Raw genomic sequence first — 144,179 nt, forward strand, 5'->3', positions numbered from 1 at the left:
TAAGGGGGAGAATTTTCAAAGTTCATATTCATCTCTTATATTCTTCTCATTTACACTTAAATGTTTTCAACAAGAGCATAGAAACTAATTAATTTAGGGGGAGGCTTTAAGAAATTTCAAATATAATATGCTTATGTTTTTATCATATAAAAAAAAGAAAGATTATTAGCATTGAGTTACATCATGTTCTGATTTAACAAAAATTACATGTAATCATGTCTTGAACTTAATGCCAAGCATTTGAAATTGTCTCAAATATATTTTTAATCCTAGAAGGTCATATAATTGTTTGAAAAGCCAATTTATCATTCGAAAATATTCAATTAAAAAAAAACAAAGAGCAAACATGCCTCGAATTATTATTTGATTGTAGAAACAAGGCAAGAAAGAAATAGCTAAAGAAAGACACCAAAAAGCTAAGAAAACCTAAAGACACAAGTTAAGGAAAGCTCAAGTCGATCCAAAGGCAAAAAGAGCAAAAAACTTAAAGTATACAAAGCCATAGTCGACCTTAAAGGCAGAAAGCTCGAAAATTGGAGAACGACACAGTCATAGTCGACCTTGGAGTAGTGGTAGTCGACCCTGGCTACTCTGATGCTTGGAAACGAGAGAAATCAAGAGACATAAATGACCTTGGCAAAGCCATAGTCGACTACATCACTACAAACTGGCAAAATCATGCTCTCGGGAATTGGATCGAGTAGAAGAAGGTTATACTCAACTATGAAATCTTAATTTGAGAAATTCAAATAACATAGTTGACTCTAGGAGCATCATAGTCTACACTTAAGCTTCAGTAACGGTCAAATTTAATTCAAACTTGTGTCTAACGGCTCCAAACTTCACATTAGCTATAATTAAATAGACACCTTTGAGTCATTTGAAAGCAAGAGAAGACTTAAGATAAAGTTTCAAACCCTAGAGAGACATTTAAAAAGCTTATCCTCACTCTCTAGCTTCATTGTAGTCTTCCACCAAGCTTTGAAAAGTTCTATACTTGATTCATTCAAGCTGAAATTTCTTCTCTCACTATACTCAAGTTTAAACTCCAAGCACTTAGTCTTTGTAGAGGCATTTTCTTATTTAATTTTGTATTCCACTGTAAAGGTTCTAACTTAATCTTGAAAAGCTATTTGTGGGTTTGTGGTTAAGCCCATGAAAAATCATTGTTGAAGGATTTCGCTTGATCTTATGAAAAAGCATTATGAGGGTTTTGCTTAATCCTGTAAAAGCATTGTAAGAGTTTCACTTGATCTCGTAAAAAGCTATTGTGAGGGTTTTATTTGATTCTCATAAAAGCTCATTTCCCTTAGTAGATTTGAAATTCCTTAGTGTTCCAAGAGAGTGAAATGTAAGTACTAGAAAAAACTGAATCACTATAAAAATTTTGAGTCTTGTTTTTAAATTTTCAGCAATGTGATTTATTGATTGCATTTAGCTGAGGAAAATATTTTACCTTGATTTATTATTTATGCCTTGCTTGCATTTGGATTACGAAAATATTTTACCTTGATTTATTACTTGTTTAGAAAAATCACTCACTTCTTTTTTCTGACACAAGAAGAAATTTTTTGTTGTAAAAGTCTTGATTTTTATACTTACTTTTCAAAACAATTTTTAAATACCAATTCACCCCCTCTTAATATATTGTTTATTAAGACTTCTACACTAACAACTTGATCCAATGATTTGATTCACATAGACATCATGAATACATGAATTAAGAAATGTTTGGCTTTTGGTTACAGCTATATGTTGTACAAACAAAAATGCATACTTTGAAATGTATTGAATTCTACAAATACACCTCCGTATATCTTGTTCCTCTTCTCTATATTTATTCACTAAAGTTGTGAGACTTACCATTTCAATTTTTGTTGTGTTTTTAGATTCGTAGCACATCAAATCCTCTGTATTAAGGGTTTTTTTATTCTTTTTATTTCTCCAATTTGTTCCAAAGTCTAAGCATTTTGTTTGCAATGCTAATATCTTAATGATTCTTAAAAACTTAGAAGTTTCTCCTTCAAACTTACTATTTACGTCATGACATGTCCTAATAAAATCAAATATTTTTGGGCAGATAATTTGTTCTTCTATTTTAAGTTTCATGGAGTAGAAAAGAATCCTCTTAAATTTACTTTTTTTTTAACAGAGCTTATCACTTATAATTATTATATTATAATCACTTGATCATATTCTTAAATTGTATAAAGTTTATCAAAATATTTATAAAGAGTAGAAAAGAAAATTGTAGGTGAAATGTTCCCTTTTTAATCTAGTTTGTTTAATATAATCAAATTAAGTAAGAAGGTAAAAAGCGCAAGAAGATGATCTTATATACAATATTAGCATAGAAAAAAATCTTAACAATATCATATATAAATATAATCTGTTCGGTGGATCTAAGTATACTTTCCTAATGGAGAAGTAAAAAAATGGAATATTGTTACACACAATGGCAAGTCATGATTTTAGAAAAATCAAGTGAAAAATCAAACACACACACAATTAGTAAAAGCATTTTTAAGCCTTGAGCATGAAGTATAAACACAAGATCTACCTTTGTATTGTGATCTATCGCTATATCTAGCTTAGGATACCATGGCAGCTCGCATGGCTAATGGCAATGTAGATCAAGAAATAATGGTAATGTAGATCAAGTTCATTTACATCATTTTTTTTTTGAAAATTGGTTTTATTACTCCTCAATCTGGAGATGTTATTTCAAGTTTCTCGCTTAATTGACCGAAGGTTTTCATAAAATAAAGGCTCGGTCTCGGAAAAGCACCTATACATTTACAAAATAAGCCACTCAAAAAGCTTTTGATGGCTGAACAAAGCAAATATGAGAAAGCTAATACTAAATGCCCAGCAAGCACAAAAAAAAAGGTGGGGGGCATCTTTGGCCTGTAGCAAAATAAACAAGGCCAGATCCTAATCAATGTCTAATTATCAACAACATGATCAATACGTTCAAATCTCAATTGTTCCACTATACTAACTTACTTTCCTTGCATGCTATAATAAAAATTAGTCATGCAAGTCCAACATTAAGTTCCTTGCATACTATAATCATTTACCTGATTATAATCAATAGTTAAATCTTCTATCAATATTGACTTATGATAGGGAAATATGTTCTCATGGAAAGCAATATCTCTTGATATTGAAACTTTATGCTTATCAAGATCATACAATAAATATCCCTTTGTGCCTATAGGGTATCTAATAAAAATGCATTTTTGAGCTTTAGGTTCAAACTTCTTTCTATCAAGGGATAAAGAAGATGAAAAACATAAACATCCAAACACTCTAAGATGAGAATATATAGATTGTTTATTAAAAAGTAACACATAAGGTGTTTTATTGTTAAGTATAGCAGTAGTTATTCTAATAATTATATGTGTGGCAATTAAAATTGAGTCGACTCAATTTTGTTGAGGATTCTCAACTATTAAAATCTGTTAAATCAAATTCTTTACCATTATCAGACCCTATAATCTTAATACTAGTGTCAATTTGATTGTATACCATATTATAAAATGAAGGAATTATGCTACTTACTTCTTATTTAAATTTCATTAAAAATGTTCAGGTAAATATTGTAAAGTCATCATTAATAGTCAAGAAATAATGACAACCAGTTATAGAAGGGGTTGTATAGGTCCCCGAATATCACTTATAATTATTATATTATAATTAGTAAATCACATTCTTAACTTGTATATAGTTTATCACAATATTATATGGAATTTATATTTATAAATAGTAGACTTTTACAAAATTTTTTGTTATGACTAAATAAGTATAGGATTGTTATAAAAAAAATTACAGGTGAAATGTTCCCTTTTTAATCTAGTTTGTTCAAATATAATCAAATTAAATAAGAAGGTATAAGGGGCAAGAAGATCTCATATATAATATTAGTATGGAAATAAATCTTAAGAAAATCTTATATAACCAATATGATAGGTGGATCCGAGTATACTTTCTTAACAAGGAAGTACAAAAATAGGACATTGTTACACACAAATGGTAAGTTATGATTGTAGGAAAATCAAGTTGAAAAATCAAGAACAGACACAAATAGTAAAAGCATTTTTATGCCTTGAGCATGGAATATATACAAACACAAGATCTACCTTTGTATTATGATCCATCACTTTATCTAGCGTACTATACCTGGCAGCTCGTTTGGCTACACTTGTCCTTGTGTTGACTTCTCTACTCGTGCTCCATGAATGTTCGTAAGCCATACATCGGAACTTTGATTGTTTGATTGCTCGTTTACTCAAGAAATAAATATATATATTTATATATATATAGATGAAATGAATAAAGAGTGTTTGATCCTTATGTATTGTGAAATGCTTAAATGGAATTNATATATATATAATATATATATATATATATATATATATATATATATATATATATATTTTATTTTTTTTTTTTGTTTTAAGATGAAACAGGTAGCAGAGACATGGTTACCAAGGAGTTCAGTTTGGACAAGGCTGCAGAAGAAGAGATGGAAGGAGTCAAATTAACGATAACGCCTTGCGCTCCTAGATGCAGTAGTATCGAGTTTATATGGAAGTGCGTAACAGCCAATCGTTGCTATGGTACCGAAGAAGAATGCTTGAGTAATTGCCCCACGTCACCTCCGCTTTAGCATCTCCATAAATTGACCTTATTACTCCCTTTGTTCTTTCAATGATTTTATGATTACATACAATTTATAAAATAATTATATCTTTAATAAATCCTTTTTTTTTTTTGCTCAGCTTTAATAAATCGTTTTTTTTATTCATATGCTTCCACACTTTATTTTTTATTATTATAAGACAATCTTGTTTTGGAGAATATATTTTGAAGATGTAGAGGCAGTTGATATTTGCATAAATTATCTAAAAAAAATTAAAAACATTTAAGCAGAAAGCCCATTAGTCAATCTTTGATTATTCTTTTATGTATGATTGCATCCATTTTACAGTTGTGTTAATATGCATGATTATAATATAATTGCATCCATTGGTCAATAGTTTTATAATTTTTTTTTACATTAGCACTGTTAATCTTGCTTTGAAAATTGTTGATAATTATAATTACTTAATGTAATTTTATATACCCAATTAAGATCAATTTTCGAAAGAGTAGGTTGTATGGCATTTAGGTAGGGGAGGGAGTGAAAAGGTGGCTAGCAGAATTCCATGTTTTCGGTTGGTGCATTTTCGACTATTTATTTGGGTATATCATTGGGGGGCTAGAAATCACTCTAAAAGTATATGGAGCCCTGTGATCAAAAAATTTGAGTTTAGATTGGCAGATTGAAAATTTGACCTCTTATCAATTGGAAGGAGGGTCAAGTTGGTTATAGTAGTTTTAGTAAGCTTATCAGTTTTCTACATATCTCTATTTGAAATGCTTAGTGGAGTAAAGGAAGAACTTGATAGGATTCAGAAACTATTCCTGTGGAGTTGTTCGACTGAAAAGAGACGAGTTAATTAAGTTGATTGGGATACAGTGTGCAATTATAAGGAATTTGGGGTACTTGGATTTATTTATCTTCAATTGAAAATTAGAACTCTACTAAATAAATAGATATGAAAATATCCAAAACCAAAAACAAATGTCCACCGTACGTATTCAAAACTCTCATGACCTACTCCGTTTCTTTTTAATTTCTACCTTGAGTTATTATCCAACTCAAACTCTAGCATCCGACTTACCCCATCCACATACAACACCTAAATCGGATTAAAATTCAACTTCTTCAATCCTAATCCACTTATATTCCCGCATGCTCATCAGCTCTGTCCATCATGGCAAATAAATCAAGTGCTCTTGATACTGCTTCCTCAACTAATTTGTCTACTTTACTATTTCCATCCTTCAAAATATGTGTTACTTTTCCAATTGTGTATGTCCTCTGTAACCTTTTTTATTTGAATTAAGAATTGTCATAATCTCCAAGGCGCTTCAGATGGGTATTCACCCACTTTACTACATTCATGGAATCATTTTCTACCTAAAGTTTAGAATACTGATATCCCGTAATATCAGTGAATATTTAAATGCTTCCCTAATAGCCAAAATTTCAGCAAATTTTGAATTCCCCCTTCACCTATTGCTCTTGAGAATTTCAGAAACACACTACCATCATGATCTTTCAACACGCTACCAAATCCTAGTGATCCAAGATTTCCCACTAATGCTCCAATGGAATTTCACCCAACCTATTTGTGGGGCTTGCTACTCTACCTCTTTGCTGATTTTCTTCGTATTTCGTACCATAGAGACAAACTATGGATTTCTGAAGATGTGTTCTACAAACTCAACCAATTCTAACCATTTAGCTTTACTCCATAAAGCAACTCCTAGCTTAATTAAATCATAAAGTTGTACTACTTCTCAAATTTTTTTATTAAAAATGACCTCATTATGAACCAACCATATAGACCAAGTAATTACATAGAAAGCTAAAATCCACACCTTCATACATATGGACTGATGTAATTGTTAAATTCTTATATTTATGCTTCTCAAAAGAAATTCCTATATTTACAATTTTCACTATCAAAACTAATACACTCTAAAGATTTTGAGTAAGTGTTTGACATACATCAGGAAAGCTTAATTGATATAAATTGAAATTATGAGGATTATATTGATACTTGATGTTATGTAAATAATTTGTGGGTCATATTTGAAAAAAATTATTGAAATTTACTCTTAACCTCATAATCTTAATACTAGTGTCAAATTGATTGTATATTGTATTATCAAACGAAGGAATTATGCTACTTCTGATTTAAATTTCATTAAAACTGTCCAAGTAAATTTTTTAAAGTCATCAACAATAGTAAAAAAAAATGTCCCCAAATATCACTTATGTTTATTATATTACAATCAGTCAATCACATTCTTAAATTGTATAAAATTTATAAATATATTATATGGTGTTTATATTTTGATAAAATATTTGAGGTCGACTATAGAATGTTTGATGTTTGGATGTGGTGATCCGTCATCTCAAGATCAGCTGCTACATTAACTCAAATATGAAACGTATCGGACATCCTCCATTTTTGGTTTTATTTTATTTTTGGTTTATTCTTTTTCTTTCTCCATTTTATTCCAAAGTCCAAACATTTTGTTTGCAATGCTAATATCTTAACGGTTCTAAATGACTTGATTCCAAAATTCTTAACATCTTAGAAGTTTCTCCTTCAAACGTTCTATTTATGACAAAGACATGTCCGAATAAAATCAAATATTTTTGGGCAGATAAATAGTTCTTTTATTTGAAATTTCATGGAGTAGAAAAGACTTCTTTTTAAGTGTTTTTTTTAACTTATAATTATTATATTACAATCACTTGATCATATTCTTAAATTGTATAAAGTTTATCAAAATATTTATATAGAAAAGAAAATTGCAGATGAAATGTTCCCTTTTTAATCTAGTTAATTTGTTCAAATATAATCAAATTAATTAAGAAGGTAAAAGAAGCAAGATCTCATATACAATATTAGTATGGAAAAAATCCTAAGAAAATCAATATACAACCAATCTGTTTTGTGGATTTGAGTGTACTTTCCTAACGGGGAAGTACAAAAATAGAACATTGTTACACACAAAGGGTAAGCCAAGATTTTAGGAAAATCAATCAAAAAAATCAAATACACGCACAAATGGTAAAAGCATTTTTAAGCCTTGAGCAAGAAGTATATATAAACACAAGGTCTACTTTTGTATTATGATCCATCTCTATGCCTAGCTTACTATACCATGGCAGCTCGTTTGGCTGTACATGTCCTGGTGCTGACCTCTCTTCTCGTGCTCCATGAATGATCGTAAGCCATAGATCAAAACTTTGATTGTTTGATTGCTCATTTACTCATTATATATATGCTTTTTTTTTTTTTGACATGAAACAGGTAGCAGAAACATGGTTGCCAAGGAGTTCAATATAAGCAGGGCGGCAGAAGAAGAGATGGAAGGAGTCAAAATAACATTAGGACCTTGCGCTCGTGTATGTGGTAGTATTTTTAAACGTAAATGGTTGTGTGTAACGTACAACACCGAATGCTATGCTTCAAAAAAAGACTGCGAGAGGGTTTGCACCCCATAAACCGCCTTGCATGGCCATATATTACTCTCTTACTTCAGATAATTTATGAATTACTATATGGTCATTAATAAAATGTTTTATTATTTATATGTTTTCACAGGTTTTTTTATTATTACAAGACAATCTTATTTTGGATATAAATTTTGGGGATGTAGAGACAGTTGATATTTGCATAAATTATCTAAAAATTTAAAAACATCTAAGCAAAAAGACCATTGGTCAATCTTTGATTAGCTTTAATCATGTAATTTGTGTGGACCAATTTAATTGTTAATTCTTATATTTGCAATTTTCACTTTAAAAAATAATACTTAAAACATTTGAATTAATCAAAATTCAATTATGAAATTTGCAACTACTCTGAAATTCAAGAGTTTGAGTGTTTGGCATACATCAGTAGAGTTAAATTGATATAAATTGAATTTCTAGTATAACTGTTTTATACACATTATCTTCGACCCCCCAAACACGAATCCTAACTACACCATTAAAGTTAACATTGACTTCATTATCTCTAACGGCAAAATTGAACGGTGCAAAAAAAAAGAACTAAATTGTTCCAATTCCTAAAATCAAGAGACTGAATTGATCAGATTTTGAGTATATGACTAAATTGATAAAAATGCATGGATATAGGGATACTTTGACCATTCTTAAATTGTATAAAGTTGGTCAAAATATTTATACATAGTAGAAAAGAAAATTGCAGATGAAATGTTCTCTTTCCAATCTAGTTTGTTCAAATATAATCACACATTGATTACTCTCATACCGAAAATAGAGAAACCGAAGAAGATATCTCAATTTCATCCTATTAGTCTATGCACAGTTCCAATGAAATTAATTAGCAAGGTTCTAGTTAATAGATTGAGCATGCTATTAAATGACTTAGTGGGAAAAACACAATGCAGTTTTATTCCAGGGAGGCAAGCTACGGACAATATTATTGTGGTTTAAGAAGCTGTTCATACGATGCAAAGATTAAAAAGGAAAAAAGGTGCATTGGCCATCAAGATAGACCTAGAGAAAGCTTATGACAGACTTAAATGGGATTTCATCCAAGAAGTTCTCGAGGAAATTGGAATGCCTTTGTCTTGGATCAACATTATTCTATTCATTGTGAGATCACCAACTTTCACAATTATTTGGAATAGGATACCAACTGAAACCTTTATTCCCACCAGGGGAATAAGACAAGGCGACCCTCTCTCACTTTTTTTTTTTTGTCTTGTGCTTGGAAAAACTCTCACAGTTGGTAAATGAAGAAGTCAATCTTGGAAGCTGGAAACCATTAGCAGTGACAACTTGGGGTCCTTATTTAACACATGTTTGTTTTGCGGATGACTTGATGTTATTTGGGGAAGCCTCAGTGAAGCAAGTCCAAACTATAGTGAGAGTTCTCGATAAATTTTGCTTAGCTTTGGATCAGAAAGTAAGCCTTGAAAAATCTAGAATGTTAGTGTCTTCTAGTGTTCCTTTATCAAGAGCAAGAGCTCTGAGTGGTGCTGCTAAAATTCCCTTGATTAAGGATTTTGGGAAATACCTTGGCTCCCCAGTTATACATGGTAGAGTTTCGAAGACTACCTATACTGAAGTTATCGTTAAAGTCAAGACAAGACTAGAACACTGGAGCAACAAACAACTATCAATGGCAGGCCGAGTAGCATTAGTACAGTCTGTAACAAGCTCAATGGTTACTTCCTTGATGCAGACTTCGTTTCTACCAGAAAATCTGATTCAAGAGCTTGAAAGGATGAATAGAAACTTTGTATGGGGACATTTTGGTGGTAACAAAAAGAACCATGGTGTAAGTTGAGAGAAACTTTGTTCACCCAAAAAGGAAAGAGGACTGCCAGTTAGAAACTTAAGATTCTTAAATTTAGCACTATTGGTGAAACTTGGCTGAAGGTTGTTAATGGACACAAACCATCTTTGGGTAGATATCTTACAAAAGAAATATTTGCGAGATGATAACTGCTAAGTCATCAGACTCTCATGTATGGAGAAGTATATTGAAAGCAAGAAATATTTTGGTGAAAGGCTTGGGGAAAGTTGTCACTAATGGCATTGCAACGAGATTCTAGGTTGATTCTTGGCTCAACTATGGACCTTTGGTTGATCATGCTAATAGGGACATATCAAATATAGAAGCCAGCTTACCAATTGTAAGCTTTTGTGATGAAACTGGACAATGGAATTTAGAATACCTGAATCAAGTTTTACCCATGCACATTGTTCTTGTAGACACCCATTTTTATATATATTTAATAACATAAAAATAATAATAAATAATAAATAAAATAAAAAAATCCAAAAAAAAGAAAAAAAATCAGAGAAGCGTGGTCTCCATTGTCAAACCACCTTCAAAACATTCAATGCTCCCTGAGGCAACTGATTTGGGGGCCACTTCTCGGTGATCTTCTTTGACTTGAAGGCCACCCATCCGGAATTCATTTTGAAAAGAGCATGATTGCCTTTTCTGGTTGTCCAAAGATTTGGACAATCGGGGTTCCATAAGAACCCAAAAGAAATCCTAGTTCGGGGAGGCCCTTGGGGGAACCGAATTGGCAAAAAAAAATGAAGAAAGAAAAAAAAAACAAAGCACCTAGAAAAATCCAGCAACTAAAAACCTTAGAACAAGACCCAAAAATCTGAGCTTTTCATTCTAGCAGCTGATGAAATACCCAACAAATCACAAAAAGAAAACCCCATTCTCTACCAACATAATATCCTAACCACAAAAAAAAAGAGAAAAAAATCAAAATTCAATTAAGAAGAGGATTTTTTGGGTTTCGAATGGGTAAAGATTTGTTGCTTGCTTGATTTGAAAAAGAAAAGAGAAAGGAGGAAGTGATTTGAAAGAAAAGGGAGGAGAGTTTAGAGATAAGGTAGAGGAGTCGTTGTTAGAGAGAGAAAATGAGAGAAGGAAATGGGAAGAGATGAAAGAAAAGTGGGTTTATATACTTAGGGATAAGCCTTGAATGGTGTCTTTGCTTGTGGTTGTTGTAGAACAAAAAAAAAAGCTCTTGAACGGCACCGTTTGGAGAAATTCCAATGCACCAAACGATGCATTTTGCTATGTCTTGAGTGGTCTGCCATGGTCCTCACAGCCTTGTCTTTCTTGGGCTAATCTAGGCCTACACAAGGTAAGATCCAGCTTCCATGCCTTTTACTTTGATGTGGTCTTTTTGTTCATTGTGGTGGGCCCAATTGGTTATGCTAAAAATACATTACTAAGAGCATAGGATAAATTTAACTAGGATTAGAAATATATTATGAAAAGATTATGTGATGTTTTAAAGTAGAAATATGACAATAAAAAATATAAAGCGGTAAATGAAAAAAGATGGGTAAATATTTGATAAAAAAATAGATATAGGTAAAATGTGAATATTTTAAAAAAATAGACAAACATTTGAAAAAATAAAAAATAAAAAGAGATGATAACTGTTATAATAGTAAAATGTATATATAATTGGGATCAATATTCATAATTAGGAGAGTTTCTAGCTTTGGTCTAAATAAATAAATAAATAAATAAAATAAATAAAAGAATAAGACCTAGTATGAAATTATTAAGTAAAAATATATATATAATGTTTGATTTGGAACCAACATCGAGGATGAAATATTTATTTGGAGTGCGTGAAGTCGCAACACCAAATAATTTTTTTTAGATAAAGGATTTCGATTAAGACTTTTCCAATACGATGGGAGAGCCTTAATTCGGAATTTTAAGGTCTCTAATTTTAAATAAAATAAAAAATTATATATACTCAATTACCAATTAATCAAAATATACAAATAAAAGAAATAGGAAATTAATAATAACAATAAATTTGTTAATCATACTAATAACACAAAAAGAAATGGGTAAAATACATGTATATAAATAATAATAATCATGAAATAAAAAAATAAAAAAATACTTGGTCTAAAAGTATGATTTTGGGGAATTTCATGTAGTAAAATAAATAAGTACTTACATAGCAAAATGCATAATGAAATAAAAAATGGAACAATAAGTAAACATAAAATATTCATGGTATATATGCTCACACGGAGAAATAATAAAATAAAGAACAAACATTAGAATCTATGAGTGCATCACATACCATTGTTACATTGTTAAATGTCATGGCATATAGAAATATTCTGTATACGGGTATAAACTCCGATAATGGGACTTTCCGAGGAAGCTTGCGAAGGTGAATTTCTTTGATAAACTCCCTAGGTGAGAAGATACTTCTGGATTCCACCAGTATGATGGGAAAGTTCAAAGAAATATCTTTAATAAAAGGCTTTTACCCGTATTAGGATTTGCATTCATGAAACACTGTTTTTTTACTCGTAGACGACTATCTCGATGATGGGATATACCCAGTAAACTTGCAAAGGCAAGTTTCTAAGGTATTTCCCTAGATGAGAGAATACTTTCGAATCCCACCAGTATGAAGGACGGATTCGGAAAGTATGCTCAATAAAAGATTTTTGTTTGGCATTATCTCGATTTTATGCCATGTATTTCACAATTGCATCACATGTACGCCAAACCTGTAAAATATTTTGACTTGATTAATAGAATAAGAGATAAATTAAATAAATAATAATTAAGAAAACATAAGAATAAGGTTAATGGGTTATGATAATATATGATTAAATGGTACTATTCATCGAACGGGCGTCATGGGCGTGCTAACCTTTCATTGTGTGTAACCGTACTCCCGAACTCAAATCTAAATGATACATAGACCAGTTTATTGTTCTTTCGACAAACCTAAAATTAATTTAGGATTTCATTGAGTAGAACAAAATAGGGTGGCCAATCACACCTAGGTAAAAAAAAAAAATTGGTGGCGACTCCTTAAATTTTCTCACGTCTAGCGGTCGGGTTCCTAGATCCGCACATTGCAACAGTTCTACGAATTGTAGCGATTCTCATTGATGCCAATAGCAATAAGGATGATGCCACAGTATGGACACTTACCAGCAACGGGGAGTTCATGGTTAACTCAGCTTACAAATGCCAACAAGTAAGTACTGGTGCCAACTTTAGTTTCTAGAAAACTCTTTGGAAGTTGCCTTGTACTAGGAAAGTCTGTTTATTCGTATGGAGGGTTACATAATTCCTTGCAACGGGATATTAGCTCTCAAGAAGAAATATGAGCAGTATGGTTTTGTGTCCTAGATGTGAGATCCATGAGGAAACCATATTACATGCAGTTAGAGATTGTAGATGTGTAAGAAGCTTGTGGAATCGCATAAACCCTCCATTTATCCAGTTAAATTTTTATCAGATGGATTTGAACTAGTGGGTGACTTCTAATGTACTTAATACAGTAGAGGTTGAAGGTATACCATAGAACGTTATTTTCATTTATGGAATTTGGCTTTTGTGGTACTAGTGAAATCTACAAGTGTTCAATGCATCTTTTGTTTGGCCTAATAATGACTGGCAACAAATCTGGACAAGAGCTAAAGAAGCTTAGGATATTTTAGGGAAACAAGGAAGACGAACCAGGCACGAAGTGATGATACATTGGACAAAGCCAATTCACTCTTTTGTCAAACTTAATGTGGATGGTAGTGCTCGAGGACAACCGGTCTTGCAGCAGTAGGTGGTATTTTCAAAGATGAAAATGGCTTTTGATTAGTTAGGTTTATATACAAAATAGGAATTTCCTTTTCTGTAGCAGCAGAACTATGGGCTTTATATCAAGGATTAGAAATATGTTGGAACCGAGGTTATAGAAAGATATTAGTAAAAACTAACTCTTTGCTGGTGTTCTAAAAAATTTCAAAAGAAATTTCTAACTTGGACCCTTATGCTAATTTACTGCAAAGGATTAAGGATCTGTTACGAAGAAGTTGGGACTACTTTGTAACTCACAGTACATTGTGAAGCCAATCAATGTGCAAATTGGATAGCAACATACCATGATAATCTTTCACTAGTGTAGACACCTAAATAAATAAAAAAATTAATTAAATTAAATTAAATTAAATAAATAAATAAAATAATAATAATTAATAAAAAAAATGGGTACGCCCAGCCATCCCTTCGCCATCCTTTCCCCCACCCACTACGCAGGATGGGGGTTCTGGCCACCAACTCCAGGGGGTGCCAGAACCCCATCACCGGGTTGTCCAAATTTTTGGACAACCCGGCTCCTTAAAGTCCACCTGCAACCTGCAAAGAGAGGACACAAAAAAAAAAAACCAAAAATCGACCACCAAAAGCAATAACCAGCAACCAAAAAAACAGAAAGCAAACACAAAAAAATAATAAAAAGAAGAAAGGAAAACCAGTGGGTTAGGGGGAATAATGAAAAGATGGTGATTTGCTGAGTGTGGAAGGCAGCCGGTGAAAGGAGAGAAGGATAGTGAGTGGTCGGCAAAACAAGGGGAAATTCTTGGAGGTTTAGATCGATCGATTTGTGACAAAAGAGGGGAGATTTGGGGATCTGGGTTCGCCGATCTTTAACAGTAAGGAAAGGTAGGAGGGGCGCTGGCGATAGAAAGGGAGAAGATAGGGAGTTGACCGGTGGTTGAAGCTAGAGAGAAGGCAGAGGGTGCCGCCGCTAGAGAGAGAAAGTGCGAGGAATGAAAGTGAAGAGAGAAAGAGAGAAAATGGGGTTAAATACCTAGGTTTCGGGTAGCAAAACGGCGTCGTTTTAGTGGAGTGGCAGAAGCCAAAAGATCCAAGCCCAAACGACGACGTTTTGAACGGCTCTGCGGACACCAAACGGTGCGTTTTGAACCTTGCTTTGTGGACCTCAAGAAACGGACCGGGTGCAATAAAGTTGGGCTTCTGCGGGCTAGCGGGCTGAGCTAATTCGAGCCCAGTAAGGTATAACCCATTGTCTCTGGTTTGGGCCTATTTCAATTGATTTGAAGTTAGCCTGTTTGTTTTAAAAAAAAAAAATTTACATTTTTTTATTATAATTTAAACCACATTAGGAAAATTAGCCATATATAAATGTCTCTTTTAATGTTAAAAAATAATAATGATAGTAGTAAATAAAAATAATAATAAAAAAAAAAATTTTTNTGTAGACACCTAAAATAAATAAAAAAATAATTAAATTAAATTAAATTAAATAAATAATAAAATAATAATAATTAATAAAAAAAATGGGTACGCCCAGCCATCCCTTCGCCATCCTTTCCCCCACCCACTACGCAGGATGGGGGGTTCTGGCCACCAACTCCAGGGGGTGCCAGAACCCCATCACCGGGTTGTCCAAATTTTTGGACAACCCGGCTCCTTAAAGTCCACCTGCAACCTGCAAAGAGAGGAAACAAAAAAAAAAAAAACCAAAAAATCGACCACCAAAAGCAATAACCAGCAACCAAAAAAACAGAAAGCAAACACAAAAAAATAATAAAAAGAAGAAAGGAAAACCAGTGGGTTAGGGGGAATAATGAAAAGATGGTGATTTGCTGAGTGTGGAAGGCAGCCGGTGAAAGGAGAGAAGGATAGTGAGTGGTCGGCAAAACAAGGGGAAATTCTTGGAGGTTTAGATCGATCGATTTGTGACAAAAGAGGGGAGATTTGGGGATCTGGGTTCGCCGATCTTTAACAGTAAGGAAAGGTAGGAGGGGCGCTGGCGATAGAAAGGGAGAAGATAGGGAGTTGACCGGTGGTTGAAGCTAGAGAGAAGGCAGAGGGTGCCGCCGCTAGAGAGAGAAAGTGAGGAATGAAAGTGAAGAGAGAAAGAGAGAAAATGGGGTTAAATACCTAGGTTTCGGGTAGCAAAACGGCGTCGTTTTAGTGGAGTGGCAGAAGCCAAAAGATCCAAGCCCAAACGACGACGTTTTGAACGGCTCTGCGGACACCAAACGGTGCGTTTTGAACCTTGCTTTGTGGACCTCAAGAAACGGACCGGGTGCAATAAAGTTGGGCTTCTGCGGGCTAGCGGGCTGAGCTAATTCGAGCCCAGTAAGGTATAACCCATTGTCTCTGGTTTGGGCCTATTTCAATTGATTTGAAGTTAGCCTGTTTTGTTTTAAAAAAAAAAAATTACATTTTTTTATTATAATTTAAACCACATTAGGAAAATTAGCCATATATAAATGTCTCTTTTAATGTTAAAAAATAATAATGATAGTAGTAAATAAAAATAATAGAAAAGAAAAATAAATATATGTACATAAAATAAATAAATAAATAAATAGAAAGAAAATTCATAATATCTATAGATTTTTTAAAAATATATATATATAAATAATAATATTAACAAAAAATATTATAAATATATTTAGAGCCTTGCAAATAATAAATAATAAATAAAATAAATGGAACAATTATTTGAGTATTACCACCTAAAAGGGGCAAAGAGTTGTCTCTTTCGGGTAGGTCACTTAAGTACGGAGTTTGAAACGGATTTTCACCGAAGCGTCGGGATAAACCCGGATTCTATACCCCTATACCCATTAGTCCGAATAATGTTTGTTTTAAAAATATATATATATATATAATAAATAATAATGATACATAATAACGATAAATATATGAATAAGTCAATAAATTACCTGAAATTATTAAGCATTACCAATCAACTAATTAATAAATACGATCATATAGATTTCATCATTGTATACTGTCATTGCATGCCACTCTTATTTTGCAAATGGCGCGAAAATCCCGATGATGGAATTTCCCAGAGGAGCTCGTAGAGACGAGTTCTCCCGGGGATATCTCTAGGTGAGGAGAATTTCGAGACTTCACCAAAGCGTTGGGATGGTCTTCGAATAATTTTCCAATAAAAGATTACCGACTCCATCATTTAAAATAAACAAGTCACGACATCATTCTACGCTTACATCATATACATACGTAAGACCAAGTGAAAAACTCAGTCTGGCAATTCAATAAAAATTTAATTAATAAAATAGGGATTAAACTAAGAAAAGGCTACATTAAGATAACTTAAGATTAAATGGTACCGTTCGTAGAACGGGCGTCACGGAGGTGCTAACCCTTCTCCGTGCGTAACCGCACTCCTGAACCCATCTCTAAAAAAAACATGGACCAGTTCTCGTTCTTTCAACGGACCTAAAATTAATTTAGGACTTAGTCGATTAAGAATCGGGTTAATAGGTGACCAATCACACCTTAGATAAAAAAGATTGGTGGCGACTCCCACACCCACACTGAATTTTAATTTTCGTCCGCGTCTGGCGGACGGGTTCCCGGACCCGCACGTCACGACAACTAGGCTTACATGTTTTTGATAGGCCCCCATCTAGTATTCTTACTCTTTTATTTGGAGATATGTTTGGTATTATTTGACCAAGGATGATGTAGTTTTGATTTAAGTTAATATATTTCGTTTATATGAAAAAAAGGGGTAAGAAAATCTCCTATACAATTTTTGTATGGAAAAATCCTAAAAAAATCATAAATAACCAATATGTTAGGAAATATTTCTTTCTTAAGTGACAGTAAAAATAGAATATTGTTACACAAAAATGGTAAATCATGATTTTAGGAAAATCAAGTTGGAAAATGAAACACACACGAATGGTAAAAGCATTTTTAAGCCTTGAGCATGAAGTATATATAAACACGATATCTACCTTTGTATTATGATCCATCACTACATCCAGCTTACTATACCATGGCAGCACGTTTGGCTATACTTGTCCTTGTGTTGACTTCTCTTCTCGTGCTCCATGAATGTCCGTCAGCCATACATTGAAACTTTGATTGTTTGATTACATTGAAACTTTGATTGTTTGATTGCTCATTTACTCTTGAAACTTATGCTTTTTTTTTTTTTTGACATGNTGAAGTATATATAAACACGATATCTACCTTTGTATTATGATCCATCACTACATCCAGCTTACTATACCATGGCAGCACGTTTGGCTATACTTGTCCTTGTGTTGACTTCTCTTCTCGTGCTCCATGAATGTCCGTCAGCCATACATTGAAACTTTGATTGTTTGATTACATTGAAACTTTGATTGTTTGATTGCTCATTTACCCTTGACACTTATGCTTTTTTTTTTTTTTGACATGAAACAGGTAGTAGAGACATGGTTGCCAAGGACTTCAATTTGGGCAGGGCGGCAGAAGAAAAGATGGTAGGAATCAAATTAAACATAACACCCTGCGCTGACAAATGCGATAATAAGGGGCTGAAATGGTGGTGCATAACAAATGACCTCTGCTATGCTACGGAAGAACAGTGCAATAAGTTTTGCCCCAAACTAGCTACTTAGCAACATCTCCAGAATCCGCCTTGCATGGCCTTATTACTTCTTTCAGTGATTTTATGTTTTCAGACAATTTATAAAATAACTATATCTTTAATAAATTGATTTTATTATAATTATATGCTTCCCCAGTTTCTTCTTTATTATTGTAAGACAATCTTGTTGCAGAGAATAAATTTTGGAGATTCAGGGGTAGTTGATATTTGCATAAATTATCTAAAAACTTAAAAAACATCTAAGCAAAAAGCCGATTGGTCAATCTTTGATTAATCTTTTTGAATAATTGCATCCATGTTACTGTTGTGTTAATATGGATGATTATAATATAAAGTTTTTGTTTTGTCTCTAATTCTTATTTGATTTGTCTAACTCCAAAAGTCCGTTTAGTTAATCACATGAGCAACGGGCTAAGTAATTAACTTGAATTATCTAGCTTGCGTGGCCTGATGTAATTGTTAAATTCTTATATTTACGCTTCTCAAAAAAGAATTCTTATATTTTCACTTTTCACTATCAAAACTAATACTTAAAACATTTCCAAAATTCTTAAAATCTTAGAAGTTTCTCCTTTAAATGTTCGATTTACATCAAAGACATGTCCAAATAAAGTCAAATATTTTTGGGCAGATAAATAGTTTTTTTTATTTCAAATTTCATGGAGTGAAAAATACTTCTTTTAAGTTTACCATTTTTAACAGAAGCATATCACTTATAATTATTATATTACAATCACTTGATCATATTCTTAAATTGTATAAAGTTTATCAAAATATTTATACCTAGTAGAAAATAAAATTGTAGATGAAATATTCTCTTTTTAATCTAGTTTGTTCAAATATAATCAAATTAAGTAAGAAGGTAAAAGGGGCAAGATCCTAAGAATATCATATATAACCAATCTGTTCGATGGATCTGAGTATACTTTCCTAACGGGAAAGATTCCTTTCTTAGGTAAATGTAAAAATAGAACATTGTTACAAAAAAATGGTAAATCATGATTTTAGGAAAATTAAGTGAAAATATCATACACACAAATGGTAAAATCATTTTTAAGCCTTGAGCATGAAGTATATATAAACACAAGATCTACCTTTGCATTATGATCCATCATTATATCTAGCTTACTATACCATGGCAGCTCGTTCGGCTTTACTTGTCCTTGTGTTGACCTCTCTTCTCGTGCTCCACGAATGTTCATAAGCCAAAGCCATACATGGAAACTTTGATTGTTTCACTGCTCGTTTACTCAAGAAATATATGCCTTTTTTTTACATGAAACAGGTAGCAGAGACATGGTTGCCAATGAATTCAATTTGGGCAAGGAAGAAGAAGAGGAGATGGAAGGAGTCAAAATAACAATAACACCTTACGCTCCTAAATGCAATACTAATCAGTTAAAATAGTTGTGCATAACAGACAACAGCGGATGCTGTATTTCAGATGAAAAGTGCTTGCTTGTTTGGGGCACATCACCTCCGTAACAGCATCTCCATAAAGCGCCTAACATTGTTTCTTGAATTAAAATGTTTAAAATTCACAATTTTATTCCTTTTTAATATAACAAAAAGGGGAAGAAGATTTATGAGCAAATTGAAATGCTTTTATATTAGCTTAATTTTTCTTGAAAATATTTTTTTTAACTTCATGCATAAATTAAGGAGGAGAATTTTCAAAGTTCATATTCATGTCTTATATTCTTCTCATTTACACTTAAATGTTTTCAACAAGGGCATAAAGACTAATTAAGTTAGGGGGAGGCTTCAAGAAATTTCAAATATTATATGCTTATGTTTTTGTCATATCAAAAAAAGAAAGATTGTTAGTGTTGAGTTACACCTGTTCTGATTTAGCAAAAATATGTAATCTTGTCTTAAACTTAATGTCAAGCATTTAAAATTGTTTCAAATATATTTTTAATCCCATAAGGTCATATAATTGTTTGAAAAGCCAATGTATCATTAGAAAATATCATAAAAGCTTTCAAACAATACATATTCAGTTAAAAAAACAAAGAGCAAATATACCTTAAATTATTATTTGATTGTAGAAATAAAGCAAGAAAGAAATAGCTAAAAAAAGACACCAAAAAGCTAAGAAAGCCTTAAGACACAAGTTAAGAATCGACTCTAAAAAAGCTCGAGTCGATCCAAAGGTAGAAAGAGTGAAAAACTTAAAATACATAAAGCCATAGTCGACCTTAAAGGCAGAAAGCTCGAAAAATTGGAGAACAACACAGCCATAGTCGACCTTGGAGTAGTGGTAGTCGACCCTGGCTACTCTAATGCTTGAAAAGGGGAGAAATCAAGAGACATAAATGACCTTGGCAAAGCCATAGTCGACTATATCAGTACAAACTTGCAAAAATCACACTCTTGGGAATTGGATCGAGTAGAAGAAGGTTATACTCGATTATAGAACCTTAATTTGAAACATTCAAATAACATAGTTGACCCTAAGAGCATTGTAGTCTACCCTTAACTTCAGCAACGGTCAAATTTAATTCAAACTTGTGTCTAACGGCTTCAAACTTCACACTAGTTATAATTAAATAGACGCTTTTGAGTCATTTGGAAGTAAGAGAAGACTTGAGATAAAGTTTCAAACCCTAGAGAGACATTTAAAAAGCTTATCCTCACTCTCTAGCTTCATTTTAGACTTCCACCAAGCTTTGAAAAGTTCCATACTTGATTCATTCAAGTTGAAATTTCTTCTCTCACTATACTCAAGCTTAAACTCCTAACACTCAGTCTTTGTAGAGACATTTCCTTGTTAAACTTTGTATTCCATTGTAAAGGTTCTAACTTTGTATTCCATTGTTAATCTTTAAAAACTATTTGTGGGTTCGTGGTTGAGCTCATGAAAAATCATTGTCGAAGGATTTCGCTTGATCTTATGAAAAAGTATTGTGAGGGTTTCACTTAGTCCTGTAAAAAGCATTGTAAAGGTTTCACCTGATCTCATAAAAAGCTATTGTGGGGGTTTTATTTGATTCTCGTAAAAGCTCATTTCCCTTAGTGGATTTGAAATTCCTTAGTGTTCCAAGGGAGTGAAATGTTAGTACTAGAAAAAACCGAATCACTATTAAAATTTTAAGTCTTGTTTCTAATTTTTCAGCAATGTGATTTATTGCTTGCATTTAGCTTAGGAAAATATTTTACCTTGATTTATTATTTATGCTTTGCTTGCATGGATTAGGAAAATATTTTACCTTGATTTATTACTTGTTCTTTTCAATTTATTATTAAAAACTTGCTTAGAAAAATCACACTTTTGTTTTTACACAAGAAGAAATTTTTTGTTGTAAAAAGTCTTGATTTTTATACTTACTTTTCAAAAGAATTTTTAAATACCAATTTGGCCCCCTCTTGATATATTGTTTATTAAGACTTCTACACTAACAACTTTATCCAATGATTTGATTCACATAGACATCATGAATACATGAATTAAGAAATGTTTGACTTTTGGTTACAGCTATACGTTTGTATGAACAAAAATGCATACTTTGAAATGTATTGAATTCTACAAATACACCTCCGTATATCTTGTTCTTCCTCTCTGTATTTATTCACTGAAGTTGTGAAACTCACCACTTCAATTTCTATTGTGTTTTTAGATACGTAGCACATCAGATCCATATTATAAAATGAAGGAATTATGCTACTTACTTCTTATTTAAATTTCATTAAAAATGTCCAAGTAAATATTGTAAAGTCATCATCAATAGTCAAGAAATAATGACAACCAGTTATAGAAGGGGTTGTATAAGGTCCCCAAATATCACTTATAAGTATTATATTATAATTAGTCAATCACATTCTTAAATTGTATAAAGTTTATTAAAATATTATATGGAATTTATATTTATAAATAGTAGACTTTTACAAAATTTTTTGTTATGACTAAATAAGTATAGGATTGTTATAAAAAAATTACAGGTGAAATGTTCCCTTTTTAATCTAGTTTGTTCAAATATAAGCAAATTAAGTAAGAAGGTATAAGAGACAAGAAGATTTCGTATATAATATTAGTATGAAAACAAATCTTAAGAAACTCTTATATAACCAATCTGATAGGTGGATCTGAGTATACTTTCCTAACAAGTACAAAAATAGGACATTGTACACACAAATGGTAAGTCATGATTGTAGGAAAATCAAGCACAGACACAAATGGTAAAATCATTTTTATGCCTTGAGCATGGAATACATATGAACACAAGATCTACCTTTGCATTATGATCCGTCACTATATCTAGCTTACTATACCATGGCAGCTCGTTTGGCCACACTTGTCCTTGTGTTGACCTCTCTTCTCGTGCTCCATGAATGTTCGTAAGCCATACTTCGAAACTATGACTGTTTGATTGCTCGTTTACTCATGAAATTTATGCTTTTTTTTTTTTTACATGAAACAGGTAGCAGAGACCTGGTTGCCAAAGAGTTCAATTTGGGCAGGGTGCGGCAGAAGAAGACATGGAAGGAGTCAAATTAACAATAACAGTTTGCGCTGACACATGCAATAATAAGGAGCTTAAATGGTATTGCATAACAGAAAACATCTGCTATGCTACAGAAGCAGATTGCAATATGTTTTGGCCCAAACCACCTTTTTAGCAGCATCTCCAGAAACCGCCTAGCATGGCCTTATTACTCTTTTTGTTCTTCCAATAATTTTATGATCTCAGACAATTTATAAAATAACTATATCCTTATTAAATTATTGTTTTTATCATTTATATGCTTCCACAGTTTTTTTATTATTATTATTATTTATTTTTTTTTATTGTTTATATGCTTCCGCAGTGAATGGTTCTGACTTCTTTTGTGGTTATGTGGCATAAACAATGTGTTGTTGGACTCAGGTCATTTTTTGGAGTTAACTAGCTGTGTAGATACACTAATATTTTGAGGTTGAGGTTCTGGAACTTTTGATCCATAGGGAAAAAGGGCATACTAAGCGTACGGGAAAATGGGATTATTTTGCAAATGTGGAGAGGGGGATGGTTATGGCCTTCCAGTGATTTATTGGATGGGGCCACGACTGATGAAATCTTAATGTAATTTCAAGAATTAATGAACTATCGGCTTATCGAAAAAGCTATGAGAAAATATCTGCTAACAGTTGTTCTTGTAGGAATTCTAGCCGCTGCTGCCATGCCCCAAAATGTGTTGGCCCGAAGGTGTGGTTGTGCACCAAACTTTCACAAAAACTTGTTCTTCAATTTTCATGATTTTGTTTGGATGCCCCTTTGGTATGATTTTTTTTATCTGGCTGATATTTATATGAAAGGATTTGTCAAAGATTTTATTTTCTTGCTTGTTGCATGATTTCCTGAATTTAGCACCCGATATCGTTTCAATTTTAATAAAATATTAAAGGTCGGTGAGGATGTTTCATGTTCGGATGTGGTGATCCATCATCTCTAAGATCAACTACCACGTTAACCCAAACATGAAACATATTGGACATGCTCTTTTTTTGGGTTTTCTTTGCTTATTCATTTTTCTCTTCTATTTTATTCCAAAGTCCAAGCATTTTGTTTATAATGCTAATATCTTAATGATTCTATATGACTTCATTTCATGGAGTATAAAAGACTTGTTTAAGATTACTCTTTTTAGTGGGAGCATATACTTTATAATTATTATATTACAATTAGCCAATCATATTCTTAACTTGTATAAAGTTTATCAAAATATTTTATGAAATTTATATTTATAAATAATACATTTTTACTGAATTTTTTATTTTAAATAGATAATTACAGGATTGTAGTAAAAGAAAATTACAAGTGAAATGTTCCCTTTTTAATCTAGATTTTTCAAATATGATCAAATTAGGTGAGAAGGCAAAAGGGGCAAAAAGATCTCATTAACAATATTTGTAAGGAAAAGAAATTCAAAGAAAATCATATATTATCAATCTGTTTGATAAATCTAAGTATACTTTTTTAATGAAAAAGATTCTTTTTTTTAAGTAAGTGCAAAATTAGAACATTATTACAAACAAATAGTAAATCATGATTTTAGGAATACTTATCGTAAAAATAAAAGCACACACAAATGGTTGAGCACCATTTTTATGATCTATTTTTATGCCATGAGCATGAAATATATATAAACACAAGTTCTACCTTTGTAGCATGATCCATCGTTATATCTAGCTTAGGAAACCATGGCCGCTCGGTTGGCTATACTTATCCTCACGTTGACCTCTCTTCTTGTTCTTCATGAATGTTTGTAAGTCATACACCAAAACTTTGATTTTTTTTGTCGATTTTTTGTTTAATATTTATATTATATATTCATTTATCTAAATATTTGATTTAATAATAAATGTAAGATCTCTTAATTAATGAATGGCATTCAATATTTTTTTGAATAAAAAAACAATTATGTTGCATATCAATGACACACCTATTTAAGTTTTTTAAACAAATTTACTTGTTTATTCCTTTTATATATGTGTGTGTGTGTGTAACAGGTAGCAGAGACATGGATGTGAGAGTGTTCAATTTGGGCAGGCAGCGGAAGAAGAAATGGGAGTAGACAAAATAACATTAGACCTTGCGCTCGTGTATGTGGTAATATTGTTAAACGTAAACGGCAGTGCGTAACGGACAACTCCGGATGCTATGCTTTAAAAGGAGACTGCGAGAGGGTTTGCACCCCATAAACCACCTTGCACGGCCTTATATTACTCTTTTTCTTCACCCAATTTATGAATTACTATATGATCATTAATAATATGTTTTTATTATTTATATGCTTTCAGAGTTTTTTTTTTTATTATTACAAGACAATCTTATTTTGAGTATAAATTTTGGAGATGTAGAGGTAGTTGATATTTGCATAAATTATCTAAAAAATTAAAAAAGGTCTAAGTAAAAAGACCATTGATCAATCTTTGATTAACTTGAATTATCTAACTTGTGTGGATCAATTTAATTATTAATTCTTATATTTACAATTTTCAATATCAAAAATAATGCTTAAAACATTTGAATTTAATCAAGATTTAATAATGAAATGTGCAATTACTCTAAAATTTTAGAGTTTGAGTGTTTGACATACATAGGAAAGCTAAATTGATATAAATTGAAATCATATGGGTTATATTGATATTTGAGGTTATGTAAATAGTTTGTGGGTCATATTTCAAGAAAAATGAATGAAATTTACGTTTTATATTAATACTATAGTTAGTTTTGAATTTGTTATCAAATTAAATTAAATTTAAATTTAACTGAATATATATATATATATAAAATAAAAGATTAAGAAGGAGAAATTCGGTTCTTGTAAGGGAAGTAGAGAAAATTTGGGAACGTAGTAAGAAATTGGGTTTGTATTTTGTGGAAGACAAAGATGAGATTATCCAAAAAATTGTGGAGTTTGAAGCAGCAGATGAAGAGGAAAGGAGCCAGCCAGGACATGCTCATCAGTAAAGATAGATTAGAGCAGGACTATGCTGTCACTGGTTTGTGGGTAGCAGCTTTTCATGTGTGATCATTGGAAATTCTGGTTGAACAAACACCGGGCTTTGGGAGGGTTCTCTGAAGTGCAAAAGGAAGAGCTTTTTCTGTGTGCCTTTTAAGATTAGGAAAGGAAGTTGAGCATGGAGAAGTCTTCATCAGCATCTTCCGGAAGGAAGGGTGGAATTAGGGTGGTTGATTTAATGGTGTTTGAAGGCCTTAGTTGTGGTTCGAGAGGTGATAATTCTCTAGATTCTGATGTGTTGCTTGTTTAGCTTTTGTAATTTCGGAAGTTTGGATCGTGGTCATAGTGTAATCTCAGTAGTTTTTTAAAGTTGAGAAGATTAGTCCTTTTTATATAGGAACGCAATGTTAAGTTTGAGTTACCATTATCTGTTTGAGTGGTGAAATCCTCTTGAAATTGTACTTTTTCCTCTATAGCTTGACTTGCTATTGTTATGACATGCAAGTTATGTTATGTTAATAAACTCACTTTAAAAAAAAAAACAGTATTTTAATTAATTAATTAATATATATATATATAGATAGATAGATAAGCGAAACGAGGGGTCAAGCCAATTGTGTTAATGCTGTGGGCTGCATTTGGCTGTGGCATGGCTATGTGCAGCGAGTTGTTTTCTGCACGGAGATGGGATCGAATGTGCAGTGGGATCTCTTCCTGCACCCACCTCAATAACTTGCTTGGGACATTGGAGACTGATCGTTTCGTGGGATCTCTGCCTTTTTATGAGCTGTTGAGCCTTATGGAAAGCTTCTTCTTGCCAAATCGATTTCCATGTCAATGAGAGTTTCTGACAGCTTCAACTAGAGACTAACAATGACACACCGGTTATATGGTTAATAAAATTCACTTTTTTAAAAAAAATAACTTGATTGGGACATAGAATCCGAAATCTGACAAAAGCTGGTCAAGCGAACAGCTTCAAGATACAACAAATGATCGACTTCTTAATGTATTTAGTTCTTAGAATGTAAAGACTCATACTAGAGAAAGATCTTAGAAGGATAGCAATGGTAGCAGAGCAATACCCAAAGGAGAATTACTTTGCTTTCTAAGATTGTTCCTGATAATGTTTTTCTCATGAAATTACTACGTGTTTATAATTTTTTTGTCAATAAAATTTTATATTTCATGAATTTTGATGATTCAGAAAGTAGGATTCACAACAGAAAAAAAGGAGGCATTAATGAATTTGTTCACACTCAACATGATAGCCACCAACTATACATGCTTTAACAGTGAACTTTGAAGCATTAGTTAAGGAGTGTCATAGTCTTTTATACTCTTCGTGTTTCATTGGATTTTAACAGGGCAGTTTTATTTCAATCAATTTATTCATTTCCCCAACCCCACCCTTTTCCCAACCGAAAATAAAACTATAAATAATAAAACTAACAGGACAAGACTATGTTCCTGTACTTACTCGAAAACCAAAGTCTAGAGATGTTTGGATGTATAGATTCCAGGAAGGTTTTTGGATGGATGGATGGATGGATGGATGGATTCCTGTACTTACTCGAAAATAAGATAGGTTATGATGCAGTAAGCTATGAAGACACTGATACTATTATTTATCTAGGTTATAATGTAGTAAGCTATGAAGACACTGATGTTATTATTTATCTATTACATAAGTAAAAAGAAATCCTCTTTTAACTACGTGAAAATCATAGAAAAAAAATATATTGAAGAAAGAAAAAGAGAGATAAAAAGAAGTTTGTCTGCAAGGCACGGATCATAATCTAATTTTATTTAAACCAATAGGACTTTAATGTGATTGAAATATGTAATTGATAGTATGTTTTAGCAAAGAATGCAGGATACGACCGCTACCCCTGATGTTACACTTATACGTACTAAATGGAAATATTGTTGTGTCTTGTGATCAGAAAAGTGACTCTTGAATAGTGTACAACTGTTAAAAGACTGCCGTGTCCGAATCGAGTTGTGAAATTTCAATGACGTTACCTTAAGGGTGTTGTTTCCTGGAAACATAACCCAACGTGGGAGGAAATTGGGATATGGTTATCACTAATTCATTGAATATGGAAGATACGCCAGGAAACGAAGATATACCTCATCAAATAATCTTGCGGTTGGTGAATTCTAGTCTGTCTAGACGACTTGTCCTTTTATTGACAAGTCAATTTAGATCATAGACCCCTAGTCCACACGATGTTGTAAAAGCTTACCTGTCCAAATTTATTGCAGATATTTCTTCACCTCATGACAGTATAAATACATGGTGTATCAACCTGTCCGCTCACCACAAATTTTCCTCTCATTCTTTAAAAATGGAGTCCCTAGCTATGAGAAAATATTCGCTAACAGTTGTTCTTGTAGGAATTCTAGCCGCTGCTGCCATGCCCCAAAATGTGTTGGCTCAAAACTGTGGTTGTGCACCAAACTTGTGCTGCAGCCAATTCGGTTATTGCGGTCTTGGCAACGACTACTGTGGCACGGGATGCAAAGGTGGCCCTTGTTTCTCTAAATCTCCCGGCGGTGCTTCAGTTGCCAGTATCGTGTCACCTGCATTCTTTAACGGGATAATTAATCAAGCCCGTTCAGATTGTGTAGGGAAGAGATTCTACACGAGACAAGCTTTTCTGACTGCACACGATTCGTTTCCTGATTTTGGAAAATTAGGTTCTGATGTTGATTCCAAGCGCGAGATTGCTGCTTTTTTTGCACATGCCACACATGAGACTGAACGTAAGCTCTCTTTCTTTTCAACTGAGCATAGACTTTTCACAAAAGCTCATTATTCATGTAAGCAACTTGGTTTGATTTAAAAGTTATACAATTCAAAGCCCATAGCACTCTTTAATCATAATAATTTGAAATCAGTTTGTATCGTATGCCTGTCTATATATGTTATATAAGCAAATCATTGGGCATTAATTCAGTTAACTTAAGCTTTTGTTTAAATCTAACAGATAAAATGTTGACTATTGTGCAGACTTCTGCTATACAGAAGAGATTGACAAGAGCAACAGGTACTGTGAAAACAGTCCACAGTACCCATGTGCCCCAGGGAAGTCCTACCATGGTCGTGGACCTATTCAGCTTACAGGGAACATTAATTATGGGAACGCAGGAAAAGCCCTTGGGCTTAATTTATTGAACAATCCAGAACTGGTGGCCACCAACCCCGTTGTCTCATTTAAGACTGCATTGTGGTACTGGATGAATGCTGTCCGCCCTGTCGTCAGGCAAGGGTTTGGTGCAACGATCAAGGCTATCAATGGAAGAATCGAATGTGGAGGTGGAGCACCACAAAAGGTTCAGCGGCGTATTGGGTTTTACACCGCCTATTGTAAGCAACTTGGCGTTGATCCTGGACCCAATCTCTCTTGTTAGGTTGAGTTATTTTCAGCTGTTTTTCTACTAGTACAACTAGAAGGCTGCTAAGGATCCTGTTGTACGCAGATTCTGAATTTCCCGGAATAAATTTCATAAGGTTTCTTGTCAGAGACCTGCAACGAAATGAAGGGAAATTTATGTATTGTAATCTACTAAACAAAACTACGTGCCCTGCTTGCTACAACAAGCGTAATTTAATTACATTTTCTTCTCGTTTGCTTTCTTCCTTGTTATAATACAGTATATATCTTTTAAAACATTGATCCCCTGTACAACTAAAAGCTCTGATAGTTGTCACGTTTGAATTTTGTAACTCAGAACATCGGAGAAGGGAAAATCCCATGTATGCCTCTCGTTGAAAACAAAACAAAACAAAACAAGAAATTGCAAATAATAACGTGATGGCTATGGTGCTCAAGTGGGGGCGTAAAGAGAATAAGCTAGCGCATGGCAGTTGGGCCATTTTCTTCGCAGTCTAATTGTTTTGCTAAGGTCCGCACGGTGCAATTCGGCCCTTCTAGTCCCACTGAGACTACGGTGTAGGGTACTAAGCCCATTGGATCAGGTTCCAAGTTTTTTTTTTTTGGTAAAATTAAATATATGTACTAAAATAATTTAATCGATATGAATTAAACTAGATTTAAGATTAAAAAGCTAATTTCAATTCAATCTGAATCGAGTCAAGCTCGTCAGTTTAAGCGAGTTACCCAACCCTTCGATAGCTTTACTCTCAGTAGAACTCCTTAAGTCTTTTTTTTCTAAGCTTCTCATAAAGTTATGAATTATGCCCCAGTTCCTCACACCAAGTGTTGGATTGAGGAGTTGACGTCCGAGTCATTAATAAAATAAAAATTAAGAAAAAAAATTAAAGAGAGGAAGAACAGGTGGGACCATTTGCTGCAGAGAATTAAAAAGAAAAACTGGTTCCCCTGTCGACACTAATACAGAACAAGTAGATACAAAGATAGGTAAAATTGTGATAAGAGAGTCTCTTGGATTCTCTTGCATTTGTTATTTGTGCAATTAAATTTTAGATTAAATGATACGATTAGTCTTTATATTTTAGCTAAGTGGTTTGATTTACTTGTTGTATAATAAATTACTAAAATCGAATTTTTATACTTTACAAAATTAATAATATAAGTCCAACAGAGTTATAATGGAATAGTGGCTACTTGGTAGACTAGAGGAAGCAAATTATCTTCTCTGTGGCAAGATTTGACATAGTGAAGAACATTACAGGTCTAACTGAGTGGTATGGAAAGAACAAAAGGCAATTGCCAAAGAAGTAAGCTTTCTGTCTCAACATATGACAGCTGCACTCTGTTTAAACTTATTTGATTGCTTATCATTTGTCAAATTCTATCTAATATCCCTTTCCTTTCCTTTTCCCCTTGATTTTCTGCCACCTAAGTTTTTGAAGCATATAAAGTATAGAATGTGTTTTTCACATTGCTTGAATCTGTAAATATGGATCTTATTATTGCACTGCCTTTGATAAGTTGAAAGCAATGGAGCAATCGTTGGAAAAGGTAAGCAGATTCAAGATGATTGTGCTGTTGTAGCAAAGAAGGTTTGGGCTATGCTCCACTCAACTGAAGAGCAACTCTGAGTAGTGCACAAACAACCGACTATGTTCTTTGACATAATTAACATCAAAAACCCTTTCTAAGGGTCTTCATTGCTTGCCTTTGCGTCTTACTACTGCGTATTATACTTTGAATTCTTCACAACAGAACTTTCTAAATCAAGAGAAATTAGAACACCCCCGACTGTACCATTATGCGCATTTCTCGGATAATGTACTAGCAGCAGCCGTTATTGTAGACTCAACTATTTCCCGTGTTAACGTGATTGTACTCTCCTGTAAAGACTTATGACACCTTTGGTTGATAAAATATAAAAATAAAATAAAATAATTATTAAGAATGAGGTAAAAATAGAATAAAATAAGTATTACGTAATTTAGTATGAGAAATAGAATAGAGTATGAATAATTATTATGATTTATTGCAGTGTTTGGTTGGTAACAATAACTTTAGAATAAGAAAAAAATAAAAAATAAAAAGATAAAAATATATTTTATTATATATAATTATTTATTTTTATTTTTATTTTTAAATATTAATAATTTATAATTAATTAAAATATTAATAATTAATAATTTAAATATTAATATTGTAATATAATTTAATTAATAATATTTTTATTTTTATATTTTAATATTATTTTAATTAAAATATTAATATTTTTTATTTTTATTTATACTCATTAAAATTTTAATATATTAATAATTTAATACATAAAACATTAATAGTTTAAAATATTAATTTTTTTTTAATATTTTAATCATATTAATATTAATAATATTTAAATCATATATAAAATATTAATATTTTTAAAATTTATAAATAATTTATTATCTTTTATTCTATTTTTTTACTTTTTCTTTTTTTCTTTTTTATGGGTCTGTCGTCGAAAAGGCAACTAGTGTAACAAAACGCCTATCTGGCGCACCATGTGGCCGGATCTAGCCACTACAACACCAGATCGGTGCTTCCCAATGGTTGGATTTGGCTTTGGAGTGCCAGATCTAACCGTGGGATCTGGTCGGGAAGCACCAGATCCAATGCTTCACGCGGCCAGATCTGACCGTTGAGTGCCAGATTTGGTTGGATCTCGATTGAATGTTGTCGAAAAGGACTAGATCGACGCTTTCCGACCATATTCGGTTGTTGCCGTCACCGTCGTCGCCATTGCCGCCGTCGTCGTCGGTGTTGAGTGCCAATTAGAGAGAGAATGAGAGAGGAAAGAAGATGAGAAGAGAGAGAAAGAAAAGGGCAAATGAGAATAAAAAAAAAGTATTTATAGGTTTAAAGTTGTAATATTTTTAGGTTATAAGGGGTATTTTAGTTATTATATATTTAAAAGCTATTTCTTGTCTCCTGTAATAGATATTACCGGGGGAGAGAAGGGAATAGCTAAGGCTGAGTTTTAACCGATTTTACAGAATCTTTATTCTTACAGAATCTTTATTCTATGTCTCAATTTGAAACTAAATAAAGGCACAGAAAAAAACTGAAAATAGATAGGGAATAACATAGTTAATTTATATAGAAGTGGTGAACAGATGGAAAAAGGAAACTATCCTTAGAATTGGTAATGAGGTTTCACGCTGATGTATATTAAGAAAATTTTTCATATTTTATAATAATTTTTGTACATTTTGTAATAACAAAAAGTTATATATATATATTTTTTATCATCGATTCATAACTTTTAACAACAAGTGTTTATAAAATTTTATAAATCCGTGTGGGTATTTTTCTAATTATTATATAAAAATTAAATTCATTATTTTAATAAAATATAAAGACTAATTAGATAATGTGACATGCATTTCACCTTTACTATAGTAATATTAGCATAATTTCGCAATTAGGGCTTAAAACCAGTTAGAGCCCAAAGCACGGAGACTCCAATCTCCAATCGGACCGATACACGTCACTTTGTAAAGCGTCGTTAACCCAATTGGCCCATTTAAGTTATGAATCAAAAAAATCGAAGCTGACAGCTCTTCTATAAATACCCCTTTCCTCAACAGCCATCCTCCTTTCCTCTGTCGTTGCAATTCCAGCACGCGAAATTTTCTACATTTATTTTATAAAGCAAACTAAATTCACTTCTTTTTTATGTGTTTTTTCTTTTATTTCCCAATTTTATTAACCTCATTTTTGTTCTATTTTCTAATTCTTTTACCTCTCAGTACCATTCCCGAAGTGCTTAAAAGACTCCATGCATATAGGTTAGGTTAATTTCTTCTGGGTTCTCTTCTCTCCAATTTCCAGAGAAAAAGAAAGAAATATGGGTCACTCCAGCTTCCAAGGTCTTCATATTCTTTTCTTTTTGTCATTTTGAATTTAAATTTCCTTTCTTTTCATTAAAATGCGAACCTTTTGTTGACCAGATGAAGATGATGATGAAGAAGAATACGAGGAGGAAGCTAGTGGGGGTAATCGGCTTCTGGGTTTTATGTTTGGGAATGTCGATAATTCTGGTGATCTTGATGCTGATTATCTTGATGAGGTAATTTTTTTTACTTTTTTATTTCTTTTTTGAGCTTAAACTGATAGTAATTTTATGCACGAACCTAAAAAAAGCCTTATTATTTTGTTGTGGCTGTTTATGAAGTTGTTGAAAGCTTGCTCTTTGCATATTTTATATGTTAAAGAATTGGTATAATCTCAAATTCTTGATGGGGTTTGGAGCGTGTAATATGTTTCGTTTTAGTCTGAGCTGGGTTCGGGTGGTGGCATAGGATAGAATTAAGCGGATGTGAGGAAGGGAAGTGGTTGATTCTGATTAATGGAGAAGATATGCTTCCTTTGTTTCAGGCCTGATTTTGTAGGAGAGTTTTTTTCAAATCTACTTATGTGGTTTTATTGTGGTGGGTTAAGTTAGGAGGGAATTAAGGTTTTAGGGATTGTGGTTCTGTTAGAACGTGAAATTAGGGTTGAAGGAGCAATAAGGATTTAGGGTTTGTGTTAATATGGGTTTTGCACCAAAAGAGTGGTGAAACAGAAGCATGTTGATGCTGCCCTGAATTTGTTAGAATTGATTTTAGGATAAGTACAGGGTGTCTAGAAAGTTCTTTTTGTATGGAAAAATTGCTATATGTACTTTAGATACAGAGAATAGCTTATCACTTAATTACATGTTTTTCAAAAACTCTCCAATCTTAATTGGTTTAGACATAAATTTTTGGGTCAATCATGAGACTCAAGCCCTATAAACCAAATGCCATATAGAAAAAGATTCATTAATTAAATTAGGCTCAAAATAAGACCAAATGAACCCAAGAAAATTCCCTTTCCAGCAAATCAAAAATACTAATGATTCTGACACCTAATTAAACTAACAAATCAAAAAACTAATGACACCTAATTAAACTAGGGAATTGTAGGGCTAAATATCTGATAATTATATGGCGTTAGTTTCCTTTGGATCAGAAGGACTTTCTTGCTGTTGAAGGACCCATGATTCCTGCCTACATGGCTTTCAGAAATAGTAATGCTACGCCAGCCAAGCTAAGAATGCTCCAAAACCTATAAAGCCTTGTAGGAGATAACATACTAATTTGGCCTGAGCTATCAGCTTAAGCTGTTGAGTCTGATGCTTGGCTTGGCATCCCTATAAAGCTATCTCTATCTTGGCCTTCATTTTCGTTAGTAGTCAATGCTATTTGTATGTAAACATATGTTTTTTACTTTCTTATTGTTGGTTTTTGTCTGTTAGGTATGTTTGTGTTCTTAATTGCTGCATTAAAGCTAACAATGACTTTCTTTGTCCTAGGATGCAAAGGAGCATCTTGCTGCGGTAGCAGACAAGCTGGGTCCATCTCTTACGGATATAGATGTATGTTAATCTAATGTGTGTTTTATCTCTGTCCCCCCCTCCCCCCTCTAAAATGTATGATTTATAATAATGTGGCGATCGTATCTTGTGTTTTATTATTATTTTTAAGATTTGGGAGTTTGTCATCCTAATAATGCTGTTCAATTGTCAGCTGTCAGAAAAATCACCGCACACTCCTGCTGATGCTGCTGACCAAGGTGATGTTGTATGGCCGGAAAATCTATCTCATGCCGTGTTTGATGTTCTGTTAGTATCTTTGTTTCTTCAATTAATTGATTATGCTTTATTTGTGTTGGCTACATTAGAATAATATTTAAGATGCAGTTAGTGGTAATTCTTTATAGGAACCTTTCTGTATTGAGACTGAAGGTAGAGTTTGGTTGATCAAAAAAGGCCACTTGTACTTAAGAGAACTGTTTTTCTGCTCATGATTCTACTGGATCTCAAATAGTTGATACAGTAACTTATTAAAAATTTGTTGGAAAGCATTTTTTTAATCTTGAAATAATGATTTCTGATTGGATTTCTCTTCCTAACATGGATATTAAAAAAGATATTTAAAAGATAAAAACTTTCTTTTATTAGATTCATGCGTTCGAAGGCATATGGTTCAGTAGCATACTAAGTGTCTGGGTCATAGAGTGAAAGTTAATTTAGCTGCAAAACCTGATGTTTTTTTGGAAACTTAGTGCTTATGGAGCAAAATTTGATTGGTCTAAAATCCATAAATTTCTTTCCCCATGTCTGAACCGGTGGTAAAGTGGCTTGTAGTAGGCTGCTTTACGCTCAACAGGCAACTACCCTCCTTAGCTTAAAACCCAAAAGAATGGGATAACCAAGCATGCAATATCTGCTATGAAGCTTGCATAACTTAATTCCTGAGATTGAAATGCAAAAAGTATTTTTAGAGCACCCAAGCTGAGCTACTATGATGGTTCTGTCTCCTACTGTAGATTTGTGGGCAGTCCTCATAATTGTTAGTGATTTTCTAAGTTTTTGCTTTCATCATGATATATGCCTCTGGTTATTGTTTGTGTTTCTTTCATATATTTTTTACACTATGGAATGGAGTTTATTTATTTTTAACCTTTCGACATAAAAGATATGGACGTTCTACGTCATTGCTTGAAAAAATTTTGTTGCTAGAGTTTTGTCTGCCTTACAACCCTATCTGGTGTCCATCTCTGGTCTAATCTTCTGATTATGCATTCAATGGTGGTTCATTGTGGCAGATTATGATGAGAAGGCTGAAAATGCCATTGACTATGAAGATTTTGACGAGGAGTATGATGGTCCAGAGATTGAAGCTGCTACTGAGGAGGACCGTTTACTTCCCAAAAAGGAATATTTTACTGCTGATGTTTCTTCTGCTTTGGAGCCTAAATCCTCTGTATTTGATGATGAAAACTATGATGAGGATGAGGAAAGTGAAAAGGAACAAGAGGTGGTAGGTAAGCATACACAGGTTCAAACTGCCTTATCAGCAGTTACACTATTGAACTGTAGTATTTTCTGGTTTGGTAATTATCAATTGTTTCCATTTTATGTTTTTTATTGTGGTATGTGCTTTTCTTGGCACCCATGCCAAGGCATCCTAGGTCAGGTGCTTTTATGGCATCTTTCACCTTCGACTGTATTCTTTATGATAAAAAACTTATTCTTTTTCATTCTATTTTTTGTTTGACTGAATTTAGCACCTTTTTTTCAGGTGAGCAGGAAGAGCGTACGGTACCATTTGAAGTAGAAAAATCTCCTGAGGATGATGTACAGTGTGGCTCTTCAGATAGTGAAAAACAAGCAGATGGTACTGAAGATTTTCAGGTGAGTATTCAATGTAATGTTTTGGTTTTTTCATATAACATCTTTTAAATTTTCAAGTCTGGATCTGTTTTTTAATAGTGTAAGAAATATTTGGACAACCATGATTAGCTTTTTTGGGATGGCATGTCAAAGAAAATTGGAGATTTCATCTGATATGAAATTATTTGTGATTGCAACCTTTTGGACTTTAATATTCTCTAATTGTCATTTTGATGGTTCTCAAAATATATTACATTGAAGTTTGTACCTTTATTCTGGTATAGCAGTTGAACTACAGTCTGGCAAGTTTGACCCTGAGTTTAAAACACTTCATGGAACTTGTTAGCTAATTCATAACTTGTCTGTAAACTGCAAAAATGAATCTGCAGATTATATTTTCTATAGGATGAGCAAACAGAAAATTAGCAGCATGTTGTTCTTGTATTATTTATGACTCTTTCTTTTCGGAGCATGATATTCTCTATTTAATGATTATATTTGTCTCCTGAGTGACCATGGTCGACAATTTGACGTTTAATTAAGGGGTGTTATTGAGTTGAGTTGCTACAGTTAAAGGCTCAAGCTTCACTTGATTACAGGACTCAAGGGTTTTTTATAATCTTTATATATAGAGATATCGATTTAAGTTTTTTCTATTAACTAGTACATTGTTTATTGTATAAGCATTAGGGTATTAGGGCTATTTGGTGTTTTGCAATTAAAATAGGGTCTATGGTTTAGCTATAAGTACCCCATGTTAGTTCAGTTTTGTTGTACTATATAGAATCATTGTCAGAGATCTTCCAGCATTATTGTTTTTGTTTTTGTGATGCAATCAATCTTACTGGTTTTGTTGGACTAGGTTTTATAGTCGTTTTATAATCTGAATACTTAAAGAAAACAGGAAACTTAAAATAAAATAAAGAAAAGAAATCCCTAAGCTTCACGCCTAGTGTTCCTCAGGAGTCACACCTAAGGTTGATTGCATTACACAATAACAAAGCAATAATACTGGAAATTCTCTGATATTGAACTATATCTTGAGAAATAGCTCATTGATTTATATAAACTCTTAGCATCCCTTGTCTTTAAAGAATTAGAACCCCTATTCCCATTTAGGATTTTAAGAAATGCTTGCACTCTAAATAGATGATTAACAAAATCCAATAGGATAAGGAAAACCCAACTAAGGTCCTAGACTCAAAATTTGAAATTTCTAGCAAATCAGAAATTAAGAAACTACCCTTGACACTTAAAACAGAAAATAAATTAAGAACCAATGGTTTTAACCTAAAGAAGCGTAAATCTAAGACACAAAAGCACTAATAATGCCTACTCAATCTCCCAATTCAGCTTCTCACCACATGTGCAAAATTAGGGCTTGGACATTATATCCAGCCTTAGGACACTTCCTAAACACCTTTGGAGGCGGCTGCTCCATCACTAGTCCTGGTTAAGCAACAAGAAATAAAAAGATTTTAACCTCCGACTCTCGACTTTGGCTCAATCCAATATTCTGCATTAGAAACAAAGATATTTAAGAGTGTGTATGCAGATTTTGACCTCCAGTCCTGCAATATCATGAAAAATGGCACCAAAAGCCCCCTTCACATAAGTATCTGCAGTGTCTTTTTGGTTCATATTTATTTCATTTATGGGAGTTAACAAGCCTCTCACAGGGCCATGGTCATGTTTACCATTCCTCTAATGTGCTTCAGTAATAATGACAGGTTTGTAGATGAAATCAAATATTCCCCCTCACCCCTCCTCAACTACCTTTAGAGAGGTGTGAGATAGGATGACCATTGGACTGTATGGCAGCTGATTTCTCAAATGTTTGCATTTAATGGGATTAACACAAACTTACTGAACATATTTCATAATGAGGTTGCTGTTTAGAAATTTAGAATAGGAAATTGCTTTTTAATTTGTCTTTTCATAATTGATTTGCTGGTTCTGTTTCTTTTAAGTGCTCAACTATGGCAAACTATAATATGAAATACAATTCGTTTTTGGTGAATCAGTTTCTTGATTTTGACTTGATAAAGGGAGATTTAATTGATACTACATGTTCCTTGTTTTTATGTTTATGATCCAACAGGAAATAGCTGGTGTTCTGGAGGAGCCATTAGATGGTCAAGGTTCCACTCCTCTGCCTGTTTTATGTGTTGAAGATGGTATGGTAATCTTACGGTTTTCAGAAATATTTGGTATTCATGAACCCTTGAAGAAAGCAGATAAAAGAGAGCATGGCTATTTCACTCATAGAGGTATGTTGCCTAGTATAAATTTTTTCATCTTTCATTTGTGTGGTTAAATCTAATAGCCGGTGCATGGCACATCATGTTTGGGGTTCCCTAAATCCCTCTTCGTTTTCACTTGTTGTAATTTTTGGTTCTCCACTTCATTTGTCCAGAGAAATACAAATCTATGGATGCATCTGATCTTGTAGAAGAGGATGAAGAGGTATTTCTAAAGGGCACTGGTCAAGGGTTTTCATTCATTGGATGGGAAAATGCCATCCAACAAGATAGCCCTGAATTTACTGATGAACCTCTTGTGCAAGGAGGCTTGGCAATGTCTGCACACAATGAAGAACACATTAAGGATTCTTATTCTAGTCCAGAACCAATGAAAGAGGACATAGTAGTAAATATTTCTACTGGATGGCAGTCACCTTCATGTCCAAGATTTTTTGCCCTTGACCAGCTGGACTGGGAAGAACAAATTCTTTGGGACAATTCTCCTGCAATAAGTGGCGACTCTTTGGAGAGTCCTGAAATCTCTGTCTCTGATTTGGAAGCTTCAGTTGCAAGAGAGACCATTCCACAGACGGGGCAAAATATACTGTCTGAGCATTCTACAAAACCCTATGAGAAGGACCATGACAGCAGCCTTTGTAGTTCCTCTGTTTTTTTGGAACCGTTTGGCTCAAGAAATTCTTCAGGATCTATGGACCTTTCCTTCATGGACAGATTCCATCCCCAACTCTTAAGGTTGGAATCTCCGTTGGGAGTAGATTCTTCAAATGATGGTGATCATAAAAGAGAATATGTTACCATAGATACAGATAAAAGTGATGTTGTGAGGTGTTTTAACCAACTTACGTTGCAAAATAGAGATATGATGGAAGGGTCATGGTTAGACAATATTATATGGGAACCACATAGTGTGATTGCAAAGCCTAAGTTAATTCTTGATCTTCAAGATAAGCAGATGCTTTTTGAAATTTTTGATAACAAGGAAAGTAAACATCTTCAGCTCCATGCAGGGGCTATGATCATTACTCGACCTGTAAAGCCAAGCAGTCTTGGTTCTTCCGAGGTGTCAGGTCATAAATATCAACCTGGTTGGCAATTCAATATTGCTAATGACAAGTTCTATGTGAACCGTAAAGTTTCTCAACAGTTACAATCAAATTCTAATAAACGCATGGCTCATGGTGTCAGAGTTCATCATTCAGCACCTGCACTTAAGCTTCAAACAATGAAGTTGAAGTTGAGCAAGTAAGTGTTCCTATTAATATCTTTTTATTGTTCATTTCGATTCCATGCTTGTGCCGTTGGTAGTTCTTGATACATGTTTATTTTTGCTGATTTTTTCATATTTATGTACTGTTCTTTACTATGAGTTGCATTCACTTTGAAGAATTATACCAAATGTTGCCTTTTTTTTTTCTTGGGCTTAAATTTGTCTGGCAATAATATTTGGTTTACTGGATGCAATAAAATGAATTTGAGTTGCTTTTATTAAAGTAGTTTCATCTACATACTGAAAAGTAAATAGAAGGAAGAAGCTGAAGTTTCTAATACCAGTAACTTACACATACACTATGCTTGGTAACTACGTGGGGAAGAGAGGGAGAGGGAATGGAGGGAGAGGAGAAGAGAGAGAAAGGTAATATACGGTTCCCCTTGTTTGGTTTGCTTGAGAAGGGATGGGTAGTTTACTGACTTTGTTTGGTTAAGGATTGAAAAGGGAAGGAAATGGTAACTCGTTTTTTATATGTTTAAGGGAAGTATTAAAATATCAAGAATTTTGTCTCTACAGCTCCAAATCTTCTCAACTTGGCAAGTTTTGGAATTTTTCTTTTTAAAGTGGTTTGGAGGGGTATATTCACCTGTCCAAAGCCTTCCTTTGCATTAAAAGGTTATCCAAACAAGGAGATGGAGCAGTCTCCTTCCTTTCCCCTTAATCAAACAAAGTTCCAATGGATTATGTAGATGCAAACCTGTTTAGAATTTGAATTAGGTTTAGCAACGAGGAAGATCTGGGTAGTATCCCTGTCTAGCACGAATGCTATTGAGTAGGTTGTTGCTGTTATTTAGCAGAATAAACCTTATTGATCTTGCAGATATTTTAACATTTTCTCTCTTAATGTAATTACTTTTATAGTTCTTTAGAATGGTTCTGTTCTATGTTGGTGTATTCCTGGTTAATCATTCTGTTGTATGTCGGGTTTTCCTGGCTCTTGGACAATGCCTTACTTGCTTTACTACAATGGTAGCATGCTATTAATTATCTGTCAGACTTCAGCCATTGAGTTTAATCTACTACTTTGCAGTAAAGATATAGCAAATTTTCACCGTCCAAGAGCGATATGGTATCCACATGATATTGAGGTGGCTGTCAGGCAACAAGGGAGGCTGCCAACACAAGGACCCATGAAAATTATATTGAAGAGCTTGGGAGGCAAAGGAAGCAAACTACATGTTGATGCTGAGGAAACTGTCTCTTCTGTTAAAGCAAAGGCTTCTAAGAAGCTAGGTACACATCTCCTTTTAACATGTTCATCCACTGTACTTTAGCTATTAATCAGAAAATGCTTGTTTCTTGAGTGCTTGCTTTGTGATGTTTTATAATGTCTAGATCTCTTAAGGATCTTAACAGTTTATTTTGGGATTGTTTTCATGTAGATTTCAAGCCATTAGAAACAGTAAAAATGTTTTATCTTGGGAAGGACCTTGAAGATGATAAGTCTCTTGCTACCCAAAATGTTCAACCAAATTCTCTGCTTCATCTTATTCGCACAAGAATACATCTATTGCCAAGGGCACAAAAACTTCAAAGAGAAAATAAGTCTTTACGGCCTCCCGGGGCATTTAAGAAGAAATCTGATCTTTCTGTGAGAGATGGTCACATTTTTCTAATGGAGTAAGTGTCTTCAATGTAATTTTGTTTCTCTCCATTCTTTTTTTCCTTGCATTTTGTTTTTAATTAATACATGTTAAAATCTTTTGAGTTAAGACATTTTCTAGTTGGCTACTGCATTCTCTGTTGAATCATTAATCTTATCCTCCAAGTTGCATTCTCTGTCGAATCATTAATCTTATCCTCCTAGTTGGCTTTCTTTCAATGTCATTCTGTCTCTGTTTTGTTTTTCCTCTCATTTTGATTTTTAATATAATAAATTTATAATATTTTATGAGTTAAGACATTTTTTTGAGCTGCAGCATTTACTGTCTATTCATCGATCTTATCCTCCTCATTGGCTTTCTTTCGATGTCATCCATAGAATTGACATTATCTGGTTGCACAAGTTATAAATCTGGGATTGACTACTATCTGATTACATGTGAATCATTAATCTGGAACTTTGCTGTTTATGATGTTTAGATTAGCTGCTGAATTTTTATGATGCTTTTTTTAGTAATTTTTTATAATTTATAATGTTAGATACTTCATTTACAATGCATTTAAAAAGCATATATTAAGAAGAACTTATAACTTTTTCTTAATATACTGCATTTACATTATAACTTTTGCTTTTGGAGATAATTATTATTGACAATGCATAAGCTGTACTGAAGAAGCATATATTAAGCAGTTATTAAATTTGCCAACTAATTGATGATACATTTAGATTGTTTGCTTTCTCTTTATGATAGAAGTATGCCATATGGTAAATATGGTGAAGAAAACGTTTTAAATCATATGTCCTGGCCTTCACGTGTAAGGTAGGAAAGAAAATGATTCACAACAAATTGATACTAATAGTTGCTCTGATTTAAAAATTGTTATATGGTGAGAAAGAAAGTGCGTCATGTTCTCCATCAGGCTAGTGATCCAAGAAATCATTTAGCTGTCAACCAGCAAAAAAAAATAAAAATGTTATAGCTGTGTACCACTAGGGTTGTGTAGTAATGAATGGGGAACCTCTTGTGAAAATGGTGGGCATTTCTAAAATATATGTGATATATTCTAAATTTCTGATATTTAATGTGATAAACTGTCTAATTCTTGATTTATGACAACATTGGACATATTCGTTTGTGAATTAAAACATATTTAATGAGCAACAAGTACAACGCCTGGATTTAATGCATTTAATTTGCATACTTTTTGACGAAGTCTATTGAGGGTATGGTTCTAAACAGAGCATAGTGGTAGCTTATGATCCATGTAGTTGATCCTAAGTAGTGAGAAAAAGGCTTATTCTTTCCTGGCACTAGGGAAGAGAGGTCATCATGGTTGAGCTGGTGTGCCAGGTTAGGGTGTGTGCAAATGTTCTCCTTGCTCTGCTTTGGTCTGGTCATTTTTACTGCAAATATTTTTTCTGATTAAGCATCTGAAGCTTGTGTTTGTCCATCTGATATACTATAAGCTGTTAATCTCTCTGGAAGGAAGTGCTACATGTAGCTTTCCACATTGAGGGACAGGAATAATTTTGATTAAAAACCCAAAAACACCATAAAATGTCTCTGAAGTCTGAAATAAACATGGCTCTTTGGTTTGAATTTCTGGATTTGATGGTTGTCATTCCAAAGTCATCTTCATCAAATTATAAATGAGGTATTTACTTATTTTCAAGCGTTTTCATTGAGTCATATTGCTCTTGTTAAGCATCCAAACTAAAATTAACTGGTAATAAATGGAGAAAGAGAGAATATTATAGATTTTATTTACTTCCTTTTGATGGAGAGATATTGAAACAGAACAATGTTCCTTGTTGAGTTAATTTCCATCTAATGGAAAGTAGTTCTAAATCTCTTACTTTCTGACATACTGAATAGATGATAATTTCTTTTATTCTGTAAGTCAAAAGAGAACCATAGAACTAGCCAGTGTGAGACAGCATTTTTCAGTAAATTTTGTGGGCATTAGCTGTTATTATCTTGTCTTCTGTTGCATTTGCATATAAATTAAGCTTTTTTAATCTTTCTTAATGCTTTCTTTTTTGAGTACATGAAAAATTTTCATTATCATGAATAAAGGGTTCTCATGTAAATGGGAATATTATAGATGTAAATTTCAAGAGAACTTCATCCTTTTTTCATGGTGCAGGTATTGTGAGGAGAGGCCTTTACTTTTGAGCAATCCAGGGATGGGTGCAAACCTGTGCACTTACTATCGAAAAGCATCTTCAGGTGATCAAACTGGTGGATTGTTACGCAATGGAAATCAAACGTTGGGAAATGTTCTGCTTCTAGAGCCAGCTGATAAATCACCTTTCCTTGGAGATATTAAAGCCGGCTGTAGCCAGTCATCTCTTGAAACAAACATGTACAAGGCTCCCATATTTTCTCACAAGGTGCCATCAACAGACTTCCTATTGGTTAGATCAGCGAAGGGAAAGCTTTCCATACGACGTATTGATAAGATTGCTGTTGTCGGACAACAGGTTTGTTACAGCTATAGGTCGTTCTGCATGTAGCCTTGCAAGATATAATATCAAACTTGTGCAATGAATTTCTATGTATCATAATAATTTGCAATCTGTTTGTTTGATGCAATTTTCTGCTGATAACATTCTGGTGAGTAATGTCGATGCTGCATGTTGCCTGTTTTGTCAATATACTTGATCATTGTGTTGGCCACCTGCCTAGACCTGTATTAGCATGGCCCTTGTTAAAATTTGTTAGCCATGATGGAAAGGGCTTTTGTAAAGAAACTTTAGTGTGCATGTGGAGTTCAATCTATACAATTTGTTGTACCCTAAACCCTTGCTAGAATAAGGGAGTTTAATCTATTCAATATATAAATGTGGTTTAAGGGATGTGAATCTTTTTTGAAGAAAAAAATACCCTTTTTTTGTTATGGTCACTTTTACGGTATTATATTTTTAACTTTTGAATAGTTCTTTTCTCTAAGTTGAACTTTGAGTTAAAATGAACTCCATGGATGAATATTTAACATTAACCTGCTGGATTTTGGCTGAAGAATTGCAAGAAAAATCTATTATATGTAAGTTGAGAGTGGGTAAAGGGCACAGAGATTAGATTGAGGGTTCTCTCTGTGGTGTGGACTTGTGGCACTTGTGTGTGTGAATGTATGCATGTCTTGATTTATGCACACATAAATTGTATGTTTTATGAAATTTAGGTTTTTGATGCTGTACAATTCGTTGGTTGAACTTTGGCATCATTTCATTTTTTAAATTAAGGGGAAAATTTGCCATGCTAAAAGGTCGAGCTTGGGAGGTATTAGGTACAACAGAAGATGGTACAACTTCTATTAAGTGATGTTAAGTACATAAGTTTGAAGTTTATTGCATCCCTAGATTTAGGTTGGGTTTCTCTGCCTATTTCTAATTGGTTTGGCGATGCTTAGCAAAGGCTAGGTTGTTTGTTGCTCTACTTGTTGCTTGTTGCTTGTTTGTTTCCTTTCTCTTGTAATTCACAAGATAAATCCATATCTCAGTCGTTAGTATGTGTGCATATATTCTTTGGACAGTGTATGGTTGTTCTGTGTGAGTACTTTTAAAGAATTAACATAATGAATGCTCGTTCTTTTTCCCTTTCCTATTGATCCATTTTTCCTTTGCAGGAGCCTCTCATGGAGGTAATTTCTCCTGGATTGAAGAATCTTCAGACATATCTCATGAATAGGATGTTGGTTTATGTGTATCGGGAGTTTTCTGCAGCTGCCAAGCGTGGTTTGACTCCATTCATTGGTACAGATGAGTTGTTTACTCATTTTCCTAACCTTTCAGATGCAATTGTCAGGAAAAAGCTGAAGGAATGTGCTTATTTGCGGGTAATTTTTGTGTCTTCTATTCTCTTAAATTCTGTTCAACTATTAACAAAAAGTTGCTTTAGTCCTGCTTGACGTTCGTATTGATCTTCAAATTTTTCAGATTTTTACTTTTCTGAATCATTCTTCTATTATCTTCTATTAGCTTATATGCTACACTTGCCTATTTTGCACCCCAGAGGGATAAAAGTGGACGGCAGATTTGGTCCATGAAGCCTGATTTCCATATTCCACCCGAAGGTGTTCTGAGAAAGTTGGTCTTTCCGGAGCATGTGAGTTTCACATATCATATGCATTTGTTTCCTTTTCTTAGCCTTATTTATATGAGCACTCTATGATAAGTTGGAAGAAGAATGAAGATGTAGGCAGATTGTTTTTTGCATTTACAATAATGAAAGGTCATTCAAAGATGTATTTGTGGTTACTGTTTAGTATCATTTTCATTGTTAATTTAACAATTTTGAGATTTTGGACCTGAGAAATTGCCTTAGTGGTTTGGTGCATGATTCCCTTGCTCAAAAGCAGGGTTCAAATCCCCCTTCTCAAATAATAAAAAAAAAAAAAAGAGATTTTGCAAGCAAAACTGACAGCCACAATTTTGCAGAAAAATAGTTAGGGATCCTCCTAAATAGTCTCCTGGCTTGCAACCTCAAGTTTTATGTTTGTTAGTCTTTAGTTATTAATTTTTTAGATATATTCATAGCAAGAAAAGCAGTGCTGGTGACATTATTTTGGTTTGTATTAATCATGCTAGAGTCGCTGAGTTAAATTATATGCTACATGGAATAGTGTTTACCTAGAATGTATACCTACATTCTCTTTTTTAATTTTTTAGGTGCTTTTGCTTACCATTAGTTGTTGAAGTTTTTGGAAGTTGCTTGATCAAGGTCATTATTATTAGGTGTTTTAGATTCAGAAGAGCATGGACTGTATTTTGCCATGTAAGCCAAGCTTGTCAGTATCGTTCTGGTTGATGTTTTGGTTTTTCTTTTGGAATGGTGCACTGGCATTGTTGTATTTCGAAGTACCATTTTCAATTTATCGGTATCATATATAAGATCATTAGGAATTTTACTACTAGAAAAATTGTATTAATATAAAGAGTTAAATTTTAACATTTTAACACTTTTTCAAACATCAGAACTGTTATTACATATAGAACTTGAGTAAAAAAATGATCTTTTCTATAGGTGTATGCATACTTTTTCATCATTTCTTTATTCATCAATATTTCTTTCCTATGGTTATTTAAGTTCTTGCAATTATTAGAAATGAATAAATGAATTTATTGATATTATATTTTTGTACATATTGTTGAAAGAATCTTAATTATTTTCTTTTCAGTTTGATTTTCATAACGGGCGTTGCGTATATCAAAATAAAGCTTAAAATAGTCTTTGCAACGCATCATTAATCTTAACAACCTTAAGTATAAAAAGTCACTTAAAAAGAATTCACATTCAATCCTTCTTTATGATGCTTTAGTCTTATTCAATACTTTTTATCTCTCCCTTTTTCCCTTTCTGTATGATCTTTGTAGATGCTTTCTTTATCTTGTAATTTCCCTTATTCTTCTTTGCTTCTTCCTTATTTCTCTTCTATTTTGAAGAAACTTATGCAAATAAATTTGAAAAGGAAGCCCATAAATGGTAGGGAATTGAAAAGGAATATCAGAACTATAAAACACAAGTGTAATCTCTTTTACCATTCTTTTCCTGCATTATTCAGTTGCTAATGGATTATGTCTAAGCTTCCTATGCTTGTGGAGAGTAGTGATCAATGTGTGTTTGTTGTTCAACTGCTGGCTGGATGGTCAGAATCTTGGAAGTGGTATGATTGGGACTTGTGGAGTCTCTATCTCCTGTTTGATGGTGCGATGGATAATACCAAAAGGCATCCCTTTTGGTGGTATTTGCATAGCTGTAGGTTTCACTTTTTATTTTGGGATACCTCTTACTCGGTATATTAAAATCTGCATGCATCGGTGTGTGGGTCTCAGAGTGTACATGCACACATGTTGCAAGAAGCATGATGAGAATTGGAGTTCCTGTGTAATGTCTACTGGAGTTATCAATCTGTCTTATTATGTGTTAAAACTTTAATCAGTGAGATGATAATAACTATGATGTTAATTCTTTACCTTATACGCTTTTCTGGAAGATGATTGTAAAGTAAAATATACATTCTGTCAGCACGAATTGTCATTTCTATGCATTTCCCTTTGTTGAAGACAATAGGCTTTTATTTCCTTTTAATTGGGAAAAAACAAGATGTTTTGTTATTGATTGTGGTCCTATCTTGAATTTTGAAATATGGATTGTGTAATGATAACAAAGGAGGCTTTGGAGTGGGAAGCCACTTGTGCTTTAATGTATTTCATCTGTCTTGATTGTTTCATTTCTCATTATTGTTCAGGTGTGTGCCTATGAAAGCATGCAAGCTGGTCTGTACCGGCTCAAACATTTAGGAATCACACGACTAACACATCCTACCACTATTTCATCTGCAATGAGTCAACTCCCTGATGAAGCTATTGCTCTGGCTGCTGCATCACACATTGAAAGAGAGCTTCAGATAACTCCATGGAGTCTCAGTAGCAATTTTGTTGCATGTACAAGCCAGGTAAAAATATTATTTCTTCTGCTAGTGATAAAAGCAAAGAAATTGCATTATGAAGCTGTCCTTTTGAATCATATTTTTAAAATTTTCGGACTTTTTGAGTAGTAGTTGCCACTCTTATATTTAATTTTTCTGTTTTTTATTTTATCATTTACTTTTGTATTCTTCCCTTCCTTTTTCCAGGACAGAGAATGTATTGAGCGCCTGGAAATAACTGGTGTCGGTGATCCTTCTGGTCGAGGCTTAGGATTTAGCTACGTTCGTACTGCTCCTAAGGCTCCAATGTCAAATGCTATGATGAAGAAGAAAACAGCTGCTGGTCGTGGAGGTTCTAGTGTAACTGGGACAGATGCTGACCTTCGTAGATTAAGCATGGAGGCAGCACGAGAGGTGAGTTTTTCTTGTAACAACTTTTCCTATTGAAGTCTGATAAGAAAATTTGTCAAAAATTTTTTTTCTTTGGCTGTCATAGTTTTTAGATAGTGGTGGATCTGCTATAATGTTGCATCTCTAAATGCTGTTTTATTTTCAAAAGGTTTCAATATAGTTGTCTCTAAGCTGCTTTATCCGCCAAATTAAGATGGCCTAACTTTACATTTCCAGAACACTTAAAGTTACGACTCAGTAAGGTTTATTTTAGCTTAAATAAAGTCTAGAATCAAGATCAGATAAAGATCACAATTTCTGATTTTGTTGTTATTATCTTTTGTTCTCTTGTTGTCTGTATTATGTATGCTGACCTCATTTTTTAGTATATAATATAATGTAGTCATTCCTTGAAAGAATGCTCAAGCTGAATGAAGAATTCTTTTAGTAGACTAGTGTATAAAAGCTGAAGTAGATACTCCACTCTGATATGTTCTCATGCTGCCAAGGTTTATTCAGTTGCTGACAGTGCATCTACTAGTTCACTCTCGTTTGTTTATGGTGCTTCTAGCAGTTTAGAGCCAAAGCTTTTCTTCACTTTTTAAGTGGGGCTAGAAATCTGGCTACTGTGGGTAGGGTTTGGCTCACTTTTTTTTTATACCCTCATGTTTAATGGCAGGTCAGTAATATTGGAATAAAAGCATTTAAGTATGAAACGTTTTAAAATGTTTGAGTACAGAAAAAAGGAAATTTCCAAATTATACTGCAAAAATATTTAAATTGAGGATGTGAAAGTCCAACATAAATTATCTAGTTTGCTGAGGCAATAGCTTTTGTTTTGTGAAATGCTTATTTTTTCCTTTCGCTTTTGTGAAGAGGAAGAAAAATGGGAGGGGGAGGGGGAGGGGGGGGGGGGAGGGTATGTTGGGTTTATAATGGAGTTTCTTGAGAAACCTTTTTGAGAATAAAGGAGTCCATATTGCTTCTTTCCAAGCTACTTGAGCGAGGACATGTATAATGGAGCAGTTACTTGTACAAGACACATAAAAGAACACATAGTGTCTAATAGCAATAGATCAAGGACCATCTCTTATCTTTTTACCCTTGTAATAAGTGAACTTCCTATGCATATTCAGTAGGTATATTCAATATTCTGTACCTTGTTTTACACTTTTTGTTGATGTAGTGCTAATGCATTAGTACAAAGTGTAATGCCAAACATGAGTAATGGGGTGGCTTTGGAATTTACGGGTATTGATTTGATTGATTTAAGATAACATTTGAAATGCAAATCTAATAGATCTAGTTGTAGGAATGGAGGAAACAATTTTGGGATGTAGTGCAATTATCCAAAAGGATGGGAAAATCTCTAGGGATGCCGCTAACCATGTTGGGTGAAATGATGAGGATCATGTGTTGTCAAAAAATTCCATTGGAACTTAAGGGGTGACTAGACCAGCAATAGTTTGTGGGATTGATTATTGGGCAACTAAGTATTAACATATGCAAAAAGTGACTGTGGCTAATAAGATGAGCATTTTATGTTTAATGTGTGGGTGTATAGAGAAAAGTAGGATGAGGAATAAGTATACAAGGGAAAAGGCGGGTGTATTGCGGACTAAATGAGGGAAACACATTTAAAGTGCTTTGGACATGTAAAGAGCTGACCTACAAGCGCCTCCATGAAAATATGTGATTTACCATCTGTGAGCATGTTTAGAGAAAACGCAGAATGAACAGTAGTGTAACTCTAATATGATACCCAATCTTCTCCTGCAATCTTTTGCCAAGTTTTTTTTTCTCGTTTGGTTAAGAGTCGTTTAAATGTTGTGTTTGAATCAAGCTGCCCCTAAATTTGACATACCTACTTTAAGTTGAACAGAACTGATAAAATTCACTGGCAAATTCAACCATAAAGATTGCAAAACATAAAGTTGAACAGGAAATTACGTGACATTTGAGCCACTGATTTGTATCTGTGCAAATTGAGGTGTGTAGATTTCCTGGTAAATTTGAGATCTAGGCAGAGAGAGAGAGAGAGAGGGCTCATGAAGAAGAGAGAAATGAAACAGCGGAACAAGCAGAGATGAGAAAGAGAGGAATAAGGAGGAAACAAAGAGATTTTTTAGCACAATGGAGCCATAAGGGTAGCTATGAGTGCGAAACTTATTACTTTGCATTAGAGGAAAGGGCTTGAAGTGATTTGAAATTGAAACAGACAAAAAGGAGATCTTGAAGATGGAAGGGGAACAAAAAACAATGGAAAGATCCACAATGGATGGTGGAGCTACAACAAAGAAAGAAAGGAATAGGGGGTGCAAGAATCGTAAAATACAATCTTTTAATCAAGGAAATATTGTTTGCAGGGAAATAATGCTTAAAACACGCTGTTTCTAGATACATTAGTTTTTATTAAGTGTAATTTTACTATTTAGTCTAATATATTTGTAATTAGCATTTAACTAATTATTTATTTACTAGGTACTTAAGTTGTGTGTTTTGTCACACCAGTTATTAGTTGTTGTGGTCTGTGTCATCACCTCTCATTGAAACTTGACAGATTTCATTTCAAAGTGGTTAAATTGTATGGTTTATTGACTTCGGATCTCTTGACTGGAAAAAACTAAATTAATAAGACTGCGGTGGCTAAAACATAAAATTCATGAAATAGGGTAGATTTTGGAGGTTTTTGGCCAATTTTAGTTAAAATTTAGTGATAATGTGGTCAAATCACAAAAGAACTTTCTAAAATTGATTGAATATGTGTAATAAGTTCCAGCTAGTCAACATTTCTGAATTTTTCATTGAAATTATTCTATTACATGGTTCCTAAAATAAGTACATTGAGAAAAATTAAATCATTAAGAATCAAACATTTCATTTGCATTGAATTTCAATGGTTTGTCATTTAGGTGCATTTAAAGAAAAATTATCTTCAATTTTCTAGAAATCATGTAGGAAGGAACTGATTTGCATGTTTTCTTTAGAGCCCAATAGAGCCTAACAGTTTAAGTCTTCTACTTCTGGTGTTATGAGGGTACTGTCATATAGTATAGTAACCAAATTCTGTTTGCAGTTCTTGCAGAAATGGTGTAAATGTTTTATCAATAATTTGGTTCTAAGTTTTTCTATCATTCAAAGCAGAATAAATTTATAGAAAGTGGTCATACTGTTGCCCTTTTTTCACATAATATTAGAACCTGATGTATATTATTTGGTTCATATCTGCTCTTTTTTTTCTTTCCAGGTTCTTTTGAAGTTCAATGTTCCTGATGAAGTGATTGCAAAACAAACTAGGTGGCATCGTATTGCTATGATACGCAAGCTCTCAAGTGAGCAAGCTGCATCAGGAGTCAAGGTTGATCCGACAACTATCAGCAAATATGCACGGGGCCAACGAATGTCCTTTCTCCAGTTGCAACAGCAGACCAGAGAAAAATGTCAGGAAATATGGGATCGACAAGTTCAGTCTCTTTCAGCTGTTGATGGTGAAGAAAATGAAAGTGACTCTGAGGCAAATAGTGATCTTGATTCCTTTGCTGGTGACCTTGAAAATTTGCTTGACGCAGAGGAATTTGAAGAAGGGGAAGAGGTTAACAATGATAACAAGATTGACAAAGTGGACGGTGTTAAGGGGCTCAAGATGAGAAGGCGCCCCTCTAAAGCTCAGGCAGAAGAGGAAATTGAAGATGAAGCTGCTGAAGCTGCTGAATTATGTCGTTTACTCATGGATGGTATGAATTATTTCATTCTAACGTGTTTCTTCTTGTTACTTTTGGTGACCAAAAAAACTTAGTGTTAGGAAGGTCAATAAGTTTCCTTTGTTTTGTGAAAAAAGCTTCCTGGAGAATATTCTCTGGATTCCCAGTATCTAGTGCTGCAGAAAAATATTTGTGGTTGCCCTAAAGTAACTTGAATTTTTTAAAATAACTTCTTCCTTTGCAACGATTGACCCATGTGTTTCATAGGAGTAAATTTTTTTGCCAAAATGAGTTCAAGCCTGCAATTACCACGGCAAGGGATGTGAGTTTTCCAGCTGTTGCCCCCTCCCTGTCTGTCCCTATTAGCTACTGTTTCATTTGATTTGGTTGTCGGTCATCAGTGACCATTAGCTGCCTTCATCGCTTGTCACTTATCAGTTTGGTGACTACCATCATGCTGGTGGCTGCTGCTGAGAACAATTTGTTTTTTTCTTTTGCGGGGGGAAGGGGTTTCGACTTCTGAGAACAGTTGGTCATTCCTTTTTTTGGTGAACCACTGTCATGTTGGTGACTACTTCTTACAACTATTACTCATTCCTTTATTTTGATAACTGATCCATGATCACTGATATTCTTGACCATCTTTCTAGTACAACATAAAATATCTGAAGGTTGTACTTTTTCTTCTATGGAAAAGAAACTAACTTATATTCTTTGAAAGTGTTTTCTAAAAGAAAAAAAATGTCGTGGGTCCTGTGTAAAGATCTTCCACAAGGCAAACAGAAGTATATGTTTAAACATTTTCTATTCTCCTTATATTTAAATTTGAAATTGCTTGAAATTTATATCTGGAGTTAACAAAAATATCTCAAGAATTGTGTGCTTCTGTGTGCTTTGTGCATGTGTGTGTATTGAAATGCAAAAATGAAGTACTTTTGATATAATCCTCAGTAGTTATAGTTCTTTGCTTTCTTTTTCATTTCAATTACTCAAATCATCATTCTTGTCTATTTTTATGCCAAGTCAAGCATTTCATCTGGTCATGTTTATTTCTACGCATGTCTAAGCAGAAGTTTCCTAGAAGCCTGCCAATTGGTGGAAGAAGATTATTACTTAATTGTTGGCATGATGATTTGAATAATTAAGCTCTTGAGTAAATATCATTTATGGATATATTCTTATCATTATTATAAATGTCATATGAAACTATTGACCAATTGATAAATCATCACTAATCCAATTTTGTAGTTAAATATCTTATGTACTGCAATATTATTTTTCCTTTTGTAATCTTCCAGAACAAGGCATGTGATATTTAAACATAGGAATGCTGTATACGATATATTAGATTTGCTAAATTGTTAAAACTCATAATGTAAATTATTCCGTCATTGTTGTATTTTTTTTTTTTATATTGTTTCAAATTTGTTCTTTCTCTACATGATTGTAGTTTTTGGTCATTTCAAGGTCTTGTGTCACTACTATATATAAAAGTATTAATAAATTGTAACTAGTTCTGGGAAGGCTCAGGTATTTTGGAATGTCCATGTGCTGGACATTTTTATAATTTGTAAAATGGATGGAATTCTTTGTTCAGATTGAACTTTTTCCCGTGGCTTCCCTAAATTTTTACAATATTTGTGGATTTTGAATATTTTCAGCATACTTCCAGTGAAATTTAATTTTTTTTTTAAATATATACCTCCAAATCCATGAAATTCATTTAACATTTCTTGCTCATCTGTTAATATTACGTTTGCACAATCTCTACTGTGAATGAGGAAATTTATTAGTGGGTTTTGGTTGTAATCATCTACATATTCTGTTGGGAGAATAATTATTTATGATTTATGTAATTGACCAGCTGCTCTTCTTGTTAGATGATGATGAGCAAAAGAAGAAAAAGAAGAAGAAAAACAAAGCTGTTGCTGGAGATGTTGGGTTGAGTTTTGGCTTACAATCACGTATCAGCAGTGAGAATGTACAACGTGTTAAGAAAGCAAGCACGATTTCCAAGCAAATCGTTGGTGCTACTCAACCTAATGGGTCATATACTACGAACGAAAACATTGTTAAGGATCCAAAGGATGTAAGACAAGTTACCTTAATCATGTGGATTAGTCATATGACCTATTTTGACAGATTCTGTCTAGTCTTTGCTCTTTAGGCAACTTTTGCCTGTGTCCAAGGTGCATGAGGGTGTTAGTGACTGAGGTATGCTTTGGTGGCAGATTGAAAGTAGAATGTTTAAAGGAAACTTGTCTGGAAAGGTGAAAGGAATGAAAAAGAATGGTATGTCAAGCACAGGTCCACTGACAAAAGTCAAAATATTGGGAGACAATGTTAAGGTAAGTGAGCTCTTCTCTTCTTTCTCTCTCTCGTTTAATGGAAAGACAAGTGAGCAAGTTGGTTTTGGACTACGTAGTATTTTCTGTAGATGTTGTATGAGCATTCTATTTGATTTTCTTTGAATCTATATTTCAATGGGCAGAAAGTTCTTCAAACATTTCATCTTCTTATGCTTATGTTGGTCAAATATTAGAGATATGGATGTAGAACAGAGATATTTTTTTTAGTTTGTTTTCCAAGGATCCATTTTACTTGTTGCTTATGCTACTTGTTTTTTGCTTTCACAAGCAAAGAGGGTAAATTGTGTTTGGATCTAAAAATGAAAAGCATATATAAAGAATTAGAAAATGGAAAGTTCTTAATTCTATGGATAACAAAAGCATTGATTGTTCTTCTTAATGAGCCATTATGTTTAAATTGGATTTTTAGACATTTGCTCCTTTTTTTAACCAAATATGATGTTACTTGAGCAAATAGCAAAATGCAAGTGGAGAAAAGTGACATTTAGATGTAGTTTTAGTGATTACTCATTACTGATTAGCCTCCTATGTGAGAATATTTGAGAAGTACCATAGTAGGAGTTGTTCATACAAATTCATGATGAACAAATGCCTTACTTACAATTCAACTATTAACAGATAGCCTGTTTATGCTGTTGATCTTATTAATGCTCCGGCTTGTACATGATGAGGTTAACTAAGAAAGCACGTTCTTGCTCAAACTGAATTCAAGGTCCAAACACTGAGCAGTTCTTGCACAACAATATTCATTTATTTATGCATATCTCTTATCACATATCTCTTATCACATGATACCTGTCAGCCCCTCTATCCATTGGGAGTAAATCTCATTGGTTCCATATATGATATGAATTCCATATTTTATAACTGCAAGGTTTGAGAATTCTTTAGGGAGAACTTGTATGCCTTCACATCCTGCTTTTAAAGCAGGAATAAAATGTGAATAAACAGCAGAGAGAGATTTTATGGATCTAAATTGGGTTCTATATTTTACTGCAAACAGTGGTGTTCAGCTTTGAATTGATTTATGCTGTATGTTGTGACATCCACATGCATAAACTGACACCTATGTAGTTGTATGTATGTTTTTGAATGTTTTCTACTAATTCTTTCTCTGTTTCCTATTTGGTGTCTTTTTCCCAAAATTTTTTCTATACCACGTTACGTATTCATATTTAAAAAGTAAATCACTAACTTGTGGCTATTGCCCTTCACCAAGATTTTATCTTAAATGTCTTGTCTTTTGTTTGGAAAAAGGGATGCTGAAACATGTGATGTGTAAAATATGTTAATCTATTTTCTTCATCCTTGTCAGAGGGAATCTGGGCACTTTGTTTTGGCATGTTGGATGTGCATAAAATAATTGAAAGAAATTTAGACAAACGAACTTCAGGTTACATTGACATTATTTTCTCCTTGCATTTTGAAATTTCTACAGCATCCTATAATTATATCCAGCATTGTCAGCATTGCCATGTTTTCCTTTTGATTTGTTTGAGCTGTTTTGCAACTTTTAACAGTTTCTATCCTGTATTACCAAGTTTTTCCTATGAAGATTATCAAACTTTTGTTTGAGACATCTTGTCTTTTTTTCTAAAACCCTTCACTTACTCTCCTGTCTTAAACCAGCTGTTCAAGGAGAAGAAATCATCAAGAGAGACGTTTGTCTGTGGAGCTTGTGGTCAGGTGTGCAACTTATTAAGTTAGTTTGAAGCTTTGTTCTTGATTTTTCAGGACTAGATAATCAATTGTCACCTTTTTATGGACCAGCTTGGACACATGAGGACCAACAAGAACTGCCCCAAGTATGGAGAAGATCCAGAGTTACAGGTTGATGCTGCTGATTTCGAAAAACCTTCAGGAAAATCAACTTCGCTGGAACCCTCTGGTCTGTCCCAGTTGAAAACTATGAAAAAGAAGCTCATACCTAAAAGTGCGACAAAGATAGCTGTTGTAGAAGCTTCTGAGGGTGAAAAATCTAGTTCAAATGCAAAAGCTTTCCCATTGAAGTTCAAATGCTCTACTGATAGGCCTTCTGATAAACTTGCTTCTGGAGCCACACAAAGTTCTGACTATCAAGTTACTTCTGATCCAGAAAGTGGAATCAAGTCTGTTGCGAAGGTTAGTAAAATAATTATTTCCAACAGAGCAAAGCCTGATGAAATGCAGGTTGAGTCTCAGAAGCTGCCTTTCGTCATACGTCATCAAATGGATAATGATAGAGGGCAAGCTGAATCTCATAAGAGATCTATTGTTATACGGCCACCAACAAATATGGAGAGGGACCAAGTTGAACCTCATAAACCCTCTGTTGTCATACGCCCACCTGCAGATAAAGATAGAGAGCAACCTCACAAGAAAATTATAATCAAGCGACCAAAGGAGATTATTGATCTGGATCAGATTTGTCAGGAGGGAGGCACTTATCCTGAGTACAGGAAAACAAAAAAAATAGTTGAATTGTCAAGCTTTGAGAAGCATGGGAAGCAGGAAAGCTTGCGATTAACAGAGCAAACAGCAAGGCGCAAAGCCAAAGAGGAGAAAGGATGGTGGGAAGAGGAACAGAAGAGGAGAAATATGGAGATGCTAAGAGAAGAAAGGGCAAGGAAGCTTTATGAGGAAAAACTGAGAGCACTGGAAGAGCGAGAAAGATTTGCTGAGATCACAAGATACACAGAAGACATTCGGAGAGAGAGGGAGGAAGAAGAACGCCAGAAAGCGAAGAAGAAAAAGAAGAAGAAAAAAGCTGACATAAAAGACGATTATTTAGAAGACTACAGGACAAGAAGAAATGACAGAAGAACGCTGGAAAGAGACCGAGGTGCAAAAAGGAAACCGGTTGAGTTAGGACGATATGGTGCAGAGTATGTCCCTCCAACAAAGCGACGCAGAGGGGGAGAGGTAATTACTTTTTCCGTATTGCTTTCTCTGGTCCTGGTTTGCCTTTGCTTTTATTTTTCTCTTTTATGAGTATGATGGTATGCATATCCAATCTACTAGTATCACATTAAAATTGGAGAATAGGTTCAGATCTTGATCCTGAGGGATTATAATTAACGAATTACAGAGTGAAGCTTTGTTCTTTAAGGTTGCTGTTTGTTAGTTGCTTGAGATTACAATGCGATGATTAATAATTTCATATTCTTGTTTTTTTGTGGCCTTGTTTTAATAATAATTTTTAGAAGGTACTTGATCAATTGTAATTGTGAAATTTTACTTTTCAGCTTTCTTATTTCACATAGAATATTAGAGTTTGAGGAGCTCAATTGGCTGATTAATGATAATATATAATCTATATAACTTACATTTAAAGATGAGTCTTGTAGACTCAATCTTTAGGCACCTGTTTCTTTTTTTTTGTTTTTTTGTTTTTTTCCAGTTGGAACTTTTTTTATGTTAGTATTATGAACCACCCAAAGTTCCTTTTTTCTTTCTCTTTTTTCTATTCATGTTCCTTTTTACTTTTAAATGAAATGGTTTTTTGGTCTTTTAATATGTCAAAACTACTTGTTTTTTGCGTAAAAAAAAAAAGCACATGTTAATTTTGTTTTCTTGTTTTAATAGATACTTACTGTTTGTCTTATGAAATTCAACACTACCTCTTTGACCGGAAATCCAAACATGTATAATTTGTTATTTATTATTATTATTGTTATTATTATTATTTTCATTTTCACCACTACAATATGATTTTCAATGTATGAAAAGTATGCAACAAAAAGATAAATTCAATTAAAGTTTAAAATCTCTTTAATGTTTATTATCTAGTTTATATAAATATTATTAATTACTATTAAAAGTGGTAATATGATATTATAGCATCCTTAAGTTTTTCGTTTGATATACAGGTACTAGGTGATCATTTAAGCAATTAATTTTTAAAAGTATATTAGACTGTAAACTTTTGAGTTGTGAATAATATCTTTATAACTGCAATGATATATATATATATATATATATATGATCTAAGCCCAAAAAATTATGATTATCCATATATTTATATGTTCGAATGTACTTTTAAATTGTATTATTGTCAATAAAACATAAATTCAAATATTTGATTTGAAAAGTAAAACTTATGAATTGTGATAATAGGTTTGTGAGCTTAATTCTACTGATCCATAATAAGTATAATAGTTGATAGATGGGTTACTGGGTGTGAGTCTAAAATTACTATGCAAATTCATTTCTGTGTTTGAATGGACACTAAATATAGTGACAGTTGCTGATTAACATCAAATCTTTAACATAGAAGAAGAAAGAGATTATAAAATGATTTTACTTATACAATTTCATTAAATTTTCATTACGTAATCTTAAATTTTCTAATACTTTTAATTTTTTTTTTGTAAAACTAATGTTCAATATTTCATATCTATAAACAGTTAGTTGTTGAATGTTATAATATGTGGCCTACGCTCCACTGTATGTGCCAGGAATAAACTAGGGCTGCCAGCCGCAAGTTGAACAGCCCCTTCCCCACTTTCCTTCTCACGTTCCTCCTCCCTCACCCTCTCTCTCAGTGCTTCATCTTCTTTCTTTCTTTGACAGAAACCATAGCAAGACACTTTAAAAATTGACAGATAATTGAAACCCAACCCCAATGGCCCAAAACACATAAACACACCAACTCATTCAAAAATAACCCATATTAACCTACAACCAACATACTCCAATTTTTTTCTTCACACATGTCAAACCAGAAAAGATACCAAATTTCAAGCAATTAACCCATTAAAATTGCCAAATGTCTATCAATTGATCCTCATGGATTAAATTTAATAGCAGGTATAGATTAATCAAAATCAAAATTACACATAAGTAATTGAACTTTACATTCTTCATTTTATACTTTTCTTTCTCTTCTCTCTCTCTTTCTCTGTTTTTTTTTCCTGTATTTCTTAGTTCCTGAGGAAATGTTTCCCAAAAGACCAAACCTGATTTCATTGACTGCTGTGGTGCCTGAGTTTGGGTGTAACATAAATGGATGGGATGGCATCATACATCTAGGGATCATGGTTTATGCTTTCAAGAGCAGGTCTAGGCTAAAGTCCTGACTTAGGGAAGGGCAAAATATAATCAAACTAGACTGTCTAAATTATAGCTTGCATTTATTTTTGGGATCAACTTGTCACCAGAACCTTACTTTTGTGTATTCAAAGCAATTAATTATTTTGCTGCAATTTGTGTGAATTTTCTATATCTTTCTTATGTTTGTAACAAGATAACAAGTATAGCTGCCCTATGATGCCCTGGCTGCATGCTTGCATGTTCTTAGTGGTAGATTGACACCCTTTCAGACTTGACATTCTGGTGAGATGTGTCCTGAGAAAGCTTTTCATTTATTTGAGAGGGTTAGCAAAAAGAAAAATTAGGAACTGAAAAAACTGGACCATAGGAAGGAAGAAGATAATGGAATGCGAAAAACTAAATAATTCTTGCCAAGGTTTGATGCACTTACACATTTTTAGTGGGATTAGTAAATTTCCATACGCCTTCTCTATAACTATTAATTCATGAAGTTCCTGCTTTATGTATTCTTCAATTGATTTCCCTGCAGGTTGGTTTGTCCAATGTCTTAGAGCGGATTGCAGAAACACTTAGGGATAATACCGAGTTGTCCTATCTGTTTCTAAAGCCAGTGTCCAAGAAGGAGGCTCCTGACTACCTGGATATCATAAAGCGCCCAATGGATTTGTCCACCATAAGGGACAAGGTTAGGAGGATGGAATACAAAGATCGAGAGGAATTTAGACATGATGTGTGGCAGATTGCCTATAATGCTCACATCTACAATGATGGTCGCAATCCAGGCATTCCTCCTCTTGCTGATCAGCTTTTGGAGCTTTGTGACTACTTGATGGATGAGTATCATCAGAGCTTGTGTGAAGCTGAAGCTGGAATAGAAGCTAGGGATACTTAATTAGCTGACAGATTACAATTTTTTGTTTATCTGAAAGCCACAATTTCTTTGAGCAGCTTCTTCTCTAGGTTTGGGGGGTTTCCAGGGTTTGATTTCATAAGGGGATGTCTCTTTGAAAAAGAACTACAGTGGCTTGCCTGTTCTTTCTGTATATGGTAATAGAGCTCTGTGTATATGTATGCAAAAGCACAAGTACTTTTGAGTCCGTTCGGGCATCAAAAGAAACTAGGTCAAGTAGGATTGTTGTGGCTGAAAGAGATGGTGATAAGCAAGGTGAGTAGCCAGTAAATGATGGTTTGAATTACGTGGTAAAGCTTGTAGACCATTTCCCTGTTGAGAGCATAGGCCATTTGGGAGTAATTCTTTAGTACATTCCCTCAAAATGGAAGAACCCAAGGCAATGAACCAGAAGAGCTTCATCCTGACATTATGTTGGCCAAGGGAAGAAGCATTCCCATTAAAAATAAAGATCCCAGGCAATCCTTCTGACGAGCTTTATCTTGGCATTTCTGAAGCTTGTGTGTGCAAAGTAAGTTGATGTGAATGCTCCGGCTGTCCAGAGAGGTTAGGCTGGGTTTCAGGTTTTGTTGTTTTAGTTTTTAATAAGTTATGAGGGAGAGAGAGAGAGGGAGGGAGATGAGGCCGATGTAAAGAATTTTGACACACAAATTAACAACTGTCTGTACCATATGTATCTGTACGTCTACTGTATTTTTGTAGATAATCACAATCAAATTGAGTTTAATCCTTTGTACGATGGAAAATATAGAGACAAAAAGGGAAGTTATTATAATAATCAAAAAAACCATGAAGCAAAAGATAATCAAGCATTTTTGTAATATATCAACTACACAAGCTTAACATGATAGTTTCCGTATACTGTCTTTCAATTTAGTTATAATACAAATACTACAAAACTAGTAATATATACGAGCAGTTCGTATACTGTCTTTTCTTTTTTATTTTTCATAAATGGCTACAAAATAAAAATAAATAGTAAAAATAATATTATAAGACATTTAAAATAAATTAAAAGCTAAAATGCAGTACCAACTATAACATAGTTAATTTATATAAGAATAGAATTATGCGTTCTTCTAAAATGTATGCAAATGTAAATTGGTGAAGAAGCAAGGCGTATGTTTGAAATATACAAACAAATTACATATTAGAATATGGTGAGTCATCAAGTGAATATTATATTTGAGTACGTAGACAGTTTAAATATAACTTCTTTTGTCGATATCTGCTAAAATAATTGGAGAAGAAAGAAGTAGAAAATTTGGAGTGAAACTTCTGAGTGATGATGGATTGGCATATGTTTTTGCTTAAATAGGATAAACTGTGGCATCAGCAAGTGATCCATGGATTAATGTAGTTAAGATTCCCCCCGACGTGTGTCACTCCTCCCTTCATTCATTTACTTGAACGTGTCCTATTTGGTGTAACTACATGTCTCTCTCTCTCTCTCTCTCTCTCTCTCTCTCACACACACACACACAGACGTATAGTAGCTTATGTTTGGAATATCCCCTCCTTCATGGTTGGGAGCACAGAGAAGCAGAAAATGGTATAGAACTAATTAAATGATGTCGCTATGTATCCCCCTCTTTTGTGGTTAACAAAGAGTGAGAATTACATGCTCATTAAGGTTGTGCATTTTGGCTTTTCTTATTGATGATGCCGCCAATTTGTTTCTACAATTGTGTAATTTAGCGTCTAATGCAGTACGTAGGGAGAATATTTTAATTAATCATAACTAATTTCAAGTTGGAATCTTAAAATGGTGGAGGAAAATTTATGAACTTTCTTGTTCTTAATCCAAATTATGTAAGAAAATCCCAAAAATAGGCGAAAAGAAGTAACAAATCCATAGATCCAAGAAGGTTTTTAGTTCAAACATTTGACATCAAGAGCATTAAACTAGTAGTAAGACTTTTATTTAATGTGAAGAGCAAAATTCAATTCAACTTGGATTGAATGAGAATTGCTCCTTATCGCTCTTTTAATTATTCTGCTAAGCTAAAGCTAGCATGACGTAGCTGTACGAATCTTCTCGCTTAGACGGACGAATTTAAGCCACCTAGCTCCGCATCATCCTCGTTGCCATCACGATTATCATCCGCAACGCTAACAGCTGACCCGAATTCAACGTTGACATCCAGGAAATAAAGCATGAAAACAAGGACAAAGCAGCACAAAATCATAGGAATGGGTCCAAAGATCCACAGAAAAAGAGGCAAAGAGAAGTAGAAGCCACGGAGTCCTAGAGACCAGAAATAGCTGCCTCTGTTCACAGTCGTTGCCACATACTCAGCCGTGAGGTTGCGGTGATGCTGATCGGAGTACATCTTTTTGAAAGGGATGTTGATGAGGATGCTGGCATGGCTGTAGTATCTTATGGACTGCACGTTGAGCAAGAATACCGCCATGAAGCAAACCAATATTGAAAAATACTTGATTGAGAAAGCTTGTTCGCTTCTGTCACCAAAATCAAGCCACATGGATTTGTCGCGACCAGTGTTCGACATCAAGAGTGCAATGAGAGAGCTTAACATGATTGCCGTCGATGCCAATACCGTCGAAGCCATGATGTTGTTTCTTAGTGTCTGCACCGCAAGAACTCCATTCTTCCCCACATCCTGCCATTGCATGACATAATATATTATGAAGAGAAAAGAAAAGACAAAGAAAAGGATTGAAAATATAGGTACAGGACGAACCTCCATCATGGAATGAACCCAGAAACGGCGGCTAATGGCATTGACACCAATTATAGTCTTGGTGGGGTGTTTGATGATTCGATGGAGCTGCCAAATATGGTAAGCTACCATCGTTAGGATCCCTAATGGAACCAATATGCAATCAAGATATTTCATCTCCATTGACATTTAATCACCTTCGCTCTTACCTTTTTCTTCCGAAGTAAGAAACTAAGAAAGATGACGAAGATGGGGATGATTATTTGATGAAGAAGATCACTTCCCACTTTGCTGTCTGTTGTTTGAGGCTAAAGAGCACGAGCCCGAGTAATTTACGCAAAAATGGATCCTATATAAAAGTTCCTACTCAGTGGAAGCAAATTTGCTAAGGATTCTGTCTTCAAGTGAAGTTGAATGACGTCCATCTCACAAACTTTTAGATATTTTAAAAAATAATGTCCTTCTCCTAAATTATTCTAGATTTTTATTTATGGAGCAGAGCCTATACTTTTAAGGTTTAACTCATTAGTAATTTACAATTTAGTTAAATAGAGATAAGAGAACTATTAAGAAAACTAGCATTTGTCAAAATGCTTACATATGAATATTATAATTTTTACTTTTTGTTTCCTATAAATGGCTAACGGAACTACATTTGAATGGCAAAAAGTAAAATAACATTTTTGATAAATATATGAATTTTAAAGTCAAAAGTCTCGTACATGTTTGAATTTCATTCATTCGCTTTCAAAAGTTAGGTCCCTTTTAATATTTGTTGCTTTAGAATTTACCTTATGGTTGGTGTAATGACTCTCACCTACGGTTGTTACCGAGTACAAGTTATGTAGGCTAGCTCACATGACTCGGCAAACCTTCTAAATATTTTTATCTTACCTTGTAATTTCTTTTCCTTTATATCATCCATCGCATTAACAATAATACGTGCCAATGTAGCGATTTTTAATACTTCATCACCATAGGATTCCATAAAAGAAAATACCAAGTATTTACACAACACGTTTTATAAAACATAACATCAAATTTAATTAAATAATACCTAAGGGCCTTAACCCAAAATAGTTTTAAAAATACAACATCTCTTATAAACAGTAGACAACTCGACATCTAGTTAGCGGAGTGACACAAGGGTAAGGCTAGGAGACACCAATTACCTACGTAGCGAATTAAAGTCCTCTCATCACGATTGCTCCCCACAATTTACTTATCTGCGATATCAACTAGTTGGGGTGAGCCTTTCATACTTAATGAGTGGACAGGAAAGGAAACAAGCATTAAGGTAGAGCTTTTAACAAAAGCATAATAACAATAATAATAATAATAATAATAATAATAATAAATGTATGACGAGATAAACTATGCACATAGTTAATAGATTATCTGCAAATCAATAGAAAATGCTTAAATTTAAATCTCAAAATTTTTAATTACTTTTGCAGAGTAAAAATCTCATGCTCGATAAAATAGATTAACCATGGAAATTATGAATAATGTAATTTCTCGAATGTCATGTAAACTAATAAATGAAAGCCATGGTTTTCTCAAACAAATATAATAGTAATGCCATAATCAATTAACAAAATGTATCAAATAGAGTATCCTCGAGTAGGTCTAATGTAGCCTCGTTGGCTCTCTCTTTGATATCAATAGCATTAACACCTATTTGTGGGAACTCCCCACACCATCCAATATAAGTCAAGACTTCAGGTCCCCCTTTACCTACTCGTGGGAACTTCCCAGGCCACCAAATATTAGTCGGGACTTCAGGTCCCCCTTTACCTACTCGTGGGAAGTCCTTATGTTACCGAATATGAGTCGAGGTTTTAGGTCTCCCTTTACTTACTCGTGGGAACTACCCACACCACCGAATATGAGTCGGGGCTTCAGGTCTTCCTTTATTATTAATTATCAATCATCAATAATCACTACTTTGTGCACAAAGACCACACAAATCTGGTGTGGTAACAAGAACTATACTCGTAAGGTTTACCCAAGAAAATAAACCAATGGAATTTCAATTGCATATAATGAATTCAATCATAAGCTCAAAAGACGTGTATGCATGTTTAAATCATGAATGCCGTGAGCGACATATAAACAAGTTCATCATAAAATCAATGAACATTAAAATAGCAAGTTCGTTTACGAAAATCAATGAGCATGGCATGGTTAAAATATTTCACTTAAGCATTATGAAAATTGTCACCAAGGCAGATTAGAAAACTCATTAACGACCACTCTAAGGCCTTTATACAAGAGTGTAATACATACAATTTTGAATGCTTCAAAATAGAGTATAAAATTTCATCATGTTTCACAAGCTTGTTTCCCATTTTGTTAACAGCTTAATAGTTTTGATATGCCCACAAAGACAACATGTATAGAACAAGCTTAATAATCATTCTTAATCACTAACAGCTCATGCAACCCAATTGCAATCCAAATATAAACATCGAAACTCAATATAATTGAATAATATCTAAACAGTGGGCATATCTAGTATATTTAATATATCATATTCACCATTCAATAAATACTTTAAAAAGGAATTGCCGACTCACCTCATTTGGTGGGAATTCTCACCAATTATACCAATTAATTTTGCCACAAAATCTCTTTTTACTTAATACTATTCAACCGAATCTTTGAGAGCTACTCAATTTCAATTTTCCCATAAAATTTGAATCTTAGCTTAACTTCCAGCAACTATGTATCCACATACAAACACAATTCAAATTTCAAAACCCAATCAATATGTCTTTTCACCAACTCAAAATTTAAAGCTCAACTTTCATAACTTTATGTTAAAATCATTTTTACCTTCACAAGGCCCAATTTAGTATTTCCTTAATATCTTTCTTAACCTTTTTATCTGAACCTCCCTGCTACCACATACTAAAAATTAAACTCTCAACTAAATATTCTAAAAATATGACTACCAAAACAATGTACCATTCTTACCTTAAGAGTTGGAATGCAGCTCAAGAAATGTTTCCTTAGAGTCTCGAGTTGAATGCTAGATCTCCAACAACGCAAACCGTTCTTAACTCTTGTAATTAATTTTTTTCTTTCAACTCTTAGCTTGTTCCAAAGCGTATCTCTAGCTTGATCTTTTGCTTGAATTTGTTCCTTGATGCTCTGGATTTTAAAGGGTTTAATGGTAGGCTTCACTTTGCTAAATCGTTACCCACAAATATCCAAGGAACAAATACATAAAGGTGTCAAGTTTAGAGTCCAAAAGATGATAGACCACAAGCATTACCAAGGAGGCGGATTCCTCTAGGAAAACTCCCTTTTAAAGATTTTATTCCTTTCTCTTGGAAGAAGGAAAAAACGGCACATAGTTTCTTTTTGCCCTTCCACCTTTCAATTATTATTTATATTTTTTTTCTTCCCTCTCTTGCATGGCATTAATGACAAGATATAGTATCATTTTCTCTTGCTTCATTATTTCTTCTATTTACACTTGCATGGAATAGTCACTTTACATGCAATAGTTTTTATCTTGAGTGGCTGGCCGTTTCACCTTAGAATAGCCTTGCTCTTATATTTTATCTACATACCACTAGTCATTATTTAACATATATACATATACATATTAAATTTTCTTCACATATATTATATTTCATCTTCTAATGCACATGCAATTTCTCTATGTGTCACTTATATGCCAATTGAACTTCAAATACTCTTACACTTTTAATATTCCAATCTTACTTACAAATAGGAAACTATATATATATATATATACCCATGTATACAGTTATGTAATCCTTGTCCATATGTGTGTGTGTGTGTGTGTGTGTGTATACACCTTTCATACTTTATTTTATAATGGCACGTGGATCCACCAACGTTCCATTTTCTCGATCTTACTCTCCCCCACTTTAACCAAAATTAATTCCTTAATATTGGCTTTTAGTGTTACGCCGTCTTAGCACCCACCATCAACAAATTAATATTATTTTATTATTAAAATATTATTTTTATTTCACACATTCTCTTTCAATCTCCTCTGCTTTTCAACATCATTAATGATCACAATTCTTCTAATTTCTAATATTACTCTAGTTTAATTAACATCAAAAGGGATGGGATGTTACAAGTGTCACATGTTGGACATTTACTTTATGGTTGGTGTCACGTGTTGAACATTAGTCGAACCTCATGCAATTTTAAATTTTGAAAATGAAAGCTTAAATAAGCTTAAAACCTCATATAAAAACAAAAGTAGAAGAAATCAAGAAGAAGAGAAAAAGTTTAAGAAATAGAATGCTTTGTTATTTCTCTAGTGTAGGTACAAATGAAGAGAGGGGGTATTTATAGGTTGATAGTTCCTCTTAATTGGTTGGGATTATGATACATGAATTGTGAGATTTGAATTTGAAAATGGTCTATTCAAATTCAAATCACATTTTAACTAACTCAAATAAACTTTGACTAAATCTATTTACATTTGACTCAACATTTACAAGGTTCAAATCAGAATGAAAGCCTTCTGAATGTGGGTCAGACTTTCAATTGGGCTTGTTGGTCTACTAGGCTATTTAACTACTTAAGTTGTTTGTGTTATTGGTTTGCTAGCTGTTTGGGCTGTTAGGCTGATGGATTACTGGCTTGGCTATCTATTGGCTTGTCAAGGTTGCTTGGGTTGTTTGCTCGCTTGCTAAGGCTGTTTGAGCTATCTCTTTGCACATTAAGGCTGTCTAGGTTATGTGCTTGTGTATGCGAGGCCTACACTTGGTTTGGTACCTTTCGCACCTTATTTGACACCTCCAGCAACTTCTGGAGTTGGTTTGGCACCTCGTATGACTTGAAACCATATGCTGTGACATCTTCCCCCACTTATTTCAGCAATGCCCTCATGGCCTAGTGGAAGAGCTCCACTTTGTCTTGGAACTACCATAAATCTTTCGCTAACTCCCAATTTGCCTCACTTTTTGACAACCCCTTTCATTTCTTTAAATATTGGTGCTTCGACATATAGCTTTTTTGCCTTGGCACTTGGTTGACCAATACTTGTTTCACCTCTTGTTCATATGTTGCTCTAATTCTCACAAATGCCCACTAGAATTACTCATTGCCTAAGATCTTGCTTATCTGTATAGTAAGCCTTCAACATACTTATGTGAAAAACCGAATGTACCTTTAGCTTGGGCAGCATCTCTAGCTTGTATGTCACTTTTTTGACTCTTCAACACTTGATATAGCCACCATCAATGATGTGTCCTAAGAAAGGTACCTTTTGAAGGGTAAAAGTGCATTTTTCCTTCTTCATAAATAACTTATGCTCTCTTAGTGCCTCTATCATTTGTCTTAGATGATCAAAATGTTCCTTCAATGTCTTGTTGTAGATCACAATGTTGTCCAAATATACAACTATAAATTTATTAAGGAAAGGTTATAATACCTTGTTCATGAAAGTGCAAAAAATTGCTAAAGTATTAGAAAGTTCGAATGGCATGACTAGGAACTTAAACGATTTATAGCGAGTCATACATGTTGTCTTGGACTCATCTTTCTTTGTTATGCGTACTTGGTGGTACCTTAAGCGTAAGTCTAGCTTCGTAAACCATGCCGCTCCCAATTGATCAAACAAGTCCGCAATCAACAGTATAAGATACTTGTTTTTCATGGTGAGCTTGTTCAAAGCTCTGTAGTCGATGCATAGCCTTAAAAACCCATCATGCTTGCATTAAAACAACATTGGTGCACATATGGGGATTTGGAAAGTTTATTGAATCTAGTATCGATCAACTCTGCAAGTAGATTTCTCAACTCAACCAACTCTGGAGGAGACATTCTATTAGGAACTCGTGTTGGTGGCTATGTCCCTGGCACTACCTTGATGTGATGATCAATTTTTTTTTAAGAGGTGACCTATTAAGTAAAGTTGTCGGCATCGCGTCCTTTAACTGGTCCAACACCTACAACACCTCAATCGGAGCCTCCATAAGAGCCTATGGGGTGTCTTCTAACTTAAGGACAATAACAAATATCTCTTCATTGCGTCGTGCACCCTTAGTTAGTTGCATGGTTGAAAGTAGTATGGTGTCTAGGTCTTACTAACACCATACCTTGTCCCTAGGTGTCCAACACACAAATGCAATTTGCAAGGTACAAATAAAGCATTAATCCGATCAAGGAATCTAATACCAATGACACAATCATAATCATCCATAGGGATTATTTGGATGGGTTGTTTACCTTTCTAAGAATCCAATTGTACCTCGCCTGTTGTTAAACCCATGGTTGGAACATGTTTGGAGTTCACTATCTTGATGAAACCAACCATTTTTGTGGGCTTCAAGCCTATCTTCTTGGTAGCACTTTCTGCCACAAATAAGTCTAAAGTCCTATGTCGACAAAAGCCTCCTTCATCTGTCCATTCACCACTATGTCAACGAACATGAGCCTTTTTTTTTTCGTTCACATCATTTGGCATTAATTGCACCCAACAGCAAGGATCCAAATTTTGTAACCTCTGAATCTTGCTCATCCTCTTCTTGAGCAATGGCCACTAGCTTGGCTCTTCAACCAATGTGGACTATCGCATAGGAAACATGATCATGGCTTGTGTTCCCCATCTTTGGTTAGTTTAGTCTATCTATCGAATGGCTATTTTTCCTTGCCATTACCTTCTTTGGAGTGCTGATGTTGATCTCCACCACCTTTGCCCTTTTTCTTAGGTTTGGAAGAAGAAGGGCTTCGACAATTCAACCAATGATCCTGCCATGGTCATGGCCTTTGTGACATTCCATATACTTTTCATTTAGAGCTCCAACTTAACCCATGGTTTAAATCCATGAAAAAAAAGAAAAGAATACTTCATTTTCACTAAGATCGTTTATTTGAAGCAATAACTTATAGAATTTTTGACATATTCTCTTACCTCACCTTGTTGAGTAAACTTTATGAGTGTTGCATACATCTCATTGTCTGTATACTCAAGGTAAAATTGCTTTCGAAACTTCTTTTAGAACTCCTCAAAAGAGCTTATGGTTTTTCCCTTGAGCTTTTCATCGCACTTACGCCTCCACCATAGCAAGGCAATGTTGGCCAAATACATGATTTTGAAATTGATCTATAGAGCATCCTTTGTGATGCTAATGACCTTGAAGTATTACTCCAAACTCCAAAGGAAATTGTCCACCTCTTTAGTTTCTCTTTTGCCTTGAAATTTCTTAAGCTTTGGCACCTTCAAATGGGCCTCTAATTGAGTGGTTAGTGTACCACCCCCTTGTGGTCACTTCAAGTGCTATGAGCTTCCCTAAGCCTTCATATCTCTTACTGCAATGATTCGACCAATACCTTCATCTAGCATCTCGATAGGTGAACATGTCCATCGATTCGCATTACTCCACACGAAGTTCGTCATTTTAGACCTCAACTTTTCCACATTGGCCTCGAACTCATCAAGCTTGTTCATGGACTCTTCCACGGCCATCTCCACCATGGATACACGACCTTCAAGAGCGAAAATTATGTCCCTCGACTTTCCTCGTTTGGCTGCACCTATGGTCTCCCTGACCTCCTAGACTGATGCAAGTTATTCTTTCATCAATGTTGTCTATTTCTTTCTCGAAACTTGACTTTAATACCAATTGTCACGTGTCGAATTTTAGTCAAACCTCGTGCAGTCGTAAACTTTAAAAATGAAAGCTTAAGTAAGTCTAAAAACCTCACACAAAAGCAAAAGCAGAAGAAAGTAAGGAGAAAAGAGAAAGCTTAGAGAAATGGAATGCTTTATCATTTTTATCATTTCTCTAGTGTGAATACAAATGAATAGTGGAGGATATTTATAAACTAATAGCTCCTCTAGTTGGTTGGGATTAGGATGCATGAATTGTGGGATTTGAATTTGAAAATGACCTAATCAAATTCAAATCGCATCCTAACTAACTCAAATAAAATTTGACTAAATTTATTTATATTTGACTCGCATCTACAAGGGTTCCATTCAGAATAAAAACCTTCCAAATGTGGGTTGAACATATAATTGAGCTTGTTGGCCTATTGGGTTGTTGAACTACCTAAATTGCTTGGTCGGTCTAGGCTGCCTAGGCAGTCTATACTACTAGCTTGTTAGTTGTCTAGGCTGCTCGGGCTATTGGCCTGTTAGAATGGTTTGTCAATTGGTCCATCAAGGTTGCCTGGGCTGTCTACTGGCCTACCAAGGTTGTTTGGGCTATCTGTTTACAAACCGAGGCTATCTAGTGCAAAATAATTAGTAATTTTATAAATTTTTTAAAAGCATTTTTATCCATAAATGTTTTATCTCATTTTGGTTCATGCCAAATAGTTATTATGAAGTAGGGAGTTGAAATGAATCAAGCAACAAAATAGAGGAGGATGAAATAGTCATTCCAACTAACCCAACATGCCAAAAGGGAAATAATAAGTAAAAGAAAAAGAGAGTTACACATTAAAATGGAATGCATAATTTTTTGAATTGAGCATGATGAAAGAAATTTTAAAATAAAATTAACTTAAAAAATGGGATCTAAATTCATTTATAATGATAAAAAGACATTTATACTGGTATAATTCAATGAACTGATAAGATGAAAAGAATTGTCAATTTATGAACCGAAAATTAGGTTCTTATATTTGTTGTTTTGTTTCTTTTTTTCCTATATTACTATTATCATTGCTTCTTACGTGCGGGATACGTATTTTGATCTTTTCATTTTGTTTTTCTCTTAAAAAATTTTCTTCCTTTGTTTTTCTAGTTTTTGACATTGACAATATCTATATTGTTTTGTAGCTCAAAACCAACTCAAATATTTGTTTGCAGACACACAGAAAAAAGAATATATTATATTCATATGGTGATTTTTAAATGTTTTTACTTATTAACCAAGTCTGGTACTTGACAATTATGAATGATTAAATCTGTACCCGTATCGTTTCTATGGTTTTATTTTTAACAAATTGAAACCTTACCCATTTTTTATGGAAAGCAATTCGGTTGATTTAGTGCAATAGTTTGAGTACATAGTGCTGCTTGAAGTCTTTAATCTTGAGTAGCAGATCAAGACTTTTTGCAAATTGAAAGCATACCTAATCCCAGACGCCGGTCGTCTGGATCAATTCGAGTTCAATCGTAATCAATTTGAAAACTTCAACAAGTTAAAAGAAGAAAAATGAAATTGAAATGGTCTTCGTTGAACTGTCACAAGAAATTGACTGAAAATGATGAAACTTGCCATTGCCCTTGCAACTGTAATGAAAATGAGCAGAAGGATGAGAGTTTCTCAGCGGATCTGCTAGTATAATAACATAGTTAAAGATCAAGAAAAAAATAATTTATGATAAAACATTTTCTTTTGTAGTAATTATTTTCCATAGGTATTGGAAGCTCCATCCATGGACTCTAAATTTACAGAATGGAAGTTCTTCCTAATTAAGCAAGTGATTATTTGTTGCTGCAATTCATGGGATAATGAAGTTGAATTCTCAAGTAGATATTTCAATATGTATGATCAAAGAAATTTCCCACCGCCTTCCGAAAGCCGACCTGTTGTTTTCATCCTTACTAGTCAAAGTTAAGACTGGTTAGTTTTCACGCCAGCTGGTGGAAACAAGCCTTTACCCGTGTTGACACTCAAAACTCCTCTTTGCTTTTCTAGCTCTCTCCAAAACTATAAATACGTCTCGCTCCCAAGCAAATTTCCACCTCAAATTCAACATCCAGCAAAAATGGTAACCCTCACTATGAAGCAAAGCCTTATAGCTATTCTCCTAGCAGGAATTCTTGCTGGAGCCGTGCCTGGAAAGGTCAAGGCTCAGTGTGGTAATACTTGTTCGGCAACTGAATGTTGCAGTCGATTTGGGTTTTGCGGAACAGGTTCGGATTTCTGCGGCGTGAACTGCCGAGGAGGTCCTTGTGTTAACAATGGTGTTTCAATCGCTGACATCGTGACACCTGAATTCTTTAATGGGATATTGAATCAGGCAGCCGCGAGTTGTGTAGGGAGAAACTTTTACTCCAGAGGAGCATTTCTTGATGCTCTCGATTCTTTTACTCAGTTCGCAAGGACTGGCACAGTTGAGGAGTCTAGGCGTGAGATTGCTGCTTTCTTTGCACATGCTAGCCATGAGACTGGACGTACGATCTCTCTTATCCTTTCTCGAACTTAATTAGCGGATGCGTTCTTGCTAGTTGCAATTTCATGTCTGCAATCTTTCTCATTAATTTTCCTCTTGCTTGAACAGTAGAATAATTCTACAACTGGTCGATTCTGTGAACTTCAATCTCTTTATTATTCTTGAAGACTTGAAAACAAATTTATACTCCTTAAAGCTAGAAATTATTATTAAGAAGCAATGTGCTGTTGTTCTTTCAGGTTTTTGCAGCATAGAAGAGGACGGTGGCGCCTCTAAGGACTACTGCGATGAGACCAGAACAGACTATCCATGCAACCCAAACAAAGGTTACTATGGCCGTGGACCACTGCAGCTATCATGGAATTACAATTACGGACCAGCTGGCAATGACATTGGGTTCGATGGGTTAGGCGCACCAGAAACCGTGGCCAACGACCCTCTTATCTCGTTCAAGGCCGCCGTGTGGTATTGGATGAACAATGTCGCAGGAGTCATGAACCAAGGGTTCGGGGCAACTATTCGAGCCATTAACGGTGATCTTGAGTGTGATGGTAAAGAGCCCGCTAAAGTTCAGTCTCGGATTAACTTATTCACAGACTATTGCAACCAACTTGGCGTTGCTCCCGGCGGTAACCTCAGCTGCTAGAATTCATACTAAACTAGCAGCAGTTTCCCCAATGTTCCAGTCACTTGTACTTTTTTTTTAATTTGCTCTGATTCGTCGGTGTACCGCGGGATTAATTTGATGTAACCTTAAAAGGAAATAAATATAATAAAATCAATAATGATTATTTGTATTCTAACGATAATTTAATTTTTTGACAATTAATAGCATCATGATTTTGCGAGAAGTTACAAGGACCAGCAAACCAATTAAACGAATCTGTGCTATTGTTACTTTGGTTTTTGAGGGCCGAATTTGACTGGTCAAAAAGACGATGATTTTCTTCATTGCCAACAACTAGTCCTATCGTGGCACCAATTGCTTGAGTCGAAAAGGGCCAAAAAAAGGATTAGTTAGAGAAAACGTTGGGATTTAATATTTTTTTTCTTTGTTTACTAGAGTTGACCAGTTTTTTTAAGTGAAACTACAAAGAAATTTAAAACATAAAATTCAATTAATTATTTAAATTTGCGATCCATCTCTGGTAAAAGAAACATGACATACTATTTATTCATTTTCATATATACTTTTTTTATTATTATTATATCTTATTTTTACCTAATTCCTTTGATTGAGTTTATATATATTTAGTATTTCTTTTTAACTCATGACACAAATTCAACTATTAGCATTATATATTAGTATAAAATAATATGTGATTTTAAATAAGTTAAAAAGCTGTACAGCAGCGGTCCAACAAGAGAAGTAGTTGTAGACTTTGACAGAGTCAACCAAACATCTCAAACCCCGAAAGTCATCCTTGCCATAGGCATCAGCCCCCAATCACCGAGAACATCTAGGTAAGAATGGAAACAGAGTCGGTACATGAATATCCATCACACTTCCAACAGCCTGCCGTGATGGAATTTAAATGATTCGTACGTAATCATTTCATAATTAGATATATAGTTGATTATTTTTTATATTCAAAATAAAAACGATTTAATTTTTTTTTTAAATCCGTTTGTAGAGTTAAAAACCTCCAACATCATGAGATACATGGAATTTACTATATGGCAGATTGGGAGGTGATAAATACAGCATACCCATAGGAAAACTAACTCTCTTGCTGATCAATTGGCTAAAGAGGGGGTGGAGAGAGTTCGGAACGTGCTGGTGGTTTTTTGATTAATGGATAACTGTAGACACCTATTTCAAAAAATCAAAAAATAAATAATAATGAAATATAATAAAAAATAAAAAACAAGAAATAAATTAAAAAAAAAAGAAGAACAGGAAAAGTATGAGTGTGCTCAGTCCCTTCTTCAGTCCATCATTACAGGATATTAATACCCCTAAAAGGTAGCCGAATTTGGAGAAGAATGGTCACTTCCGGCTACCAACTCCCCTTTGTGTCAGAAACATGTGAAATCATGCTAGAAGAGCATGATTTCACCTCTGGATTGTTTAATTTTTTGAACAATTTAGTTCTTAAAAGGGGGCTTTGAACCGATTTAAAAAAGGGGAGAAAAGCCATTTTTTCAAAAAAAAAAACCAGAGAGAAAATGTTTCCAACAAAAAAGAAACCAACCTTTCAGAAATAAAAAACCAGATTTTCAAACTACAAAAAATTCACAAATCAGCTATTAAAAATCCTAAAAACTACCAGCAGTCTACCCTAACCACAATCAACAACAATCAAAAAAAGAATGCAAAAAAATATATAAAAAAAAGAAGGAAAATGGGAGGAGCAGCGGTGGCTTAGGATTTCGGGTTTGGAGGTGCTTGGGTAAGGGAGATTTGTCAGTTTTTTTTGGTGCGTTTTGAAGGTTGGGTGACCGGCGTGGAAAATGAGAGAGAGGAAAGGTTTGATTTTGGGTGGTCGACGGCACAAAAGGGAGAGATCCGAGCTAGATCTACCGATCGAAAGGAGATAAGGTTTCAAGAGAGAGAATAGGGCTAAAGTAACGTCGGTCGGTGAGAGCCAGGGAGTTTGGAGCCGTTGGTTTGAGAAAGGAACGGTGCTGGCGAAGGAAAGAGTCAAAGAAAGTAACGCCGGCGGTGAGAAGACGCTGGCAAGGGAGAAAGAGGAAGAGAGAAAAGGAAAGAAAAGAAAAAAGAGAAAGAAGGAAAAGAAAAAGAAAGAGGGAGGGGAAGGAGAGATGCTAGCGGCAGAAAGAGAAGAAGAAAAGCTGCTACCAACCACAAAAGAGAAAGAGAGAGAGAGGGAAAATTTTAGAGAGAAGGTAAAGGGGTTTGCGACTAGAGAGAGAAAAAGAGAGCAGAAAATGAGAGGAGAAGAAAAAAAAATTTAAATACTTAGGTTTATGGTCTTCAAAATGACACCGTTTTAGAGTATCACAGTCCGCCAAACAAGCACCCAAAATGGTGCGTTTTGAGCTCTGCCTTGTAGACTTAAGTGAGTGGACCTGGTGCAAGCAGATTTGGGCCTTCCGTGGGCATTTGAGCTGGGCCAATCTTAGCCCAAAGAGGTATAACCTTTGCCTTTTTGCTTGTGGATCTATTTTAATTGATTTTGGGTCTAGCCAATTTTGCCTAATTAAAATGTGATTTTGGTTTAATTTTAGACCATTTTAGGAAAATAGGTTAGGTAAATTAGCAAAAATAAAAAAATATAATTATGATCAATATTTATAATTAGATTTGGTTTAAAAAGTCAATAAATAAATAAATAAAAATAAAATAAAAAAATGATATCTAGCATGAAATTATTAAGTATAAAAATGTAATGTTTGGTTTGGAATCAATACTGATGATAGGATATCCATTCCGAACGTGAGAAGTCGCAATTTCAAGTGAATTTTCTTAAGTTAAGGATTTCGATTAAGACTCCACCAGTATGATGGGAGGGTCTTAATTCAAAATTCTAATGTTTCTAAATTTAAATAAATAAAAATTATATATTCAATCCCCAATTAATGAATATATATATATATATATATATATATATATATATAGTAAGTAATAAAGTAAATACTAATAGTNATAATAAAAAATAGATAAAATACATATGCATAAATAATAATAACTACGTATAATAAAAAAATATGCAATCTAAAATATAAATAAATAAAGTATATGACGAAATAGAAATGGTTATACAAAAATAATAAATAAATGTAGAATATTTGTTCATGATAAATAAGCTCAAAGAAAAGTAGTGAATAAGAAACGAACATTGAATTTACGAGTACGTCGCGTATCATTGTTGCATTGTTACATGTCATGGCATATAGACATATTTTGTATACAGGCATAGGCCCGATGATGGGACTTTTCGAGAAAGCTTGCAAAGGCAAGTTTCATCGGTAAACTCCCTAGGTGAAAAGATACTTCCGATCTCCACCAGTACGATGGAGGGTCCGGAGAAATATCTTTAACAAAAGATTTCTACCCGTATTAAGATTTGCATTCATGAAAATACTGTTTTTACTTGCAAACGTTTGTCCCGATGATGGGATTTACCTTGTAAATTTACGAATGCGAGTTTCTAAGGTATTTCCTTAGGTAAGATAATACTCTCGGATCCTACCAGTATGATGGGCGGATTCGGAAAGTACGTTCAATAAAAGATATTCGTTTGACAATTTATGTCATGCATTTCACAATTGCATCACGTGCATGTCAAATTTGTAAAACAAATGAAACATTTTAACTTGTTAAAAGAATTAAAGATCAATTAAATAAATCAGATTAAGGAAGCATAAAAATAAAATTAATAGGTTAGGATCATGTATTATTAAGTGGTACCGTTCGTGAAACGGGCGTCACAGGGGTGTTAATCATTCCCTATGCGTAATCGTACTTCCAAACCCAACTCTAAATAAAATACGTAGACTAGTTTATCGTTCTTTCGACAAACTTAAAATCAATTTAGGATTTCGTCGAATAGAACCAATTTAATAGGTGACCAATCACACCTAACAAAAAAAGATTGGTGACGACTCCTCAAATTAACCACGTTTAGCGGTCGGGCACTCGGACCCGGCACGTTACGACAATAACATTGAGTCTTTATTGTGCTTTTTGCACATAATTGTAGAGGATATGGTTTGTGGCTGCATTCGGCTGAGTTTGGACGATGAGGGATGCAATTGTTTTCTTGTATGTAACTCTCATGTTGCTGCAGCTGGCGTTAATGGGGGATGAGTCAGTTTAATGTCTGCTGGGGTTTTTTTGTGAGCTATAAATCTGTTTGTCTACGCCACTGGCCAGGAACAGGGAGTCTCAACTTGTTTTTGGTAATGATCAATTGAAATTTAACTAAGTTATTATTTTTCTTTTATTTTTTGGTTTAATCTTTTTTTTTATGATTTGTGTGTGTACACTTTTTCAATTTTGACTTGATTTATGTCTGCAATCCGCTTTCATTTAGCCAGAGTTTGACCTCACATTAAAATTTTTTGTGCTGAAATGAATCAGACATGCACTATTTTTTAAGATAATTTTTTTTTTTGAAAATAGTGATAATAATTTTTTTTTATAAATTGATCTAAATAATAAAAAATATTTTATACAATTTATCTAAACAACAAAAAAAATTAAATTTCAACAAGTTATTTTTTTGGTTATCAATGGACCCATTAATCATTAGTTTATTTAGTTCAAAGTAAAAGTTGAGGAATAGAATTGAATGAATTAAAAAAATAGAAGTTTTTTAATAAAATTTCATTAAAATAGCATTTAAGGGGAAAATATCATCCTCATTAAAAAAAAAAAAAACAACCCTTGAATTTGACATCTATGCCTCTCAACAAAAACAGAGGTATAATTCCCAAACTCACAGAACTACCAATATCAACCAAATCAAAAACCTATATCTATAAAACAATAAAAAATTTATCTAAATTTTCCTAAATAATTTAAAATTTTTTTTAAGTATTATGTCAAATAAAAAAAACTCCAATATCCATGTACTGGGTATATAATAATTCCCTAAATTTTTGACAAAACTTTTTCTCTAATCATTGCAAGCAGGAAAATGAAATTGTCTCATGGTAATACACTTTCGCCAAACATAAGAACTACGAGGATGAAATCAAGGTGGTAATTAGGATTTCCTTGAGCCAGATTATTTAAGTCTAATTTAAAATATTCCTATGTCTTCTGACTAATTAACTTAATACGTACATGAAGAGAATTACAAACATTACACTTGCTTTCCCAGTACTTGAACACTAACAACTCAATAAGCTTGATTTAATTAAAGCAGTAAAACAGTTTTGATTCATAAGTTAATATATATAGTTCATAAGTTTTGATTCAGCAAATTTCATTTCAGCTGGTGATTTAAAGAAATAAATGTCTCAATAATATAAATTTAATTAAAACAGTTTGACATTTAAATATTGTAAAATGAAGAGTGAGATTTATCAGATAAAAGAAACTTATTTAATTTCATTTATAAAACTCAAGGCAACAAAGGTTAATTACCTCGTCTTTCTCTTGTCTACTATTCTCTCTCATCCCTCCTTTTCTCTGAGGAGGTATGTATCTAAATCCGAACCGATTACTAACCATGTTGGTGACATGACTCAACTGACTGTGAGGGACAAGAAAATTAAAGGAGAAATAGATAAATGGACGACTAGTACATTCCTTATTTGAGTTGGCTTCCTCTTCTCTGTTTCTCATCTGTAAACCACAAAGATAAATGAGCCCCCATTTGACATTTATTTATTTTGTTAGGTTGTGTTTGCCATGGATAAAAACACTTTGACTTTTTTAAAGTCAGAAGTTAGAATCATTCATTTTCTACAAAGCAACCCAGATAATTTTGACCAGAACACTATCTTATTGCGACGGTAATGGTGTTGAGGCAATCTTGACTGAATCAAATGAATTTTATTACAAAGGGTTTGGGATAACGGGTGCTAATAATATTTAAATTTTATAATAAAAAGAACTTTAAGGTAATCTGAGACATATCTCTTAAGATTAGTTAAAGATATTATTTATAATCATATTTTTGTATTTATAGTTTTAGTAATTAATAGTTAACGTAATAAATTTCAATGCATTAAGAGAATAAAATAGTAACTTTTAATTAAAGTGATCCTTCAGGACAGCCATTAGCAAAATTTATTTTACAAAAATTAAAATTAATAGATTCATGATAGAAGTGTCCATAGATCAGGCAATGCTATCGGATCTTTTTTTTTTAAAAAAAAAAGTCAAATCCAAACTTAATTAATTCAATTTAATTCATTCATTTAATTATTACGAGTATATTAACCCGTGCGATGTCACACATATACAAAGTTGTTTTAATTACTTTTTAAAATTTAAATTTAAAATAAACTTTTTATTGATTTGATAATAATTTAATTTTAAAGTCACTTGATAAAATTAAGTTTAGTTATAGTATAATGCTTTTCCTTCAAATGTAAAGCTTTTCAAAAGCTGGACAAGAATCTAATAACTTCGTGTGAATGTAGCCTTGATGTCAATGGTAAGGGAAGAGGCACAAAACCATTAAATAAGTCATAGGTTTAAGTCCCGTACGTGACGAATTGGATAAAACTGAATGTGGTTCGAGTATCGTGATAATAATTCGGTTAAAACCGAATGCTAGGTCACTTTAGCATGCTCTAATTTTTTTATTTAATTTAATATTTTAATTACGTTTCTTTGTTCTTTGATCTACATGTGCTTTGTCTTTATCCATCTCTGTCCTTCTATCTTGTTCTTTCCATTGTGGGTTCCTAGTTGATGCTTTTCATTATTTTTTATAAAATTTCTTTTCCTTTTAAAAAAAATATTGCTAGCTCAAGCATTTTTAAATAAATACTTTGTCTATTTCAAAACAAATGTCTCTTTTTTAACTTTCACAATTTTTTTTAAAAAAATAATTTTAGTGTATTTAATATTAAAATTTAATTTTTTTCTGTAAAATTGATATTCCATAATGTTAAAAATTTAAAAACCATGAAAAATAATTTTGGGATTAAAAAAAAGAGTTTTAAGTATTAAAAACGGAAAGAAGAGTTTTGGAATATTAAAAAAAATATAAACAAAGAAGATGAGACGAAAGGAATAATATTTATTGATAGAAAATTGTTTTATAAGGTCACATGTACAGATTTTTCAAAAAAAAAAAAAGCAAGTCACATGCATAAGGAAAAATTATGGTGCCTAAAATATTAAACAAAGTCCTTGAACTAATTTAACATATCTGTACATAATTATTACACTAAAGAAGAAATCAACAAATAAACTAAATAAATTAACAAATCAATATATGAAATTGGTCATAACTTGCACATGGTGAGACTTAAACATAAACATAAAAGTTCTAAAACATTCTCCATCGATTTTTTTGCCAAAAAAATAAAAGTGACATCACATGCATGGAATGAAAAACAAAAATGTACTTATAACAAGTAATTTAGATATAAAGATTTTTAGGAAGAAAATTGAAGTTGGATGATTATTTCGGTACGGGAAGGAATGCAAGTAATACCTTGACAAAATTTAGAAATAGTATTAGTGGACTTAATTCTGTGATCAATCAATCATTGATCTGTTTCTCTTTGTAACTATCATATTACTATCAATGAAATCTCTTGATTGGCTGAGAAAAAAAATCAATCATTGAATTGAACTATTAAAAAATCATAATTTTTGTAGTGGTAATTTAATTATATATATATATATATGAGTAGTAAACATAATGTCAATGAAATTTGAAATCAAAATAGCTCCTTCCTTATTTAAGAATCCAATTACAATAATGTAAACGGACCTCTTAAAACTAATCCCTTAATATCGGCTTGGATAGGGTATTTTGTGATTAAGTGGCAAACAGGTTGAATTATGTAGAACAACTTTACACAAAGTCAAAATAAAGTCGAACCTCTTTGCTCCGTCGTGTTAATGTCTTCTAGAATCTTGCATGTCAATATTGACACTTTCAAATTAACGTCTCTATGTTTTTCTTACTCTTTTGCTCAACTATAAAAAACTCCCACTCCCAACCACATTTCTACAATTAAAATTGTGCAAATATGGTATTTCTTAATATGACCAAAGGTCTGCTAGCAGCCATTGTTCTGGCTGGTATTCTCGCTGGATCGGTGCCGGTAAAGGCTCAACCACTGGCTGATATACTAACGCCTGCGTTCTTTAATGGGATTTTGGATCAGGCAGATCCAAGTTGTGAAGGGAGGAACTTTTACTCAAGGGATACATTTCTTAAGGCTGCCGATTCTTTCCCTCAGTTTGGTTCAGTTGATGGTATTAGGCGTGAGGTTGCAGCTTTATTTGCACATGTCACGCATGAGACAGGACGTAAGATCTCTCTCTTTCTCCAATAAACTTAACAGAGGCGTTAATTTACATGCATGCACAAATTCTAGATCATGAGAAAGTCTGTTTATAGTCTACCTTAAATAGTACTGAAAATCATTTTGCTTGTGCAGATTTCTGCTTTATAGAAGAGATAGGTGGTGCAACAAGGGACTACTGTGATGAGACCGTTACACAGTATCCGTGCAACCCTGACAGAGGTTACTATGGCCGTGGACCGATCCAACTATCCTGGAATTTCAACTATGGACCAGCTGGGGATAGCATCGGCTTTGATGGACTAAACTCGCCTGAAACTATCGCCACAGACCCTGTTATCTCGTTCAAGACGGCCTTGTGGTACTGGGTGAACTTTGTCCACCCTGTCATAGGCCAAGGGTTCGGGGCAACTATTCGTGCCATTAATGGGGCTATTGAGTGCGATGGCGGAAACCCTGATACCGTTCAGGCTCGTGTTAACTACTATACTCAATATTGTAACCAGCTTGGTGTTGATCCCGGCCAAAATCTCACCTGCTAGACTTATACTTTTAATTGTTACATGAAATGTCATAAAAATATCACAACAAAACATCAATAAATTATTCTGGCTTCCACTTACCACCTTTTATTTAATGGTTTTTCTATTTTTTTTCTCAGCCAAAGTTTACACAATTTCTTGTTCAAAAATTTATGTTTCCCAAGAGATACTCTAGTGGTTGTAAATTTAAATTTTCATTTTTAAATCTTACATTCAAATCTATAAATAAATATGATGAAATTTGTAAAATGAAAAATTACTATTAACTCAAAACTTTTATGCACAAAAAAAATCACTCCCTTGAGTTTGACTCTCCATTATCATATAAAAATGTGTCAACATAAAATATCTTTTAAGTATTTGACTCGTAATTCTGTTAAAAACTACATAAAACTTAAATTAAGCTGTCATTTGCAAAAATACTAACCGATAAGGTTATTTTTCCCTACAAATTGAATATTTTATTACATGAAAGAATCACATTTTTTCTTTATTTCACACAGAACAATCACACATAAACAAAAAATGCACCTATACTTAGTATTTGAGCTACTACTAAATGGTTGTTGGTAGGCCTTTTTAATTGATTATTAAGTGGCATAGCTTTTGCAATATCCTCTCTGCTCCATAAAGCAGGAGTTGGTTCAAATACAATTGGGAAAAATCAGCCGAAAGTTGAAGCTCCAAAATTGTAATACGAAGCTGAGATAAACAAAAAAAAAATGTTGCTATTCATTATTTAAATAATTGTAATTTGACAACAATTTTTTTTTTTGAAAATCTATACTTCAGCGGCACACCTATGAAAGGATGAAATAATTGCAAATGGTGAAAGGATGAAATTAACACACCTATGAAAGTTGAACTGCCGGGCAAGATGTTGAATTGAAATGTTTTGTATGAAAATCAAAATTTTGTTAGAAGATTGTGGATATATATATCTATGCACACTCACGATTTTCCCTTAAAACCAACTTCAAGCAGAAGGTTATTTCTGATGCCAAACCCTAATGTGAACCCATTTAAGTATTTAAGAACTCCATTTCACCTTAAGCCAATTATAATGCCTACTAATGGCAACTTGGGTTTGGCAAATTAGGCATTATTAATTGGTTTTAAGATAGGTTCTAGTTCTTAGAGATATTAACATATAAAAATGGGTTCATGTATGCTAGAGTTTGGCAAATTTCAAATTCACTAGCACCAGGCCTAGTCCTAGGTTTTTTTTTTTCTCAATCATCAAGAATTTCTTAAAAAGAAGGAGAGAATACAACTCCATGATCCTAAAAAATATTGAACCATGGACTATAATGAGAAGTATTCTCATGAAAGGGGACTATCACCTTGCATTACATAAGTTCCCCAACTAAATAGATTAAATAGATCAGATAAGCGTACAACCCAAAGAGAAGCACCAACAAGATATTCTTAAGTTCCAGCAACAAAGCACAACATCAAGCACATAAATTGATGGCCTAGATCCGAAATTGCAGCAGAAAGGACATGAAAACAAGGCAACCAATTACCGTGGAGAAAAACACAGCCTTACCGCCATGCATAAAGTATATCAGCCTTGTCAACACCAAGTTTTGCAAGAGAATCGGCCATGGAATTAGCTTCCATCCATACTGTTATACATATTATCATTCATATTTCCCATCTTAAGTAGTCACTTTGTGTTCTATGAAATGCATGTCTTAATCATAGAAAAATTTCCTTAGTTTCTTCTATTAATTAAAAACTAACTCAAATTCTTTATTTGAATAACCAAATATAAAAAATAAGCTTTATTTTGTCTTCAAAATATATATATATATATATATATATATATATGCAAGTGTGTATGTTTATATCTAATTTTTTGAAAAATTTGTATATTTTTATATCAAAACGTATATTTTCCATTTTTTACTTTGAAATGCAAAAAACAAAAAACAAAACTGCCAGCTAAACAAATCTTTAAATATAATTTATAATGCTTTAGAGAACAGAAAGCAAATTTACAAACAACATAAGGACATGCCTTCCCAACTAATCATAGTGTCCGTAATGTTTGTTCTAATCACCATTCAGCGGGAGTGGTTGCCCCAATCATGCTCTTAGAAAAATGACTTGTCTTCCAACTAACATAGGGCCCATTTGTTTGGGCGATTTATATATATATATATAGAACAATATTTGTAAATGTTTTTTATTAAATTAATTATTCAAGATTTTTAACAAAAGGGTCGTTAAGCTTACTTTAATCTTTCTGTTTTATTGCATATAATTATCACTCACTTATGAGCAAACTATTTTGTAGCTAGGTTTTCACCCATCCCAAGCAGTTTCCATGATACTAAAACAAAAAGAAGAATTAATGAGGAATGAATTATAATTATTATTGAATTCGCTTTCTTCTTTGGTTTTTTGGGTAACAATAATAGGATAAATCTATTTGACAAATTAATTTTGCTGGGTCGAGTTTGACATTTATAAACAACATGACTTTGTCGAAGTCAGAAGTTGGGGTTCACTTCAATCTCTAGAACAAAAGCCACCGCAAATGATTTTGACCAGAAAAATAAGCCCACAATCATTGATTGTGGAGGAAATCGTGTTTAATGCATTGAATGGAATGGCTTTTGGGGCTACTTTCACACTCTCTCTCTCTCTCTCTTATCGCATAGCTAGATCCTATGTTTTTATTTTTCTTATTATTTTAAATATGACGGTGAACTTTACAAAACAATTATATATAATAGTTACATATCTATATATTTAATTATTTGATTCATGTTTTAAAATATATCGTAAATGAACAATAGTTACATTTTAAAGTTATTCATAAAATGAAAAATTTTTACCATCGATGTATTAAATATTATTTTTAAAATAATGAGAAATAAAGAAGCTGTGTACTTTTATTTGTAGATCGAAAACAAATTTAAAGAAATATATAAATCAATATATGACTTTTTTTTGCCATCATGTGAATGAAACAAAAAACGGAAGTATATTAATTCCAATATTAACAAAAAAACTCATTTTAGATCTAATGTTTATAAAATATTTTATAAAATGACGAATTTTACGTCATTACTGATAGAATGATACATTTTACCAATGAAATATATAATTAATGTTTACAATAAAATCAATCGTTATTACCTGTCGATAGTTTTGTTGTAAAATTATCAACAAATTTATTTATCAAAAATTTTCAGTCAATGTTTTTACCGATCGAATTTACTGACAGATTTCCTATATCATAGACGACTCCTCTGATTGATAGATCGACAACTTTACTAACAAAATTTTTGGTTACCAACAAAATTTTTCGTTATCAAAGGGTATTTTCAACTGTTTATTGATAAAAAATTTCGTTGATAATTCCATCAGTAATTTATTTTACTAACAAAATAAACACTTATGTTGCTGGCACTTTTGTTTGACATTTTATACCCATCTTTTCGTTCAAGGGATTTTGTTATTATTTGTTCTTTTTTGTGTAATTTGAGATAGTTAAAACAGTCAAAAACTTGTTTAGCAGTTACCTATGGTAATTGTACAAGTTTCCTATGCCTAAATCGGTCTTCTATATTATGAGAGTTTCTAATCGACAAGACTGTAGATTTGCAATGACATGCTGGTGGTAAACTTAATAAAATAACTTTAAAAAAAAATTAAACTATATCGACAAAATTTTTTATTGGTAAAACTATTATTTTTAATAGCGAGCGTAATCTCTTTACATTTCCTATAACTATTCAAATTAAAATTTTTTGAAAATTTAATAATTAATTATTATATGAATAGCAATTATAATGTTGCATTTGTGTAAGGGAAATGGTGAATCATTCAAGAGAACTTTTCATATTCGCCACAAAATAGAAGGCAGAGATTAGTCCAATAATCCATATTATAGCAAAAAGGCAGACGCGTAATTTTTATTAAGCACGTACACAAGTCAAAGTCTGACCACTTGCTCCCTCTAGAAACACAGCATGTCAACATTGACTTTCAAACGCCGCTACCATATCGCGATTTGCCTCTGTTTTCTTACTCTCCCCACAACTATATAAACGTCTCACTCTCGATCATTATCTTGCATCAAACACAATTAATCCCCCTCATTCTCCTTGTGCAATAATGTTAGTTTCCGATATGATCAGAAAAGGTCTACTGGCCATTGTTCTGGCTGGAATTATTGCTGGGGCAGCGCCTGTAAAGGCTCAAAACTGCGGTTGCGCAGAAGGGCTATGTTGTAGCCGATGGGGGTTTTGCGGCACTGGCGACGACTTCTGTGGCACGGGGTGCCAAGAGGGTCCTTGTAATCCACCACCAACTCTAAACAATGTCTCGGTGGCTGATATAGTGACACCTCAATTCTTTAATGGGATTTTGGATGAGGCAGAAGCAAGTTGCGAAGGGAAGAACTTTTACTCAAGGGCAGCATTTCTTGAAGCTCTCAATTCCTATCCTCAATTTGGAAGGATTGGCTCAATTGATGATTCTAAGCGTGAGATTGCTGCTTTCTTTGGACATGTCACCCACGAGACTGGACGTAAGATCCCTCTCTTTCTCTCATAAACTTAACTTTGTTTCTTGTTTATAGTTACTAAGTAAAATGCAAAATCATTTTGTCCGTGCAGATTTTTGCTTCATTGAAGAGATAAACGGAACCACTAGGGATTACTGTGATGAGAGCAGCACACAGTATCCATGCAACCCCGACAAAGGTTACTATGGCCGTGGACCAATCCAACTATCCTGGAATTTCAACTACGGACCAGCCGGGGAGAGCATCGGCTTCGATGGATTAAACTCCCCTGAAACCGTCGCCACAGACCCTGTTATCTCCTTCAAGACGGCCTTGTGGTACTGGGTGAACTTTGTTCAACCTGTCATAGGCCAAGGGTTCGGGGCAACTATTCGTGCCATTAATGGGGCTCTTGAATGCGATGGTGGAAACCCTGCTACTGTTCAGGCCAGGATTGAGTACTATACAGATTATTGTAACCAGCTTGGTGTTGATCCTGGGGCCAATCTAACCTGCTAAAAATTCACGCTTTATCACTAGCTTGCAGCCTTCTTTATATATAAATATAAGTGAATTTCACTGCCAATTATGTTTTTCTTGTTTTGGTTAGTTAAAAACTAGTTTTAACTTGACGTAACGTTGCAATGAAGTATTATGTTATTCTTAATCATATTGGATCGCCTATTTATGGAAATTTCTGACTCAGATGTTTTTAGAAACTTGGGCAAATCTTTTAATACATTTCAGTCACATATAATACAGATGCCCTCATTTTGGTACATGGTCTAAGATTATATACAAGGTCAAGTTGTGGATGTTGGCAAGAAATTAGATATCAATAGAGATTGATATCCCAAAATTATAGATACATGATAACCAAATATATCAACGGATACAAAAAAATCATAGAATTACTCTTAGTTTTTATTTTTGTCATGATACTATATCTGTATCATTAAATTTTATGCAATCACGTTATATATAAACTCTCATTCTTATGAATGGCAGAAACAGACCTTACACGCATTCTATTCCTCCTTTCTTTTTCATTGTCATTACCGGGAGGCTTTGTTCATTCCAGAAATTGTCCGGATCAGTTGGAACTCCTTAGCTGAACGAGTCCGTTGAAATTATTCTTAAAGTATTTCGAGCCCCAAAAAAATTGCTTGTGAGTTGTGCCTAGCTTGTATCTTATTTTGTTAGTTTGTTCTGTCCCAAATCAAGATCCCTGTCGTTCAAATAGTCAGCCCTTTGAGATTTGGAAACATAAGGTTGCATGTACTTGTACAGCCTTTTCACCCACCCTATAGCCTAGCTTTTTCTTTCGAAGCCAGAAGCAAATTTTTATTAGCATATCGCAAACAATACGCAACCGTAGACCTAGCCAAACTAGCGAAAGCTAGTCCGATGCCAAAGCAAAGATATGCCTCTCTGTATCCTTCGCAACTTCCCAATTAATAATAACATTATAGATTCCCGCTTCTGTGAGGCATAGGAGTTTGGAAACTGGCGTCGAGATCAATATTGAAGTGATCTCTTCTTCAATGAGCAATTTATATAGTCCTTCCAACCCTGTTCTGTTTTTTTTTTTGGAATTGTTTGTTGACAGTCCTGAGTTGGCTTTGAAAATTTCGTATATTGCAGTGCTCTATTAAGCAAACCATCGAAGGATTCTTTAATTGAAAAATTAGCAAAACAAAAAACAGATTGGATCCGACTCATTTCCCTGCAATTTTCTCGAGCTAAACCTAGATCAGGGAAACTAAAGCATTCCAAGGACCCTTGAACAGTTTTGTCTGCATACGAACTAGCACTAGTAATTCCTATATACAACTGCTTGGATGAAAAGGTCTTGATGAAGCCTATCTACGGAGAAGTTTGGTCACTCCTTGTTCCAACGTCTTTCCAATTTTGAAAACAGAAACATTTGGAGGAACACGAACCAGCCTAACTTTCCATGAGAAAATTACTCCAAAGATCGCTCCTCCAACTCCTCTGATGGCCCAAAAATGATATTTCCATCGACTTTCTGTCAAGAAATTTTTCATTAACGTCAACCATTTTGCATCAATAACATTGTCGCGATGCAAAACCATGTTTTCTATGCATAGTTTCAAATCCACCACCACTGTGTCCCCCCACACCTACAGTTGGGCAATTGCCTGCAGAAATCCATGGACATTGCTGAAGCTAGCAATGTTGTCAATGCGTATTGATTTTCAACGTTGGACGTGATCAACCAGATATATATTGTGCTTTAGGAAATGTTGAAAAACCTTAATAGAGATGCAAAGGTGATGGATTATTTTCAAGAGGGTGGCTCTTTGGTCTCCAGTTGGCAGATCATGTTAAGAAGAACATTGTTTGAACGGGAAAATGAGAGTTTTCTGTTAGCTGATTCCAGTTTGATCAGTAGTGGAAAGGATAGATTGATTTGGAAATTTGATGAATATGCTAAATTCTCGGTTAAAAATTTCTTCTACCGTTGCTTTTCAAAAAAAATTTCTTCTGCCCTTTATAGCATCTCATTTGGAAATTTGTCCCTGGTGCCCCTTTCAGTTGGAGGATTGCAGTCATTTGCTTATGGATTGTCTATGGAGCTGGACCTTTTGAGGAGAAATTTTGAAATGGAGGGATGTGGCCGGATGTTTCCCTAAATTTTTTCCCCCTTTTTCTACAACAATGTAAATCCTTGGATGGACAAATTGTTAAAAAAAATTAGCAACAAAGAAAAATAAAACAAGTAAAAAATAGTAATTGGTCTGAGGCGTGGTATCACTGTCTTTAAAGATAATTTTCACCTCTTCAGAGTATAAAACTCGGTGCAAAAGGACTGTAGCGGTTATCCTCCAGGATCCAACAGACCATTCCTTATAGTTTGCACAAACTATTAAGGGATGATAGGAACAGCAGAAAAGTGAAAACCAGCGAGAAAAGAGATGAGGCAAAGAAAGTTTAAGAGAAGAAAGGAGGCAGAGGAAATTAGTCGAGAAAGCTTAAGAAAAGAAAAGCTTTAGTGTGTGTTATGAGTGAGGGTGTAAAGCTATATTTATAGGCATGGAGGGGAGTGAATGTTGCACCAGATCAGGGAATTGAGAAAAACCTAGTTAGCATTTAACTAAGTCAGATAAACGTTGGAGCAAAACCAGGATAAACGTTGAGTTTGAGTTTGATTTAATCAAAGGCTAGAAAAGCTTAAAAAAATTTAAGCCAAGGTACAAAGAGTTTGATTTAATCAAAGGCTGGAAAAGCTTAAAAAAATTAAAGCCAAGGTACAAAAAGTCACTTTGGCATAGCCCATGTGTATATTCGCGAGCAAGGGGGGAATATGAAATTTCTAAAGGTTTGGCCCAATCTTGTGTGCGTGCGAGCTCACTCCGTTTTCCTTGCTTGTAACAAGTCTATAGTTGGTTTTCATATATAAAACATTCATCTTTTATGTATCTTGGCAATATGGGATGTTTGAACCTTATGAAATACACTATTTTTCAACAATCCCCCACATATTTCATAAGGTTTTATAAGAAGTTTCGCTGGGTTAAATTTCATTTGAGTGTAATGCATCATGATTGGTGCTTTTTAAGCTATGAACCGCCCCTAGAAAGAATGAAATATAAGTCACAAAATTTTGGTGAAGTTTGTAACTTATATGAACCAAAATTCTTTATGTGAAATATAGTTTTCATCAATCACATTACACCCCCACAATTTCTACTGTTCAACGCGGTTTTGCGTGAATAGGCCATGCGCTTGCCTAGTTATTCATAAATGCTCTAGAGGATTTGTCATAATTCTCATAGGAGCAGCCCCACTCCACACTTATATAAGTTGATTCCATCAAGTGTATACTGCAGCATAATACACTACCCAAAAGGGTTATGGAATACATTAAGAGTTTAACTCAACCTCTCTTGCATTGCAGTTTTGCACTACTTACACACCATAGGAGGGACAATAATTTCAATAGTTCATTAATTTATCAACAAATAACTTGTTATTACCCATATAAACCTAATTCACGAGATTTCCAATCACATAGGTTGAGTTACTATTATTTGTTGATTTTCTCATTTGGCTTAAGTCTCATTCCCCTCGATGTAGCATTAATTAATTTTCTTCCTAGGGGCTTAGTTAGAGGATCGACCAAATTCAACTCTGACTTCACATAATTAATGGATATAATTCCATCTCTAAGCAACTGTTTTACTACATCATGTCTCAAACGAATGTGTCTATATTTACCATTGAAAGTTTTATTCTTTACAATGGCTATTGCCACTTGGCAATCACAATGCATGGACACAGAAGGTGTTGGTTTCGTTCCCAACAGAATATCTGCTAAGAGGTTTCTCAACCACTCAGCCTCATTGCCATCCAACTCTAAAGCTATAAATTTTGACTTCATTGTAGATTTAGCAATTATTGTTTGTTTGGTTGATTTCCAAGTTATAGCACCCCCACTAAGGGTGAATACATAACCACTTGTAGATTTTGTCTCATCTGAATCTGAGATTCAGTTAGCATCATTGTATCCTTCTAATACAGCGGGAAATCTATTATATAAAATACCATAGTTTATAGTACCTTTCAAATATTTCATCACCTTACTCAAGGCAGTCCAATGATCTCTATTAGGACTTTGTGTATATCTGCTCAATCTACATACAGCATAAGCTATATCTGATCGAGTATAATTCATCAAATGCATCAGACTCCCAATAATTTGTGCATATTCAAATTGAGCTACACTATCACCTCTATATTTCTTTAATTGGATATACTATCATAAGGAGTACTCACAAGTGTGCATCAAAATATCCAAACCTTTTAAGTAGCCTCTCAACATAATGCTCTTGTGTTAGCATTAAGCCACTATCACATCTTATAATTTTAATAACCAAAATAACTTTGGCTTCTCTCAGATCTTTCATGTCAAATTTAGAAGCTAAAAAACATTTTATTTTGTTGACCACATCAATACATGTACCAAAAATAAGCATATCATCAACATATAAGCTAATAATCACACATCCACTATCAACAGTTTTTGTGTACACACATTTATCAACTCCAACAATAGAAAATTCATTACTAATAAGAATTTGATCAAATTTCTCATGCCATTGTTTTGGTGTTTGTTTCAACCCATATAATGATTTAATCAATTTACAAACTTTGTTTTCTTGACCAGGAAGAATACATCCCTTGGGTTGTGCCATATAAATTTCTTCTTCTAAATCACATTTAAAAAAGCGATTTTTACATTCATTTGATGAACAACAAGTTTGTAAATTGAAGCTAAGGCAAATAAAACACGAATTGATGCAATTCTTGTTACTGGAGTAAAGTATCAAACTAGTCAATATTTGGTTTTTGAGTAAAACCCTTTGCAACTAATCTAACTTTATATTTATCAATAGAACTATCAAGATTAAATTTCATTTTAAAAATCCATTTGCAACCAATTGGTTTGGCTCCAGGTGGTAAATCAACTAATTCCCAAGTTTGATTTTGTAAAATCAAATCAATCTCATTTTGTATGACTTCTTTCCAAAATAAACTTTCTTTAGAAAAAATTGCATCAGCATAAGTTAAAAGATCATTATCTACAAGATAAATATAAAAATCATTACCAAAAGAATTTCCTTCCTTGGTCTTTTACTTCTTCTCAAATCATCATTTTGTATTTCAAAATCATTTTTACTAAAAGGTGCATGAGAAATTGTATCAGTTCTTAATGAAAAGATATGCTCAAAAAATTCGGCATTCTTTGTTTCAACAATTGTATTACAATCAAAAACATCACTTTTTAATACATGAAATCTATATGCAGCACTATGTTCAGCATAACCAATAAACATGCAATCAGATGTCTTAAAACCAATTTTTCTCTTCTTAAATTCAAGAAGCATTACCTTAGCTAGACACCCTCATACTTTCAAATATTTTAAATTAGGAGAATAACCTTTCCATAATTCATAAGGTGTCTTACCAGTTTTCTTATAAGGTATTCTATTTTGAATATGACATGCAGATAATAAAGTTTCACCCCATAAATTTTCATGTGCATTGGAACTAACAAGCATAGAGTTCATCATTTCTTTTAATGTTATATTTTTTCTTTCAACTACACCATTTGATTCAGGAGAATATGGAGGAGTAATTTCATGAATTATTCCTTCTTTTTGACAAATATCATTAATCGGTATATATTCACCCCCTCTATCTGATCTAACTCTTTTTATCTTTTTGTTTAGTTGATTTTCTACCTCAACTTTATATTTAATAAACATGTCAAAAGCTTCATCTTTATGCCTAAGTAGATAAACTTTAGTAAATCTAGAATAATCGTCAATAAATGTAACATAGTATTGCTTACCACCTCTAGTCACAATTTGTTTTAAATCTCCTAAGTCTGTATGAATTAAACTTAATAATTCAGATTCCCTATTTACTGAAATACAAGTTTTCTTAGTTAATTTTGTTTCAGCACATATTTCGCATTTATTAAAGCATATATTTTTAATACTAGAAATTAAACCCAGTGATTGCATTTTCTTAATATAGAGAATGTTAACATGTCCTAGTCTACCATGCCATAAATCAACAGAGTCAACCATATAAGCAGAAGAATTGCCATTTTCATTCAAAACATTGGAAATGTTAAGTACAAAGAGTCCCTGATTGCAATAACCCTTACCCACAAACACATTATTTTTTATCATCACGATCTTGTCAGATTCGAATGACACTTTGACCCTAACCTTACGTAATAAGGCTACAGATACCAGGTTTGCCCTTATATTAGGAACATGAAGAACATCATTTAGAGCTACGGTCTTGCCAGATGTGAGCTTGAGAAGGACTTTCCTTTTACCAAGAACTTGAGCAGTTCGAAAATCACCAAGGTATATTGTCTCTTCTCCTTCCCCTACAAGAGGATAGGAGGTCAAGGCATTTCTGTTTTCAAAAATATGCTTGGTAGCACTTGAGTCTACTACCCATTCCTTCACACTGGCCACCATATTTGCTTGTGAAATGACCGCAGCAATTACATCGTCGGATTCATCTGCTTTGACCAAGTTGACTCTTGGATTAGTAGGTTTGTCATTTCCCTTTGCTCTTGTCCTGCATTGTGCTGCATGATGCCCTGGCTTTCCATAGACAAAATAACTACCCTTCTTTTTGAAGGTGGGATGAGGAGCTTTGGGTTTATGATCAGGTTTATAAGGGTATCTTTGTTGATGTTGGGTTCTACCTTGCACTAGATTAGCTTTAGTTGCAATTTTCTTAGCTTTGGAGGCCTTAATCTCCCTGCAGATTGTGTCTTCAATGATGATGTGCATAATCAAATCTGCAAGTGACAACTGTTTTTCCTTGTGCTTCAGTTGTTGCTTGTATCCATTCTAGGATTCTGGTAGCTTCTCAATCAATAACCCAGCAACGAACTCTTCTTGCAAGTTGATTTTTTCAGCCTTCAAATCATCCACCAGCTTGTGGTACTCATTGATTTGACTCTTGATGTCCTTGTCATCTGTCAGCTTCCAACGATAAAAGTTGCCAATCACGAACTTCTGTTTCCCAACATCTTCAGCAGTGTATTTGGCTATCATTGACTCTCATATTTGCTTTGCTTCTTTGTAAGGGTTGTATACATCAAACAACTCATTAGAAAGTGTGCTAATGATTGTATGCCTACATACCTTATTTGCATGCATCCATGGTTCCAGCATCTTGACATCATCTGGCTTGAAATCAATTAGTGCAAAAGCGATCCCATGAACATCAAGGATTGAAAAAATCCTTTCTTGCCACCTTTTGAAGTTTCTGCCATCAAAGACTTCTATTTTGGAAATATCTGGAAATGGTTTGGCATATGAAGTCGAGGGCATAGGAGGAATGGTCATCAGAATCGGAGCTATGGGGGAACTGTTGACAGTGGTTGTGGCAGTAAAGAGAGAGGCAGTATTAGGAACAGTGGCAGTAGCATTATCAATGTGGGAATCCATTATCCTTAAGAATGTTAAAAAAATTAGCAACAAAGGAAAATAAAACAAGTCAAAAACAATAATTGGTCTGAGGCGTGGTATTACTGTCCTTAAGAATAATTTTCGCCCCTTCATAGTAGAAAACTCGGTGCAAAAGGACTATACCGGTTATCCTCTAGGATTCAACAGACCCTTCTTTATAGTTTGCACAAACTATTAAGGGATGACAGGAACAGTAGAAAAGTGAAAACCCAACTAGAAAAGAGAGGAGGCAAAGAAAGCTTAAGAGAAGAAAGGAGGCGAAGGAAATTAGTTGAGAAAGCTTAAGAAAAGAAAAGCTTTGGTGTGTGTTGTGAGTGAGGGTGTAAGGCTGTATTTATAGGCATGGAGGGGAGTGAACGTTGCACCAAATAAGGTGAATGTTGCACCAGATCAGGGAATTGAGAAAAACCTGATCAGCATTTAACTAAGTCAGATAAACGTTGGAGCAAAACTAGGAGAACCAGATAAGTATGATAGAGTTTGAGTTTGATTTAATCAAAGGCTGAAAAAGCTTAAAAAAATTAAAGCCAAGGTGCAAAAAGTCACTTGGGCACAGCCCACGTTTGTATTTGCGCGCAAGGGGGGAAAATCTGAAATTTCTAAAAGTTTGGTCCAATCTTGTGTAAGCATGAGCCCACTCAGTTTTCCTTGCTTACAACAAGTCCATAGTTGATTTTCATATATAAAGCATTCACCTTTTATGTATCTTGACAATATAAGATATTTGAACTTTATGAAATATACTATTTTTCAACACAAATGGAGTGCAAAAAACGTTGGCTTTTGTCTGTGGAGCAACTTTATGGTTTCTTTGAGGTGCTCAAAATGAAGTGTGTTTGAAAAGAAGTGGGATTTGAATGATTTGATCTCTTTGGTGAAACTTTGATCTTTGTACTGGATCAAGGCAGTGGAAAGGGATGATAGTGCTCTTGATACGGCTTGGTGGACTGGCCGGGGACTGCCTCCAAGTCAAATGTATGAAAGCATCTCCTATGCACAAGCTGATTTCTTAAAGTTTAATACAGATGGTTTTGCTGGAGGCAAGTCTGACATCTTGGGCCGGAAGGGTACTGAAAAACTCTGCAGGTAATATTCTCACACTATTCTCCCAGTCTATTGGTGTTTTGGATTCTAATTACGCAGAGCTGTATGCTATAAAATTAGCCCTGTAAATTTTTTGCAACTCATCATGGCTACGAAATATGTTATTAGTCATTTTATCGGATTCAAAGATTGTTGTTCTTTCGATTCTCAACTCATGAAAAAGGCCATGGAATCTCTGCGAACTCTTTCAACAAATCCATAGTTATTGATTGCATTTTTTTTAGGATATTTTTAGAGAAATTAACCATTATTCAACATTTGAACATTTGGTTCATTTGTTAGTGTATGATCCTGCTTAAAGATCAAGTTCGAATCCCTCTTCCTCCAATTATAAAAAAAAAAAAAAAGCTAACCATTGTACCGACTACTTGCAAAAATGAGATGGATAGAACTGATTTTATATGTGAGTTGAGTTGGAGCTGGAGGATTCCTGATCTGAATGCATCATGTTCTTTAAATTAGCTGCTGTTGGTAGGGCTCTGTTTTGCAATATGTGCTCTTCTTGTTATGCTATTAGGAGTGGTGTTTACTGAACTATTTGGTACCAATTTTGATGTCTTGGGCTCGTTTTGTTTCTTAGATGCTGCAACATGTTTATAGCTGGTCCTGTTATCATTTGCAGCTAGATTGCTGTCATTAGTTCTGTTATCATTTGGTGCATCATGTTTGATACCTCCATAAAACTGCTGGCTTAAAAAAATAATTTTAAATTTTTATGTAATTAGATCGCAAAATTGATGAACATGCAGAACTATTTTGACAAAGATAACATTAGAACTTACGTTGGAAGAAGGGAAATAAGTGGAAAAGCAGTGCAGAAAGCTTTTGTTTGTTGAATTTGAAGTTGCAGAACAAACTGAAACAGAAAAGTAGATAAATAATGTTACCATTCTAGACTTTGGAATCACCAATGACCATATAGTTTTTTTCTTTTTTTGGTGGAAAGACATAAAATGATTGAAGAGAGGTACAAAGCACTACATCTTGATATGCTGGGAAACTTTAGCAGCTGGAAAATTACAGTCCTGACGCATGAAAAGCCCCCGCATATAAAGAAATCAAAAAGCCAACTGGCAGCTAAATCATTCCAGCTAAAATGTAATTGAAAATGTCTCGATATACTTGTAGATTCAAAGAAAATTTGGAAAAGTTCAAAGTGCAAAGAAGATTTTTAATTGTATCTTCTCCTAGTAAACAACTACAAGGTACTAGTTTGTCACAAATCTTAAGGGTACAGAGTTCTACACGATAGTGTCTATTTAAAGTGTTAAAATCTCCCAACTATTACTTTAGGCCAAAGACTCTCGCAATTCCAATCATCATCAATCTAATTCTATGCAATAGACGTAATTAACACGCACACTCTAATCCCTAGATCAATAATTGTGAATTACTACAATTTCCAACAATCAAAAGGGAGTGCTGTACATTCTGCTATTCAATCCGGAAAAAGATATTGCATGTCATCTGACTCATCTCCCATGAAACAACAGTGTTCTGGAAGAAAAGTATGAAACAGTGTGACGATCAGCACAATATATACATATACCAAAAAGAGAGATTCTCAATAAATTTATGACAAGGGCTTACATCAGGTCTCAATGAATGTAAGGATTGATATAGCTAGATTAAACAAAAGACTTTTAGGAGTTACGTGTTGGCCAAGCAGTGTGTACCGGTCATGCAGGCAGAAAAACCAGCTCACGTGAGGCTTGGTCTTCCTAGGAAAGCTGCAACTTATGATTACGTGGGGTTTTTTCCTTTCTTTTTCCCCTAAAGTAATAGGAGGGGGATCTAAAGACTTAATGAAACCGAAATCTAAACCAAAAGTCTGAAACCACCGTAGAAATTTTGAGAGTCAAAAATAAACAGTGAAGTAAAGTTTACTGTTTTCATCTATGAATGATTTCAACAATTTCGACTTCTGCCAAAAGAAGAGTAAAATTCGGCTTCCTTGGTGGTCTATATTTGCGACGCAAATTTGCTGCACGTTGACGGTCGGACATGTGAATTCATTCTGAGATATCTCCAAGCTATATTAATTAGGATAGGTAAAAGCTGCTGCTTAAGACAGCTTGCCCTTTCTTTTCACTCTCCTTTTCCTTATTTTTCTGATTAACTAGCTTATAGCTAAGTAACAAGTTGGTGATTAAGGGGAGGTGATTAAAGACTAAAGAATGCTTATAATTAATTGAAATATTATTCAACTTATCAAATGAAAGAACCTTGTGTCGAAACAATAAAATATATAAAATCAAAGAATCCTGTTTTCTCATTTACATTTGTGGCATGTAATCCTACCTCACACAATTGCATCTAAAAGGAGGAAAAAAAGAAGAAAAAAAATTAAACCAATAACAATAACAGTGTTGGGTCGTTGATTTGCAAGCTACGAATTAGTGGCCAGGTCCTTTAGGACTAGGTCCAGAATCTAACCGCTCGAGCCAGTATGCCATGGTGAACTTAGCCTTCTGGTAGACCGACGAGTATGTGTCGAGGTGATTTGTCTTTGCAAAATCCTCCGGGAGCACTCTGGTAGCTTCAACCCCGACGTGGCTCAGCGCTGCCATTGAGATGACAAAAATGATCAGAAGGGTGCTCAGCTTTCTGCTATCCATCTTCAGGAAGGTAATCTAAACGTGGGCGTAAAGCTAACTCTTTGAAGGGTATGCGGTGGAAAGCGGTAGGGAGAGCTCTGGTTTTTCTGGTTTGATACTGGGAATGAAGAGAATGAAGAAGTGATACCTGGTATATATAGAAAAAAGAGTTGGATAGGAGTCTTTTGGAAGTTGGAACAGCTGACAGATGTTGAACAAGATGGGAAAAGGATGGGCTTTTGAGGACTATCGTGTTGACCAAGGATTTTGAGCGAGTCATAGAAACAAAAACGACCAGCTCGAGTGGGGCGTATTGTTGCTGCTGGGAACGCTGAAACATGGGTTCATGATTTTGAACATGTCAATGGCTGCTACAGCCAGCCCATTGAATATGAAATTTACTGGGCTAACCCTTCCTCCCATAACTTGGGTTCAATAGAGGTGAAGGATCCTTTTGTCATTTGAAGAGTGTCAGGGGCGGATCGGGTAAGAAATATAGTGTCAAGTCCAAAGGTGGAAATATTGAAATTTGACTAAGTTGGTTGCTTGCTTTGCCCGCCTTGAAGGAAAATCAAAATTGCGTATAGCTAATGTTAGTATATTTTTAATAGTGAATTTGACTCTCAGATATCGGCAGTACAAGTTAAGACCTTTATAGTTATTTGAACTTAGAAGTGTTTTAAAAAAAAAACTTATAATTGCTAATTTATGGGTTAGACCTCTAAGGCAAACTCGTGTTCTCATAAATTCAAGCGTAGCTCTTAACTTATATGGGTTAAGCAACTCCTTAAAACTTTTAATATTACTTCAATAAAATTTTTACATTCATTTTATGTTTGTAACATTTTTAATATTTAAATTAAAATTTAAAGACATAATATTTAAAAAAGTCTCTAAATTATTTAAAAATTTTTAAATAATTTTTTTATTACGTTCAATGAAATATTTATATGTTTATTTTGATCCAAATAAACTCTAATGTCTAAGGGTTGATTAATAGTTGTTAATCAAAATGCCAATTGACATTTTATGTTACGTGATACTAATGTAATGTGTTGATACGACATAATGAATGACGATGTAACACGATGATATAATTTCGTGATATTTTTCACTCTCTATATAAATGTCATATGAGTATAAAATAATAAATACAATTTTGATTAATAACAATTAATCAACCATTAATTACTAGAGACTACTTAATCAAACTAAAAATATAAAAATTTGATTGAATATAATAAAAGAATAAAAATTTATATAAATATTTTTAAATAATTAAAAACCTTTTTCAAATATTACCCCACCCCTTTCCTTTTTTGGTTATTGGTTGCTGCCTATTCACCAACACACTTCAACTAACCCATGCGCCACATATTAATTGCTAAATTTGAAAATATTGACTTGATGTCAAAATTATAAATATATAATGAAATAAAGAATTTGATTAACTGATCTTTACAGGTATTAATTAAGAATAGTTTAAATATTATTTTAGAAAAAGATTTGTATTTAATTATTATTTTTACCAAATTCGAGAGAAAATAAAGCATTAATTGCAAATTTTCCTTTTAAATATCACTTTAGCAACAGTCTCTAAGCAGTATTAACGTTTGACTAAATAAAATAGTATCTCCTCTTTCATGTTGTCACTTTTAAGTAGATATGAAACGAGGGTAATAAAGGAAAAGCTTCGAAGCATTACATTTTGACAGCAAACATGATTTCATAATTAAAAAACTAATTGAGAACCCAATAAAGTTTCATATTAAGTGCCGGATTCAAGTTTTTGTATAAAGAGTGACTTATTGAAATAAATTGCTTGGTTTGATTCAGAGTGATGAAATAATATATCTTAAAATTTATACATATAATAATAAAAAATATTAAAAATTGAAGGGTGACAATTGCTACTGTCGTTATCGTCTTCGGTTCTCTTTTATCAAGAATTTATATATTTAACTAAAATTTAATAATAACTAGCCAATAAAACCTACGAAACTTGTCATCACAAGAGAAAAAAGAAAGAAAGAAAGAAAATCATTAATTAACACTGTCAAACATCCTTGCTTAACTTGTTTCAGCCGTCACCGATGCTTATGAATCATTAATACTATAAAGTCCAAACTCCGACCTGCATAACTCTTGTACACTTGTGAAGTTCCTTTGCTTCCTTTATCCACTACTCCACGGGTCTATGTTTCCAAAGTTGTTGCTCAACGTAACTCATTAAAGATAGCATTGAATTCGAAGATAAAACTGTACATGTTTAAACAACATTCTTAGATGATATGAACTAGCTATGTTTTGATGCTTGCTTACTCATTTAGGCTTAACTCAAATTGCTGCAGTGTAAAAGGAAATGGTTACTTAGTGGTTGGAGGGTGGGGAGCAGGGGAAATCGTTGCATGCTTGGAAAAAAGGAAAGAATAGGTAAAAAGATAAACCGTTGCATGGATGTAGAATGTGGACTCATTTCATTGGTTGGTTTTAAAACTTTGGCTTCATAGATGCATGCTTGCATGCCCACGCAATATATATATATATTAGCCTCAAAAATCATTAATAAAGAAAAAATGAAATTAAGAACAGTAATTAATGAATAAAGTATCAAGGATTCAAGAATAATAAGAGAGGAATAGCTTGGTCCTCTATGCATTTTAGTTGTTCTTCGCCTATATATATATATATAGTAAAAGATTAGAGAATTTTCTAATTGCATGGTCATCCAACTTATAAAATTAAAGAATTTTTATTTGTCCATTTACATTGTTTTATATAAATTCTACATGGCAGTCGGCGGAAGCTGCAGTTTGTATCTTGAGCCTACCTATAAAATAAAGAAGAACTAAAAAAAAAAAAGGAAAAAAACAATAATTAATAAAACCGCCGAGTATACTTCCTTCTAGTTAACTTTCATCTGTACGTATGAGCATACGATTACGATCCTTAGCTGGATGTTTCAGACTTGAAGATTGTTCCTAGACTGAGGAGCTAGTGACCAGGTCCTCTAGGGCTAGGTCCAGAAGCCAAGCGCTGGAGCCAGCATGACATTGTGAGCTTGGCCTTCTCGTAGACTGACGAGTATGTCTCCAAGTTATTTGCCTCTGCGAAGTCCTCTGGTAACACTCTCGTAGCCTCCACTCCAGCTTGGCTAAAAATTGCCACGGAGATGAAAAAAATGATGAAAAGGCTGCATACTTTTCTGCTGTTCATCTTGGTGCTGAAACTACAAAACTTTTCAAAGTTATGAAACGTTCTTGTGTTTTGTATCAAGTATGATGGAAATGTGGAAGCGAAATGGGGTACTTATTTATAGCGGAGGTGGTTGGAGTTGGAGCTGCGCTTTTAAGAGATTGCGTGTTGACCAAGGGGTTTTTGAACCAGTCACAGGCAGAAAAGGCAAAACTAATGTAAAAGCGAGGCTTGGCTTTGTTGGGAAAGGTGTGACAAGGTTTCGGATTTTGAATGTGTCAATGGCACGAGTTTATGGAACACTGAATTTACTGCATGCAAAGTCGTTTCCACGACTTGGGATATGGCAGAAATGTAGTTTTGCCAATTTCTACGGTATCAGAGTCATAGAGAAAGATTAGAGTTAACAAAGTCCAAAGATTTGAAAAAATTTTTAAATTGGACTAAGTAGGAATGTTTCATTACTTGCTTTGAATGGAATGGTGTGCAAGAAAAGATTGAAACTCTTGTAAGAGCGAAGCTACTGTGATGGCACTTCATTTCTACAACGGAACGCAATATCCTTTGAATTTTAGTCTCCCTGACCTGAACGCTTTGACACGTTTCCTTTTTTCTTGGTAAGCCATTTCTACAGTGTCTTAAGGCCCCCCAATAAAACAGTGTCTCCAGCCCACAATCGTACAATCTGCCTAAGTTCTAATCGGCTCTTTGACTCTTTCATTCCCATTCTCGTCAGTTATTGACAGCGTTTCGCAATGGGAGGTCGAAAATTTAAAAGAGTGATCTGGCTTGAACTAAATTTCTGCATTTTACTTTGATTAATAGACTTAAATCAACTGGAATATTACAAACCACTCTTTTCCTAGCTTGATTTTTGACAATGCAGCTGCTATAACTCCACTCCTTCAGAAGAGACACTGACTAAGCTGCTGGCAAAAGCCAGGGAATCATGACTCAATCCTTGCATGCCGTCTGTGATTGACAGAAGGGCAGCAACGACAGCCATTAGTGAGATACTCGAATGTCATAGTTGTGGTCAATTTTGATTTTGTCACCGACACGGTATCCCAGAGTGCACGACATACTAAAATGCCAAGGAAGTTGCCAGGAAGACTAAGTGTACATTAACAAACTACTGAATACATAGTCCAAAACATAGGTCATTGCCGCAGTTGCACATAGGTTATAAGTGCTACATGACAATGATCATCTAATGTTAATACACAAGTATGTACACAACCACCCAAAAATTACTGAGTTTGGACTGCAGCTATACAAATTATCTGTTTGGACTATAGCTCACCTAGTTTGAACTGTTGGAAGAAGGTTTGTTCCTGAAATAAATATTCCGAGATTTGTTGTATGCAGATCAGAAACTTTAGAAGTCCTTTGCCTTTTGCCTCAATTCGTTAAGCTCCATCTCAATCTCAGAATCTCGATAGGGAAATGTCTTGTTTGAGCTGGCAGAAACAGTTCTTCCAGGTGGAAGCTCTCCTTTCTGTCAGTCACAGGAACAGGAAAAAGAAGAATTAAAACCTTATTGTCAAAAAAAGTTGATATTCTAGACTGTTCCTTCCTATAGCTCCTTGGCTCACAGCAGTAAGAACAACTTTGAGATTTTGACTGAGGAAAATTTCTTCTTCTTCTTCTCAAACTACTGTCACTCTCTAGTTGCCAAAACAGACCAGGGAAAGGAAAAACAAGATCAGCAGAACAATTCTGAATTCAATCGATTCTATTTCTTTTTCTTTTTCATCTTTTTTTGGTCAGTCAAATCTGATTTTTCTTCTTCACCCAACAACCAGACAAAGCTGAACATATTGTTTACGTAATGTAATTTTAAAAGCCTAGTCGAGGGAAAGTTATTGACAGAAAGCTAATCCCAAAATACATAAAACAAGAATGAGACATACCTGTGAGCTACCAGAGAGTTCCTTTTTCAAGCTTGCAAGATCATCGTCAACCGATGTGCTCTCAAGTAATGCAAACTGCAAATTTAAGTAATGGGTTTCTTCAAAAATCCAAGAGAAGTCAAATTTGTAGAAAGGAACTATCGAGTACACAAGCAAAAACATTATATTATCATAGCAAAATGGTCCTAAAACTGTGAACTGCACTACAAAGTAGTCTTGTATTCTTGTTCCTAATTTTCAAGTGGTAAGGCAATCCACATAGGACAAGCAACTATTCTGTTGAATAACTACACTATAATTCTAATATTTTATATCTTAAATTCACGAAAACTTTACTTATCACCAATAACATGGCCTGTTTCATGCCACAACTATAGAAAACAATGGCTACCATATCAAACTGACTGTCCATCAATATTCAGGGAACTTATAGGAAAACCTTTTCCATATTTCCTATCCTTGAAGAACTTCAATGTAAATATTTTGGTCAGCAAGTTCCATTTTCAAAGAGATCGAGTGCGAGCATAAGCCTACCACTAAAATGATACTCTCTAGTTATGCCATCAACACTGTTAAACATCTAGCCTATGATGGCCACTGCCAAAAATAATGCAAACTATCAAATATCATTGCCAATTATATAGTTCGCACCAGTAATGTCCAATAATAGCTACACCGTATGTCATACGTCATCAATCATCTACTGCTATCAACAATTATACCAATCATCCTATCATCTCAAAAGCTAGAAAAGCAAACCAAAAATTTCAATGCATATTAATATATGGAAAATGCAAAAATGATAAGCTTTTCCAGTAAAAATGTTTTCCCTACCACAGCATTTTCTGCCAAATAAATGGAGCCCAAATGACATTCCCCATCCCCATTGAGAAAATCAAAAGAGAATATGGCTACAAAGAACTGCATTGTGCCCTCATTTATAGGCGTATACTAACACATGCCATATGCAAGGGCCAATGCCCAAAGAAAATAAGAAAACCAAAAGGAGGGCAAGGAAGGAAGGTATCCAAATAGCAACAAAATACAGAATTCTTAACTCAAAAGGTTATGAAACAATGGTGGAAACAATTACGCAATTCCATTAAAAGCAATGTATAAAGAAACTTCAAAAAAGTAACAAGTAAAGCTGCGATATTAATTGCAAGAACACAAAAATGGCAAAGATTTGAACTTTGATACACGGTAAAACTTAAAATTCAAAGAGAATTATACTTCAAACTTTATCTCCATGATATATGGAAAGAAATAATACTGAGATCTTTAGTGAGAACAAGAAAAGGTTAGAGTACCAATTCAGCGTTCAAACTTTCATTAAGTGTCCAACATATGCTCAATATTTATTTTCTTAAATGTTCACGGTGTTCTGGATCAAATATTATAGTTCTATTGATTTTATACAATTTTCTAAAAGATGTAAATGGTGATAATGATGGTGGGACGAGGAAGAGGATAACAAAGAAAGGCAATTTTGATTCATTGATAAATGTTATAGTTAAAGGTATATATGGGTTTGAATTTAATCAGGTGTAGTTAAAATATCAAGTATGTATTTGTATTTTGCAGCAACTTTGCCAAGTAGTACGAATTGGTATTTAGACAAGAAGAGAACCACAGGAAACCTGGCTAATGAAAAGTATTCAGAACAAAACCACATTTTTAAATTTCCCAAGGGAGCAAGATGACATTGATTTTGACAAGACTTAACTAATAGACAATAGCTGCTTCCATCAACAACAAAAAATGGACGATAGCTGCATTTTTTCTGTCTCTGATAATAACATTTGATTTGAAAGATCAGCCATGTGAATTTCATTGGCCGTTGAAAATTTGAATCTGATTTAAAGAATGCAAAAGAAAGATAGAACAGTCACTACCTTCCCTTCTAGATCATCTGTGGTTAACTGCCCAAGAGCTTCTGCTTCAGACTCCATTGCCATAACTGTCAAGGAAAGAAGGCAGGGGAAAAGATGAAGAGACAAGAGTTCAGATCAAATCTAGTTCTTAAAGATAAATTATCCAACACAAGAGGAACAAGGGCTGGTTGATCTTATCTAACCAAGAATTGCAGTTAGCAAGGCAGGACCACCAATAATCAGTTGCATGGCATTTAATAATTTTAGATATAATAATTTAATTAACAGCTACACTTGTTATGAAATATTTACTTTAGAAAAAGCACCATTTCATAACTCAGAAGAGAGGGTAGGCCAAAAAAGACATATCCAAACTTTAAACTCATGAAGCTTCTTCACACATTGAATTCCTCAGCTTGAACTGGAGATATATTGTTGATGTACAGAAGAAATCACCCAATAATTTGATTTGATAAGATTTTTATATTTAAGATGTGTTCCATTAGAGAAATATAGCATAAATTACATGTTAGATGGTTACCGCAAGGCTGAAAAAGCTTTACTATGTGCAATTTTCTGTCATGTCAAAATCACTCTTGCTAAATCTGCAGCATGAATTTACGGGATGCTCATTTACAACAAAAAGCTTCCAACCTCAGATTAACTCACCTTTCTCCTCCATTTTCTCAAAAGCTGATAAAGCACTGCTAGTGTTGACATTTCCCACCATCTCATTCACTTTTGTTGCAGTTCTGAAACAACATCGAAGTGATCATGACCAAAAAGTCCAAGGTGATAAAACACAGACAAAAAGGAAGGTAGTGATGGGAATAGTGGAGACTACCTTGCAGACTGTGCACGTGCTTTCAGAGTGTCTTTCTTTGACTTTGCCTCTTGTATCTTGCTCTCCAAAAGCTACACAAAATGAAATTCAGAGAATGCTACGGTAACAAATCCATCAATGTGTACATAATAACAACATAAAAGGAATGATGTAGAAAATTTTCTTATTACATCTATTATTGATCTATTTATTAAGTGTTTCACAAATTTTATTTTCACCAAAACCATTCCAATGGGAAATTATTATTGAAAGATTGTTTATTTCAGTTATAATTGTAAGGCAAACATTACATGTCCCAGTATAAGAATTTATATTCTAAGCCTCCTAGTTCATTTATTTCCATATATTAATCAACATTTATCCAAAATTACTCAAAATAGGCACTCAAGTCAAAGCAAAATGTTAAAATATCTATTTTGGAAAAATAACATTCTAAATAGGATTAACCCATAAATTTGGGGAGCCAGTCACAATTAATCCTAGTTATTGAGATACTATAAAGAGATTTGAACAGATTGGCATGAAGGCAGAACAATATCTCCCTTACCTCTTCATAAATGCTCAAACTCCAGTACATCTCATATATTTTTCAGTAATATTCCTCTTTAATTTTTCTAAAATTCATCAGTATAAGATTTTTTATCATTTGAGACACAGTATTAAGGCCTCCCATCAGTAGAAGGCAACTTTCCTTACTATATTAAATAACCCTCCTATCATTCATTCAGAAACTTTTGGCCCCTAACTGCTCAACTCACTCATTGATTTCTGTTTCTAGAGACTAGGTACATTCTCCTATTCATCACTTTCAAATCACTGCTGCTGTTCATATTATCAATGCACATCACAGTCTTATCATACACTTTGTGTGTTCAGTATCCCAACTTACATCACTTGTTCCAAACCAGAATCAGACTGTGCAAGTTGGTAAAACTGGGAATTCAGCCACTTGACAAAGCAACTAAAACTGCTCCATTTTTGTTCAGTTTGATTTATTATCTCAACCTAATGGTTCATTTATAGCAAGATAATAATTCAGTTCCCTCTCCTAACTTATTCCAGGTTCTTATTTAACCTATAATTTATGACACCACAATCAACAAAATAGCCTTTTTATTCAAAACAGATCTTTAACCATTAGATTTTCATGTCTCATACACCAAAACATAATAGTCATTTATCTCGACTCACAATGAACATTTAAACACAGTGCATTTCAAAACTAAGGCAATAAATGACATATCTATAACTACATATAAAAAGAATCCCTATGGGATTCCTGTAGCTAAAAACCTCTCCAATATTGACATTTCGCACTCTATATTTTATTAACACCTGGCGTAACATTAGTTATTTTTTTCATTTTCTGAATTTCTTTTTTTAATTTTTGGGAGAGGAAGAAAGAGAAACTAGAGAGACAAAGTTAAAGGAAAGAGAAAGAGGTCAGGAGAGAGTGGGAGAGAAAAGGGACAGGAGCAAGAAACCTAGAGGGAGAAGACACAGTGCTAAGAGAGAAGGGTGAGGTGAAAAGGGGAGGGGGAAGGAGGCCAACAACATCAGAAGCAAGGGGAGTCAACATGTTGTTCTTGCCTCAAAATCCCCAAAAACAGACTCAATTTCCAAACTAAGGACAAATTACCAATCAATAAACAATTTCTCTATTAAAAAAGTACATGAATTTAAATCAGATCTTAAACTTGCAAACTAAACCAAAAAAAATTAATAAATGAAAATTTTTGTAATTAAAGAAATCAAATTGGAGAAAAAAAAGAATGACATATTCAAGTTAATTTGAGTCAGATCTGAAAAATAAGTTTAGATTCATGGTAGAAAGAAGAAATTTGAAATGACTTATGTCAGGAAAAGTTGAAATTTAAGCAACAAAAATATCTTTTCCAAGTCTATAAGCTCGATCTCACTCACTTGTATCAAAGAAAACTAAAAGCAGTTGAAGAAGAGAAGGAGAAAGAACTCAGATAAAAGGCTAGAGAGTTGAAGAAAGAAGCGAACTCAATGAAATGAGGCGGCTGTCAAACAGAAAGGTATTATGGTTTAGCCTTTTATTATCTGAACTATCATTGTTAACAAATCTAATTATATTGGTATTAACATATATTACAATGTGCAACATAAAAAAAATCAAATATTTTCAAAAATAAAAAAAAATGTCATTTAAAATGAAAAATTTTTGCCGCTTAAAATAACCAAAAAAAAAAAAGTTTTGCCCCACATCAATATGTGGCCAAAATTCTAGTTCTCAATAAAAACTCCAACCAAAGTATATAAATAAATAATAATTTAATAGAATCAAAAGTAGTAAAGATAAAGAGAAGCATACCCGTGTGTTAGAGACAAGATTCTCAACAACACTTTTCTGTTGATCTAGTTGAGCTTTCAAAGAATTAGCATTATCCTGCAGCACAAAAGAAAAAGGGTGGTTCATGAATTCTTCAATCAGAGAAAAGCTATCCATTTCAGGAACAAAGAATTAAAGTAACAGGTTCATGAATTCTTCAATCAGAGAATTTCAATCCCTCAGAAATTCTCATCATCAGTCCAACAGTCCAAGCCACTCAATCAGGTTACTGCACCCACTGGTGTTTTGTAACAGTGTTGTTGGAACAAGCCTAAGTTGGAACATGACGAATCTCATTTCACATCTATTTGCAATGCATGCTCAGCAAAACTCTAACTTAAGGAAGACACCTTACAGCATAAGATTTACGCCTCTTCAGGGCTTCACGTGCAAGATCCTCTTCTCCTTTCTTAAGAGCCAGCTGCGCTTTACGATACCTGTATTGAACTCAAAACTTAATGGGAACATTTAAAAACCAGCATAGTATGCAGACTAAAGAAAAGAACTCCTTAATGTATTACCAATCTTCAGAAGCCTGCTCTGCAGCTTTGTACTTATTTTCCAACCGCTTTTGAGACGCTAATACCTTCATAAAAGGAAAAGGGATCACACGTGCATATGTAAGTGGGAAGAAAATTACACTGAAAAGGCAGCATAAAAAGTACGTAAGAAAATAAAATTCTAAGACCCATCTAGGCATCTACAGTTGAGTACATATGCAAAACAATTATGAATAAAAGAGATTAAAAAAATGAATGGCCAAAACAGTAAAAAGGAAGGTGAGAAAAAAGATATGACAAGCCAAAAGACAACATAAGAAAGAAACATGAAAAACTCAAGACATAAAAAATTATGAGGCTTACTTGTGCTGTGGCCTGTCTCATCTTTACCAAGTCATCGTTCATTTCAAGCACAGCTTGATCTAAAATTTTCTCTGGGTCTTCAAAGGAACTTAAGATTGAATTTGCATATGACTGCCATTATCAGTGAATTGAGTCTAGTTATTTAGATAACACATCCGAAGTTGGAATCAGAAGCTATAATATCACATGAATGTATATAAACAATTCCAAAAAAATCTGACCTTTACAACTCTAGCAAACCGATCGAAAAGGTTCATGCGTGTACCAAGGGCACCTCCACCTTGTCTATGACAATGTGATCTTCCTGGAAGGGTCCTTATCCTTGTAACTTTTAGGGCAGCCACTGTTAAAAGAAATTAAGAAAACGAGAAGCAAAAAACTTGTTAAAAGGATAACTTGAACCAACTTTAGCATGTTGGAGTTTAACTCTTTTAGGTGATGTTAGGCAGTCCTACAAATTAGTATTGTCATGTACTAGAATGAGACAATGACCTTTTTCATGGGATTTGCATTCTTTCAAAATACTCACAACTCATCACCTGGATACGACTAATATAGTCAAACAATAGAAAAGTGGAATAAGAATTAAACTAAAGACAACTGAAATTGAAGAAATGGGTTGAAAAGATGGTGGCTCACATTACAAGCAATTCCAATTTTCATTTTAAAAGATAAAGCCCTCATTCAAAACGTACATAATTGGGGGAGAATTAAACCAATTCATCATCAATCTTTAATATACCATACCATTGATTAACTTCATTGACATGTAAATCATATAAATGCTGTTTTCCACAAAACCATTTGTGATTAAACAATTTAATGTGTTCAAGAACCCATTTGAATCATTCACCACTTAACTAACCTTTAGAGCTTTAAAAAAACCATTAGCAAATCACCCTAATGCACCATTAGCTTATTGAACAAAGAAATGTCATCATCCATACAACCGCATGACATTGAAGAAAATTTTGTGTTAAAGTTTAAAAGCCTAGTCAATCTACTTATCAAATAAAACTCCTTGGTAACCCTCTTTCTCAGTAATCAAGCGATCAAAGACACAATGACTCACCATTTGACATATGAAAATGATTAGATTATGAAAAGAAAAATAAGGAAAGAAAAAAATCATAGCTTCGATGTATTACATCACAATAAATAAAATTTAGGTCCAAATTTTCTACATTGGTCTACTAACTGTAACATAGTAAATAACAAACACAACCAACTCAAAAGCAAGAGTAAAAAATAAAAAAATCTTCATTCACTGACCCAATTACTATTACTTGAATTAAATGAATTACTAAGAAAGAATTAACAAACACCCGTTAAAATTGAGAGTAAGAAAAAGCCAAAGGAGGGTACCTCCGCCATTGAAGAAGGAAGAAGTGAGTGGCTTCTTAACTAAACAGAGGCCGCTGCTATTATTACTGGAGCTTGAAGAAGAAGAAGAAGCGGTGGGTTTCAAAGGGAGGGTCAATCCAGTAATTATGTGAGATTTGGCGGCCATTTTACGATTAACAGAAAGAAATATAGAAAGGCTTTTTTTTTAAGCGAGAAGTATAGTTTTCTGGATAGAAAGCAAAGAGATGATATCACTGTTCTCCTCTCGAATTGGCGTTTTTCGTTTTTAGATTTTTCTTTGGCTTTGTGTGATCGATTTTGATTTCTGCACCGTGCTACCCGAAAGAGTTCAAACCGGATTGGATCGACCGCTTTTTGGTAGGGCGGTTCAACCGGTTCAGCTCTGTCTGTTCGGATATCATTGCAACCCTGCCCGGCAGCCCAAACCGAAAAGAAAAATGGATTGAAACAAGTTTTGAGCCGCTGGGCCCGAAATGGTGGAATACAAAAGGTTGGTGGGGATGCCGGGTTGGCTGTATTTGTAGATGGATTGGGTCTCTCGGCAGATGGCAGGACCCAACCCATTTCCCATTTCTCAGACTCACCGCTCACTCATTTCTTGGGTCTATATTTTGGTATTACAGTTGCAAACATTGCATCTTTTATCTTATTAGTGTCTTAATAGTTTTATTAGTGAGGAAGGAGACGAGCTTAAATTTTTAAATATTAAGTGTGGGTTTCGTCTAATGTTATGTTAGTTTGTTATTTTTTTCAAGTGTAATTAGATTTTTATTATAAAATTATACTTATAAATAAAAATTACAATCATAATTAAGCATTATATTTTATTTCATAAATTAACAAAATAAATAAATTATAGATACGTAGATAAATTCTCCCTGTGTTTCACTTCACATCACAAATTATTGATGAATATTAACTTAGTATAGAGATCCAGATTATTTTTCTATATATTAATGAGTGGCTGAATATTGCAACCACATATAGATGTTAATACGTAATTAAATTGATTTCTGGAAGAGACCCTTCAACTAGTATAATTAAGTGAAAATGATCACTTGAAAGAGATTAGTCATGATCCATGTTCATATATTACCCCAAAAAGGATGGACATTGGTGAAATCGGGAAATTCCAATTCCAGAAATTCAAAGTTTTAGAGCAAGAATTTAGTCTTTCTCAAGCAGCTTAATTACATCTTGTGTCAGTCATGAAACATAGAAAAGTCTTGCTGCAATTTCATTATAAATACAATACAAAGTCTCCCAATCTTCATTGTAGTAATTAAAAAGCTATGGCTTCTCTTTTACCATCATCATCCACCAGCACCTCTAACACTTTTCCCACCTCCATTACCATCCTTTCATTCCTTCCAAAAACATCCCAATTTCCATAGCTAGAAAGCAAAAGCCTAAGTTTTTCATTCCCACTGTAGTATCCTGCAGAGCCACAAATGGTGACCAAAATCCTACTCCCAGCTCCAAAAACACCAAACAATTGTTTCCCAACAAATTTGATAGAAGAGATGTTCTCAATGGCCTTGGAGGTCTTTACGGTGCAACCAGCCTTAGCCGAGATGACCAGTTTGCACTCGCAGCTCCAATATCTGTGGGCGAATCTTGCCCATGTAAAGATATCTGACGGTGAAAATATTAATTGTTGCCCACCAGTATCAACAAAGATAATAGATTTTGAACCACCTTCTTCAGATTCCCGGCTACGTGTTAGGCCTGCTGCACATTTAGTTGATGATGCCTACGCAGCTAAATATTCCAGGGCCATTGAACTCATGAAAGCTCTTCCTGCCAACGATCCACGTGGTTTCATGCAACAAGCCAATATTCACTGTGCCTACTGTGATAGGGCTTATCACCAACTGGGTTTCCCTGATCTTGAGCTTCAAGTCCATAACTCATGGCTCTTGTTTCCAATTCATAGATACTAACTTTATTTTTTTGAGAAGATCTTGGGCAAGTTGATTGATGGCCCAACTTTTGCTCTGCAGTTTTGGAACTGGGATTCTCCTGCCGGCATGCAAATGCCTGCCATGTATACAAACACTAAATCTTCACTCTACGACCAGCTCCGCGACCGAAACCGTTACCCACCAGCGCTGGTTGATTACAATGGCACTGAAGAGACTACTACGGATAAAGATCAAACGACAAGCAATCTTAGAGTCATGAATAGGCAGATGATATCTAATGGCAAGACCACTAAGGTTTTCCTAGGAAGTCCCTACCGTACAGGTGATGAACCTGATCCAGGAGCCGGTTCGCTCGAGGACATTCCTCATGGAACAATTCACAACTGGTGTGGCGACAACACCCAGCCTAATCTCGAAGACATTGGGAATTTTTACTCTGGGGAAGAGACCCGATTTGCTGCTTTCATCACTCGAATATAGGTAGGCTGTGGAGCATTTGGAAGACGTTGGGAGCGAAGCGAAAAGATTACAATGACCCAGATTGGCTTGATTCCTCGTTTCTTTTCTATGACGAGAATGCGAATCTTGTTCGTGTCAAAGTTCGTCATTGCATTGATAGTAAAACGTTGGGATACGTTTATCAAGATGTTGATCTTCCATGGCTAAAATCTAAGCCAACTCCTCGAAAGCTCGCCAAGAAAGTGGCAACTGGTGGTCCTGGGATTGCTCTAGCAGCAGAAACAAAGAAAAAGGTCTTAACTAGCAGCGAATTCCCAGTAGTTTTAGACAAAATAGTGAGTGTTAACGTTCCATGGCCATAGAAATCAAGGAGTAAAAAGGAAAAAGAAGAGGAAGAGGAGATATTGATAATAGAGACAATCGAGTTAGAGAGAGATTCATTGGTGAAATGTGATGTATATGTTAATGATGAGGATGATTTGACAATTGGCCCAGAATACACAGAGTTCGCCGGGAGCTTTATGAATGTGCCTCATAAGCATAAGCATGAGAAGAGAATGAAGACATGCTTGAGGTTGAGGCTCACAGATTTGTTGGAGGATTTGGGAGCCGAGGACGATGACAGTGTTGTGGTGACTTTGGTGCCAAGAAAAGGAAAGGGTGTTGTTACCGTTGGGGGTATCAAGATTGAGTTTGCTCAAGATTAATTGGATGATTAATCAGTTAATTTGATGCTCCAGGTTTGGGAAAATCTTCCTAGTTTGCATGGAAAGTTAAAGAAATTCAATAAGCCCACAGCACCCATTGAAGCAGTGTCCTACTACTATTAATATCTATGTTATACTAATTGCTTTTAACATCTATGCAAAGGTGTCTTACCCTACAACTTTATCTATGTAATACTAATTGCTTTGAAATAAGGCAGTTCTCCATGTTGTTTTTCATCTGCTCTGTATTACTTAAATTAAGATGGAAATGTTGTCGGGAATCAGTGTTGCATAGCTTTCTAGCTGGGACTGAGTAGCTAGCGGTCACAATTTAGAAGTTTTCCTCCACCCAATTAAAGAAAGAGCTGAAGTCGCCATGGTTGAAAACTTGGGAGAGAAAGTAGACGAAAGGATTGGATGATGTTTTTGCTAGTCTAGACCATGCTGATATATTCCATTGGTTCTGGTCATATTCAGCTGAAAATGATTACAATTAAATATGCATGCACCCACACAAGCCGGAAAATTAACTTCAAGCTAGATTTTTACGTAATCTCGACTTATCTTTGTATTAAATTTTCAAGAAAATATATTGAAAAGATTAAATTTTGTTAGGAGACTTTTGAGTGTTTTATTTCGTCGGCTGTAATTTCTTTTTAAAATTAATTAAAAGTTTGAAAATAAAAGAAATTAAAAACTTAGACTCTAAATGAAAATAATAAAAATTAAAATTTTAAATAAATTTCAAAAGTATATCATTTTATAATTGTTTGCCTCTTGTGTATTTTAATTTTTGATTATGTAAGTGTTTGCAAACTCTTAGATAACTTTTTTTTTTTCAAATATTGCATTTGGGATGATTTAAAGTTTTTCTTATACCAAAACTTTTATCTACTAATAAATAAAATTAGAAACTGTTGTCAAAGATAAATCGAAAAGAATTATCACAAGTGATAAATACAGATATGTATTCAAGCTAATTTTTATCTGATAACCTCTGCTGAGATTGAGTTGTAGCATTTAGGCTCTGCATTTTATCTTCAATGCCCACCTCTAAACAAGCTATTGCAACTGTTTTCAGTATTTAAATCAAAAATAAAATATTTTATTTGAATTTTTTTTTGTGGGTTGATTAAAATTACAAAATTTTAAGATAAAAGAGTTGACTCAAGTTTATGATCCTAGTTTATATAGCCATTTATCCTTGTAGGCTTATATATAATAAGTCCGATTTCAAGGCAATATTTGGCTTCATTAAAAAAAATGTTATATTAGTAAAAAATATATTTTATTAAAATTTAATTTTAAAATATTAATTAATATTTTATAATATAATTAATTTAAATAATCAAGCGGGGTCGTATCTAGTACTTCTTGCATACCGTCGAAGTGATAGGCTTCAATTGCAACCCAGGAAAGGATTTGCAACCTTGATTACTCTCACTATATACTCAATTCTAGCATTGTTATCAACCCTAATGAACTTCCATTAATTTGTTCTGGTTGAATTACTTGTTTTGCAGACTGTGACGTCGTTTGAAAGAGTGTTGACTTAGACAGCAAGAATGCTTCTAAGAAACGATTACACCAAAGCCCTGGAGGAGAAGAAGAAGAGAAGATATCATAAACATGGGCGTTCAAGTTCATATTCCGCCATTAATAATTTGGCATCGAAAATCGGTTCGTTACTCAAGAAGACATGCCGGAGCAGTAAGCTTGAGTACCACGATTATCAGCGGCTTGTGGAGTCTCGTCATGATCAGGCGGACGATGCCAGAACCATTGATAAATCCCCAGGAATGTACGTGCCCGTTTACGTCGACAAAGAGGCTAAGAGGTAAGATATTCCTCCGCTTATGTATCTTTGTCTTCCACGTTTCCAGCAATGCACGATACCATCTCAGGGAGATGATCTTGACATCAATGTTGATAGACCCATTACTGTTGATTGCAGCATCCAGGCCATGGATATATTGTTGGAGCTTTGGAGCTTTGAACGGGATTGACCAACCAAACTGTTTTATTGAAGTCGGTTGAGACAGGAATATTGATCCGATCATGCAACCACAAGATCATGAAGAGGCGAAAGAATCTGGTCTGTGTTTTAATTAGAGTTAAAAGTGTCATTTATTTAATTTCCTTTTGGTTTACTAGAGTCAACTGTCAACAGAATGAATTGTGTATACTTCAAGTAGATTTGTTCAGAAATTTCTTCCCGGCGTGATTTTTTTATTTGGTTTTATCTTCTATTTTCGGGTTCTTTTGTCAAAAATAGATAGCATTCATGCGCTTGAGCCGACAGAGACAGTTGCCTAAACACCTTTTCAATACTCAAGCTCAACTTTAGCCACTCCAACTCTTGCCATCACAGTCCAATAAAGTAATCTATTTAGCATAATTTAGCCCCTAAAAGTGTCAAATTAGATTGAATAATTCACTTCACAGTTAACATGTGTGCTGCAAATATTACCAGGACTGGCCTAACAGAAGTAAAAGGGATAATGCAATTCTACCCACTTACAGAAATAACAACTGGAGAAGCTAAAAATTTAAAGTTGTCATTTCATCTCAAACTTGAATGCAACATAAGTTGCCAACAGATCCAGTACAGGCTACAACAAAAGAATTTGTAATACATGGGCTACTGCTAGTATACTACCAGGTAGAATTGACAAAAAGGTAATGGAAATCAATACTTTCACCATTATGGTGATTCAATCAACTTAAAACTAGGAATGTACTTAGGGTCATTCCAGTGCATATAATTATCCAGTGGCTCTGGACTAAGTGGGGCTGAGTCAAATTTGCTTGACAACTTATGCTTTGGAGGAGACAGATCTTCAATCAGCAGCTCAGGCATCTGCCCAAGTTCAGAGCACCTTGGAGGACTCCCATGCTGTAACAGAAGTAAACTAGTATTCATTAAGACAATCCGCATGCTAAAAGCTAGTAAGCTTGTGAACAAGAACTAAGATGAGACAACTGAATTGAGATGAAAAATGACCTTCATTTTGTTTGACATTGGAGGTTCCTTTGCAGATGCAGACTGTTTGGAGAAACCTAAACAAAAACATACATAAAAATGTAAGTATCCAGCCAAAACCTAAGTCCAATAGATATCTGAATAAATATCAACTTTATTTACCATCTAATCCAAGTATCTGCAAAAATTGATTTGTGCTCAGTGCTCTTCTCTGTGCTTTGATGCATTCTTCATGATTGTGCAAAAATCCTTCCTCTGCAATATCTTTGGGTTGGCGTGGATCCTCTGCCAAAATGTTTAGCTTTGCAGTTTGATTCTTCCTTGATGTCTCCTGCAAATGTGGCTTACCTGAGTTTGAAATGTCAGAGAGAGCTTTCCTGCCACCAGTTTGCACCTTCTCTGAGGCTTTAGAGACACTCTTCTTTTTGCTTGAATCATGTGTAAGTTTAGAGGCACCAGTCTCTTTCTCAGCAAATGAAAAATTTTTAGAATTCTCCTTTTTTGATGTCTGGTTTGGGGCCGGGTTCACTGAATTTGATAAATCACCAAGTGGTTTCCTTCCACCAATACCGCCTTTCCTCGGTGCTTTACAGATATTTGCCTTGCCCGCAACAGAAGCACCTGTAGAAGGCACTTGCAAATATCAACCTCAAGTTCAAGAAAAGTAAGTAAACTAAAAACAGATCAGAAAGTGTGAGGAGTAGTACCATTGTAGTGAACATTAAAATTCTGATCTTGAATCAAGCCAACAGAACGTGATGCCATCTGAGCAATTTGCTAATAGAATCCAAACCTCTTCTATAAAAGGTAATACCTATGAGATGTCCAATTCAATGAAAAGGGAAGAAAAGTCATGGTCTAAGAATGCAAGAGGTATGAAACTCAAACAGCATCCAGTTCACAAAAAAGATCAACCACAATAATATATGAAAAGGGATGGGGGAAAATCAAACAAGTAATGGGAGAGAAGACATGCCCAATCCACAATATAGTCTAACAGTTTCTCATAAGGGATTAGAAGATGTCATGTCAAAGCTTCAAACTAAAAGACACCCCAGATATGAATCTGTTTAAGGTAGTTAGGTCCCAAATGGTCAACACCTTATCCAACCAACTGAAAGATTAGATGATTCTCCAGTGAGAATGTAGCTTCAAATATTTGCCTCTAATCAAGTACCATTTGCCATCTATGTTGACTAAAATAGTCTAATCGATTACAGCAGTCATCCAATCAGACTATTAAACAAACCAAACAAAAACAGTGCAACAACCAGATAAAAAGCTCAAGCAAAGAATGCCAAGTACCTGAGTTGCCAATATATTTCCTCTCAGTCTTATCATACGGTACTTAAATAAGGCTCTAGTTTTTATCGTAATTCCAGTTTAAAGCATCATCAATTGCCAGAAAAATTTCCCAAAAGTAAACTCTGAAGCACATAAAGAGTCTTACTCATCTAATTAGTCCAAAATGCAATCAGACTATTAAACAAACCAAACAAAAACAATGCAACAACCCGATAAAATGCTCAAGCAAAGAATGCCGAATACCTGAGTTGGCAATATATTTCCTCTCAGTCTTATCATACGGTACTTAAATAAGGCTCTAGTTTTTACTCTAATTCCAGTTTAAAGCATCATCAATTGCTAGAAAAATTTCCCAAAAGTAAACTTTGAAGCACATAAAGAGTCTTACTCATCTAATTAGTCCAAAATGAAACATGTAACAGCCAAACCTCCATTTACAAAACCCAAAAATCTGTCAATTTATAGGGAAACATGTAGCAAACAGGAAGAACCAAAATTTTAACTTCTTTGATAATCCCAAAGGACAAACAACTAAATCAAACAAGTTCAAATAGTTTAAAAATGATCCATGGTCCTTTTTGTTGATGATAAAATAAAAAAAATTTCAATAATTTAGTAATTCTATTTTCTGTTTTGTGCTTTCCACTTCAATCAATTACGTAAACCCTAAGTCATCAAATCACTCCCCTCCCCCCCAATTAAAAAACAAAAGCAAAAATCCCAGAAAGAAAGAAGAGAAATATAGGCTACTGCTAACCTATGGGCGAGTCTTGGTTTATCCTTTCCTCTTCCCATCATTTCTCAACAACCAAACCTAATTCTTCGTTTTTACGCTTTTCCATTTAAAACAATTCAACCCCCCTTTACCATTTTCCACCCTAAGTTAATAAAAGAGAATTAAAATTTTTTTAAATATTTAAATAAAGATTTCCGAAAATAAAAAGATCTCACTTTTCTCTTTCAACCATTAAAGTTATACACAATATTTCTCTTGAAAAAATGACTTCATTAAGAAAATAAAAAAAAATGAAACTGTAAAAACTCACAATGGGTTTTTGATGAATCAATCTTCTGCTCGCTTCTTATCTAGGAATTATCTTCCTGTTGATCTGCACTTTGCTTTCTATGTTGCAATTTTTTATTTCTCTAAACTATTTCGATAATGTTTACTTTCAAAAAATAGAAAAAGAGTCGATTTCTGTTTATAGGGAAGAGCCTAGAGTTGCAACGGTAACTTGTTTCGGTTTTACAAGAATACCCCTTTGTTGGACGTATAATTGCAGAAAGCTTTTAGGCCTTTGGATTGGGCTGTGGGCTCGATCCACCAGAAGTTCAAATCTATTAAGAAGTCTCTTTCACAATTAGATTAAGGCCCATATTTTGGGCTTCCTAATCCACAAAAGAATGCATCCACCCCCCACAATTAGGGAACAAATGTCTTAATTATGATAAATAATATATTATTAATATGATAGATATGAAAATATTATATTAAAAATTAGTAACTTGTTATTGGCCTAAGTTCGTGAGTCCGATCCAGTTTTCATTTTCAGTTCAACTTAATTTGAAATATAAGTATTAGTAATATTAATATAATAAAAAATTATTTTAAATTTCATGAAAATTTAAATGCTAGTAGTATTCTTTTTTAATTGAATATCTAAAATAATGTCATGAAATTTAAAAGATGACATTTGAAATTTCATTTTCTAGATAATTATTTTACTAATACTAGTAGTATTCCTTTTTATTTGACTATCTAGAAAATTATTTAGAAAAAGAAATTTAAATAATAAATGCTAGTAGTATTTTTTTATTTGAATATCTAGAAAATTATTTAGAAAATAAAATTTAAATAAAAATGCTAGTAGGTTGGAATTGTTTTATTCTCTTTAAGCTTCTTCAAACAATATTATATTAAAAAAAGTTTTATGGAAAGAGAGAAAGAAAAAATTTGATTAAGGACAACAACTATTTATATGCTAAGCTTTATACAAAGAAATAAAAGGAAGTAGGTAGCAATTCCTTTGCGGTATCTTCAGCCACACTAGAAAGGCAAATTTGGCCAATGGTTTTGTTTCTAGTAACGGAATTACGGATCGTGATAGAAAACCCTTTCTCTTTTAACTTGGCTTTTCTCAAACGCAAGTCTATACTTTTCTATGCAATTTCTTGGAAGCTGCCTACCTTTGCCTTTTCTATGGGAAACTTTGAAATGGCATTTTCCTCGCTCACCGAAAACACTGGCACATCCATGGGGAAATATTTTTTAAAAAACAAAATGGTATTTTTTGTTATTTATTGTTATTAAAAGAAATTAAAGTTTTATTTGATTTAGAAGTGTTATTTTCATGCTTTAAAAATGACTAAACGACTTCATAAGTAATTACGTAGACATTTTCATTCCAAACGTGTGACTTAAAAGATAAAATTAGATACGTATAACTAATAACTAATGAAAGGTTATCAATACACCAAATTTTAAGAGTTTTTTTTTTATGGTATATTTCTCAAGTTCAATTTTAAATATATAAAATTGCATCTATGGTCTTTAAAGTTTGATTTAAATATCATTTTTGCTCTTAAATTTTACATTTTTATTTATCATTGAATATATATTTATACCAAAATTCTTTTGTTAATCTAAAGCACTAGTTATACGTACGTTAATTTGTGAGTTAAGGGTTAGAAGGACAAAAGGATTATTTGATACAAATGGAAAGTCTAACGCTAAAAAGTTGTTATTTCAAAATAGGAGGATGAATATGACACTTTAGGTTAAGTTTTAGGTGCAATAAATGTAATTTACTCTTTAAGATCCAAATATTAGGGTATCTCAATAAGCATAAATTTTTTATAAAAAGTCAATTCCCAGTGAGATTGTTTACTTGTTTAAGGAATATATCATAGGGGTTGCTAGCCTAATCACTGAAAGAAACCATACGAAGCAAGACATATGGTCTATTTAGGTCGGACTCAAGTTTGATATTTCCCACTCGACATGGGAAACTCTCCAGGAAAAGCCCTGGAAAACCCTCAAGGAGAAGAAGATGATGAATCTAGCTTCACTTGCGAGATCTGCATCGAACCGACATTGCCAAGCAAGAAATTCAAGAATGCAAACATCTGCAGACACGCTTTCTGCCAAGATTGCATAGCCAAGTACATAGAAGTTAAGGTCCAGGACAACACAGCGAAAATCGATTGCCCCGAACCAAGCTGCCAATTCTATTTAGATCCTCTCATATGCAGGCCAATGGTATCGCCAGACCTATTTTCATCATGGTGTGATCTTTTGTGCGAGAGTTCTCTTCTAGGGTCTGAAAGAAGCTATTGCCCCAACAGGAACTGCATGGCTCTGGTGCTGAATGAGTGCAGAGGGAATGTGAAGAAATCAAAATGCCCCAACTGCAAGCAACTGTTTTGTTTCCAGTGTCAAACTGTGTGGCATGCTGGTTATCAGTGTGAAGAGAGTGAGCAAATAAGGGATAGGAATGATGTTCTTTTCGGGCAGCTTGTTGAGAGAAAGAAGTGGACTAGGTGCCCTGCTTGTGGTCAGTGCATTGAGCGTCTCGTAGGTTGCTCTCTTGTTAAATGCAGGTTTGATCTCTCTCTCTCTCTCTCTCTCTCTCTCTAATACTTCATCCTTTAATTACAGACTGCACTTGTGATTTTAAAAAGGGTCAATCAAATTATATTAAATCCTTTCCTTCAGCCAAGGATATTGGGATTTAGCTCTGTTTTGATCTTGGTGTTATATTAGTTTACAATCATAGCTGATTAATCAACCAAGTTTAGAATGGGTTAGATTCATCAAAATCATTGTTTTGAGATCCAAGGTCAAGATTGAGAATTGAATGATAGGTGAGCAACATGGAAGTAACATTAAGAGAACTTACTATGAAGATTAGGGTCCAACATGCAAATGAAAATGATATGCTCTTTCCCACTTTCCAAACCTTTTCAAGTAAGGACCCAAAATTTGCACTGTGATGAAAATTCAAAATTTGTTATAATTAATTTGTTCTTTCGATGTTTAGCTGTTAAAGAAAAGCTAGCAGTAAAGTTTGTCCTGAATTTGAATATCAATTTTCAGCGATGCATTTGAATTAACTTCTTGGAGTTGGGACCCTTAATTTAAGTTAATTGACAGCAGCTTTCAGATTCAGATTAGACAGCCTTGCTTCATACGTTTGCCCTTTGTGTCTTTTTCTACCACCTTTTTTCCCCATTCATAATTACTTTTGACTTGAGGAGGTCTTTCTCTATTTCTTTCCGGATGCTGCTGGGAAGTGCGACACTACCATTTGAGGTTTTCTTTTTTCTTTTCTTTTTATAATAGATCAAAGGAAGCTGTGGGGATACTAACATCCATCAATAGACTAATAAGAAACAGAGGATTCTTTTTTGTTTGTTTGTTGGGGGGTGTTATGATGGGCAGAGAAACTAAAGAGGAAGAAAGTAATGGTATTAACATTGTTGATGATGATGGGGTGCAGATGCAAGACAGAGTTTTGCTACCAGTGTGGGAAAAAGTTAACGAGCAGGGGATGTGGATGCAAGCTCAGTTTGGGAAATATGATGATGGATGTCAATTTGTATCCTCTCCTGTATATAGTTGTGGTCTTCCTTTTCGTTATTGTTTGGCTTAGTATGCACTCTGTTTCCTTGAGAGGCAATAATGGATGACCATATGTATATATTTTACTCTTGCATTAACATTTCACCCTGCTTCAACTCAAACATATATGTATATGCTTGTTTAGTCTTTGATCAACATCTATTAACTTTACCTTTTCTTGTAAAAACAATTTCATGAAATCTGAGGGTTTTTTTTAAAAAAAAAAACATAATGAAAAGAGAAATGCATTTAATTATAGAGTGTGGATAATGCACCTATTTTTCAAAAAAATATCATTCACTTCGATTGTTTCAAATTTAAATTTATTTAAAAATAATAATTAGGATACATGAAATTTAAAGATAACTGATTTCTTTATATAAGTTTAAAACTCAATAAATTATATATATATATATATATATAAAACAAAACAAAAACACACTTAAGCTTTTGATAAAAAATTTAAAATTCTAGTAGTCAAAATTTAAAAAATTTGATCATAAAAAGTCAAATTCAAACATTATTTATGAGACAGATGGAGTAGTTGATTTTTTATGGCTAAAAGAAATCAATGAACAAAAATGAGCTTTAATCTCTTCCAGAATTTTGTTTCATTTCATAGGTTTGCTGTTATCTAAAAAAAATATCCAAGGGAAATGCATTGGAAGGGAAAGTTGCTTCATGTTTTGGTTAACTTTAGATATCACTTCACACTGGAAATATTGTCTCTATGCACTCCCTTCACATTGCTTCAACGCGCCTCCCTTTCAAGTAACAACTTCGTTCACCTCATTCGCAAAACCACACATTTCTTTCCAAGGAAGAAAACGAGTTAGCAGGTAGAGTGGAAAGAACATAGGAAGTTACAACTTTCGAACATAGGAACGTAAACAGTTGCACGAAGGGTCCTCTTTCGGTTATTAAGCTGTTCACAATTGATACCATCCAGTAAACAAAACAGAGTGTAAACTAACTTCCGATGAATATTTGATCAATTTTTCCATTAGTTAAAAGTTATAATGCAACAATTACTTGGTTAGATTACAATATCTTATTAAAGTTATATTATAATATTGTTAATTAATTAAAATTAGACTATAATTAAATTTTTTTTGAAAAGCGATTATATTGGTCTCAACATCCAAGATACCATTCCAAGTCGCTTTCAATTAAGAGAGACTTTCCATGGTATCAAAACTTGGTTTGGGCAACGGAGAACTGTACAATTGCAAAAAGAATGACCGCACACAAGCCTACTGGCGGTTGTAGACAAGACTCGTCTAGCCTATCAAGATCAAAACATTGAGCTCATTGCCTCATTGACCACGAACGAAGAGGCAGAAAAAGGTCCGCAAAGCTAGAGAGACTATTTCCCTAAACATATGAACATTGCGCAAGGCATAAAACATCAAGAGGAAGGGACTGCCCCCTACAGCTCCAACAAGGGGCTTAGAACAGAACCAACCCGCTCCCTAGAATCCTGATCTCCACAGCAGTCCTAAAGCAAGTCCATGCATCCCACAGGAAGAAAGCTTAGAATTAACTTTATATACATATATATACATATATATATATATATATATATATATATATATATTTCTCTATCTAATATAGAAGATTTATCAATATACAATTCAGATTCTCTTCACTTTTCTTTACCTCTGTCAGAACTAACCGAAGCTATATTGGCAGGAGTGTCGCAGGAGTGAAGAAGACACAAGGCTACTCTGTTATGAACTTGATTTTAAGAAGGAAAAGATAAAACCAAGTATATTGAAAAGAATTACAAAGAACAGAGCATAAATGAAGCAAAAACGATAAGTCCAAAGTTCTGTTTCATTACTTTATAAGCACATTGTATAAATACAAGTAATGCATGATAAACACCTATTACACATAAAGACAAGTGTTAAAACAAGTTGCATGCATTGCAACACGTCATAAACATATACATTATGCATTTAACAACCAGTACAACAAAGCAAAATGGACATATACATGTCCACGTAGTAAGCTGATGCATGCTTGATTCCTAACATACTCATCCAGCAACTCTGCATTGATGAGTGAAAACAACTTCAATGGAAGAATTCCAGATTGGATCGGCACTTTATCAAATTTGAACATACTTCTCCTAAAAGCTAATAACTTGAATGATGAAAGCCCCTTCCAGTTATGCACATTTAGTACCTGTTAAGCATCGTGAATCTTTCTCGAAATAAGCTTTCTGGTCGTACACCTTCTTGTTTAACTCTCGGGTCAGGGAATATATCTCTAAAAGACTATGCCGCTCTTCGCTTTCCTCGTTTCGACCAAGTATTGGCAGACACGGGGCTGACAGAATATGATTTCATGGATTATGGATTTTCTAGTTCCTACATCATATTCGCGTAGCTTCGTCCATGAACATGAAGAGACATTGTTTGGAATGAAGAACGGGGCCTACACTTACCAGGGTAAAGTTCTGGAATTGATCTCTCTTGCAACCGATTGAGAGGCCCAATCCCATTCGATTTGGGATACTCAGGAGTGAAATCCGTTCACTAAACTTCTCACAACAATCTAACTGGACCTATCCCTTCAACCTTGTCAAAGCTCAAGCAGATTGAGAGTTTGTACCTTTCCAACGACAACTTAAATTGCATAATCCCACCTAAATTGACTGAGTTGAATTATCTGGCTGTATTCACTGTTGCACACAACAACTTGTCAGGGCCTCTTAGGAAAGCTCAGTTTGGGACCTTCAACGATAGCAGTTACTTGGAAAACCCTCTTCTTTGAGGACCTCCTTGAAAAACCGTTATACTGAGTCTGATTCACCAGAAACAAAACATGCTTCTCATCATGGTGAAGAAGAAGGTGGTTTTATAGACATGAGTCAGATTTGCGGTTTCCTATGTTATTATATTGTTGGGAATTGCCATTGTCCTATGTAATGATATCTACATTTTAATATGGTTCACCCCTGCTATCAGTAAATTATACTCTTTACGATACTTCCCGTCTGCCACTATTCACTCATTATAACTGTTTGGCATATGTTTGGTCATATATTAATATTTTCAAGAAAACAAAGTACTTCCACTTTTACTTTTTTTAATGCATAAATTAGTAATATCTTTGAATTTGTTTAGATCATGGAGTTGGAGATTTTCTTTATTGTGAAGATTGTGCTGTGCTGGAATATGGAATCAGCTAAGAGTTTTAGTACTGCCCACTGGTTGTCTCTGATGGCATGAAACATATACATATTGTATGTATAAACAATGCTACATGATGAATTTACGAATAAATCAGACTATTTATCACAGAGATTAAAAGATTGTGTTTTGAGTAAAATTGCTCATTCTTTGGTCATTTTCAGTTGTGAAAAAGTAAATGCAAGTTCAATGGAACAATTTCATGGGTTTGCATTTGGAAGCAATTTAAAAAGATAAACAAAAATGGCTGTGTTCTTGCTCAGTCGAGTGAATAGATTAATAATCGAGATAGTACATAGTTCAAGCCTAGCATGCATTGGCCTTACAAAGTAATTGTCAAGAACATAATAGTACACAGGCATTTACAGATACACAAAATCACAAGAGAACGGCCCAAAACAACCCCTTAAAACAAGACAAACAATTCAAAAAATGGAAACAGATCCACCATCTCATTGAGACAGGATTGCTTTACAAATTTTATAAAGCAATAGTAACGAAGAACCTCCAGCCTGGAAGGAAAGAAAAAAGAGTCAATGCCAAGAATCACTACCAACCCATTTTAGAAAACACTAATTAAGGAATACATTTGGTTGCATCATGAAGGAATCATACTTTTTTAAGTAAAAAGCTCTTGTGGTTTTGTTAATTGTCCTAGGACCTATCCAAAACGAATTTTGAGAAAGTTACAATTGTTCCTTTGAAACGAGAGATCATGAAGAGTTCCAATGTGTGAGGGGGTTTGATTCCCAATTAGAGAAGGATTCTATTGCAATATTCATATCACACCCAACCATTAATTATATCAGCCTAGCTAAAGCCTCCTAGGAATTTTGAAATTTAGACCAAAGTTAATTACTGGTAAAAACTAAGAGATAGTAATTCGATAAAATGATTTGGATAATATTAGACTTTTAGAAGCAGTCATCGTCAACTACTACCTAACCCACGCCCACCCTGCATGGGCAGGGCGGCTGTTCTCATAAGAATGTCCACATACAGGTAAAGTTTATTCCACATACAGGCAAAGTTTATTACGTGACTCCAACTCGATCGGCTTAAACCTCAAATAACGATCAGTAATTAGCATTAAAAAAGGGTGATAAAATTAAGTTTATCTGAACTAATTGATTAGCTTGTGAGGTTTTAGTGTGAAGTGAAGCCTACTATATATGCTTACCATTTTCCTGGAGGAAGCAGGATTGAAACGGCACGCTCAGGAATTGGAAGATCTCACACGACACCGGACATCCAAACCGACGCCAAATTAAGGCCAAAACAGCTGTTAACGCCAGCGCTTGGCACATGGCAACGTGTTACTACCATCTGACCTGGTAAACGGTGAATGTGTTTCCGGAAGCGCAGCCTCTAAACCAGGATATACATTAGTCAAAGGATAATCTCACACGTGGCATGATCTCTGTTAAATAAAAATAAATAATAAATTAATGTTAAACTCAAGATCTTCCATATATCTCACATAACAGATGTGTTTATAAAAATTAAAGCAAAAAGAGGAAGTGTCTTAACCTAAATAGAGTATTAAAGTTAAATACTCCTTTCATTTTTATTTGATTTTTACAGAAAAAGATTTGATGTTATTGTCTTTTATGTTATAATTTAAAAAAGCTTAGCAAAAAATTGGTGTTTAAAAGGTTAAAAATTCTTAAAAATTTTATTTAAAAATTCAAAGAATAAGAATATTAATTATTGAAAGATAGCGAACTTTGGAATATTAACAAAAATTATGAACAGAATAAAGAGACGAAATGAGCAAATAAAATTATCATCAATACCTAATCTTTTATGATGTGTCTTTATTTCAAACTAATAACTAGGCTTGCCCGCAGAAAATTCATTGAGATCCATTGGGATCGCAGATATTTAATTATCTATCAGTTCATCTTGAAAATATCAAAAACCATATTTGAAATCTAACTTGAAAACCGGTATAGTTGTCAATATTGTATTATACGTTGTTCATATTGTACAATACATTAAATGTATCCTTCACTACTCAATAAGTATTGTACAATATACAGTATGATATAATGGATTTTTATGAACTTTATCCTACCTAACTATTAAAAATTTACTTATTTATTTATTTTTTTAGGTTTAAAAAATATAAACTATATATTTTCATAGATTCAACCTACAATTTAAAATACATGTCTTATTTAAAAATACACTATTACGTAGTATGTTGAGAGTTTAAATTAAAACAATTATCTTTTCAATTTATACGATATAATCTGCAATTTTATTAATAAATATAAACTTTGTAAATTTTTTAATTGTACATATATATATATTATTTATAATTAATTTTAAATTTTTTTATCATATAAGATATGATATTTGATATTAAAAATAAAATTTCGATACATAAGATGTGTTTTGATGTAACAATTATAAAAAATTAGCAAGCAAATGAGGTTGGTATGGGGCAAATTATATTAGATTATTAGTGATGAGACTCACACTTCCGTTTCTTTGAAACTAAGTAGGCAAAGAATATCTTACGCTAACTCAAAAGACCAAAAAAGTGAGCAAAAGATAGCCCCACCTTTTTGAGCTAAGGAAGGAAAGAATCGAAATCTTATTAAAATAACCAAAACCGAAAAAATTAGGCGGAGGATACTCCAATCGAGCGTATGAGAAAGTCAAAATGCTAATTAAATTAACTTTAATGGTCAATCGCCCAAAACCCATGAAACAATGGACTCAGACTGCCAAACCGCACAACATATATAAATGCCCATCAATGCCTGATTTGATATTTTCTACATTACAATCTGACCTTGTTGAGCTAAAAGTTATCGAAATTCAATGGAAATTCCTGGAAGCAAGATAGTTTAGTCTCTCCACTAATCGTTATCACGTGAATTTGGCGAGCAATAAATAAAAATTCAGTCATGTCTCCCTCCATTAGCTTAGCTTATTTAAGGAATAATAAAGAAATTTAGGCTCCACGCTTTTATTAGCCTGCTTTTAGTTGTTAGGTTGCTGCTACCATGGGCTATTTGTGTTCATTTTGATTGCTTTTGTTTTTTTTTTGGTCAAATTAAAAACCAACTCAGAGAAGAAATCTGCAAATTTTTCGGCCTGGCTGAAAGAATTCTTGATTATGGAGGTGGAATCATCAGGAAGCACGAATGCGAAATCAATGGATGAACGAGCCAGTTCAGCCGCCAGGGCCCTCAGGCGCAGGCGTAAATGCAGAAACATCTGTTTTGCCGTGATGGCTGTTCTGTTATTCATCATAGTCCTGATAGTGATCCTAGCTTTCACCGTTTTCAAGGCCAAACGCCCCGTCACGACTATCGACTCTGTCTCCTTAGCCAACCTGAAGTTTTCCCTGGATTTGGTCAGACTGCAAGTGTTGCTGAATGCTAGCCTGGACGTGGATCTTTCAATCAAAAACCCAAACAAAGTTGCGTTCAAGTACACCGACTCGTCTGCCCAGTTGAATTACAGGGGCCAGCAGGTAGGCGAGGTTCCAATTCCAGCTGGCAAGATGCCTGCAGATGCAACGGTTCCCATGAACTTGACGCTGACTCTCATGGCGGATCGATTGCTCTCGGATTCCCAGTTTTTCTCTGATGTTTCGGGTGGTGAATTGCCTCTCAACGCTTTTGCTAGGATTCCAGGCAAGGTTAATGTGTTGAATCTGTTTAAGATTCATGTTGTTTCGTCCACTTCCTGCGATTTTACTGTCTTTTTATCTAATTCAACTGTTGGGGACCAAGACTGCAAGTATAAGACAAAACTGTAATGCTCTCATTTTTCTCTTTTTGGATGATATATTTTGCTTGTACTTATATCTAGTCTAAACGGAAGCTTGCTTTGTAGCCGTATTCTCACTGTTCTTTTCACATTTTACCCTTTTTTTTATTTTCCATAAATAGAGATGTTATAGGTGTTATTTTCTTTGGAAGTTACGAATAAAATTTATTATACGCATATAAATTTTCTAGTCTGAACCTGGTATGATTCAACAAATGCGGGTTTTCTCTATGTAAATGAGTTTCTGTTTCACTGAATTTTGTCTCAACCTCTACCTAATTATTTCCCCCTCAAGTGCAAACTTCCTTCTCCATTAGTTTTTTTCCCCTTAATTGGATAACAATTAATTTCTCAGCTTGTAGAATTTTGAATGCTTTAGTATTTACTCCTCTATCCCTTCATTTCACAACCAATGAGTTCTGTCAATTCTTGCAAGTCATGCCTTCATCCTGCTGCTGCAACCAGGCTACTGAGCCATTATACTGGTGACAATCATTATGTGGTAGAATTTTTCTTCTTCATGAAGCAATACAATTGATGAACAGCAAACCTTTGAGTCTCGCATGTTCGATGGCTTGAACAACTGGATTGTCCCAATGATTAATTATGTAGTGGAAGAACAAGGATCTTATAAACAGGTAATCCTCTTAACTTTGTCTTGGCTAATGTGTTCTTGTATATGGATGACTCTTTATAGATTAATAATAATGCTTTTGTTCATGATGTAATAGCTGGCTTGTGAAATGTAGAGCGCTGGATGGGGTTCTTTGCAGAAAGTCATTTTTCGAAGAACGTAACTCAGGTGTTAATCTTTAACTCGTGACTTGTATTAGAATCCTGAGCTAACTGCTTGTTCACTTCTGAGCTTCAGTTGCAAGAGTGAAACATCGATTGAATGGCTAGGAATTCCTTCCATATGTGAGATATGGTTGGCTTTTCTTTTACAGTGTTTCTTGACCCCAATAAAATTAAATTTTCTGGAGTTCTCATACATTGAGATCTATGGTGATAGTCAGGTGCAATTAAACAGATTTCTAAAGCTCTTACTGATGTCTACTATGAGTATGCAATTGATCCCAGCAAGTTGACAACAACTGCTTCACCCTCCGGTGATTCTGGTTGTTCAACATCACACAGTGCTGGTTATTTTATGCTGGACTCCTTTAGGAAATATGCATCTGCAAGCAGAGCTATGAGGTGGCATCTTGGAGTCAGAGTTTGATTGAAGAGCCTTTGCTTTGCTTGGAAACAGTGTTCTTTGACATACTAGGTTGGTGGCCTAAGATTCCCTACACTTGGTGGGGATGGCTCACGATGTCCTTGCAATGCCTGTAACATTTGTTCCAACAATATCCTGCTTATGCTGCTGCATATAATGCAAAATCCAGCCGCTAGGACCTGATTTCTGAGATCATGGATGCTCTGGTTTGCGAGCAGGACAGGTTGGAATTGTCTGAAGGAAGTAAGTGCAATTTTCAGATTGTTCAGATATTCTAATCTCATAAGCTTCTGCCTCTGTTTTCCTACTTATGGTGAGCAAATAATTATTTGTATGAGCTAGCATGCTTTGAAATTCTCTAATTTTATAAATTTTTGGACTGTTATGCAGTCTCAGTCAGCAACAATCTCTACTAGGTACTATCTCTTCCATAACAGATCCAAAAATCTTCATTCAATTGAACCATTAAATAGATATCTTTTATGTGCTTGATCCATGCAATCCAGTTTTTACGTATCTATGCTCTTTCTTGTAAATAGTAATCTAACAATGGCCAAAAAAGGTGTAATATTAAATCATTTCCCCTTTGGTTTGGTGTACGTTTTAGTTTTAATGACCAGTACAGGGTCATTTCAGAAGTAACCCATTTTACCTTTTACCTCTAAATTTTGATTGTTGGGATCTGTTTTCCTCTTAGGTAATACTGCCTTTCTGTCATTAGTAACAGATTTTGGTAACAGCAGTACCCAAGTTGATTCTTGATGTCTATTGGCCTACCGCATATGATTATTTCTGAGAACAACTCTCTGCCACTGTGCTAACTTGCATAGATTGTATTCTTTTTACTTTTTTTTACAAAAAAAAAAAACTAAATGCTTCAAAAAAAAAAAAACAATTTGCATATTATATGTGGATTACTGAATTGGATGTTTGTTTAGCTCTTGTTTACTGCTTTCTGTTTCAGATATCCTTTTGGCTCTGCCTTTCTTGCATGTGTGTAATGGCATTTATAATGTTTTTGAAATTTGCATGGTTGGTTTCAAGAATTTTCAAAATGGAGCATACTTTCGTTTTAACTTTTTTCTTCATAGGATATAATAAATAGCAGGTTTGGAAAATCATATTGTAATTAAATATCATATCCAAATGTTAGTTATTAGCATGTCATCGTGCAGAACTTATGGTCTTTATTATTGTAACAAGACATTCTTGTTCAACACTGAAGACAACTGTAGGATGGCAATTTTAACTTTTACAGCTGCTGGTGCAAGATAATAGAACAAATCATGCACTGGTGGAAAGTTTGGTTGGTGGATTTTATATGGGTGATCAGTTAAGGTTTTTACCCATATTATAGGCACTTAGCATAAACAACTGAGTTACTTTTTTTATGCATTTTCATATACCACAGGCTAAGAGAAAGATAGAGCAGAGAAGGACATATGGGGTAGTGAAATGCAAATATTGCTGGAATTGTGATGCTGAAGAAACTAGTATCCAAGCAAAGCCAGAGCTGCATCGAAAAGGTGGCTGAATCATGTTGCATTATTTACTATGGCAAAAGGAGTCTACTTATGAGTTCCACTTGAAATTTGCAGATAGAATTGTTTTATTTGACAATGTTCAGCACTTGGGAACCTACAAAACATCAGATATTCCAACTAAAACAATTTTGGTTCTTCATTCCCTATCAAAAGCCATTCAAACTATTGAAAATAACTCACTTTACCATCAAGAGGCATCAGTAGCCTCACTTAACATCAAATGAGAGTCGTGAACTGTTTAGAGTTTCTGTCCTCCACTTCTGAGTCTGGTGATGAGACAACTTGGAGCAAAGAATTGCCAAGGGAGCAGGGAATATGGTCTAACAAGGTTTTATTCGACATTTTTCACAATTAATTGCATACATACTATACTTCTTAACTTTTTCTTTTTAATTTTTTGAAATAATGCGTACATTATAAAGTATAGAAAGACATGATTACGTTATGCTTGCTTGCAATTTTGATTGTGGTAGGTTGTTCAGCATATTTAATCTCACCTTATACAGAGAAAGAGAATACACAATAAATTTGATGGCAAAGTCTTGTAATGAGTAGGTATGCTATGATTAGATTTGATATGTCATATAAAGTGACGGTCACCCAAGTATGAAGTTTTTTTTGGGAAGAAATCCTGTTGGATGAGATTAGATGTTGAACGTGGTAGATACAACATTAGGGCCATTACTCACTATCCATTGTGATACTGAATTTTGACAACAGTAATATATATTCAGCAAGTAATCTTAAGCGGTCCAGATGATCTTTATAGCCCAGCTTGGGTAATGAAAATGCAAATGACCGGCAAAAGAAGTAAACACTTCTTAAATTTTAGAACTTTTCAGCATTTGATTCTAATGTCATATTCTGTACCATTACCTACATCTTACCATCAATCTTTGGTTTAATGTGACAACTCGCTTGATTGTATACCATTTGTTGTGAATTATACCTCCTACATTTCTGAATATGTAACAGGGTAAGTACACATTTGAGCTGACTTTATATGTGAGAATTCTTATGTTTGGACTTATAACTGACTTTTGTTTGGTTTGAGAAAAATTGGAGAAAAGAAAATTTGAAGAGAGAAACTATATAAACACAGACACTCTGCCCATATTGTTTGAGCAACTGCCTCCTCCTCCTGATCTTTGTGATTGTTTAAATATGGTTGGAGTCAAATCATATTTACTTTTCCTCTGAAACTGTTGCTTAGGAGAAGAATTGGTTTCTCAGTCATTTGTTCTCCTCCTCCAAAGTAATAGTCAACATAGGGGGTGGTCATCCTTCTGACTTTTATGACATGGCTGCCGTCCTGTTTAATGGCACAGTATAGTAGCAGCAAGCTGTGGAGACTGTTTCTTGGGGCACAAGCTGGTAGATGGGAAGGTAGCAGTGAACCGAGTACTCGATGATAACAAGGACGTACAGGCCTTCCTAAATGAGTGGAACATGCTGCTTTTGCAGTTTTAGAAGACGATTTTTTTCCAACCAAAATAAAATAATTGTATTAATATCAGAATACTGATGTAATTGCATATATTCTAATAAAATTGAGATACATATATGCTTAGGGAGAAGAGTCGGATTATATTCATCAGAGTTTCGCCCAAAGTATACGTTAAAGCAAGCACGTCATTCTCAACCCATACTAATATCAATACCATATTTAATTGAAGAAATTCAAATAAATATTAAGTCTAGCATATAAATTTATTAAAAAAATATTAATAAATATGATAAATGTAGTTTTCAATAAGTAAGTTTCAAAAACAATATTAATAAAAGGAAATTATGGGTATTAGTCTTTCTTGATAAAGATATTTTAAAAATAACCATCAAAATAAATTTAACTGTTTTTAACCATATTTAACCATGACTTGATAAAAATGTCATTAAAACTATTTCAAATAAATTAAACCATTCATCACAACTTCTCTCCATTTGTGTTTCTGATTTCTTTCTCACCATCCAGTCTCTCAAATTTTATTGATTTTTCTCTTTGACATTCGTCTGTTATGCTTTCAATTTCTCTCTCTCACATTTTCAAATTTCTCTTTCTTGCGCTTTCAAGACACCAAACAATAGTTTTGATGTGCTTGAGTGGGTGGCTCTTTGGGAAATTTGATTTCTAACTATTTTGGGTAAAATTAAAACGGTAGAAATGATCACAAATGTTTGAAATAGTTTTTAATTGAATCAATTCGGGACCTAGACACCAATAAACTCAAAAAATTGAAATTTATAAACTTAGGTTTTCAAATGAATTTTTTTTTATTTTTAGTTAAAATATGTGTTTTACATAAGAAAATTTATATTTTGATTTATGAAAATATGTTAGAAATACTTTAATCGATGCCAAATTGTCAAAAAAAAAAAGAAATGAAGAGAGTTGAGAGGATTTGAAATTTTGGTTCGTAAGTAACAACAATATTTTAGACATTAAAATGTAAAAAAATGTTTTTGAATATGACGTATAACAATAATATTTTTTCAACATGGCATGTAACAATAATATTTTTTTTTCAACATGGTGTATAACAACCTTTTTTAATCATGGCGTGTAATATGTTTTTGTACATGACGAGTAATAACAGTATTTTTTTCAACATGGCGTGTAACAACTTAATCATGGCGTGTCACATGTTTTTGTACATAATGTTTCTGTACATGGCGTGTCACATGTTTTTGTACATTGCGTGTCACAATCTAACCATGACTTGTCACATATTTTTGCACATGGCGTGTAACAACTTAATCATGGTATGTAACATATTTTTGTACATAGCGTGTAACATCATAATTTGTAATTTCATTAAAGGTAATTTTGTCCAATTTGGTTAAAAATAGCTAAAATTATAAAGAGGGTTATTTTTGAAAGCATCTTATCTTTAAGAGTTATTTTTAAAAATACCCCTATTAATAAATACGATAAATATAATTTTCAATAAAAAAGTTTCACATCTTCACGTGAATATCATATATTTTATAAGGGTAAAATTTTGGAGCTACAATACTGTTATACAAACCAAAAAGGAAATAAAATATAAAGAGTACACTTGTTTTTTCATATAAACGTAACTTGATAATTAATACTATTATTTTTTTGAAAGTAAGAGTATTTTTCAAACTAATTATGGTAAGTGTATATTTCATAAAATCTCATGATTTTTTATATTTTACGTTATAATTTTTTCAAAAAAGAACCCTAGAATATTTTATACCTAAGGGAACCCTAGAATATATTATTATATAAGGGTTGTTAACTTTGCCCACATTAATACTTAAAGAAAAATCTAGAGAGTGTGAAGATACATTCCTTGAGAATTCAAAACAATGTGGAACTCACAAGGTACGTTAACTTTGTTACAAGTTAATTTGTTTATATATGATTTTGTATTCTTGTTTCTATTCTAGTGCATTGATCTAGTATCAACCCATGAGACAAAATAAATAAACAAGTAAAATGACAGTTTAACAATCAAATTTATCAGAATAATTAATAATTTTAGAAGATTTGCAAGATAGCATTACTCTGTTCATCAAGCTCAATATAACTGGACAAGGACATTCACTCCACATTTCAGTCGCTGTTCCAAGTTTCAACCCATACCTAGGTTAGAAATTCTTAGGCCTAGCTCCCACTTCATTCAAGCAGGCCTTCTTCAGTCTTTTGCACTTCAAAAATTGTTATGGTTGTTTTCAGAAGGCACTTCCGTTCCTGACTACAGCCAAGAATATGACTTGGCGGATGCTATGACGATGACGGAGAATCCCGTAGCAAGGCGAGAAACAGTGAGTCGTTTGGTTTCGGAGATGGCGACGGTTGAGAATGCAAGTGGTAGTTGCTCAATTTGCATTGAAAGTTTAAAGCAATCTGATAAGGGAGATGCTAAGCAAGTCTCATGCGGCCATGTCTATCACCAAACTTGCATTACCAATTGGCTTTTAAACGGCAGAAGCAACTCCTGCCCTCTTTGCCGCCATGAAATCTAATTAAGCTTCTCGATTTGGAGTATGTGATCGGTACTACTACTACTCCTAGATTTTGCTTTTGTTTTTTCTTATAAAAATTAATATTTCAAGACTTATTTGTTTACATTTAGTTAAATTATGGTATCAACTTATTTTATTCCATGTTGATGTTGGTCTCAAATCTATGTTTATCCATGACCATGCGTTAGTGGAAAGCTCGGGAGCTTAGTTTCGTCACAACATGACATCACTGATAACATACTCGATATGAAGTAGAACACACGAGTGGGAAACTTCCACGTACGACATGACAACTTTTGCAGTTAATGGAAAAAAAAAATTAACAAATAAGACAGTGAAGAAGGTTAGAGGATAACAAGGATTCAAGTCCCTCCTCGCGAAAGCCTGATGGCGAAACAACCACCTTACCTTACTGGCCCTTTACAACAGTACTCTTGTTTCTTTCTTCTTCCATGGGACCATTCCCAGTCAAAACTTCAACAATACATAATAATAAAGAAACACTCCTTGTTTGGATTTATACAAAACAAATTGCGGAACACCTCAGATGCAATTTGCACAAATGGGTTAGCTTTAAAAATCTAAGCACACATAAGGCAAAGCAATTTCGTCTTGCACTTGTCTGTCTAAAAGAAACATAAAACTGCGTATTTTGATTGTATCTGAGATCAAACTGCCTATTTTAATCACTATAAAACAGTATGATTGAAACAAGATAGCCTGGTTCTCCCACGGATCCCAGCAACATGCTTCTGAACCGCCTTCGATCATTTCCTCATCAAACCCATGCAACCAACATCTCCTCCCTTGTGATCATCACACACATTTACCTCTCTTAGGTAATTGTTGGAAAGTGACCTTTAATCTGGAATAATTTGCTGTTGAAGTCTGCTGCTGAAGACTAGAAGAAAGCAACTGAAGTAATTTGCTGAAAGAAAGCAACTGAAGAAACTGTTTTTTAAAAGATGGTTCAAGCTAAGTAAAACGGTGTCGTAGAGGCATTTAAGTGTTTTAAGTTTGCGAAACAATGACCATTAATGTCGTTTCACTAGTCTTTTAATTCCTTTGTAAAACGTTCTTCATGAGTGTCGTTTTTGTTAGTCCAACGATCATCTGTTTGCTTTCTTTTGTTTTTGTTTTGACTGTTAGAGCACTAGAAAATTCTTCTTTTGTTTTTTGTGCTTTGATCCGATTTTGTTGGGTTTGTTTTTTCTCGAGGCTACATCTAAGGAATAGCTCTCAGTAGTGAATATAAATTTACTTGTAGCTGTTATTTGGATATATTCAGTTGATCAATGAAATTCCTAATTCTTTTCTAGCTGATTCTCTGTTCTTTTTCTTCTTCATCTTTATTACTTAGCTACTGTTAGTAAATATCACATTCTTTTACATGGTATCAAAGCTAGTCTTCTCAAGGGACTTGTAACACTTTGTTTTTTTTTGGATCGAAGCATCATCAAATTCAACATGGCTACAGCTGGATTTAGTGCAGTGGCACCTATTGTGTTTACTGGGGTTAATTATCCTTTCTGGGCAGTAAAGATGAGATCATATCTCAAGGCATTCGATCTATGGGATGTGGTGGAGTCTGGTGAGATGCCTGTTCAAAGGCATCCTAATTCAACTCTAGCTCAAATTAAGTAACACTCGGAGGAAGTTGCAAAGAGATACAAAGCTTTGATTAGCCTGTAGACAGCTGTGTCAGAGTCAATCTTTGGTAAGATTATGCATTTAGAGGATCCTAAACAAGTGTGAGACAGCATCAGAGAAGAATATCAAGGTAATGACAGAACAAAGGTGATGTAGATTATGAACTTGTCAAGACAGTTTGAAGTAATGAAGATTGATGAGAGTATTCAAGAGTATATGGATAAGATGTTTAAGCTGGTGAATCAGCTCAGAATGCTGGCACAAGAATTTACTGATCAGAGGATGGTCAACAAGATATTGGTGAGTATGTTAGACAAGTTTGAATCAAAAGTGACTTCACTTGAGGATTCAAAGGATCTTACTAATATCTCAGTGAAGGAGTTGATTTCTACTCTATTAGCTTTTGAGCATAGAAAGGCTCTCAAGGATGAAGACTTTGATGAAAATACCTTAGTAGCTAAAACTAAAGGTTTGAGAGCTAAATCTGAAAGCTCTAAGAAGAATAGTGCTAAAGGCACTAAGACTGGATCTGGAAAACAAGTGAAGAATCATGACAAATTCCTCCCTGCACTCACTGTAAAAAGACCAATCATACTCCAAAGTTTTGTTGATATAGACCTCATGTGAGGTGTCGATCTTGCCAGTAACTTGGACATGTGGAGAAGGTATGCAAAGCCAACAAACAGGAAGTTGAAGGCAAGGCTGCAGTGGCTGAAGAAAAAGAAGAATCTGAGGAGGTATTGTTTATGGCTAAGGCAGATGATGAGTTTGCTAAGAACAGCACCTGGCTGATTGACAGTGGATGCTCAAACCACTTAACAGGTAATGTTAATCTCTTCACTGAGCTTGATAAAAGCTATAGGGCTCATGTGAAAATAGGTAATGGTTTCTACATGAAGATACTTGGAGTAGGCACTATAGGAGTGAAAATTGCATTTGGAATGAAGTTTGTTCATGATGTGCATTATGTGCCTGAAGTTTATCAGAACCTACTTAATGTAGGTCAATTAGATGATAATGGTTATGCCTTCTTGTTTAAAGATAGGCAATGCACTATATTCGATCCTGCTGGTGTTAAATTGTTAACTGTGAGCATGAGGAATAAGTGTTATCTTATGAAGTTGTCTGAGACTAAGTAGCTAGCTCTCTATGTTGGGAAAGATTCATCTGAATTGTGGCATAAACGAGTTGGTCATGTGAATTATAATTCACTATCAACAATGACTTCAAAAGAACTTGTAATAGGTCTGCCTAACATTGTTAAACCAGAGAAGTTGTGTGATGTCTGTCAGCTTGGAAAGCAGACCAAGAAACCTTTTCCTAAGGAGAGTAGTTGGAGAGCCACAAAGAAGTTGGAGTTAGTTCATACAGACCTGAGTGGTCCTATGAAGAATCCCTTATTGAGTGGAAGCAGGTATTATATCCTGTTTATTGATGATTCTAATAGTATTACTAGGTTCTGCTTCTCTTTTAATAGTGCAGTTTTCTTATGGAGTGCAAAGAAGCAAAGTATTGTTGCACAATCTACTGCAGAAGCTGAATACACAACAATTGCAGTAGTTGTAAATCAATTGAAATGGCTGAGGAAGATTCTTAATGATCTTGGCTTCACACAAGATAAGAGCACTGTAATCTTTGTTGATAATCTTTCTGCCATTGCAATAGCCAAAAATCCAGTTCATCATGGGCGAACCAAGAACATTAAGGTAAAATACCATGCATTTAGAGAGGCAGTGAATGAAAAGGAGGTTGAACTTAAGCATTGCAGTACAAAAATTCAGTTAACAGATATATTAACTAAAGGTTTGGCCAAGGAAAGGTTTGAAACACTCAGAACTCTTCTTGGAGTGCACCAAATTTCATATCATTGGGAAGTGTTGGAAAGTGACCTTTAATCTGGAATAATTTGCTGTTGAAGTCTACTGCTGAAAATTGAAGGAAAACAACTGAAGTAATTTGCTGGAAGAAAGCAACTAAAGAAATTGTTTTTTGAAAGATGGTTTAAGCTAAGTAAAACAGTGTCCAAGAGGCATTTAAGTGTTCTAAGTTTGTGAAACAATGACCATTAGTGTCGTTTCACTAGTCTTTTAATTCCTTTGTAAAACGCTCTTCATGAGTGTCGTTTTTATTAGTCCAACGGTCATCTGTTTGCTTTCCTTTGCTTTTGTTTTGACTGTTAGAGCACTAGAAAATTCTTTTTTTGTTTTCTGTGCTTTGATCCGATTTTGTTGGGTTTGTTTTTTTTCGAGGCTACATCTAAGGAATAGCTCTCAATAGTGAATATAAATTTGCTTGTAGCCGCTATTTGGATATATTCAGTTGATCAATGAAATTCCCAATTCTTTTCTAGCTGATTCTCTATTGTTCTTCTTCTTCATCTTTATTACTTAGCTACTGTTAGTAAATATCACATTCTTTTACAATATTCACCACCCAAACAGTACCAATCAACTCTTTCAACCCATCCAAAAACTGAAAATCCGTTCACCACCTCCATGATTTCACCTGGACCTAATTTTTCGTTGATTGTTGCTGTAGCTTTGACCCTTTCTATGCTACTTAATCTGTGCAACACCTCCTCCTTACCGCCAGCCACCGCATATCCTAATGATTTCTCTAACTTCCAACATTCTCTTACCTCAAACATTATGACACAATTACTATTCATGGCATTATTGTCTGTAAAGGATACATTGGCCAATTTGTGTCATAACCTATATCAACTAGTAATCTTTGAAAGTGATGGAAAAAAACATAATAAATCATAGTTATAACCAATATAATTTTTTATTTAGTTATTCATACTTTCTCTTCTTTGAGTAGTGGACATGTTTGCATAAAAAGTTTGATGTCTATAAACCAAAGCCCATTTCTCTTTCAATTCAAATTGTCTATGTAGCCAACTATTATCTTCCAAATTGTATTTTGCAAGCATATGATCCCATGCATTTAGAAAATCTTCCTCTTCATCATGATCATAAACACAATTACTAAAATCTTTAGCAAAACTACTAAATCTCTCAAATGTATCACTAAGATGTTTCGCTGTATTTTGATACATATGCCACACACACAAACGATGATATATTTCAGGTCATTGTGAAGCAAGTGTTTTCGTCATTGCAGCGTCTTAATCTGTAAGGATCGTCATTGGTTTTTTTCCTGACATTGCTTTCAAAAATGAATCAAATAACCACATAAAAGTATCACATGTTTCATCATATAACAATGCTGTGCCAAATATAACACTTTGCTTATGATGATTAACACCAACAAATAATGCAAAAGGTATACTCTCTTTATTTTTTTTTTTTATATGTTGTATCAAAACATACCACATCTCCAAAAGATTCATATCTAATTTCATCTTACCATCTGTCCAGAAAATATTTGTGATGAAATCATCAAGATCAACTAAAATAGCATAAGAAAAATTAGAGTCATCATGTTGCATATTTTGTAAATACTCTAAGACACCACCAATATCTCCAACTTTCATTGCTTCTGTTCTCTTAGAACATAAGTAATTATTGTAGTCCTCAGGAATAAAACCAAGATTTACGAGTCCACTAACTTTTCTTGCCAAAAACCCAACATTCTCCTTTGGTGCTATTTTGGAGCAATTAGTAATTTCAAGTTCAATGGCTCGAGGGAGATTAATTGCCCTTTGAGATCTTAAAAACATACGCTTACGCGGAGAAGCTAATACATGTATATATTTTGCAATAAATTTAGTAATATATAATTTATCGTTATATCGTGAAACTTTTAATATAGCTAAGCACTCAAATCTTGTTTTTGGATGATGACTTTTAACATTATCATCTCTTTTATCATTTCTTCGAGTTCCTTGGCAAGAACAACAAAAAAACCTTATCTAACCAATTACCATACTTATCCTTATGTCCTTTAGTTCTTCGAATACTAAATTCAACTTTTTTGACATATCTGTTGTAAAAATCATAAATATTATGTTCTGTTTCAAATTCCATTCCAACTTTTGGAATAATTTCTTAAGACATATTGGCATGAGTTGAAATCATAATATTAGTATTAGAATCAATCATGTTTGAATACTTATCTTGCGCGCTTTAAATTCTGCTCTTCTATTGAGTCAATCGATGGGAGTATATTCTAATCTTCGACACAATTGATCTTTATTAATTGTATTTGTAGTTTCTTTATCCATAACCTAAAAAATAAAAATAAATAAATTTAGTTATTTTTTAAATTAATAGAAGAATTATACTTTTTCTTTACTATTTCATTCTATATGCTCAAAAATTTATTAATTAAACACAATTAATGATAAAAATACATCAAATTTGAATTAAACAATACACATACACACACATATATATAAAGTTATAAAAATATAAAAAATAAAAAAACCTAAATTAAAAAGTTAATGAAAAGAGAACCACCTACGACTAAATTTGATATCAATATTTTCATGAAAGAACAAAATATATAATGAAACATGAATAATTATGAATAGGACATAAAATAAAAACTGAATGCCTTTCAAAAGAAAAATATGAAGAACATTATTTGCAAGCACAAAATTTAGTGAAACACCATGTAATGAATCAATAAATATAAAATTAAAACTTAAAGAAAATGAAAAAATTATAGAGAGGAGACACAGATGGGGGCACACTAGAGGGGGAAGAGGATTTATGTCCTGCTTTATCTTTTTTATTTTTTTTTAACTCAGCCCTTGTCTTTGGGCTCCAATTTTTTTAATAAATGGAGCCCATCCTTCACATTTCCCTAATCCAGCCTAATTTCAATTCCTCCTCTCCTCGCATGCCGTCATTGGGCTCGTGCTGCCAAAACTGGCTCCCTTATTCTCTCTCTCTCCCTCGTTTCCCACCTTGTCTGTCTAAGGCCCGTTAGTGAGGTCCACAAACCATTCGATCCTTTAGGCCGGTCTCCCCCGTTTGTGTATATTAATCCAAGTAGAATTCCACTTATACCGTAATTCTCTCTCTAAATTCTATGTTAACTTTAAACCTAAACCTAAACTTATTTGTTATTGTAGCCAAACCCTAACATGGGAAACACGCTGCAAAAGCTCCCACAAAACCAAAAAGCTCAAATATCCGAATCACCAAGCCAAAAAGGTGAAATATCCAAATCACAAGAGCCTGATTCAGACTTCACATGTGAAATTTGCATCGAAAATGTCAGTGCAGACAACAAGTTCAAGAACAGAAGCATGTGCAAGCATGATTTCTGCTCCGACTGCATAGCCAAATATATTGAAGCGAAGGTGCTGGAATACAATATCTCCAATATCAGCTGCCCCGCGCTCAACTGCGATTTTTCACTGGACCCGATATCTTGCAGACCTGTCATCTCAAACCGTCTCTTCAACAAATGGTGCGATCTTCTCTGCAGTGCAACTGTTTTAGAGTACTACTCTGACAGGTCCGTTTACTGCCCAT

At 34.0% G+C, this 144,179-nt stretch overlaps 12 protein-coding genes and 1 pseudogene across 18 annotated transcripts in view; 10 read left to right on the forward strand and 3 right to left on the reverse strand.

The window, feature by feature from the left end:
- On the forward strand, window positions 28,106-29,435 carry LOC18602385 (endochitinase EP3). The gene is made up of 2 exons (XM_018119383.1): window positions 28,106-28,572; window positions 28,820-29,435. Exons 1-2 carry the CDS (start codon window positions 28,155-28,157, stop codon window positions 29,218-29,220), a joined length of 819 nt encoding a protein of 272 aa, XP_017974872.1. The 5' UTR covers window positions 28,106-28,154; the 3' UTR covers window positions 29,221-29,435.
- LOC18602386 (transcription initiation factor TFIID subunit 1) lies at window positions 32,823-61,139 on the forward strand. The gene is made up of 21 exons (XM_018119381.1): window positions 32,823-33,109; window positions 33,191-33,309; window positions 34,576-34,638; window positions 34,790-34,835; window positions 35,871-36,089; window positions 36,347-36,459; window positions 38,540-38,708; window positions 38,855-39,944; window positions 41,003-41,205; window positions 41,355-41,592; window positions 43,723-44,059; window positions 45,205-45,414; window positions 45,591-45,683; window positions 47,827-48,033; window positions 48,214-48,420; window positions 51,644-52,130; window positions 53,978-54,186; window positions 54,329-54,445; window positions 56,096-56,152; window positions 56,237-57,367; window positions 60,027-61,139. The coding sequence occupies exons 1-21, from the start codon at window positions 33,088-33,090 to the stop codon at window positions 60,387-60,389; spliced, it is 5,700 nt and encodes a 1,899-aa protein (XP_017974870.1). The 5' UTR covers window positions 32,823-33,087; the 3' UTR covers window positions 60,390-61,139.
- Window positions 62,250-63,562, reverse strand: LOC18602387. Its single transcript, XM_007033737.2, has 2 exons — window positions 63,113-63,562; window positions 62,250-63,031 (listed from the first exon to the last, which is right to left on the reverse strand). Exons 1-2 carry the CDS (start codon window positions 63,278-63,280, stop codon window positions 62,450-62,452), a joined length of 750 nt encoding a protein of 249 aa, XP_007033799.2. The 5' UTR covers window positions 63,281-63,562; the 3' UTR covers window positions 62,250-62,449.
- Window positions 72,768-74,028, forward strand: LOC18602388 (endochitinase EP3). Its single transcript, XM_007033739.2, has 2 exons — window positions 72,768-73,220; window positions 73,459-74,028. Exons 1-2 carry the CDS (start codon window positions 72,812-72,814, stop codon window positions 73,863-73,865), a joined length of 816 nt encoding a protein of 271 aa, XP_007033801.1. The 5' UTR covers window positions 72,768-72,811; the 3' UTR covers window positions 73,866-74,028.
- On the forward strand, window positions 81,810-82,761 carry LOC18602389 (endochitinase EP3). The gene is made up of 2 exons (XM_007033740.2): window positions 81,810-82,133; window positions 82,265-82,761. The coding sequence occupies exons 1-2, from the start codon at window positions 81,851-81,853 to the stop codon at window positions 82,669-82,671; spliced, it is 690 nt and encodes a 229-aa protein (XP_007033802.2). The 5' UTR covers window positions 81,810-81,850; the 3' UTR covers window positions 82,672-82,761.
- On the forward strand, window positions 86,744-87,887 carry LOC108661747 (endochitinase EP3-like). The gene is made up of 2 exons (XM_018119382.1): window positions 86,744-87,217; window positions 87,306-87,887. Exons 1-2 carry the CDS (start codon window positions 86,803-86,805, stop codon window positions 87,710-87,712), a joined length of 822 nt encoding a protein of 273 aa, XP_017974871.1. The 5' UTR covers window positions 86,744-86,802; the 3' UTR covers window positions 87,713-87,887.
- On the reverse strand, window positions 103,205-111,618 carry LOC18602394 (membrane-associated 30 kDa protein, chloroplastic). Its single transcript, XM_007033745.2, has 11 exons — window positions 111,335-111,618; window positions 110,191-110,312; window positions 109,970-110,080; window positions 109,628-109,692; window positions 109,462-109,543; window positions 109,089-109,163; window positions 106,751-106,821; window positions 106,576-106,658; window positions 105,928-105,992; window positions 104,033-104,107; window positions 103,205-103,617 (listed from the first exon to the last, which is right to left on the reverse strand). Exons 1-11 carry the CDS (start codon window positions 111,477-111,479, stop codon window positions 103,498-103,500), a joined length of 1,014 nt encoding a protein of 337 aa, XP_007033807.1. The 5' UTR covers window positions 111,480-111,618; the 3' UTR covers window positions 103,205-103,497.
- On the forward strand, window positions 111,808-114,425 carry LOC18602395 (annotated as a pseudogene).
- LOC18602396 lies at window positions 115,830-116,592 on the forward strand. Its single transcript, XM_007033747.2, has 2 exons — window positions 115,830-116,262; window positions 116,380-116,592. The coding sequence occupies exons 1-2, from the start codon at window positions 115,991-115,993 to the stop codon at window positions 116,429-116,431; spliced, it is 324 nt and encodes a 107-aa protein (XP_007033809.2). The 5' UTR covers window positions 115,830-115,990; the 3' UTR covers window positions 116,432-116,592.
- LOC18602397 lies at window positions 116,964-119,947 on the reverse strand. Of its 2 annotated transcripts, none has more exons than XM_007033748.2 (5): window positions 119,760-119,947; window positions 118,116-118,222; window positions 117,571-118,029; window positions 117,430-117,485; window positions 116,964-117,321 (listed from the first exon to the last, which is right to left on the reverse strand). In XM_007033748.2, the coding sequence occupies exons 2-5, from the start codon at window positions 118,171-118,173 to the stop codon at window positions 117,130-117,132; spliced, it is 765 nt and encodes a 254-aa protein (XP_007033810.2). In that variant the 5' UTR covers window positions 118,174-118,222; window positions 119,760-119,947; the 3' UTR covers window positions 116,964-117,129. The 2 variants fall into 2 exon arrangements, with proteins under 2 accessions (XP_007033810.2, XP_017974295.1); XM_018118806.1 differs by lacking the exon at window positions 119,760-119,947 and adding an exon at window positions 119,471-119,489.
- LOC18602398 (E3 ubiquitin-protein ligase RNF14) lies at window positions 121,566-123,490 on the forward strand. Of its 3 annotated transcripts, none has more exons than XM_018118759.1 (2): window positions 121,566-122,313; window positions 122,810-122,882. In XM_018118759.1, the coding sequence occupies exons 1-2, from the start codon at window positions 121,715-121,717 to the stop codon at window positions 122,847-122,849; spliced, it is 639 nt and encodes a 212-aa protein (XP_017974248.1). In that variant the 5' UTR covers window positions 121,566-121,714; the 3' UTR covers window positions 122,850-122,882. The 3 variants fall into 3 exon arrangements, with proteins under 3 accessions (XP_017974248.1, XP_017974247.1, XP_007033813.1); XM_018118758.1 differs by lacking the exon at window positions 122,810-122,882 and adding an exon at window positions 123,056-123,490 and having other exon boundaries at window positions 121,571-122,313; XM_007033751.2 differs by lacking the exon at window positions 122,810-122,882 and adding an exon at window positions 123,213-123,490 and having other exon boundaries at window positions 121,573-122,313.
- Window positions 129,322-133,531, forward strand: LOC18602400. 4 transcript variants are annotated; one of them, XM_007033754.2, is made up of 4 exons: window positions 129,322-130,961; window positions 131,055-131,785; window positions 131,933-131,958; window positions 132,954-133,531. In XM_007033754.2, the coding sequence occupies exon 1, from the start codon at window positions 129,665-129,667 to the stop codon at window positions 130,310-130,312; it is 648 nt and encodes a 215-aa protein (XP_007033816.2). In that variant the 5' UTR covers window positions 129,322-129,664; the 3' UTR covers window positions 130,313-130,961; window positions 131,055-131,785; window positions 131,933-131,958; window positions 132,954-133,531. The 4 variants fall into 4 exon arrangements, with proteins under 4 accessions (XP_007033816.2, XP_017975475.1, XP_017975476.1 ...); XM_018119986.1 differs by having other exon boundaries at window positions 131,055-133,068; window positions 133,141-133,531; XM_018119987.1 differs by lacking the exon at window positions 131,933-131,958.
- Window positions 143,786-144,179, forward strand: part of LOC108661615 (E3 ubiquitin-protein ligase RNF144B-like) — a 1,290-nt gene continuing 896 nt past the window's right edge. Inside the window, exon 1 of the mRNA XM_018119078.1 lies at window positions 143,786-144,179. This exon is cut by the window's right edge and continues 259 nt beyond it. Within this exon, the coding sequence (XP_017974567.1) occupies window positions 143,786-144,179 (394 nt within the window).

Source organism: Theobroma cacao, chromosome 4 (assembly GCF_000208745.1).
Source record: "Theobroma cacao cultivar B97-61/B2 chromosome 4, Criollo_cocoa_genome_V2, whole genome shotgun sequence".
Classification (NCBI taxonomy): Eukaryota; Viridiplantae; Streptophyta; class Magnoliopsida; order Malvales; family Malvaceae; genus Theobroma; species Theobroma cacao.

What these genes read in the sequence shown, in the direction of transcription:
- LOC108661747 (XM_018119382.1), top strand. Translation starts at nt 86,803, where the DNA reads ATGTTAGTTTCCGATATGATCAGAAAAGGTCTACTGGCCATTGTTCTG. An exon ending in TGTCACCCACGAGACTGGAC is followed by an intron (nt 87,218 to 87,305) that starts GTAAGATCCCTC and finishes TTGTCCGTGCAG; the next exon opens with ATTTTTGCTTCATTGAAGAG.
- LOC18602385 (XM_018119383.1), top strand. Translation starts at nt 28,155, where the DNA reads ATGGAGTCCCTAGCTATGAGAAAATATTCGCTAACAGTTGTTCTTGTA. An exon ending in TGCCACACATGAGACTGAAC is followed by an intron (nt 28,573 to 28,819) that starts GTAAGCTCTCTT and finishes ACTATTGTGCAG; the next exon opens with ACTTCTGCTATACAGAAGAG.
- LOC18602388 (XM_007033739.2), top strand. Translation starts at nt 72,812, where the DNA reads ATGGTAACCCTCACTATGAAGCAAAGCCTTATAGCTATTCTCCTAGCA. An exon ending in TGCTAGCCATGAGACTGGAC is followed by an intron (nt 73,221 to 73,458) that starts GTACGATCTCTC and finishes TTGTTCTTTCAG; the next exon opens with GTTTTTGCAGCATAGAAGAG.
- LOC18602398 (XM_018118758.1), top strand. Translation starts at nt 121,715, where the DNA reads ATGGGAAACTCTCCAGGAAAAGCCCTGGAAAACCCTCAAGGAGAAGAA. An exon ending in TGCTCTCTTGTTAAATGCAG is followed by an intron (nt 122,314 to 123,055) that starts GTTTGATCTCTC and finishes TTTTTATAATAG; the next exon opens with ATCAAAGGAAGCTGTGGGGA.
- LOC18602394 (XM_007033745.2), bottom strand. Translation starts at nt 111,479, where the DNA reads ATGGCCGCCAAATCTCACATAATTACTGGATTGACCCTCCCTTTGAAA. An exon ending in GGTTTGCTAGAGTTGTAAAG is followed by an intron (nt 110,081 to 110,190) that starts GTCAGATTTTTT and finishes TGATAATGGCAG; the next exon opens with TCATATGCAAATTCAATCTT. An exon ending in AGAGGCGTAAATCTTATGCT is followed by an intron (nt 109,164 to 109,461) that starts GTAAGGTGTCTT and finishes TTTGTGCTGCAG; the next exon opens with GATAATGCTAATTCTTTGAA.
- LOC18602386 (XM_018119381.1), top strand. Translation starts at nt 33,088, where the DNA reads ATGGGTCACTCCAGCTTCCAAG. An exon ending in ATGAAGTTGAAGTTGAGCAA is followed by an intron (nt 39,945 to 41,002) that starts GTAAGTGTTCCT and finishes ACTACTTTGCAG; the next exon opens with TAAAGATATAGCAAATTTTC. An exon ending in ATGTCGTTTACTCATGGATG is followed by an intron (nt 52,131 to 53,977) that starts GTATGAATTATT and finishes TCTTCTTGTTAG; the next exon opens with ATGATGATGAGCAAAAGAAG.
- LOC18602389 (XM_007033740.2), top strand. Translation starts at nt 81,851, where the DNA reads ATGGTATTTCTTAATATGACCAAAGGTCTGCTAGCAGCCATTGTTCTG. An exon ending in TGTCACGCATGAGACAGGAC is followed by an intron (nt 82,134 to 82,264) that starts GTAAGATCTCTC and finishes TTGCTTGTGCAG; the next exon opens with ATTTCTGCTTTATAGAAGAG.
- LOC18602400 (XM_018119985.1), top strand. Translation starts at nt 129,665, where the DNA reads ATGGAGGTGGAATCATCAGGAAGCACGAATGCGAAATCAATGGATGAA.
- LOC18602396 (XM_007033747.2), top strand. Translation starts at nt 115,991, where the DNA reads ATGCTTCTAAGAAACGATTACACCAAAGCCCTGGAGGAGAAGAAGAAG. An exon ending in GTCGACAAAGAGGCTAAGAG is followed by an intron (nt 116,263 to 116,379) that starts GTAAGATATTCC and finishes TGTTGATTGCAG; the next exon opens with CATCCAGGCCATGGATATAT.
- LOC18602397 (XM_007033748.2), bottom strand. Translation starts at nt 118,173, where the DNA reads ATGGCATCACGTTCTGTTGGCTTGATTCAAGATCAGAATTTTAATGTT. An exon ending in TTTTAATGTTCACTACAATG is followed by an intron (nt 118,030 to 118,115) that starts GTACTACTCCTC and finishes TGCCTTCTACAG; the next exon opens with GTGCTTCTGTTGCGGGCAAG. An exon ending in GCAGATACTTGGATTAGATG is followed by an intron (nt 117,486 to 117,570) that starts GTAAATAAAGTT and finishes GTTTTTGTTTAG; the next exon opens with GTTTCTCCAAACAGTCTGCA.
- LOC18602387 (XM_007033737.2), bottom strand. Translation starts at nt 63,280, where the DNA reads ATGTCAATGGAGATGAAATATCTTGATTGCATATTGGTTCCATTAGGG. An exon ending in GGGTTCATTCCATGATGGAG is followed by an intron (nt 63,032 to 63,112) that starts GTTCGTCCTGTA and finishes ATGCAATGGCAG; the next exon opens with GATGTGGGGAAGAATGGAGT.